Raw genomic sequence first — 136,439 nt, 5'->3', positions numbered from 1 at the left:
CATAGTCAAAGACTTTAGTTCTTTCTCAAGGGCTACAGATCATATTCTGAGCCACACCCTGTGAGCTCTCTTATTGATACTGAAACACTGGGTGGAGAAGTTAGCTACACTAATGACCGGATTGTACCCAGGACATGAGCGGCCACAGTTCCGAGAACTGGCCTCAAAGAAATGGGAACAAGTGCACCCCGGAACAGAAGATTAACTGTAGCTAATACAACCAAGATGATGCTGGTCAGACCAGCGATGACCAACCTGAAGATGACTGTCAGAGCTGACTGTGCAGTTTCTGCGTGTGGCCCCCTCCACTCCCCATGTCTATAAAGGCTCTCATGCCCTGCTTGTCAGGGCTGGGGGGGAGTCAGCCTTTGGACACACGCCACCCTCCCCCAACAGCTGCCGGCACCTGAAATAAAGCAGCTTCTCCTTTCCACCAGCCTGGCCTGTTCATTGGCTTTTGATGGGCAAGGAGCCGGACCCCACACGCGCCTTTCGGGAGCAGGATTCTCATACCAGGAGCTTCGTTCTGCAGTTTGCTGTTCTCTTGTCGCTTCTCAATACAGCATCCGTGCCTGTTCCGGTTTACAGACAAAGGTCCAGGTCTTCCTTTAAGAGTCACGTTGGGAGTTCCCTTGTGGTCCGGGGGTTAAGACTCTGCCTTCCAGTGCAAGGACGCAGATTCAATCCCTGGTCAAGGAGCTAAGATTCGAACTAGCTGTGTGGACTTGGGCAAGTTACTTAACCTCTCTGATGGATCTGTCGACCAGAATGGCAGAGCCTAATGCCCTCAGGTGAATGTAAGGATTAAGTAAGTAGGATAAGGATGCTAAAGCCCTAATGAAGCACAGCGTTGGGATGGTGGTGGAGCTTCAGAGATGTTATGTCCAGACTTCCAGCCCCAGGGTTAAGACTCTGAGCTTCCCCTGCAGGGAGTGTGGGTTTGATCCTTGGTTGGGGAACTAAGACTCCATCTGCCTCATGGCAAGGCCTAGAAAGCTGTGTCCAGTTTCACACCGGACAGGCATCACCGTGATGACCGAGGGGGTCCCTGAAGTCACGGGGATGTTTTTGCCCAAGGTCAGCCTAGGGGAGGGGCCGGCCAGAGGGATGGGCATCCAGGGGAGGCGGCCAAGGGCAGGCAGGCGGATAAGGAGACAGAAGGCCTGTCTCTGACTTGTCATGTGGTCCTGGGCAACTTATTTCAGCTCTCTGAGAGGCCATTTGCCAATGTGTGAAACAGGACGTTTACATGAAACAGCGCTTGAAAAGCTTATCGTGGTGCTGGTTCCCAACACCAGCCGATGTTACTGGTCATCCCAACTGCTGAGTGAAATGGTGTCCTTGGCCTGGGCCCGGGACTGGGAGAATAATGAGGGAGTGGGGTGGGTGGCCCTCTACTCCTCCTCCAAGGGAAGTCTCCAGTTTGAAATCTGGGGGCCAGGTTTTCCCTCTCTGGAATTGACCAGTCCCCCCCAACCCCCAAGTCAGGTAGATAAGCTGAGGGTCGGGTCTGTTGGCCCCGGGAGATAACGGCTGAGACTGTTACTCTGCAATCAGCCCAGAAGTGACCTCTCAAACACTTCTCCATTTGCAGGGCCCCGGGGAGAGCAGAGCAGGGGCAGGCATCCAGGCCGGTCAGCCTCTGGGCGCCCTGTCCCTGGTGCCCTGAGCACTGGACGGCTGGGCAGGAGACCAGGAACAAAGATGCACTGTCCCGCGAGGGTATCTCAGAGTGGAAGCCCCGCCCTGACCGGTCCACGGGCTCGGGGCCGTGACATTATGCAGAATCAAGCCTCAGCCCTTGCTGGCCTCTTCTTGGATCGCAGTGAATGTGGCTGGAAGTTGATTAGTATTTAGACATTTTGTTCACTATGGTACTTTGGCATTTATTCTGATATTTAAGGAAAATTGCATGAAATATTTATTTATCTTGACGACTGCATACTTTGGTGTCCCCTTAAATTTTGCAACTGAGGTCGGTGTCTTACTTGCTGCCCCTTAGTGCTCACCTCGGTGGTGACAGAGAGCTGGTGGGAGATGGGGAGTCTGGGTGGGCAGGAGGGCGGCCCACCTAGCATCTGAATGACCTTGTAGGAAGGTCTCCATTCCACCTGCTGTCTCCTTGCCAGTAGATAGGGCTCAAGCCTGGACGAAATGGCCTGTTCTAGATCAGTGATCCTGACGGGGGTAATTTTACCCCCCACAGGACATGTGGAAATGTGTGGGGACATGTCCTCTGCATGACTGGGGGAGGCACAATTGACTTCCAGCGGGGAGAGATCCAAAGGTGCTGTTAAACTTTCTATGAGGCACAGGACTGATCACGCCCCCAGCCTCGAAACAGAATGATTTGACTCCCAGTAGTAACGATACAAAGGTTGAGGACCTTGATCTGGAGCCATGGCATGAAGGAAAGAGCATAAAATTTTCACAAATTAAGAGAAAGAGATGGAGAGAGAGGAGAGGGAGAAACAGGAAGAGAGTGAAGAAGGGAAAGAGGGAGAGAGACAGAGACACAGGGAGAAGGTTTTGAGCCTCAAGGGCTCAGGAATCCCAGCTCCCCCACATCCTGCACAACCTTGGCAAGTCACCCGCCCTCTCTGAATCTCATTCTTCACATCTGTGAAGCCGGGCTAATGGCACGTTCTCATGGGACCGAGGTTAGGAAGGTGAGGATTCAGGATGGGATGCACATGCAGCCTGCACAAGTAGTCCACACAAGCACTCAGGAGGGCCGAGCCGCCCCTAGCATTCCCCCTCCTACCCCGGTCTCCCTGCTCCCTGGGATCCTCACGGCATTTGCTGGAACACTGACCCAGGGAAGGCTGCTCCTGGGACTGAAGAGGACTGCTCAGACCTGGACCCTTTAGGGGCACTAATAAAAATTCAGTCTGGACAGTAGTCATGGGGGGCTTCTGGAGCATACTAGGGTGTTAGGGCATCTATGTCCAAGAATTCCAAGGAAGAGGAGGCAGTTCAACTTCCGAGGACCCCTGGATGCAACAGCTGCCACTACCTGATGGTACAAACACGGAACATATTTAGGAAAGCTCAGGTAGGTGGCAAGGAGGCTGCTATGTTGGTCCAGGTGTGGGGGAGACAGAGTGGATTCAACCTTCTGTTCCCTATTATTTAGACGAGTGGTTCTCCAAGCATAATATACATCAGAATGCGTTAGTTACTCAGCTGTGTCCGGCTCTTTGCGACCGTATGGAGTATAGCCCACCAGGCTCCTCTGTCCATGGAATTCTGCAGGCAAGAATACTGGAGTGGGTTGCCATTTCCTTCTCCAGGGGCTCCTCCCTGACCCAGGGATCAAACCTGGGTCTCCCACATTGCAAACGGACTTTTTACCATCTGAGCCACCAGGGAAGTCCCAGGATGCATCAGAAGTCTGGTTAAAACACAGGTCTCTGGGGTGCATCCCCTCAATTTCAGGTTTAGCAAATCTGGGGTGTAAGGGTTTATATTTATAACCCATTCCCAGTTAATGTTATTGTTGCTGGTTTAGATAAAAAGCTTTGGGGTGAGGTGTACCTGTGCTAAATCCTGGCTCTGCCTTCATCAGCTGTTTCATCTGGACAAGTCACTTCACCTTCCTGGGCTCCTGTGTCTTCACTTGTAAAACGGCAGTGTACAGTCCCACGTCAGAGTTGTAGTGAGGGTTAACTAATACATGAAAAGTATCTAGAACAGTCCACTCTTCTCCAGTCTCTAAGTCATGCTCTGGAGACCCTCGCATCCCTTCATGGGTCACATTCAGATGCTCAGCCTGGGCACAAACCAGGTCACAACTTCTCTAACCTGGTTCTGTCAAAGGGACTATAGTTACTGATCACACAAGGCCATCCCTGGAGGAGCCTGCCACAGCTAGGGTTTTCCAGGGGGCGCTAGTGGGAAAGAAACCACCTGCCATGCAGGAGACATAAGAGACATGGGTTCAATCGCTGGGTTGGGACGATCCCCTGGAGGAGGCCATGTCAACCCAGTCCAGGATTCCTGCCTGGAGAATCCCATGGATGGAGGAGCCTGACCGGCTACAGTCCATGGGGTCACAGAGAGTTGGATATGAGGGATGTGCCTTAGCACACATGTATGCACTCACCATGTCGGGGGTTGCTTTACAGAAGCACAAGAAGTAGAAACAACTAGCAGATTCTTTTGTGTTCACTGGAGAAGGAAATGACAACCCACTCCACTACTTTTGCCTGGAGAATTCCACGGACAGAGGAACCTGGCAGGCTGCAATCCATGGGGTTGAAAATAGTCGAACACAACTGAGCGAATTTCACTTTGTGCTTATATTGCAATCATCCTCATGTTCCTGAAGCTGTGTCTGATCATATTTGAGATCTTACACAGAGTTGTACATATTTTAATAGCGGTTCGACGTATGTTGAGTCCCTAGATACAGACCCTGAAACAGGATTTGAGCAAGTAGAATATTTGGGAGATGCTGGAATCAGAGGAGGATTCATACAGGGAAGAGAAGGCAGCCAGTACACTGTGTGTGATAAAGCCACCTTCCTCAGCGGATAGCTGCAAGTTAATCCTGCTGGGAAACTCTGGGAAGCAGTGCCCAGGACATGCCCCAGAATTATTCCACTCGAGGAGCACAAGACTGCAATTCTACACACACCCACTCCTGGGAGCTGTGGACTGTCCCCAGGGACTTGCTAATATCCAGGCACATTAAGGCAATAGCTGTTTGTGGGAGAAAATGTCCTCAGACATGGAGATGCAAGTACAGTGCATTGAGAGTCCACCCTGAAGACTGGAGATGGGACCGGGGAAGTCCCACCAAACGTTTAGGGTCAGGATACATGTGTGGAAGTCACGCTTGGTCTCTCACTGTCTGTACAACTTGGGCAGGAGGACGAGCCTGGTTCCTCATCTGTAGGACTGGGTGGCATCCTGCCTTCCTCTCCTTAGAGCCAGAGGGGTGCGTGTGTCCCTGGGACACAGAGAATGTGAGGAGGACCATCGCTTGGGTCTCCATCCCAGCTGACCAGCAAGTGTCCAGCATGGTCCAGCCCCTGTTTAAGGGTTGATGCCGGGCAGGCAGCAGGAGCAGCAGGCAGGGACAGGCCAGCGCTGCCCACCTGCTTCCCTTCGCCCCAGGCCCCTCCTTCCCTCCCACCTCCTCTGGGGTCACTGGACACCCTTCACTAGCTTGCCATCAGGGCCTGGAATTTGCATCCCTGGCAGCCGGCCTTCCCTAGGGCAGCAGTTGGATGTGTGACCCTGGTTACCGGACTGGAGGTGGGAGAGGGGGTGACTGTCAGCCAGCCTGGGGGGGCGGGGCACTAGGAAGAGCGAGCCCTCCAGAGGACCGGCCTTCTGGGTCTCTAGACTCATCTCCACTGCGCTGTGGGGTGGGGAGGGAAAGACCCTCCTGGGGCTGAGTCGGGGAACAAGGGGCTCAGAGTCCTTCCCTCTGTGTCTTCACAGGAGGCCCTGCAGTCGCTCACTGCGGCTCAGCCTCCTGTTTCACTCTTCCTACCGAGCTGGATCTTCCGGGCAGCCTCCAGCTGGCCCCTCCCACCCCCAGCAATAAAAGTGTTTTCCTGAAACTGATTTCTTTTCCTTCCAGACATTGATCTTCTCTGCTTAGCCCCACTCAAGAGATTTCTGCCTTGTAAAGATCATGCCTCCTGACCCTACTGTGTTCCATGAAAAGGACTGGAAGTTATCACTCTGAAGGAGACTGTAGTGTGGGGTCCATGGAGCCTTCTTACAGACAGAGGAAGGTGCCCACATGCTGTTTCCATAGGACATACCATTACTGGGTACGTGCCTTGCAGGTGCTACCAGTGGCGGATGTGACTGGTGATGGAAGCACAGTTCGATGCTGTAAAGAGCAATATTGCACAGGAACCTGGAATGTTAGGTCCATGAATCAAGGCAAATTGGAAGGGGTCAAACAGGAGATGGCAAAAGTGAACATCGACATTCTAGGAATCAGCAAACTAAAATGGACTGCAATGGGTGAATTTAACTCGGATGACCATTATATCTACTACTGCAGGCAGGAATCCCTTAGAAGAAATAGAATAGTCTTCATAGTCAACAAAAAGAGTCCAAAATGCAGTACTTGGATGCAATCTCAAAAACAACAGAATGATCTCTGCTCGTTTCCAAGTCAAACCATTCAATATCACTGTAATGCAAGTCTATGCCCCAACCAGTAACGCTGAAGAAGCTGAAGTTGAACAGCTCTATGAAGACCCACAAGACCTTTTAGAACTAACACCCAAAAAAAGATGTCCTTTTCATTATAGGGGACTGGAATGCAAAAGTAGGAAGTCAAGAAACACCTGGAGCAACAGGAAAATTTGGCTGTGGAGTACAGAATGAAGCAGAGCAAAGGCCAATAGAGTTTTGCCAAGAGAACGCACTGGTCATAGCAAACACCCTCTTTCAACAACACAAGAGAGGACTCTACACTGGGACATCACCAGATAGTCAACACCGAAATCAGACTGATTAAATTCTTTGCAGCCAAAAATGGAGAAGCTCTATACAGTCAGCAAAAACAAGACCAGGAGCTGACTGTGGTTCAGATCATGAACTCCTTATCACCAAATTCAGACTTAAATGGAAGAAAGTAGGGAAAACCACTAGACCATTCAGGTATGACCTAAATCAAATCCCTTACAATTATATGGTGGAAGTGAGAAATAGAATCAAGGGATTGGATCTGATACACAGAGTGCCTGAAGAGCTGTTGATGGAGGATTGTGACATTGTACAGGAGACAGGGATCAAGACCATCCCCAAGAAAAAGAAATGCAGAAAGACAAAATGGTTGTCTGAGGAGACCTTACAAATTACCGTGAAAAAAAGAGAAGCAAAAGGCAAAGGAGAAAAGGAAAGATATACCCATCTGAATGCAGAGTTCCAAAGAATAGCAAGGATAGAGAAGACGGCTTTCCTCTGTGATCAGTGCAAAGAAATACAGGAAAAGAACAGAATGGGAAAGACTAGAGATCTCTTCAAGAAAATTGGAGATACCAAGGGAACATTTCATGCAAAGATGGGCACAATAAAGGACAGAAATTGTAAGGACCTAACAGAAGCAGAAGATATTAAGAGGTAGTAAGAATACACAGAACTGTACAAAAAAGATCGTCATGACCTAGATAATAACGATGGTATGCTCACTCAGTAGAGCCAGACATCCTGGAATGTGAAGTCAAGTGGACCTTAGGGAGCATCACTATGAACAAAGCTAGTGGAGGGGATGGAATTCCAATTGAGCTATTTCAAATCCTAAAAGATGATGCTGTGAAAGTGCTGCACTCAATATGCCAGCAAGTTTGGAAAACTCAGCAGTGACCACACAACTGGAAAAGGTCAGTTTTCATTCCAATCCCAAAGAAAGGCAATGACAAAGAATGCTCAAACTACTGCACAATTGCACTCATCTCAGACACTAGGAAATTAATGCTCAAAATTCTCCAAGAACCATGACTGGATTTAGAAAAGGCAGAGGAACCAGAGATCAAATTTCCATCATCCCCTGGATCATCACAAAAGCAAGAGAGTTCCAGAAAAACATCTACTTCTGCTTCAATGACTATGCCAAAGCCTTTGTGTGGATCACAACAAACTGCGGAAGATTTTTCAAGAGATGGGAATACCAGACCACCTGACCTGCCTCTTGACTCATCTGTAGGGAGGTCAGGGAGCAACAGTTAGAACTGGACATGGAACAACACTTCAGTTCAGTTCAGTTGCTCAGTCTTGTCCGACTCTTTGCGACCCCATGGACTGCAGCACGCCAGGACTCCCTGTCCATCACCAACACCTGAATCTTATTCAAACCCATGTTGATTGAGTCAGTGATGCCATACAAGCATGCCATCCTCTGTCATCCCCTTCTCTGCCTGCCCTCAATCTTTCCCAGGAAAGGCCGAATGAGAGCTTCCAGGATTTTCCAACCTAGGGGACTCCTGCAAAGTGTGCAATGAAGAAACCAGTCAGGAGATGCTGTGAGAACGAGGCTTTATGATGTGGGGAGGCTGGGGGCAAGGGGGCGAAGGGAGAGACCGGGCAGGCCGGGGAGCAAGGAGGCAGGGTTTCCCGTCTCTGGCTTAGTGGGAGCAGACGAAGGGCAGCTGCTTATTGCACTGAGCTCGTCGCCAGCGACCCCCTGGGGGCAGAGAACACAGCGATATCAGTTGCACGCCTGTGTGCCTGTGTCCCCCCACCCCAGTCCCACGCGCCTCACAGCTCACCTCTGCCTACCAAGCTGAGGGCCGCATGTCTCCCCATGTCCCAGCTAGCCCCCTTCACTGACCGCCTCCCCTGCAGAGGCAGAGTGCTAAGTGCTTCCTATGGACTGTGCTTTCACCCTCACAGGGACTCCACGAGGTCAGGGCTGTCATCTCTCCCATTTCACAGATGGGAAAACTGAGGCTCGGGGGACTGACAACCCACCCTGATCTCTGCAGACAAGGGGCAGGCCAACTGTGGACTTCGGCCATCTGACCCCAGCCCGCATGGTCTTCCCCCTGTTCTAAACTCCCGCACGTCGGGCAGCCGTGCTGTGGGAGCTGGGGACTCATCTGTCAGCTGGCCCTTGTTCCCACGTCTTCCTGTGTCCCTCGGCCACACCTCCGATTCCCGAGTGACCCTCCCATCTGTCCCACACTAGCTCCTTGTCACTGTCCCATCAGAGGAAGGGAAGGAGCCTCACTGAGTCTGGAGGACAGAGAGCCCCCAGCCCCATGCAGGACCCCTCACTGGGACTCTGAGGATCCCTGCTCCCCAGCCCTGCTCACACACAGGGCGGGGTTCTCTAGGAGGGGAGACGTGTGTGTGCAGCTCACAGGGACATGTGTGCAAGTCCACCTCGCCCCCTTGTCTGGGCCCCTGGCCCCCTCACCTGTGGTGCAAAGGGCTATGCAGTGGCCATACCCAAACGTAGGTTGCCAACGGGCCCAGTTTGTAAAATTCCAAGAACTCCCATCAATCCAGCAATAGTTCTTCCACAGACACTAGAGAAGAGAGAGGCTGGGTCAGAGGGCAGAGGTCCAGGAACACAGAGGCTGGGGCTCCTGAAAGTCCCCTGAGCATCCCCTCTGGACACTGTGTCTATAATCTCCTCTCACTGTGTCACCTGGCTAGGACCCCACCACACAGACCAACCCCCCAGGGTTCTCAGGCAATGACATGGAAGAGCAAACATCACTCCCAGCTCCCACACAGAGGAGGCTTCTCAAACTTCACTGAGCAGACACATCTCCTAGGGATCTGCTGGAAATGTGGATTCTGATTCAGGAGGTCTGGGGTGGGGCCCGAGATCCTATATTTCAACAAGTGCCAGGGGATGTTGATACTGCTGGTCCTTGAACCACACATGAGCAGCAAATGTAACAGAACTTAGTCACAGTCCCCAAGGTCACTCTGAGAGAAGGACCCACTTAGAGATGAGGACACTGAACTAAGAGGCAGTCATTCAGCCAGTAACGCGCAGAGCTGGGTCTGAACTCTACCTCCTGCCTCCAGTGATGGGCTGATAGACATGTCACAGCCAGCTTTGGTGGAAGATGAGAGGCAGAGGAAAGAAAGAATCTTGATTTATAATAATTGCCCACTTCTTCAGTGTAAATGCATCCACTGTGGCAGATTTCAAGCTGTAAGCATGAAGCCACTGAACATCGGTGAGGAAGAGAAGAGCTCAATCATCACCTCTCCTAGGTCAGTACAAAGCAGCTTCAGGTGCCAGGATGAGGTTCGATGGGAGTAGGTGGGCCTTGAGGCAATCAGACGCACCCTCCCCCCTGGGCCTTCCCTGATGGTCCAGTGGTGAAGAAGCTGCCTGCCCATGCAGGGGCCATGGGTTTGATCCCTGTTCCTGGAAGATCCCATGTGACGCAGAGCACCCACCTGTGCTCCCACTGCTGAGCCAGGGCTCTTGATTCTGTGTGCCCCAACAAGCAAAGCCACTTCAAGAAGAAACCCATAACCCCCAGTGAGAGAGCGCCCCAGACACACCTAGAGAAAGCCTGGGTGCAGCCAAATATGAATAAATGAAAAAGGCTGTAAAAGATAGGGGATTGACTTCCCAAGTATTAAGCCAACCTTTTTTATAGAGGACAGAAAGAAAGAGCTTCCTCTCCCTGGACATTGGCCCCTCACTTACCCAACCTCTGATGAAGCCTCCGATCCAAACCTGCGCTTGGTTGGTCCTTATGGCCAAGCGATGGATGAGAGTGTTGACACTGAAGCTGTGGATGGAGGCGAGGTTACCTCGGTAGCACCTCCTGCAGACTGTCTGCAGAGAGAATAGGTGGGAGAGAAAATTCACTGATTTCTTGTTAAATGCCTGAGCCTCCAGGACAGACCCCACACCCCTTTGCAAATCAGAAATCAGGTATCTACTGCTTCCCCTGAATCCCATCTCTTGTGCCTTTATGTGGGCTTTCCTGGTAGCTCGGCTGGTAAAGAATCCTCCTGCAATGCCGGAGACCTGGGCTTGATCCCTGGGTTGGGAAGATCCCCTGCTGAAGGAACTGGCAACCCACTCCAGTATTCTTGCCTGGAAAATTCCATGGACAGAGGACCCTGATAGCTTACTGTCATGGGGTCTCAAAGAGTCAGACACGACTGGGCAACTGCACTTTCTTTCATTCACTTTCTTTTCTGATGCATATTAGCCTAAGAGAACCACTAATCTAAGTAATAAGAAACAGAACGTTGAATCCAATCCTGTCTCTCCATCCCTGGTCCCCGAAGCAGCCTTGGTGCCATATACCTGAGCTCCATTAAACGTCCTGGGGGTCACCACCATTGTGTAGCGGCAGCTCTCACACTCAGGACTGCCCAGAAGTCGCACTGTTTGCTCTTCCTTGGGGCACTGCACGTCCTTGTCTAAATCATCTGGGTATAACTCTGAGTCCAACTCATCGTCATGGGCGTCCTCGGCCTTCTGTGCCCCCGACTCAAGCACCTCACCACTCAGGGGCAGCACGCCTTCCTGCCCCCCTGAGCCTTCCAGATCCTGGCTCAGGTCTGCCTTTGTCTCCGGACCACCCAGATGCGGGGCATCCTTCTCTGCAAAAAAGAAATAGCTCACCGTTAGACAAGGTACCACCTCCCTCCAGGACCACGGACAGCTCTGATGGCTCCACTGTGTTCTCCTAGGGATTCCCTCTGGGATCAAAGACTGGGAAGATCCCTTGGGGGTTGGATGAGCCAGAATTCTTGCATCACACACACAATTGCATGAGACCCTGAAGCTGGCTGACACCATGTGCAGGTAATTTGGGAGTGAGACTTGTGAGATGCCCTCGTCTTCACAGGTGGGTGTTTTTCCTGGCAAAGGAGCCCTGAGGGAAAGTTCAGGTCACAGCTCTAGGTCCAGGAGAAATCTAACTAGAGATGGGCTGGGGCAACTGAAGAGGGGCTGTGGCCCTGGACCCATAGTAGCAAAAAGGAATGCAGGAAAGAAGAAAGGAGAACAGATGAGAAGGGGAGGGGAGGACTCACCCAGATAGAGAGCAGAAACTGTCCCCAGCAGAAAGGGCAGGAGCAGGCAGCCTCTCATGTCCCTGCAGTCTTGTGACAGACACACAGCTCCACGTTCTCTCCTGGGACTTCCTTGTGTCTGCACGGCCCCTGGAACACAGTGGAGAGGCAGTGTCTGCTTAACTGGTAGATTAAAGGGCAAACGAGAGAGCTTCCTTGTCCCCAGAGAACAGACCCCGAGCTGGAGGATCAGGGGACGAACACAGGGCCGGGAGCTCAAGTACAAGAGTCCCTTTCCTGAGAGTGCCTCGCGGCTCCCTGGGACAGCACTCAGCTCAGACCATCACCCCTAGAGGAACAGGGGTGCTCAGCTTCAGCGCCCGAGTCAGACACACTGGGGAAGAAGGGGGAGGACAGTGCTCATCATGGTGCAGAGGACCACAATCCCTGGTGTTTCCCATATACAGCCCGGGTTCTTCCCAGCCTGGGGCCTGTCCTCCCGGGGAAGCCGAGGGAGCACTTACCTCCTGAGAGCCTGAAGCCTCCACTCTCAGCGCCTCTGGCTATTGGCACACAGAAGCTGCCCTTATACCGGGCTTTGGGGAAGTGGGAAGAGGCCAGGAGGATTGCCCCAGGCTCAGGCGGTTGGACAGTGGGGCTGATAAGCAATTGGCTCAGTCCTCCCACCCTTGAGCCCTGCACACTGCTGGGACTTCAGGGACCTGCCTCCTGTTTGGACACAGATGCCCAAACACCCTAGTATTCTCCAGAGCCCCCCATGACTATTGCCCAGACTGAGTTTTTATTAATGCCCCTACAGGGTCCAGGTCTAAACTGTCCTATTCAGTCCCAGGAGCAGCCTTCCCTGGGTCAGTGTTTCAGCAAATGCCATGAGGATCCCAGGGAGCAGGGACACTGGGGGGAGCAGGGGGCAGGCTAAGGGGAAGCGCGGCCCTCCTGAGCACTTCTGTGGACCATGTGTGCAGGCTACATGTGCATTACCTTCCTGAACCCTCACCTTCCTGACCTCGGTCCCACGAGAATGTGCAATTAGCCTGACTAACTGGTGTGAAGAATGATTCAGAGAGGGCAGGTGACTAGCCAAGGTTGTGCAGGACGCGGGGGAGCTGGGATTACTAAGCCTCTGAGGCTCAAAATCTTCTCTCCCTGTGTCTCTGTCTGTCTCTCCTCCTCTTTCCCTTCTTCACTCTCTTCATGTTTCTCCCTCTCCTCTCTGCCTATTTCTTTGCCATCTATAATGTGAAATATGTATGCTCTTTCCTTTATACTGTGGCTCTCAATAAGGTTCTCAGCCTTTGCACAATGACTGTTGGGAGTCAAATCATTCTTTGATAGGGGTTGGTGGAGTGGCTGTCCTATCTTTTGTAGGAAGTTTAGCAGCGTTAAGTCACTCTGATATGTCTCCACACATTTCCAAATCTCTTCTAGAAAGCAAAACTGCCTCTGCTGAGGATCACTGACCTAGTTCAGGCCTTGGTGTCCAGCCTAGAGGTGGTCTTCTCATAAGGAAGCAACAGCTGGAGTGGAGACCTTCGTAGTGATTCATTCCAGTTCTCTGTGGGCCACGCTTCCCTTCCAATCCAGGAGCCCCCACGGTCAGCACCTGGGGCAGCAAGTGAGGCACTCAGTTCAGTTGCAGAGTTTAATGGGACACTAAAGAGTTCAGTAGTCAAGATAAATAAACATTTCATACAATCGTTCTTAAAAGTCAGAATCAATGCAAAAGTACCGTGATAAACAAAATGTCAAGATATTCATCAATCGCAACACATCAATCCACATTCACTGCAATCCAGAAGGGGCCAGCAGGGCTGAGGCTTGATTTTGCAGACATCACGGCCCGGAGCCCATGGACTGGTCAGGGTGGTGCCTCCACTCTGGGGTATCCTAGCTGGGCAGGATAGTTTTGTACCTTGGATTCCAGCCCAGTGCTCAGGGCACCAGGGGTGGGTCACCTAGGCCTTCTTGCCTGGCCTCTGCTCTCCCCGGGGCCCTGCAAATGGAGAAGTGTCTGAGAGGTCACTTCTGGGCTGATTGCAGAGTAACAGTCTCAGCCGTTATCTCACGGGGCCAATGGACTGGACCCTCAGCTTCTCTACCTGACTTGGGGATTGGGGGGATTAGTCAATTCCAGAGAGGGAAAACCTGGTCCCCAGATTTCAAACTGGAGACTTCCCTTGGAGGAGGAGTAGAGGGCCACCCACCCCACCCCACCCCCCATTTTTCTCCCAGTCCTGGGCCCAGGCCAAGGACACCATTTCACTCAGCAGTTGGGATGACCAGTAACATCGGCTGGTGTTGGGAACCAGCACCATGATAGGCTTTCAGGGCTGTTTCATGTAAAATTCCTGTTTCACACATTCGGAAATGGCCTCTCAGAGAGCTGAAATAATCGCCCAGGACCACACGACAAGTCAGAGACAGGCCTTCTGGCTCCTTATCTGCCCGCCTTTCCTTGGCCTCCTCCCCTGTGTGCCCATCCCTCTGGGCGGCCCCTCCCCTAGGCTGACCCTGGGCAAAGACATCCCTGTGACTTCAGGGACCCCCTCAGTCATCACGGTGATGCCTGTCTGGTGTGAAACTGGACACAGCTCTCTAGGCCTTGCCACGATGTAGGCGGAGTCTTAGTTGCCCAACCAAGGATCGAACCCACACTCCCTGCAGGGGAAGCTCAGAGTCTTAACCCTGGGGCTGGAAGTCTGGACATAACATCTCTGAAGCTCCACCACCATCCCATAGCTGTGCTTCATTAAGGCTTTAGCATTCTTATCATACTTACTTAATCCTTACATTCACCTGAGGGCTTTAGACACTGCCATTTCAGTTGACAGATCCATCAGGGAAGTTAAGTAACTTGCCCAAGTCCACACAGCTAGTTCAAAGGCGCATGTCTGACCCCAGTGTCTGACTCCCATGTCCTTGCTGTCTTTGATTCACTCAACTGTGTTACCCCGATTAGCTAATGGTGCCTACCTTTTCAGCATCCATGAAACCCCACCTACCCAGCTTACTGTTTGTATCTCTGCTCGAAGGGGTTTCAACTCTGCCCCTCGTGTGAAGTCCGTCCAGCCCCACATCACGCAGAAGGCAGTGTGCTCTGATGTAGAATGCAATCACCACTCCAGGGTCAGCCAATCTGGCTCTCAATATTCCCATCCACAAACCAAGGCTGATGAAAGGACCTACCTCTACTGAGATCCACTCCAGTAGGCCTCTGAGGACAGTATGTGGCATGTGGCTTGGGGGTAGCCTTTGTGAGGAATCCAGGACCCAACGGCCCCCCTAGTCAACCAGTAAACACCAGGAGTTGGTTGAGGTCCCACTCTGTGGATTTCAGGATGATGTAGGGAACTCCAGGGATTCTGTTTTAAGACACCAGCTGAGTTGCTCAGAGTTTGGTTAGCATCATTTTGCAGGGGGGAAGGACAGGCAAGCCCATCTCTGGGGATATAAGGCCAGTCCTCTCATTGTATTTAAGATTTATCTTAAGGAGCTTTAAGATGCATCCTGCCCCCTGCACTGTATCATAGACTGCTCGGGGAATTGTCACGGAAGAAATGCACAATGTGATGGAGCCCACTTCAAGATCCAGAATCTTTCCAGGAGCCCAGATGCCTCCTCGTTGACTTTAACCCCCAAAGGTAGAAGTCACACGTCTGCCACAAACACACTGCCAGCAGAAGAGATTTGTGAGGAACAAGCTGAAGTCTCCCTTAGCACAAAGTCTCAGAGGGCAGCACATATTTCATGCTTAATAAACGAGGGACTTTGTTATTCTTTATTATTAATTCCAGAACAAAGAGAAGCAATGCCCCCCTAGAACACAAAGTCCCTGAATACAGGAGTGAAAACTCTGCACCCAGCACAGAGCTGAACCCATAGTTGTGTCGGAAAACCACTGTTATTGAAATCAAGACAACAGCAGTTACAACGGACCTCAGTTTGATTTCTTAATTTGTTCAACTTACTCTGCAAACTTGAGTAAGTAACCTCTCCTATCGGTGCCACAGTCAAAACATTAAGGTTCTTGATTTGCTTCTTAAGACCCTGGGGTGGGACTTCCCAGGTGACACAGTGGCTAAGACTCCAAGCTCCCAAATCAGGGGCCAGGGTTCCATCCCTGGTCAGGGAATTAGATCCCACTTGCTGCCATGAACAGAGCCTGCGAGACTCAGCTACTGAGCACGTGAGCTCTAGAGATGAGGGGCCACATCTAGAGATGCCTGGAGCCCCAAGGAAGACGCAACACAGCCAAATCAAATATGTAAAAAATGAAATAATGTTTAAGTGAAGTTTTTCCTTTGCCTGTAAGACCCTGGGACCTTCTGTACATCTCTAAATTTGAGGAGTTCTGGAGAAAAGGGCTTCAAAGCATTGACCCCTTACTTTCTGCTCACCGCCCCCACCCCCCAGCAGAGGGAGTTTAGGACACCCTCCGTCCTCAACTGGGAGTGGACTCCATCCAGCCGAGTGTGGTTGGAATCCTGTTTCCCAAGGTGAACACAAGGGTAGAGGCCGTGGGGCTATCCAGTGCATAAGAATCTGCCTTGCAATGCAAGGGACAGTGATTCAGTCCCTGGTCTGGGAAGATCCCACGTGCCTTGAGGCAACTGAGCCTGTGAGCTGCAACTAGAGGGTAGTCCTCACTTGCTGCAACTAGAGAAAGCCTGCGTTCAGAAACCAAGACCAGCACAGCCGTAAGCAAATGACTTCAGAAAAATAACGGAAAGAAAAAAAAAAAGTAGAAGACACTGTCCTGCCTCCCCTCCATGTTGTATCACTTGTGATCATGGCCAGGAAGCAGCCAACACTTCCAGCCACGAAATCCTACTGCCTGAAAGGACATGCTCTGGAGATCCTTGCATCTCTTCATGGGTCACATTCAGATGCTCAGCCTGGGGCACAAACCAGGTCACAACTTCTCTAACCTGGTTCTGTCAAAGGGACTATAGTTACTGATCACACAAGGCCATCCCTGGAGGAGCCTGCCACAGCTAGGGTTTTCCAGGGGGCGCTAGTGGTAAAGAAACCATCTGCCATGTAGTACACATAGGAGACACCGGTTCAATCGCTGGGTTGGGACGATCCCCTGGAGGAGGCCATGTCAACCCAGTCCAGGATTCCTGCCTGGAGAATCCCATGGATGGAGGAGCCTGACTGGCTACAGTCCATGGGGTCACAGAGAGTTGGATATGAGGAATGTGCTTTAGCACACATGCATTCACTCACCATGTCGGGGGTTGCTTTACAGAAGCACAAGAAGCAGAAACAACTAGCAGATTCTTTTGTGTTCACTGGAGAAGGAAATGACAACCCACTCCAGTACTCTTGCCTGGAGAATTCCACGGACAGGGGAACCTGGCAGGCTGCAATCCATGGGGTTGAAAATAGTCGAACACAACTGAGCGAATTTCACTTTGTGCTTATATTGCAATCATCCTCATGTTCCTGAAGCTGTGTCTGATCATATTTGAGATCTTACACAGAGTTGTACATATTTTAATAGCGGTTCGACGTATGTTGAGTCCCTAGATACAGACCCTGAAACAGGATTTGAGCAAGTAGAATATTTGGGAGATGCTGGAATCAGAGGAGGATTCATACAGGGAGGAGAAGGCAGCCAGTACACTGTGTGTGATAAAGCCACCTTCCTCAGCGGATAGCTGCAAGTTAATCCTGCTGGGAAACTCTGGGAAGCGGTGCCCAGGACATGCCCCAGAATTATTCCACTCGAGGAGCACAAGACTGCAATTCTACACACACCCACTCCTGGGAGCTGTGGACTGTCCCCAGGGACTTGCTAATATCCAGGCACATTAAGGCAATAGCTGTTTGTGGGAGAAAATGTCCTCAGACATGGAGATGCAAGTACAGTGCATTGAGAGTCCACCCTGAAGACTGGAGATGGGACCGGGGAAGTCCCACCAAACGTTTAGGGTCAGGATACATGTGTGGAAGTCACGCTTGGTCTCTCACTGTCTGTACAACTTGGGCAGGAGGACGAGCCTGGTTCCTCATCTGTAGGACTGGGTGGCATCCTGCCTTCCTCTCCTTAGAGCCAGAGGGGTGCGTGTGTCCCTGGGACACAGAGAATGTGAGGAGGACCATCGCTTGGGTCTCCATCCCAGCTGACCAGCAAGTGTCCAGCATGGTCCAGCCCCTGTTTAAGGGTTGATGCCGGGCAGGCAGCAGGAGCAGCAGGCAGGGACAGGCCAGCGCTGCCCACCTGCTTCCCTTCGCCCCAGGCCCCAGGCCCCTCCTTCCCTCCCACCTCCTCTGGGGTCACTGGACACCCTTCACTAGCTTGCCATCAGGGCCTGGAATTTGCATCCCTGGCAGCCGGCCTTCCCTAGGGCAGCAGTTGGATGTGTGGCCCTGGTTACCGGACTGGAGGTGGGAGAGGGGGTGACTGTCAGCCAGCCTGGGGGGGGGGGCACTAGGAAGAGCCAGCCCTCCAGAGGACGGGTCTCCTGGGTCTCTAGACTCATCTCCACCATGGTGTCAGGCAGGTAGGGAAAGACCCTCCTGGGGCTGAGTCGGGGAACAAGAGGCTCAGAGTCCTTCCCTCTGTGTCTTCACAGGAGGCCCTGCAGTCGCTCACTGCGGCTCAGCCTCCTGTTTCACTCTTCCTACCGAGCTGGATCTTCCGGGCAGCCTCCAGCTGGCCCCTCCCACCCCCAGCAATAAAAGTGTTTTCCTGAAACTGATTTCTTTTCCTTCCAGACATTGATCTTCCTTACTTAGCCCCCCTCAAGAGATTTCTGCCTTGTAAAGATCATGCCTCCCGACTCTACTGTGTTCCATAAAAAGGACTGGAAGTTATCACTCTGAAGGAGACTGTAGTGTGGGGTCCATGGGGCCTTCTTACAGACAGAGGAAGGTGCCCACATGCTGTTTCCATAGGACATACCATTACTGGGTACGTGCCTTGCAGATGCTACCAGTGGCGGATGTGACTGGTGATGGAAGCACAGTTCGATGCTGTAAAGAGCAATATTGCACAGGAACCTGGAATGTTAGGTCCATGAATCAAGGCAAATTGGAAGGCGTCAAACAGGAGATGGCAAAAGTGAACATCGACATTCTAGGAATCAGCAAACTAAAATGGACTGCAATGGGTGAATTTAACTCGGATGACCATTATATCTACTACTGCAGGCAAGAATCCCTTAGAAGAAATAGAATAGTCTTCATAGTCAACAAAAAGAGTCCAAAATGCAGTACTTGGATGCAATCTCAAAAACAACAGAATGATCTCTGCTCGTTTCCAAGTCAAACCATTCAATATCACTGTAATGCAAGTCTATGCCCCAACCAGTAACGCTGAAGAAGCTGAAGTTGAACAGCTCTATGAAGACCCACAAGACCTTTTAGAACTAACACCCAAAAAAGATGTCCTTCTTGTTATAGAGTACTGGAATGCAAAAGTAGGAAGTCAAGAAACACCTGGATTAACTGGCAAATTTGGTTGTGGAGTACGGAATGAAGCAGAGCAAAGGCCAATAGAGTTTTGCCAAGAGAACGCACTGGTCATAGCAAACACCCTCTTTCAACAACACAAGAGAAGACTCTACACTGGGACATCACCAGATAGTCAATACCGAAATCAGACGGATTAAGTTCTTTGCAGCCAAAAATGGAGAAGCTCTATACAGTGAGCAAAAACAAGACCATGAGCTGACTGTGGTTTACTTATGAACTCCTTATCACCAAATTCAGACTTAAAGAAAGTAGGGAAAACCACTAGACCATTCAGGTATGACCTAAATCAATTCCCTTATGTTTACAGAATGGAAGTGGCAAATAGATTCAAGAGACTGTATCTGCTAGACAGCGTCCCTGAAAAACTATGGATGGAGGTTCGTGACTTTGTACAGGAGACAGGGAGCAAGACCATCCCTAAAAAAAAAGAAATGCAAAAAGGCAAATTGGTGTCCGAGGAGGCCTTACAAATAGCTATGAAAAGAAGAGAAGCAAAAAGCAAAGAGAAAAGGAATGATACACCCATTTGAATGCAGATTTCCAAAGAATATCAAGGAGAGATAAGAAAGTCTTCCTCTATGATCAATGCAAAGAAATAGAGGAAAACAATAGAATAGCAAAGATTAGAGATCTCTTCAAGAAAATGAGAGATACCAAGGGAACATTTTATGCAAACATGGGCCCAATAAAGGACAGAAAAGTTATGGACTTAACACAAGCAGAAGATGTTAAGAAGAGGTGGCAAGAACACATAGAAGAACTGTACAAAAAGATCATCATGACCCAGATAATCAAGATGGTGTGATCACTCACCTTGAGCCAGACATTCTGGAATGTGAAGTCAAGTGGGCCTTAGGAAGCATGACTATGAACAAAGCTAGTGGAGGTGACAGAATTCCTGCTGAGCTCTGTCAAATCCTAAAAGATGATGCTGTGAAAGTGCTGCAGTCAATATGCCAGCAAATTTGGAAAACTCAGCAGTGGCCCCAGGACTGGAAAAGGTCAGTTTTCATTCCAATTCCAAAGAAAGGCAATGACAAAAAATGCTCACACTACCACACAACTGCACTCATCTCACACACTAGTAAAGTAATTCTCAAAATTCTCCAAGTCAGGCTTCAACAGTACATGAACCGTGAACTTCCAGATGCTCAAGCTGGATTCAGAAAAGGCAGAGGAACCAGAGATCAAATTACCAATTTCTGTTGGACCACTGGAAAAGCAAGAGAGTTCCAGAAAAACATCTATTTCTGCTTTACTGACTACACCAAAGCCTTTGACTGTGTGGATCACAACAAACTGTGGAAAATTCTTCAAGTGATGGGAATACCAGACCACCTGACCTGCCTCTTGAGAAATCTGTACGCAGGTCATGAAGCAACAGTTAGAACTGGACATGGAACAACAGACTGGTTCCAAATAGGAAAAGAAGTACGTCAAGGCTGTATGTTGTCACCTTGCTTATTTAACTCATATGCAGAGTACATCATAAGAAATGCTGGGCTGGATGAAACACAAGCTGGAATCAGGATTTCTTGGAGGAATATCAATAACCTCAGATATGCAGATGCGAAGAACTGACTCATTTGAAAAGACCCTGATGCTGGGAAAGATTGAAGGTGGGAGGAGAAGGGGATGACAGAGGATAAGATGGTTGGATGGCATGACCAACTCAATGGACATGAGTTTGAGTAAACTCCAGGAGTTGGTGAAGGACAGGGAGGCCTGCTGTGCTGCAGTCTCTGGGGCCGCAAAGAGTCGGACACGACTGAGCAAGTGAACTGAACTGAACAGATGCAGATGACACCACCCTGAAAAGCAGAAAGCGAAAAAGAACTAAAGAGCCTCTTGATGAAAGTGAAAGAGGAGAGTGAAAAAGTTGGCTTAAAGCTCAACATTCAGAAAACTAAGATCATGGCATCTGATCCCATCACTTCACAGCAAATAGATGGAGAAACAGTGACAGACTTTATTTTGGAGATCACTGAAGATGGTGATTGCAACCATGAAATTAAAAGATGCTTACTCTTTGAAAGAAAGTTATGATCAACCTAAATGGCTTATTAAAAAGCAGAGATATTACCTTGCCAACAAAGGTCTGTCTAGTCAAGGCTATGGTTTTTCCAATAGTCATGTATGGATGTGAGAGTTGGACTATAAAGAAAGCTGAGCACAGAAGAATTGATACTTTCGAAGTGTGGTGTGGGAGAAGACTCTTGAGAGTCCCTTGGACTGTGAGGAGTTTCAACCAGTCCATCCTAAAGGATATTTGTCCTGAATGTTCATTGGAAGGACTAATGTTGAAGCTGAAACTCCAGTATTTTGGCCACCTGATGGGAAGAATATACTCACCTGAAAAGACCCTGATGCTGGGAAAGATTGCAGGCAGGAGGAGAAGGGGATGACAGAGGATGAGATGGTTGGATGGCATCACTGACTCAATGGACATGAGTTTGAGCAAGCTCTGGGAGTTGGTGATGGACAGGAAGGCCTAGTGTGCTGCAGTCCATGGGATCGCAGAGTCAGACACAACTGAGCAACTGAACTGACTGAATGGAGTCACCACCCCCACCCCACACACACCCCAGGAGAACCCAGGCTCCCACATGAGGGCCTGATGGTTAAGAGCATGAACTTAGGCTCAGGCATTTGAAGGGTTGATACTCATTCCATCATCTACTGACTTTCTTTGTTGAGATTTGGATGCACTTCACACATACCTCATGGGGATGATATGAGGATTGAAGGACATAATGCACAGAAAATGGTTAGCCCAGAACACTCAGTGAGCTCATGGCAAAAGATGTGGTCATTGTTTGCATCTTGCAGAAAGGACAGCGTTGAGAATGTCACAGTAGGACAAGACTGCAGACACACAGCTGTCCTGAGGAGTCTCTGCAAGTCCAGCTCTAGAGTCCCTGCCTCTTTACGTGCAGAGATCCTGAACCTGGGGGCTGGCCAGGGAGGAAGGTGGCTCTGTGACTCCGATCCCACAGACAATAGAAAGGAGTCAAGTGGAGAAAGAAAAGCTGAAGGCTGAGAAGATTTCCTCCAATGAAAAACTACATCTGCCCCAAGTTGCAGAGCCGGAAGTAGGGGACCAAGGACAGAAGACTGGCTGTAAGGATGACAGCGACTTTCTAGGGAAAGGAGAGAGCTGGGAGCTATTTTAGAAGCAGCTGGGACCTTTGGATTCACCCACAGACGGCTGGGAGAATGTTAAAGAGGGCCCGATGCCTGAGGCACAGACCGCACTGGGGCTGGAGGAGCGGGCGACCCTGGGAGAGACCCCTTTCTCCTCCACCAAGTGGGGACCCCAGGGGGCACTCAGGGCTCCATCCTGTCAGCCAGTCCACCTAGAGCTGCCAGTTCCCAACCCTGTGAAGACGGACCGTCTTCCACCAGACCCTGGGCGGGGGGAGGAGGGGGGTGCCTTCGGGAGCGGGGCCCCCTGCCCAGCCCCCACTCTGCCCCCAGGGGCTGCTGCAGCCAAGCCCCCCAGCGCCCCCCACTCCCGCCCCGCTGGAGGAGTCCCGCTCCAGCTTTTACTTCTCGAAGTCCCCCCCCCACCCCCGCCCGCAAAGCCAGAACAAGGGCTTCCAGGATTTTCCAACCCAGGGAACTCCTCCAAAGTGTGCAGCGAAGAAACCAGTCAGGAGATGCTGTGAGAACGTGGCTTTATGACCCGGGGAGGCTGGGGGGCCAGGGGGCTGACAGAGAGATCAGGCAGACAGGAGGGCGGGGAGGAGGGTATCCCGTCTCTGGCTTAGTAGGAGCAGATGAAGGGCAGCCGCCTTTGGCACGGAGCTCGTCGCCAGACACCCCCTGGGGGCAGAGAACACAGCGATGTCAGTTGCACGCCTGCGTGCCTGTGTACCCCACCGCAGTCCAACGCGCCTCACAGCTCACCTCTGCCTACCAAGCTGAGGGCCGTGTGTCTCCCCATGTCCCAGCTAGCCACCTTCACTGACCGCCTCCCTTGCAGAGGCAGAGTGCTAAGTGCTTCCTGTGGACTGTGCTTCCACCCTCACAGGGACTCCACGAGGTCAGGGCTGTCATCTCTCCCGTTTAACAGACGGGAAAACTGAGGCTCGGAGACTGACAACCCACCCTGATCTCAACAGACAAGGGGCAGAGCCGACTGTGGACCTCGGCCATCTGACCCCAGCCCGCATGGTCTTCCCCCCGTTCTAAACTCCTGCACGTCGGGCAGCCGTGCTGTTGGGACCTGGGGACTCATCTGTCAGCTGGCCCTTGTTCCCACGTCTTCCTGTGTCCCTCGGCCACACGTCCCATTCCTGAGTGACCCTCCCATCTGTCCCACACTAGCTCCTTTTCACCGTCCCATCAGAGGAAGGGAAGGAGCCTCGCTGAGTCTGGAGGACACAGAGCCCCCAGCCCCATCCAGGACCCCTCACTGGGACTCTGAGGATCCCTGCTCCCCAGCCCTGCTCACACACAGGGCGGGGTTCTCTAGGAGGGGAGAAGTGTGTGTGCAGCTCACAAGGACGTGTGTGCAAGTCCACCTCCCCTCCTTGTCTGGGCCCCTGGCCCCCTCACCTGTGGTGCAAAGGGCTATGCAGTGGCCATACCCAAACGTAGGTTGCCAACAGGCCCAGTTTGTAAAATTCCAAGAACTCCCATCAATCCAGCAACAGTTCTTCCACAGACACTAGAGAAGAGAGAGGCTGGGTCAGAGGGCAGAGGTCCAGGAACACAGAGGCTGGGGCTCCTGAAAGTCCCCTGAGCATCTCTCTGGACACTGTGTCTATAATCTCCTCTCACTGTGTCACCTGGATAGGACCCCACCGTGCAGACCAACCCCCCAGGGTTCTCAGGCAATGACATGGAAGAGCAAACATCACTCCCAGCTCCGACACAGAGGAAGCTTCTCAAACTTCACTGAGCAGACACATCTCCTAGGGATCTGCTGGAAATGTGGATTCTGATTCAGGAGGTCTGGGGTGGGGCCCGAGATCCTATCTCTCAACAAGTACCAGGGGATGTTGATACTGCTGGTCCTTGAACCACACGTGAGCAGCAAATATAAGAGAACTTATTCTGTCACAGTCCCCAAGGTCACTCTGAGACAAGGACCCACTTAGAGATGAGGACGCTGAATTAAGAGGCCGTCATTCAGCCAGTAACGTGCAGAGCTGAGTATGAACCCTACCTCCTGCCTCCAGTGATTTGCTGATAAACCTTCAACAGTCAGCTTTGGTGGAAGTTATGAGGCAGAGGGAAGAAAGAAATGTTATTTATAATAATTGTCCACTTCTCTGGTGTAAATGCATCCACCGTGGCAGATTTCAAGCTGCAAGCATGAAGCCACTGAACATGGGTGAGGAAGAGAAGCGCTCTGTCACCACTTTTCCTAAGTCAGTACAAGCCAGCTTCAGGTGCCAGGATGAGGCTCGATGGGAGCAGGTGGTGCCTTGAGGCAATCAGAAGCACCCCCCTGGGCCTTCTCTGGTGGTCCAGTGGTGAAGAAGCTGCCTGCCAATGCAAGGGGCCATGGGTTTGGTCCCTGGTCCTGGAAGATCCCGCATGCCACAGAGCACCTAAGCCTGAGCGCCAAAACTACTGACCCAGGGCTCTAGAGCCTCTGAGAGCAACTGTGAAGCCTGTGCACCCTAGAGCCCATCCTCTGCAACAAGAGAAGCCTCCCAGTGAGAAGCCCAAGCATCACAGCTAGAGATCAGCCCCTGCTCACTGCAGCTAGAGAAAGCCTGCAGCGTAGTGACAAAGACCCATCGCAGCCATAAATAAATAAGATCTTTTTTAAGACAGTGAATTGATTTTACAGTATTAAACCAACTTGAAAAAAAAAAAAAAAAAAGAGAAAGACCTTCTGATACTAGGAAACTGTCCCCTCATTTACCCAGAGCTTGATGATGACACCAAACCAGACCTTTGTTTGGTTGATCCTTCTGGCCCAGCATGAAATGCAATTATGTGGATGGAGACAAGGTTGCCTCGGTAGCACTTCCTGCAGATACTCTGCACAGAGAATAGTGGGGTAGAAAATTCACTGTTTCCTGCAAGTCCCTGAGTCTGCAGAAAGCCTTCTTAAGGAGCAATGCAAAGGAATCCAGCAAAATGATAAAATGAGAAAGACTAGAGAACTCTCCAAGATAATTGGAGGTATCAAGAGAATATTTCCTGAAAGGAGGGTTACCATAAAGGACAGAAACAGTAAGGCTCTAAGAGAAGCAGAAGAGATAGCAAGAGTACACAAAAGAACTATACAAAAAAACCATCCTGATGACCCAGATAACCATGAGGGTGTGGTCACTCACCTGCAGCCAGACATCCTCAGTGTGAAGTCAAGGGGGCCTTGGGAAGCATCACTCCAAAGGAAGCTGGTGGAGGTGATGGAAATCCAGCTGAGCTGTTTCAGGTCCTAAAAGATGATGCTGTGAAAGTGCTGCACAGAATATGTGGCAGCAAATTTGAATAAACTTCAGCAGTGACCACAGGACTGGAAAAGGTCAGTTTTCACTTCAATTCAAAAGAATAGCAGTGCCAAAGAATGTCCACAGTGCCATACAATTGCCCTCATTTCACATGCCGGCAAGATGAAGCTCAAAATCCTTCAAGTTGGGCTTCAAGAGTACATGACCGGAGAACATCCAGAGGTACAGGCTGGGTTTAGAAAAGGCAGAGAAACCAGAGATCAAACCACCAATATCTGTTGGATCCAGAAAACATTCATTTCTGCTTCATTAACTAAGCTAACAACTTTGACTGTGTGAATCACAACAAAGGACTGCGGAAAATTCTTAAAGAGACGGGAACACTAGACCACCTTACCTGCCTCCTGAGAAGCCTGTATACAGGTCAAGAAGCAACACTTAGAACAGAACATGGAACAACTGACTGGTCCCGAATTGGGAAAGAAGTATGACAAAGCTGTTTATAGTCAGCCTGCTTATTTAACTTATATGCAGAGTACATCATGTGGAATTCTGGTCTGGATGAATCACAACCTGAAATCAAGAATACCAGGAGAAATATCACAACCTCAGATATGCAGATGATATCATTCTAATGGCATAAAGTGGAGAGGAACTAAACAGACTCTTGATGAGGGTGAAAGAGGAGAGTCAAAAAGCTGGCTTAAGACTCAACATTCTAAAAACTAAGATCATAGCATCAGGTCCTATCACTCCATGGGAAAGAGGATAAAGTATAAACAGTGACAGATTTTCTTTCCTTGGGCTCCAAAATCACTGTGGAGGTGACTGCAGCCTTGAAATTAAAAGACATTTGTTCCTTGGAAGGAAAGCTATGACAAACCTAGAGCATATTAAAAAGCAGAAACATCACTTTGCCAACAAAGGTCCATTTAGTCAAAGGTATGGTTTTTCCAGTAGTCATGTGTGGATGTGAGAGTTAGACCATAAAGAAGTCTGAGCACCAAAGAATTGACGCTTTCAAATTGTGCTGGAGAAGAGTCTTGAGAGTCCTTTGGACTGCAAGGAGATCAAACCAGTCAACCCTAAAGGAATTCAAACTTGAATATTCATTGGAAGAACTGATGCTGAAGCTGAAGCTCCAATACTTTGGCCACCTGATACAAAATGCTGACTCATTGGAAAAGACCCTGATGCTGGGAAAGATTGAAGGCAAAAGAAGAAGGAGTCTGCAGAGGATGAGGTGGTTCGATAGCCTCAATGACTCTGTGGACATGAATCTGAGCAAACATCGGGAGATAGAGAAGGACAGGGGAGCCTAGCGTGCTGAAGTTCATGGGGACAAAAGGACTGTCCTTTCAGGCAGTAGGATTTCGTGGCTGGAAGTGTTGGCTGCTTCCTGGACATGATCAGAAGTGATACAACATGGAGGGGAGGCAGGATAGTGTCTTCCACGTTTTTTTTTCTTTTCCGTTTTTTTTAAAGGCATTTGCTTACAGCTGTGCTGGTCTGAGTTGCTGAACGCAGGCTTTCTCTAGTTGCAACAAGTGAGGACTACTCTCTGGTTGCAGCTCACAGGCTCAGTTGCCTCAAGGCATGTGGGATCCTCCCAGACCAGGGATTGAATCACTGTTCCTTGCACTGCAAGGTGGATTCTTATGCACTGGATAGCCCCAAGTCCTCTACCCTTGTGTTCACCTTGGGAAATAGGATTCCAACCATGCTGGGGCCGATGGAGTCCAATCCAAGGTGAGGGCAGAGGGCATCCTAAACTCTCTCTCCTGGGGGGGGGGGCGGTGAGCAGAAAGTAAGGGGTCAATGCCATGAAGGCGTTTTCCCCAGAACTCCTCAAATTCAGAGATGTACAGAAGGTCCCAGGGTCTTACAGGCAAAGGAAAAACCTCACTTAAACATTATTTCATTTTTTACATATTTGATTTGGCTGTGCTGCGTCTTCCTTGGAGCTCAAAGACATCTCTAGCTGTGGTCCCTGGTCTCTAGAGCTCACGTGCTCAGTAGCTGAGTCTCGCAGGCTCTGTTCATGACTTCAAGTGGTATCTAATTCCCTGACCAGGGATGGAACCCCGGCCCCTGATTTGGGAGCTTGGAGTCTTAACCACTGTGTCACCAGGGAAGTCCCACCCCAGGGTCTTAAGAAGCAAATCAAGAACCTTAATGTTTTGTCTGTGGCCCCGATAGGAGAGGTTACTTACTCAAGTTTGCAGAGTAAGTTGAACAAATTAAGAAATCAAACTGAGGTCCGTTGTAACTGCTGTTGTCTTGATTTCAATAACGGAGATATTCCGACACAATTTACGGGTTCAGTTCTGTGCTGGGTGCAGAGTTTTCGCTGCTTTCTCTGGAGACTTTGTGTTCTGGGGGGCATTGCTTCTCTTTGTTCTGGAATTTATAACAAAGAGTAACAAAGTCCCTTGTTTATAAAGCACTAAATATGTGCTGGCCTCTGAGCCTTTGTGTGAAGAGAGACTTCATCTTTTTTCCTCACAAATCTCTTCTGCTGGCAGTGTGTTTGTGGCAGACGTGTGAGTTCTACCTTTGGGGGTTAAAGTCAATAAAGAGGCATCTGGGCTCCTGGAAAGATTCTGGATCGTGACGTGGGCTCCATCACATGGTGTGTTTCCTCCGTGACAATTCCCCGTGCAGTCTATGCTACAGTGCAGGGGACAGGATGCATCTTAAACCTCCTTAAGATAAATCTTAAATACAATGAGAGGACTGGCCTTATATCCCCAGAGATGGGCTTGCATGTCCTTCCCCCCTGCAAAATGATGCTAACTAAGCTCTGGGCAACTCAGCTGGTGACTTAAAACAGAATCCCTGGAGTTCCCTACATCATCCTGAAATCCACAGAGTGGGACCTCAACCAACTCCTGGTGTTTACTGGTTGACTAGGGGGGCCGTTGGGTCCTGGATTCCTGACAAAGGCTACCCCCAAGCCCACATGCCACGTACTGTCCTCAGAGGCCTACTGGAGTGGAACTCAGTAGAGGTAGGTCCTTTCATCAGCCTTGGTTTGTGGATGGGAATATTGAGAGCCAGATTGGCTGACCCTGGAGTGGTGATTGCATTCTACATCAGAGCACACTGCCTTCTGCGTGATGTGGGGCTGGACGGACTTCACACGAGGGGCAGAGTTGAAACCCCTTCGAGCAGAGATACAAACAGTAAGCTGGGTAGGTGGGGTTTCATGGATGCTGAAAGGATAGGCACCATTAGCTAATCAGGGTAACACAGTTGAGCGAATCAAGGACAGCAAGGACATGAGAGTCAGACACTAGGGTCAGACATGCGCCTTTGAACTAGCTGTGTGGACTTGGGCAAGTTACTTAACCTTTCTGATGGATCTGTCGACTAAAATGGCAGTGTCTAATGCCCTCGGGTGAATGTAAGGATTCAGTAAGTAGGATAAGGATGCTAAAGCCTTAATGAAGCACAGCGATGGGAAGGTGGTGGAGCTTCAGAAATGTTATGTCCAGACTTCCAGCCCCAGGGTTAAGACTCTGAGCTTCTCCTGCAGGGAGTGTGAGTTTGATCCTTGGTTGGGGAACTAAGACTCCGCCTACATTGTGGCAAGGCCTAGAAAGCTGTGTCCAATTTCACACTGGAGAGGCATCATTGTGATGACTGAGGGGGTCCCTGAAGTCACAGGGATGTCTTTGCCCAGGGTCAGCCTAGGGGAGGGGCCGCCCAGAGGGATGGGCATCCAGGGAGAGAGGCCAAGGGCAGGCAGGCATATAAGGAGGCAGAAGGCCTGTCTCTGACTGTGGTCCTGGGCGACTTATTTCAGCTCTCTGAGAGACCATTTCTGAATGTGTGAAATAGGACGTTTACATGAAACAGCCCTGAAAGCCTATCGTGGTGCTGGTTCCCAACACCAGCCAATGTTACTGGTCATCCCAACTGCTGAGTGAAATGGTGTCCTTGGTCTGGGCCCAGGACTGGGAGAATAATGAGGGAGTGGGGTGGGTGGCCCTCCACTCTTCCTCCAAGGGAAGTCTCCAGTTTGAAATCCAGGGACCAGGTTTTCCCTCTCTGGAATTGACCAATCCCCCTAACCCCCAAGTTAGATAGATAAGCTGAGGGTCGGGTCCGTTAGCCCCGGGAGATAATGGCTGAGACCGTTACTCTGCAATCAGCCCAGAAATGACCTCTCAGACACTTCTCCATTTGCAGGGCCCCAGGGAGAGCAGAGGCCAGGCAAGAAGGCCTAGATGATCCATCCCTTGTGCCCTGAGCACTGGGCTAGAATCCAAGGTACAAAAATATCCTGCCCAGCTAGGATACCCCAGAGTGGAGGCACCACTCTGATGTGTCCACAGGCTCTGGACCATGATGTCTGGCAAAATCAATCTCAGCCCTTGCTGGCCCCTCGCTGGATTGCAGTGAATGTGGCTGGAACTTGATTGATGAACATCTTGACATTTTGTTCATCATGGTACTTTTGCATTGATTCTGACTTTTAAGAACGATTGTATGAAATGTTTATTTATCTTGATTACTGAACTCTTCAGTGTCCCATTAAACTCTGCAACTGAGCTGAGTGCCTCACTTGCTGCCCCAGGTGCCGACTGTGGGGGCTCCTGGATTGGAAGGGAAGCGTGGCCCACAGAGAACTGGAATGAATCACTACGAAGGTCTCCACTCCAGCTGTTGCTTCCTTATGAGAAGACCCACCTCTAGGCTGGACACCAAGGCCTGAACTAGGTCAGTGATCCTCAGCAGAGGCAGTTTTGCTTTCTAGAGGACATTTGGAAATGTGTGGAGACATATCAGAGTGACTTAACGCTGCTAAACTTTCTACAAAACATAGGACAGCCACTCCGCCAACCCCCATCAAAGAATGGTTTGACTCCCAACAGTCATTGTGCAAAGGCTGAGAACCTTGATTGAGAGCCACAGTATAAAGGAAAGAGCATACATATTTCACATTATAGATGGCAAAGAAATAGGCAGAGAGGAGAGGGAGAAACTTGAAGATAGTGAAGAAGGGAAAGAGTGGTCGAGACAGAGACAAAGGGAGAGATGGTTTTGAGTTTAAAGGCTTAGTAATCCCAATCTCCCATGTCCTGCACAACGTTGGCAAGTCACCTGCCCTCTCTGAATCTCATTCTTGACACCTGTGAAGTCGGGCTAATCACACATTCTTGTGTGACCGAGGTTAGGAAGGTGAGGATCGGGGATGTGTGCAGCTTGCATACTTGGTCCACAAAAGTGCTCAGGAGGGCCAAGCTGCCCCTTAGCCTCCACGCTTCTCCCCCTGGTCTCCCTGCTCTCTGGGATCCTCACGGCATTTGCTGGAACACTGAGCCAGAGATGGCTGCTCCTGGGACTGAATAGGACAGTTTAGACCTGGACCCTTTAGGGGTCTGTCTGGACAGTAGTCATGGGGGGCTTCTGGAGAATACTAGGGTGTTTGGGCATCTGTGTCCAAACAGGAGGTAGGTACCTGAAGTCCCAGCAGTGTGCAGGGCCCAAGTGTGGGAGGACTGAGCCAACTGCTTATCAGCCCCACTGTCCAACCGCCTGAGCCTGGGGCAATCCTCCTGGCCTCTTCCCACTTCCCCAAAGCCCGGTATAAGGGCAGCTTCTGTGCGCCAGTAGCCAGAGGCGCTGAGAGTGGAGGCTTCAGGCTCTCAGGAGGTAAGTGCTCCCTCGGCTTCCCCGGGAGGACAGGCCCCAGGCTGGGAAGAACCTGGGCTGTATATGGGAAACACCAGGGATTGTGGTCCTCTGCACCATGATGAGCACTGTCCTCCCCCTTCTTCCCCAGTGTGTCTGACTCTGGCGCTGAAGCTGAGCACCCCTGTTCCTCTAGGGGTGACGGTCTGAGCTGAGTGTTGTCCCAGGGAGCCGAGAGGTGCTCTCAAGGAAAGGGACTCTTGTAGTTCAGCTCCTGGCCCCATGTTCATCCCCTGATCCTCCAGCTCGGGGTCTGTTCTCTGGGGACAAGGAAGCTCTCTCGTTTGCCCTTTAATCTACCAGTTAAGCAGACACTGCCTCTCCACTGTGTTCCAGGGACCGTGCAGACACAAGGAAGTCCCCAGGAGGGAACGTGGAGCTGTGTGTCTGTCACAAGACTGCAGGGACATGAGAGGCTGCCTGCTCCTGCCCCTTCTCCTGCTGGGGACAGTTTCTGCTCTCTATCTGGGTGAGTCCTCCCCTCCCCTTCTCATCTGTTCTCCTTTCTTCTTTCCTGCATCCTTTTTTGCTCCTATGGGTCCAAGGCCACAGCCCCTCTTCAGTTGCCCCAGCCCATCTCTAGTTAGATTTCTCCTGGACCTAGAGCTGTGACCTGAACTTTCCCTCAGGGCTCCTTTGCCAGGAAAAACACCCACCTGTGAAGACGAGGGCATCTCACAAGTCTCACTCCCAAATTACCCGCACATGGTGTCAGCAAGCTTCAGGGTCTCATGCAATTGTGTGTGTGATGCAAGAATTCTGGCTCATCCAACCCTCAAGGGATCCTTCCAGTCTTTGGTTCCAGATGGCGTCCCTAGGAGGACAGGGTGGAGCCTTCAGAGCTGTCCGTGGTCCTGGAGGGAGGTGGTACCTTGTCTGAAGGTGGGTTATTTCTTCTTTGCAGAGAAGGATGCCCCACATCTGGGTGGTCCAGAGACACAGGCAGACCTGAGCCAGGATCTGGAATGCTCAGGGGGGCAGGAAGGAGCGCTCGCCCTGAGTGGTGAGGTGCTTGAGTCGGGGGCACAGGAGGCCGAGGACGCCCATGACGATGAGTTGGACTCAGATGACTTAGACGAGGACGTGCAGTGCCCCAAGGAAGAGGAGACAGTGCGACTTCTGGGCAGTCCTGAGTGCGAGAGCTGCCGTTACAGGGTTGTGCTCACTCGGAGGAGGTTTAGAAGAGCTCAGGTATATGGCACCAAGGCTGCTTCAGGGACCAGGGATGGAGAGACGGGGTTGGATTCAATGTTCTGTTTCTTATTACTTAGATTAGTGGTTCTCTTAGGCTAATATGCATCAGAAAAGAAAGTGAATGAAAAGGTGCAGTTGCCCAGTCGTGTCTGACTCTTTGAGACCCCATGATAGTAGGCTATCAGGGTCCTCTGTCCATGGAATTTTCCAGGCAAGAATACTGGAGTGGGTTGCCAGTTCCTTCAGCAGGGGATCTTCTCGACCCAGGGATCAAACCCAGGTCTCCCCCATTGCAGGCGGATTCTTTACCCGCTGAGCCACCAGGGAAGCCCAAATAAAGGCATAAGAGATGGGATTCAGGTGGAGAAGTAGATACCTGATTTCTGATTTGCAAAGGGATGTGGGGTCTGTCCTGCAGACTCAGGCATTGAACATGAAAACAGTGAATTTTCTCTCCCGCCTATTCTCTCTGCAGACAATCTGCAGGAGGTGCTACCGAGGTAACCTCGTCTCCATCCACAGCTTCAGTGTCAACAGTCTCATCTATCGCTTGGCCATAAGGACCAACCAAGCACAGGTTTGGACCGGAGGCTTCATCAGAGGTCGGGTAAGTGAGGGGCCAATGTCCAGGGAGAGGAAGCCTTTTCTTTCTGTCCTTTTAAAAAAATGTTGGCTTAATACTTGGAAGTTTATCGTCTATATTTTATATCCTTTTTCATTTATTCATATTTGGCTGCAGCCGTGTTTTCTCTAGGTGTGTCTGGGGCACTCTCTTGCTGGGGGTTATGGGTTTCTTCTTGAGGTGGCCTTGCTTGTTGGGGTGCACAGAATCAAGAGCCCTGGCTCAGCAGTGGGAGCACAAGTGGGTGCTCTGCGTCACATGGGATCTTCCAGGAACAGGGATCAAACCCATGGCCCCTGCATGGGCAGGCAGCTTCTTCACCACTGGACCACCAGGGAAGGCCTGGGGGGGAGGGTGCGTCTGATTGCCTCAAGGCCCACCTACTCCCATCGAACCTCATCCTGGCACCTGAAGCTGCTTTGTACTGACCTAGGAGAGGTGATGATTGAGCTCTTCTCTTCCTCACCGATGTTCAGTGGCTTCATGCTTACAGCTTGAAATCTGCCACAGTGGATGCATTTACACTGAAGAAGTGGGCAATTATTATAAATCAAGATTCTTTCTTTCCTCTGCCTCTCATCTTCCACCAAAGCTGGCTGTGACATGTCTATCAGCCCATCACTGGAGGCAGGAGGTAGAGTTCAGACCCAGCTCTGCGCGTTACTGGCTGAAAGACTGCCTCTTAGTTCAGTGTCCTCATCTCTAAGTAGGTCCTTCTCTCAGAGTGACCTTGGGGACTGTGACTAAGTTCTGTTACATTTGCTGCTCATGTGTGGTTCAAGGACCAGCAGTATCAACATCCCCTGGCACTTGTTGAAATATAGGATCTCGGGCCCCACCCCAGACCTCCTGAATCAGAATCCACATTTCCAGCAGATCCCTAGGAGATGTGTCTGCTCAGTGAAGTTTGAGAAGCTTCCTCTGTGTGGGAGCTGGGAGTGATGTTTGCTCTTCCATGTCATTGCCTGAGAACCCTGGGGGGTTGGTCTGTGTGGTGGGGTCCTAGCCAGGTGACACAGTGAGAGGAGATTATAGACACAGTGTCCAGAGAGATGCTCAGGGGACTTTCAGGAGCCCCAGCCTCTGTGTTCCTGGACCTCTGCCCTCTGACCCAGCCTCTCTCTTTTCTCTAGTTACGGTGCAGGAGATTTCTCTGGACTGATGGGAGTTGCTGGAATTTTGCAGTCTGGGCCCGAGGCCAGCCCAGGAATGGAAGAGGCCGCTGCGTGGCCCTGTGCACCAGAGGTGAGGGGGCCAGGGGCCCAGACAAGGAGGGGAGGTGGACTTGCACACACGTCCCTGTGAGCTGCACACACACTTCTCCCGTCCTAGAGAACCCCGCCCTGTGTGTGAGCAGGGCTGGGGAGCAGGGATCCTCAGAGTCCCAGTGAGGGGTCCTGGATGGGGCTGGGGGCTCTCTGTCCTCCAGACTCAGTGAGGCTCCTTCCCTTCCTCTGATGGGACAGTGACAAGGAGCGAGTGTGGGACAGACGGGAGGGACACTCGGGAATGGAAGGTGTGGCCGAGGGACACAGGAAGACGTGGGAACAAGGGCCAGCTGACAGATGAGTCCCCAGGTCCCAACAGCACGGCTGCCCGACGTGCAGGAGTTTAGAACGGGGGGGAAGACCATGCGGGCTGGGGTCAGATGGCCGAGGTCCACAGTCGGCTCTGCCCCTTGTCTGCTGAGATCAGGGTGGGTTGTCAGTCCCCGAGCCTCAGTTTTCCCGTCTGTTAAACGGGAGAGATGACAGCCCTGACCTCGTGGAGTCCCTGTGAGGGTGGAAGCACAGTCCACAGGAAGCACTTAGCACTCTGCCTCTGCAAGGGAGGCGGTCAGTGAAGGTGGCTAGCTGGGACATGGGGAGACACACGGCCCTCAGCTTGGTAGGCAGAGGTGAGCTGTGAGGCACGTTGGACTGGGGTGGGGTACACAGGCCACACAGGCGTGCAACTGATATCACTGTGTTCTCTGCCCCCAGGGGGTGTCTGGCGACGAGCTCCGTGCCAAAGGCGGCTGCCCTTCATCTGCTCCTACTAAGCCAGAGACGGGATACCCTCCTCCCCGCCCTCCTGTCTGCCTGATCTCTCTGTCAGCCCCCTGGCCCCCCAGCCTCCCCGGGTCATAAAGCCACGTTCTCACAGCATCTCCTGACTGGTTTCTTCGCTGCACACTTTGGAGGAGTTCCCTGGGTTGGAAAATCCTGGAAGCCCTTGTTCTGGCTTTGCGGACAGGGCGGGGGGACTTTGAGAAGTAACAGCTGGAGCGGGACTCCTCCAGTGGGGCGGGAGGGGGGGCACTGGGGTTTGGCTGCAGCAGCCCCTGGGGGCAGAGTGGGGGCCGGGCGGGGGGCCAGGGTCTGGGAGAGGATGCCTCTGTTGAGGAGCCCTCTAGGTTTGGATTCAATAAGGGCTGCAACTTAGGGGCGTATTGGCAGCTTTCCAAAATGCAGGGGATATGTAGAATTTGAGAACTGGGAGGAGCTGGGGGTCCCGCCTGGGGCCCCCACATGATGGGGCAAGGAGAACGGGGTCTCTCAGAGCGCCTGGCTCTTCCAGCCCTGGGCTGTTTTCCCCTCAGAGACTGGCCCTGTTTTCCATTCTCCCACCTGCCTGGTGCTTTCAGTCACTCAGTCGTGTCCAACTCCTTGCGACCTCATGGACTGCAGCACACCAGACTCTCTGTCCTTTTCTAACTCCTGGAGCTTACTCAAACTCATGTCCATTGAGTCAGTGATGCCGTCCAACCATCTAATCCTCTGTCGTCCCCTTCTCCTCCTGCTTTCAGTCTTTCACGGCATCAGGGTCTTTTCCAGTGAGTCAGTTCTTGGTATCAGGTGGCCAAAGTATTGGAGTTTCAGCTTCAGCATCAGTCCTTCCAATGAACACCCAGGACTGATCTCCTTCAGGATGGCCTGGTTGGATCTCCTTGCAGTCCAAGGGACTCTCAAGAGTCTTCTCCAACACCACAGTTCAAACGCATCAATTCTTTGGCGCTCAGCTTTCTTTGTAGTCCAAGTCTCACATTTGTACACAGCTACAGGAAAAACCATAGTTTTGATTATACCGATTTTGTCAGCAAAGTGACAAAGCGCTTTTTAATATGCTATCTAGGTTGGTCATAGCTTTTCTTCCAAGGAGTACCTGTGTTTTAATTTCGAGGTGGCAGTCACCATCTGCAGTGATTTTGGGGCCCAAGAAAAGAAGATCTGTCACTTCCACCTTTCCCCTTCTATTTTGTAGGAAGTGATGGTACTGGATGCCATGATTTTAGTTTTCTGAATGTTGAGCTTTAAGCCAACTTTGCTCTCTCCTCCTTCACTTTTATCAAGAGGCTCTTTAGTTCTTCTTCAATTTCTGCCCTAAGGGTGGTGTCATCTGCATATCTGAGGTTATTGATATTTTTCTGGGCAATCTTTAGTCCAGCTTGTGATTCATCCAGCCTGGCATTTCTCATGATGTACTCTGCATATAAGTTAAATAAGCAGGGTGACAATATATAGCCTTGACATAATGCTTTTCCAATTTTTGAATCAATCCATTGTTCCATGCCCAGTTCTAACTGCTGCTTCCTGACCTGCATATAGATTTCTTAGGAAGCAGATCTGGTGGTCCAGTATTCCCATCTCTTTAAGAATTTCTCAGTTTATTGTGATCCATGCAGTTAAAGGCTTTAGCAATAAAGTCGATGTTTTCCTGGAATTCCCTTGCTTTCTCTATGATCCAAGGATGTTGGCAATTTGATCTCTGGTTCCTCTGCCTTTCCTGAGTCCAGCTTACACCTCTGGAAGTTCTTGGTTCACATACTGCTGAAGCTTAGCTTGCAGGATTTTGTGCATTACCTTGCCAGTATATGAAATGAGCATAATTGTATAGTTTGAACATTCTTTGGCAGTGTCTTTCTTTGGGACTGGAATGAAAACTGACAATTTCCAGTCCTGTGGCCACTGCTGAGTTTTCCAAATTTGTTGGTTAATTGAGTGAAGCATTTTAACAGCATTATCTTTTAGAATTTTATGTAGCTTAGCTGGAGTTCTATCACCTTCACTAACTTTGTTCATAGTGATGCTTCCTAAGGCCCATTTGACTTCACATTCCAGGACGTCTGGCTCTAGGTGAGTGGCTCTAGAGTCATGATTATTTGGGCCATTAAGATCTTTTTGTGTAGTTCTGTGTATTCTTGCCACCTTCTTAATTTGCTTCTGCTAGGTCCTTGCTGTTTCTGTCCTTTATTGAGCCCATCTTTACATGAAATGATCCCTTGATCTCTCCAATTTTCTTGAAGAGATCTCTAGTCTTTCACATTCTGTTGTTTTCCTCTATTTCTTTGCATTGTTCATTTAAGAGGGCCTTCTTATCTCTCCTTGCTATTCTCTGGAACTCTGAATTCGGTTGGGTATATCTTTCCTTTTCTCCTTTCCCTCTTGCTTCTCTTCTTTTCACAGCTATTTGTAAAGCTTCTTCAGGCAACCACTTTGCCTTCTTGAATGTCTGTTTCTTTGTGATGGTTTTGGTCACTGCCTCCTGTCCAATGTTATGAACTGCTATTTATAGTTCTTCAGGTACCTGTCTTCCAGATAGAATCCCTTGAATCTATTTGTCACCTCCACTGTATAATCATAAGGGATTTGATTTAGATCATACCTGAATGGCCTAGTGGCTTTCCCTATATTCTTCAATTTAAGTCTGAATTTAGCAATAAGGAGTTCATGATCTGAGACACAGTCAGTTCCAAGTCTTGCTTTTTGCTGACTGTATAGAGCTTCTCCATCTTCAGTTGTGAAGAATATAATCAATCTGATTTCGGTGTTGACCATCTGGTGATGTCCATGTGTAGAGTCATCTCTTGTGTTGTTGGAAGAGGGTGTTTGCTATGACCAGTGCGTTCTCTTGGCAAACTCTGTTAGCCTTTGCCCTGCTTCATTCTGTACTCCAAGGCCAAACTTGTCTGTTACTCCAGGTATCTCTTGACTTCCTACTTTTGCATTCCAGTCCCCTGTGACAAAAAAGATGTCTTTTTTCCATGTTAGTCCTAGAAATTCTTGTAGGACTTCATAGAAGACAATTGGATTAAAAACTTACTGAGCATGGCCCTGCCCACCAGAGCAAGACCGAGTTTTTCCCACAGCCGGTCTCTCCCATCAGGATGGTTCCACAAGCCTCTTATCCTGATCTGTCAGAAGGTAGACAGAAGAAGGAAGAACTACGAACCCAAAGACTCCAGAATGAAGACTCCAATCACAGAATGCTAAGCAAAATGATCACATGGATCACAACCTCATGTGGCTGAATGAACCTATGAGCCATGCCGTGTAGGGCCACCCAAGATGGACGGGTCATGGCAGAGAGTTCTGACAGAATGTGGTCCACTGGAGAAGGGAATGGCAAACCACTCCAGTATTCTTGCCTTGAGAAACCTACGAACAGTATGAAGAGGCAAAAAGATATGACACTGGAAGAAGAGCCCCCCAGGTTGGAAGGTGCCCAATATGCTACTGGGGAATAGCTTCAGAAAGAATAAAGAGGCTGGGCCGAAGCGGAAATCCAGCGCAGCTGTGGATATGCCTGGTGGTGAAGGTAGAGTCCGATGCTGTAAAGAGCAATGTTGCATAGGAACCTGGGAGGTTAGGGCCACGCATCAAGGAAATTGGATGTGGTCAAGCAGAAGATGGTAAGAGTGAACACTGACATTTTAGGAATCCGTGAACTAAAGTGGATGGGAATGGGTGTCTTTGATTCAGAATTTAATTCAGCCACCTGTGGGTGAGTCCAAGGCCCAGTTTGTTCCGAGACAGCTCCCCGCCCCTGTCCTCATGGGAGGCTGTCCACCTCACTGCCCCTCCATCCTGCGTCCCCTCTCTTGCCCCTGCCTACCTCCCCTCCCTGGAGGGGCCACTGTCTCAGCAGGGAGCTGCCTCGCTCCCCAAGGGCCTCAGGGCCCAAGTCAGGCCGTGTGCAGCCTGGTGTATCCAGGGCTGGCTCTCCAGCCCCGGGTCTCCCCGCTTCTCGCATTTTCTCAGGTCCTGGGGTCACGGAGACAGAACAGTGTTCCTGCTCTTAGCTTCATCCCAGGCTGGGCTCTAGGAAGGGTCGGAGCTTGATGAGGCAAGAAGGTGAGACTGCAAACTCTTGTTCAGAGGGCAGAGAGCCCTGGGTGGTGAGAGAGAGTGAGAGAGACTTCCTGGGGGTGTGGCTCTCCATGGGGCCCGGGGAGTGTGTGCAAGGATGCCTGGGGCACACATGTGCACGGGTGTGTGGGTGTCTTGGCGTGTGCTTGAGTCAGTCTTCAGACGCCTGTATATATCTGTGCATATGTGGATCTGGACTTGTAAATATGCATGAGTCTGTGCGAGCCGGCATGTATTTGTGTGTGGCTCGTGTGCACATTTTCTGCGTCTCTGTGGAGACGACTGTATGTCTGCGTACCTCTTGAGCGTGTGCGTGTGTCACTCTGTACCTTAGACACCTGAGTCTGTGTCCGCACACCTCTGTGTGTACCACTGTGTCTTTGGCCAGCATGTTTGGGAGTGTGTGTGTCTGAACAGATCTGCGTGTGTATCTGTGTGTGTGTGTCTATCTGTACCGGCCTCGGATGAGGTGTGGAGTTTTAGGACTCCACGGTCTGGGGACTTCCCTGGTGGTCCGGAGGGTAAGACTCTGCTCTCCTAAAGCAGGAAGCCCAGGTTCGATCGCTGGCTGGGGAACTAGACCCCACACGCCTGCTGCAACTCAGAGCTCGCGTGCCGCGATGAGGACCCCACGAGCCACGACTAAGGCCCAGGGCCGCCAAAAGAAACAAAGAAGCTTAAATGTAAGGAAATCCAGTTTTGCCGGCTGTGCTTCGCTTCTAAAGGCGCAGACAGGATGGGAGACCCGCAGGGGGAGTGGCTGGTGCTGAAGCCACAGGGTTGAGGCCCGCAGACGTGAGCAGGTCTCTGGCAACCGGAGAATGGGCCTTGGCGTTGCCTTAACCGCACCAGGGCTGGGTCCTGGGGACTGCCCTCGGGTGAAGAGGCCTGTCCTCAGTGGAGGGGTCTGTCCATCTGCCTTGGATGGAATTTGGGTCAGGCGGCTCCTAATCACAGCATCTCAGTCTTTCCAAGGGCAGCGAAGGGGAGCTGCCCTGGGGTCAGGCCTCACCCGGGTCCCTGCATTGCAGACTGCAGCAGCCTAGTCCTTTTTGTTTTGTTTTTTTAGAATTGATTTACTTCGTGTTGGCTGCGCTGGGCCTTTCTTGCCGCGCACGGGCTGTCTGGTTGCGGTGAGCGGGGCCACTCCTCACTGTGGCGCTCGGGCCGCTCACCGCGGGGCTGCTCCTCTTGCAGAGCACGGGCTCTAGGCCCACGGGCTGGAGGTGCTCCACCGCAGGCGGCATCTTCCCGGCCTAGGGATCGAACTTGTGTCCTCGTGCTGGCAGGCAGATTCTTTATCTGCCGTGCCACCAGGGAAGTCCAACAAGCTAGCTCTTGAGACCGTCCTTCTAAAAGAAGCAGAAGCGGTGGGGCGGGGTGGCGGGAGGGAAGGCTGAGCTCTGCACGGGGGGCTCTGGGACTTGCTGAATGGCAGTGAAGGGGAAAGCGTCACCCGCCCAGTCGTGTCCGACCCTGTGCGACCCCATGGACTGTAGCCCACCAGGCCGCTCTCTCCATGGGAATTCTCAGGCAAGAATACTGGGGCGGGTTGCCATTCCCTTCTCCAGGGAATCTTCCTGACCCATGGACTGAACCCAGGTCTCCCACATTGCAGGGAGATGCTTTACTGTCTGAGACACCAGGGAAGCCAGATTTCCTCCTCTCGGCTTCACTTATCTCCTTGATGGGGGATGGGCTCTAGCTAATCCTGGTGTCCCAATATACCGCCAGCCAGGGTCAGAGAGGGAGGGAGGGAAGTGAAAGGGATGGCAGAAGGGTTCAGATCCTTCCAGACTGAAGCTTGCTTGAGGTAGGCCAGGGTAGTACATGAGATAGTCTTCAAGTATCCAGTCCTGTCTCTTATTCACCCTCAAGTTCAACCATTATATATTCATTCCTTTGACTGTTTAAGGCCTTTCAACTCTGAAGTCCTTGACTAAAAAGCAAATATTCTTAGGAGAAGAAACTCCTGAGTGTGTTGTCTGTTAATACCTCTGGGAGATTGATTGATAACTTGCCAAGAAAAAGGTTTTGTGAGAAGGAACACAGAAGGGAAAAATGTGTGTAACTGTTAGCACACATGTTGGGGGGGGCGGGTTGTGGAGAAGAAAAGCTATTAGAGGGGAGACAATGAAGCCGATGTGTTTGCCGTTTCCTCTTCCTGGGCACCTGGGAAGGCTATATTTCCCCGGTGTTTTTGCAGTAAAGCTGGGTTCTACACCACAGCGCTGGGTCTGACCGGTGGGAGGCGGTTGGAACTGATACGAAGGCCAGGCCTGGCATTTATTTATTTACTTATTAAATATTTATTTATTTATTTGGCTGCACTAGTTCTCAGCTGTGGCACGCTGGATGTTCGATCTTCATTGCTCACGCAAACTCTTAGTTGTGGCATGTCGGATTTAGTTCCCTGACCAGGAATCAAGTCCAGGCCCCCTGCATTGGGTGACATGGAGTCGTAGCCACGGGACCACCAGGGACGTCCCAGGCCTGGCCTTAAGTGACCCTCTGTGGTCACCCTTGACCTTCCAGTTCTCACGTCCCTTGCCATAGTGATCTGGGGGTCTACGTGTCTCAGACAGCACAGCTACCAAGTGGAAGGGGCTGTCTGACCTACTTCACTGAACAACATCCCGAGATTTCACAATTTGTTCCTGCAGCAAAATCTGGTTTTGCCTAACATACAGAGAAGAAGGGACCAACAAATTTCTTCATTTTCCCCAGCCGGATGTGGCATGCAAATCGAGATCCCAGACTCCAGAGTCGTAAAAGTCTGGGTTCGAGTCCCAGATCTACCATTTTAGTCTAAAACCTTAGCCTCAATTTCTTCAACAAAATGAAAGTTGAATTAGACACAGCCTACTTCTCATTTAACCCACGGCTTGGCAATGATGGGTTATCACGGACTGTAAGCTTTGCTGCTGAGCTGTTAGGAGTGAGTGTGGGTTCTGGTTCAAATGTCCACATATTGCAGATTTCTTTTTCTATCAGGATTAATGACAAAACCACAGCAAGCTGTTCCCTGGTAGCTCAGACGGTAAAGCGTCTGCTTGCAATGTCAGAGACCTGGGTTCGATTCCCAGGTCGGGAAGATCCCCTGGAGAAGGAAATGGCAACCCGCTCCAGTACTCTTGCCTGGAAAATTCCATGGATGGAGGAGTCTGGTGGGCTATAGTCAGTCCATGGGGTCGCAAAGAGTCAAACATGACTGAGCAACTTCACTGGTTCACAGCAAGCTTGGGCTTCCCAGGTGGCACTAGTGGGAAAGAATCTGCCTGCCAATGTAGGAGATGCAGGAGACGGGGGCTCGATCCCTGGGTCGGGAAGATCCCCTGGAGAAGGTAATGGCAGCCCACTGCAGTGGACAGAGGAAGCTGGTGGGCTGCAGTCCGTGAGGCCACAGAGAGCTGGACACAGCTGATCACAGCACAGGGGGATGGGGTTGGGGGAGGAGTCTGACGCGCGTGCTGAGCACGCGTGATGCGGCAGAGGTGAGTTAGTCCTGGGGCTGCCCCTGAGAGCAGCCCTGAGTCTTGCACAGGGAACCGTGACCTAGCTCGGCCGTGGGGAAGACAACATCAAGGTCACACATCCACGAGTTCAGGCCCGGGATGGGCTGGGGCACCCGAAGGAGGACCGTCGCGGTCTGGAGGGAAGGGGGGTGCTGCAGGAGGGGGTGCCCCCAGGACGGAGCCGCCTCAGTCCCCTCATCAGAGAACAAACAGCGCTGTGACCCCAGCCTCCTGAGAGCTGGGTTCACCAGGAACGCTGGTGGGGCTCCTGGCTGCAGAGGTCAGCTCGGCCTTCACTGATATCTCTACTGTTCAGGTCTCCAGACGCTGCCTCCTCCCTTGGCTGGTCCCTGGGGAGGTGTCACCCCAGCATCCTAAGGACGGGGCAGGGGGAGGGTGGACTGAAGGCAGAGCAGGAAACGGGGTGACAGGCCCCCTGTGGGGAAATCTCACCCCTTCTCCCCATGGGGTGGGGGTCATGGGGGTCGGGCCTTCCCAAACGACTCCCCCAGCTGCCCTGACCCCCATTTTCCTGCACCTTCTCTGGAGGGACCAGCCCTCCCTGTATAATCAAGCTCTGCTAAGGCCTCATGGTCTGGCCTGGGCGCCCACCTTTTTGCGGCATCTCCCGTGAAACTGGTGGAACTCCCACTCCAGAGCACTCAGTGGCACGAGCACTTTCCCACGCCTAATGTCGTCTTTTCCAAAAGACGACACACAGACTGCATGCCTCAGGCCTCCTAAGGGCTTCCCGGGGGCACTAGTGGTGAAGAACCCACCCGCCAAAGAGGGAGATGTAAGAGACCATGGTTCGATCCCTGGGTCGGGAAGATGCCCTGGAGGAGGGCATGGCAACCCACCCCAGGATTCTTGCCTGGAGAACCCCGTGGACAGAGGAGCCTGATGGGCTACATACAGTCCACAGAGTCTCAGAGTCGGACACGACTGAGTGGCTTAGCACACGCTTCATGAAGCTCAGCTGGACCTGCCCTGAGCTCTGCCCTGGTGACCTTTCTGGGCCCCTACCACAGGAGGGAGGGGGTGAGTGGGCACAGGGAGGCAGCTGGGCTGCCTGCGTCCGCTCCTCGCTCCCCACTCCCTCAGCGGCAGGACGCCTCTGGTTCGCTAACTGTAGGACCACGGACGAGCCGTTTCCATGGCCTCAGTTTGCGCATCTGTAAGGAAGAGAATCAGACAACAGGGTTCCTAAAGCCCCTTTAGTTTTTGACGTCAGAAGACCGACCACCTCGTTTGGGCCTTGCAGGGACAGGCCCGCTGACCAGCTGCTCACCCAACCTTTTTGTCCATGTGATGGAGAAGACCCGCTGACCTCCTGGAACAGGGCACCAGGTGGGAAGCCCACCCCGCCCCGGGCAAGGGAGTGGGCACCTAGCTGGGCTCCTGAGTGAGGGGCCCGGATGTGTACGACCCTGTGGGGATCCCAGAGAAAATGAGAAGATTCCCTTCTCTGGCTTGAGGTGAGGGAAGGAAAAATTCACCGACGGTTACGTCTCCTGTTTCCTTCTGCATCTGGGATCCACCCAAGTCAGAGAAAGGGACCCTGCACCCCCGTCTGACACGGGGCCTGCCTGAGCTCCTGGGGACTGCAAGGGCCGCACTTGTGAGGAAGCGGGAACGATGGTGGTCATGGTCGAGGAGGCTGAAGCGGAAGGGCGGACGCCTCCGGGTGTCCCCTGTCTCCTGGTGGGGTGGGAGTGATGGAGTGAGTCAGACCCAGGTTCAAAGCCCAGCTCTCTCGCTTCCGGGCTGTGTGTCCCGGGGCAAACGACTCAACCTCTCTGAGCCTCCATTTATCTTCAGAAGAGGGAACCTAATATCTACCTCGCAGGACTATTCTAAGGAGTAAATGAGCTAACACGTGTGAAGGTGCCTGGGCTTGGTGGCCTCCCGTGGCCCATGGTCATTTCTGTTTTTGTCTCTACTCTTTGGAAGGGGGATGGCCAGGTGCCACTGCCCTGGGGGTCCTGGGAAGTAGAGCGGAGTGAGGCAGGGGGTGAGGTAAGACCAGGTCTTCGTGGGAGCAGGACACCTCTGCAGGGCAGCGGTCAGACTCAGGCCTTGGCTGTGGCCCTGGGGGTGAGCAGCAGAAATGAGAGCCCCTCTCCCTCCCATCCCCCCCGCGCCCTGCGGGGTCCCCCGTCGGGAGGCTGGGAGCCCAAGGCTGAGCTTGCGGCTGGCGGGAGAGGCCCTAGTGGCCGATAGAGTAGGCGCCCGAGTCCGTGGACTGCTTCTCCTCCGTGGTCAGGTCGCCAGTGTCCGCCTGGTGGGCAGAGGCGGAGACCCTCAGCGTGGTCTCGCTCACCTGCAGGCAGAAGCGCTGGCATGAGTGGGCTCCAACTGTGGGCGGGGTCTTCCCTTGGGCCCCCGTGTGGCGGATTCAGCCGTCGGGGCTCACGGCTGGGTCCGAGGGGAGCTAGGGAAAGTCGGGGTGACCCCAAGGTTGTTCCCATGCAACTCAAGGGCAAAGCGAGCCCCGAGGCAAGCCACAGCAGGGTCTGCCCACCCCGAGGGAGGACGAGTGGGTGGAGATGCTAAGAGCGATGACCACGCCCTGCGCTTGGCCAAGGTCCGCCCCGTCGGAACCGCCCCCCGCCCAGTGAATTCCCCTTCGTGGACCCAGGACAGTCCAGGGTCCAGCTGCCTCCCTGCCCCGCGTTCCCCTGCCTCTCGTGGACCCCCCCGCCCCCCACCACTGACCTCCTCGAACTTCCTGGCCTTGTACTGGTCGGCCCCCTTGAGGAAGTTCAGCAGGATGATGTCGCAGAGGACCGTGCCCTGGAGGAACAGCGGGGGGCTCTGAGCGCTGCGGGGTGGCGGGGGGGGGGGGCGCGGGGGAACAGGCTGGCGGGACAGTGGGGGGCTCTGAGCATGCGGGCAGGAGGCAGGGTGGCGGGACAGCTGGGGGCTCTGAGCGCTGTGGGCGAGGGGGTGGGGGGCAGGGTGGCGGGAAGCTCTGGCGGGGCAGGACTGCCCTGGGGGTGCGGCTAGCTCTCCAGAGCCTCCCGGCTGACATTTCCTTTAGGAAAACGTCCAAGGGCTTTGCTCTGTCTCTGGGACCCACCTCCGCAGCTCCGGGGGGGTGGGCCCACCCTGAAATGCACTGGGAGAAGCCGAGGAAATGTGGGGGGCGGGGGGGCGTGTGCCCGACCCCGGGGAGCAGGGCTCTGCGCCCGCTTGGCTCTCGGGTCTGGGAACCCTGGGGTCTCCTCCCCACCACCCCAAACCCCGTCACCTTCACGGTGATGGGGAACAGGGACTTGGTAACGGGGTGGGGGGGGCGCGCTGGCCACGTGGGCGCCAGGACAGGAGATGCTGGCCCAGCGCGGAGGGGATGGCTCCAGGCAGAAGAGGGTCCCCCCACCCCCTCGCCTCCCCCTCCCCCCTCTCCCCTCACCCCGCCCCGGGCCTGACCGTGACCGTGACCCGTGACCGTGACCGAGCCTGGAGGGCCCGCACTCACCACTCCCACCGAGGTGAAAGCCGCCACGGAGCTGATGATGGTGGGGATGATGTTGAACTTGCCAGCCTGGTGCACAAAGACCGAGGTGAGCGTGCAGGACGCTCAGCAGGTCCGGTGAGGCCTGAGGCTAAACTTGGGGCTCCCAGCCAGGGCGGCCGTGGAGCCAGAAGGCCTCTCGGGGACCAGTGTGCGCCCCCTACCCCCGACCCCCACTGCGTAATGCTACCAGCGAGGGTCTCTGGGCGGGTCAGCCGGAGAACCCGGCCCCCGAAGGAGCCTCTCGAGGGCCCAGAAAGGGCCTGCATCTCGCCCCGCCCCCGGCCCAGGACTCACGTCGCCGTAGACCAGCACGTCGAAGCGGATGCCGAAAGCCTTCAGCAGGGTGCGATACTCACTGCCGTTGTCCGTCTTGTAGTACTTGGCGAACCTGGAGGCCAGAGGGGGAGGCGCGGGCCCGCTGTGGGCGCCTGTCTCTCCCGCTTGGACCCTCAGGGTCCCCTGGAGCCCTGCAGCCCTCGTTCACCGCCCAGCCCTGCCCGACGGTGGGGCGGGACGCCCGCCGCGGTCCTCCCCGTGTGGTCAGCCGGCCGCCTGCACAGCCATCACCTTGGAGGGGTTTGTTAAGCAGGCAGATCTCCAGGCCCTGCCCTGAACCCAGAGAACCAACATCTCAGGACTAGGTCTCGGGAGGCTGCCTCCTAAAAATCTGATTGCTCTAAGTGAGTCTGGCGTGTAGGAAAGTGTGAGCCCCGTTGGACTCCCGGCTTCTGCGGTTCTCTCTTTGGGAGTCCTCTCCCAGACGGGTGTGCCCATTGCCGTGGGCGGCTCGGCCTGCTTGGATTCAAAGCCTGCTTCTGCCACTTGCCAGCTACGCAACGCAGGGCAGTCACTTAACCTGAGACTCCGTTCCTTCATCTGCGAGCGAGCAGAGTACAGAAGCCCTGCTCCTGAGCGCTGCCATGAAAACGGAGTGAAGTCACACTGTCAGGGGCTGAGAACAGGGTCTGGAACAAAGTCAGCAAGCACCCGGGAAGGCTCCCCGGTGCCGATACTGTGAAAGAACACACTGATCCCTAAAGTGCTTTTATAGGGCGGCTTTAAAAACGGCTTTCAGGAACTTCCCTGGCGGTCCGCTGGTTGGGACTTTGTGCTTAGAACACAGGGGACGCAGGTTTGAACCCTGGTCAGGAAACTGAGATCCCACATGACACAAGGCGTGGCCAAGATGATGATGATGATGATAATAATAATAATAATAAATGCTTTTAGACACCGCATCTCAGAAGCCAGTGGATAAGGGTGTGACTGCCCTACTTTTCAAACGAGGCTCTAGGGGTTAAATGACTGGTTCGGGGTGACTCAGCTGGCCGAGACCTAGCGCTGGATTTGCCCCGTTCAAGCACTTGCTCTCTGAGCGTCCCCGGCCGGGACTGCTGTGTCCACCGGGAACTGTGCGGGAGGCTGAGCAGAGTGGTCAGGTTTCACCCTCACTGAACACTGCGAGGTGGGCGTCACCCCGTTCGGGGATGCCTGTGGTGGTGAAGGCGTCTACCGGCCGTCACAGTCAGCCAGGACTTGAGTTGCATTTGTGTCTGGGCTTCTAAAGCCAGCGCGTTACCCTCTACGTGGTTACAGGTGAAACTAACTCTGCGTGTGTGTGTGTGTGCCCAATCGTGTCCGACTCTTCGCGACCCCATGGACTGTAGCCCGCCAGGCTCCTCTGTCCATGGGATTCTCCAGGCAAGAACACTGGAGTGGGTTGCTGTGCCCTCCTCCAGGGGATCTTTCTGACCCAGGGATGGAATCTGCGTCTCTTATGTCTCCTGCATTGGCAAGTGGATTCTTTACCACTGGTGCCGCCTGGGAAACGAACCCTAGCGAAGGGTAATCTTTCTGGGCTGCTGCCCCAAAGCGGTAACACAGGCTCCCAATGTCAGCATCCCAGGAAGAGGGTGAGGACTCGGTGAGGGGGTGACTGAGAAGGGACACGGAGAGCTCCGCAGCTGTGCGGCGTCCACGTCGGTCTTTCTCTCGGGCGCCTCCCTTTCAGCATTTCCAGTCCCTGGAGGCTCCCAGGCCCATCCTGGGCCTCTCTCAGAACAGGGGACAGCTGAGAAACTCACTCCCTGGAAGTGTCCAGTGACTGACACGAAGCCCCTCCCAGAGATGCTTGCCTTCCAAACTGTCCAGCGGGGAGAATGAAGCGCTGAGCCCGAGGGGACAGATAACGGAAGGATCACGGCGGAGGGAGAAGGTCACTTGTTGGGGGATGAGCCACCTTAAATCGTAAATGTCGGCTACTGTCACCGCTGGCTCATCGGTAAAGAGTCCACCGGCCCGTGCAGGAGACTCGACTTCAGTCCCTGGGTCAGGGAGATCCCCTGGGGGAGGAGCTAGCACCCCGCTCCAGTGTTCTTGCCTGGGAAATTCCATGGACAGAAGAGCCTGGTGGGCCACAGTCCGTGTGATCGCAGAGTCGGACAGGACTGAGGGACGCATCCAGCACGCACGTCAGCTCTGGGAATCCCGGGGTCAGGCAGAAGTGAGCTTAAATCCGGGCTCCACCACCACAGGCTGCAGGTGTGGGCTCTTTCCTGGGACTCAGCCCCTGAGGCTTCACTTCCGACGTCTATAACCCGGGGGGTGCTGAGACCTCCTCCACAGTCAGTGAGAGGGGTGACCCCCGAGCCCACCCTCTGAGGTGGGCGTGCTCCTGACCTCTGAGTCGGACGTCCTCTCTGCCCTTCTCTGCAGAGACCACTCCCACCCAGGCCCCTGCCCTCTGGGTCGGGGTGGTCCTGCCAGTAGGAGGTGCCCGTGGGTGGCCAGAGGGTGAAGGGAAGGCAGGCAGGGTGCTTTTTGTCTCCTGGCTCCTCTGCGGGGCCTGTAGCCGGTCTAGCCTCCCGCCTGAGGCCCAGAGTCTGCGAAGAGTGCATCCATGCAGTCGCCCCTTTTGAGACCCCTAACTGTTCCCTCCCGGGACTCCGGCCCTCCCCTCCCCCACTTCACAGGCAGGAAGCTCGGGCTTGGAGAGCTTTGTCTGGGTGGGGGGGAGCATGGGGAGAGGGGGTCCACCTTCGATTCCTGCCTGTGCCTGAGGGAAGCACCTGTTCGCTGTTGGAGGCCTCAGACAGGCTGAAAGGATCCAGGGAGAAAACGGCCTCTGGGGAGGCTGGCCCGGGCATGTGTTTCCTGCGGGGGCTCTGCAGCTGGAGGCTGGGAAGACAGAAGGGTCTTCCTGACAGTGGTAGAATGAACCCAGGCCTGAGAAGGAGGCTGCAAGAAGGGCAGCCACTTAACCCCACGGGCAAAGCCTTGGTGGGGGAGTTCCCTGGCTGGCCAGTGGTTAGGGCTCGGTGCTTTCACTGCTGGGACCCAGGTTCGATCCCTGGTTGGGGAACTAAGATTCTGCAAAGCGTGCAGTGTGGCCAAAAAGGAAAAAAAAAAAAAAAAGACTTGGAGGACAAGGAAATACGGCAGCAGCTACCTCATCCTCAAAAGTTTGGTGAGTATCAGAACCTCCCCGGTGGTCCTGAGGCTATGAGACCGTGATCCCAGTGCAGCGGGCCTGGGCTCGATCCTTGGATGGGGAACTATATCCTGCGTGCCGCCAATAAGACCTGGTGCAGTCAGATAAAATAGTATGTAAAAGAAGATTAGGGCCAGTATGGTCTGGGTGGAGGCAGCACAGAGCTTCACAGACCAAGGCAAAAAGCACCAAGCTTGAGCCAGACCAGCTGTAAGAGAGTAGGAGGCCACGTATGAAGCATCTCCATCTCCACATCCGCATTTACAGAGCAGCAGAAAACACGCACGTCTCTTGAGCTTCTCAGGAAATCTCAAGAAGAAGGCAGTGTTGGCCCATTTTGCAGATGGGGAGACAGTTGACAAGGTCGCTTGCCTGAATTGGAATTCCGATGCACACTTGCAACTCCTCAGTCTGTGCTCTCCACCAGAGCTATCCTGCCTCTGGGCGCTAAGTGGCGGTAATTATTCTTTGGTTCTTTCCTTTCTTTCTTTGGGAAGGACACAGCAGCCCTCGCGCTGGATCTGAAAGCCCTTCTGTATTCTGCATTCTGTCTCAGGTCACTGGAGCATTCAGGGCCCTTGTCTGAAACACGCAGCAGCGAGGGCTGGGGTCGGGGCAGGCGGGGGCCACAGAGGCGCAGGGCCGAGACCGGGACCGCGCTCCTGAGGTCTGCGTCCCCGGCTCACGGCCACAGCCGTGGGAAACGCTTCGACGTGGGCTCGGAGAACAAAAAGTCGGTATCCTGGGTACCGCCGCTCAGAGCACGGCTGGCTAAATTTATCTTGGGAAGGAATGTGAAGGGAACAGAGAGAAGAACCAAAGCGGACTTGGTTTCCCTCCAGCACCTGCCTTCCAAGAGGCAGTGAGCACGCTCAGATCATTATCTCGCCGCCCACACGCCCTCAGAGGAGGCTTGGCAGGGATGGTTCTCCTCCCGCGAGGGCGGGAGGAGGAACGGCTTTCATCTGGGGGGTGAGGGGGAGGCCCCGGCGGCAGACACGGGAGCGACCCAGGCGTCCTGACTTCTGCACTCGGTATGGCCGGGTGGGGGGAATCACAGCATCTGGCCCCACCCTGTGGCAGAGACAGGCTCTGTGCGCACCAGGGTCGGGGTTATCTTCCGTCTTGGCACCCGGCTGGACCGGGTTTCCCAGCTGCCTCGCCTTTATCTGGGCCCCCGGGGCCAGTTCTTGTCAACAGACTGTGAACAGAGATGAGGTCTCTTACCACTGGGCTGGGGCGTGTGAGGGCTGTGTGCCACCCTCGTGGCCGGGTGCTCGGGAGCCAGGGGAGAACTCAGACCCCAGAGGAGGCTCACCCCAGGGTGGTGGGAACCCCAGACGACTGCACACAGCTCTCCTCCCATCCTGACCCGCAGGGCACGGTGCCTCGGGCAAGGCGTAAGCCTCTGCTGAGCCGCTGAGCTGGACGGGCTATTTGTTACAGCAGCTAGCAGTACTTACCCTGACTACTGCAAACTCCTCCCTCACAGCTCGGTTACTGGGAAAGACTCTGCCTGCAGTGCAGGGGACCCGGGTTTGATTCCTGGGTCGGGAAGATCCCCTGGAGAAGGGAACGGCAACCCATTCCAGTACTCTTGCCTGGAGAATCCCATGGACAGAGGAGCCTGGCAGGCTACAGTCCATGGGGTTGCAAGTTGGTCACGACTCAGCGACTAAACCACCACCATCATGTCACAGCTCAGAAGACTGAGGCTCAGAGGGAAGAAGTGTTTGTGGAAGAACAAAGAATGAGCTAAAGCTGGGGAGTCACTCAAGATTAGAGAGAGGGCAAATTCCAAGGACACCACATTGTGAGGAGCAAACCTCCTTAGGAAGTCTAGGAGATTGACGTGTGGTTCCACAGCTGTTGTTAACCTGCTTTTTGACCCTGGGCAAGTCACTCAACCTCTCTGAGCTTTTTGCTTTGGTCGATAAGTGAGAATAAAAAGGCTACAGGAAGGACGGGGATGGGATGGTGCCCTAATATACATCGTAAGTGCTCAAGACATGTCCGTTTCCTTCCTCATCCTAAGAACGAGGCAAAGTGAAATAATAGAAGCTAGGGGACTTCACTGGTGCTCCAGCGGCTAAGATTTCATGCCACCAATGCAGGGGGCCCGGATTCAACCCCTGGTCAGGGAGAACTAGGTCCTGCATACCGAAACGAAGAGCTCACATGCCGCACCTAAAGATCCCATGCGCCACAGCTCAGACCCGGAGCGGCTGAATGAGTAAATGACAAATAAAATAAACATTTAAAAAGAGCATAGGCAAGCCATGAAGTGTCCAAAGAAGGACGCCAGCCACCTCACCGAGGAAGAAGAAGGGCGTGGGATTCTCTGTGGTCCAGTGGTTCAGACATGGTGCTTTCATCGCCATCGGCCTGGGGTTTGATCCCTGGTTGGTAACTAAGACCCCACAAGCCGTGTGATGCGGCCAACAGATAAATGAATAAGCGGAAAAGTGAACAGAAGGGCTGAGCTACCCCGTCCCCACATGCGGGCCAAGTCACTCAGTCATCTCTGTGACGCCACAGACTGCAGCCCGCCAGGCTCCTCTGTCCATGGGATTCTCTAGGCAGGGATAGCTGGAGTGGGTGGCCATGCCCTCCTCCAGGGGATCTTCCCGACCCAGGGGTTGAACCTGCGTCTCTCATGTCTCCCGCCTTAGTAGGTGGATTCTTTACCACTAGCACCACTCAGGAAGCCCCACCCTGTGGCTGAGCCCTGATTTTTCCCAAATCCTCTGATTCCTGCCTCTCTGGCTCTGGTCTTCTCGGCTAGGAAATGGGGTCAGTGAGGACGGTGTCTGCATTCAACTCCTTGGCCTGGAATGCCAAGCCTCGGGCCTGAGGTCCCAGCCTCACCGGCAGAGGCCCCTCACGGCCCGCACACCACGCTGCCTGCCTTCTGGACCCCCTGGACATGCTCCGTGGATGCTGACTTCTGTGCCTCTGCCCCTGATGCCCCTTCTCCTCCCTTTCCCCACCGCGCAGACTCCTAGTCATCCCGCAGGGCCCATCTCCACGGCCTCTCACTTCTGCTCCCCACAGCTCTTCAGAGCACCCTGCTCCATGCCAGGCGTGGTGCTGGGCACCGCCGATCCACCGGCAAGATCTGCTCTCAGGTGAGGAAGAGAAATAGGAACGAGCCACGCAGACCCATCATCAGGTAAAACTGAATGCAAGAGCACAGGGCATGGAGGCTGGCGGGTCAAGGAAGGCCTCGTGTGAAAGTGGCCTGAACCCTGAGACCTGAAGCGCGGGGAGCTGAGAGGTAAGAACAGCCGGAGCTGGGGCAGCTTGCCCGGCTGAGGGGTCTGCAGGCCCTCTTGAGGGCAAGGATGCTGCATCCTGAAAAGCTCAGAGACCTGGTGGGTGGAGCAGAGAGGGGGAGCGGCCTGGCTGGCGCACCTCACCCTGGGAGCTCACCTGTCTCTCTTCCCACAGCCAAGATCAGGGGCTGCGTGCTTTGGCTCAAAATTGACCACGGTGGAGTGTTTACACCATGGAAATCGGCACGCACTACAAATCACTGCTGTTTTTTTTTTTTTTTCCAGCGTGGTGGCTTCCCAGGTGGCGCTAGTGGTAAAGAACCTGCCTGCCAATGCAGGAGACACAAGAGATGCAGGTTCGATCCCTGGGTCAGGACGATCCCCCGGAGGAAGACATGGCAACCCACTCCAGGATTCTTGCCTGGAGAACCCCAGGGACAGAGAAGCCTTGTGGGCTACAGTCCCTGCGGTTGCAGAGTCTGACATGATGGAAGCAACTTAGCACACAGGCACGCGGGCTTAGAACTGCAGCGCTGAGGCTGTAACACCCCTTCGGGCTACCCTTCCTGTCTCTGCTGGGACCCAGGCCTCTGCTCCAGTACCTGCCACCCCAGACTGTAGTGAATAATTAGGACTCTCGGGACCTGCCTGGTGGTCCAGTGGGCAAGAAGCCGCTTTGCAATGCAGGGGACGCGGGTCTGATCTCTGGTCAGAGCAGCTAAGCCCACACTGCAGCTCCTGGGCCCGCACGTCACAACTAGGGACCCCGCGGGCTGCAACGACGATCCTGCATGCCGCAGCAAAGACCCGCCATGGCCAGATAACACAGAAATAGTTTCTAGAACAACAACTGGGGACTATTAATTACAAGCTGGATCTCCCCGTCTCTCTTTGCGTGAGGGCCTGCCCATTCCAGCAATGAGTCTGGTAAATGCTTCTTGGAGGGGTAAATGGATTTCTCAGACTCCTGACATCTCACAGTGGAGCTTCGCAAGGCTGGCCTGCGAGTTTCCTCCTACTGACTGGGGCATCTGCGTTTCTCCCCATTCGTCAGGTGGAGCTAGGACAAGGCAGGAACAAAGGCTGTCTCTCTCCCCAGCAGAAACATTGAGATCTGACAGCTGGCTGGGTGGGGAAGTAGATGCTGCTGGTGGGAACAGTGCAGGGAAATAATGTACGTGCAGCACTTTCTCCCGCTGAGCTCTAGGCCAGCGGCTTCCACACCCGTCATTTCATCGAGGCTTCTCACAACAGCAGCTCCACAGGGGCAGCTGGTGGCTTAGGGGCCCTGGAATGAGACCGTCCTGGACTGGGACTCTGGCTTTGCCACTCGGAGGAGCTACAAAACCCGGGGCTCAGGGCTTCAGGCTCGGTTTCCCCAGATGCGCCATGGAAATACAGCAAGGGGGCACAGCTGGGATCCAAATGGTGCCTCTGGAACCCACAGCTCCCTGCCCACCCCCTGCCGCTTCCCTGCGAGAAGAGGCTTTGAAGGGAGCATTGGCTGCAGTCTTGGAGCGGGCCGGCAGCTCGTTCAGCTGCTGCCTGTGAAAACACAGCGGCCGGGGAGGAAAGCGCAGTGCGGCTCTGACGCAACGATGCCAGAACTGTCAGGGAGAGAGGAGACCCCAGACACCTGCCCGTGCTGAGCTGGGAAGCGGGGGGAAGCCTGGGAGGGGGCGCCGACTGGCAGGGCTGGCCCTCGGGGTACAGGGGGCCCCCGGAGCCCAGCTGTTTGAGGGGTCACCTGTCCTAACACCCAGCCTCTCTCTGTTCTGTTATGACTGCTCCATGAGGCGGGAGGGATCTTAGTTCCCTGACCGGGGATTGAACCCATGCCCGCTGCACTGGGAGCTCGGGGTCTTAATCACTGGACCCCAGGGAAGGCCCCCAGCACCCAGCCTCTGGTCTCCGGCCTCCACAGGCTGCCTTCCTGCCCCCGATTCCTCCCTGGTCTCCAGTGGGGGGCTGGTGGGTGAGAGGCACCGGCCAGGGACCAGCGGGCAGGAAGCAGAAGGTGGGGTATTGATTCCACCAGCTGCTGCCCAGCTTCACTGTGGGCCTGCCTGGAGCTGGGTCACTCTGTGGATGTGGCCCCTGCCGGGGACCCCGGCTCCATCCTCTGCCCTGGCTGGGGGGCCGGGAGTGGGAGCCCTGTGTGTGCTTCTTCACAAACCCCAGCTGAGCCGGCTTTCCCGCCAGGCCCCTCACGGAGACACCTGTTCTGAGGCCAGATAGGATGCCCTCAGCACAGGACTGAATCAGACACTTCTGAGGCCTGCCAATACTGAGAAGCTTGCGTGTGTCTGTGTGTGTGTGTGTGTGTGTGCGCGCGTGCGCATGTATCGTGCTTCCTCCTGCCTCCGGCAGCAACAAAGAATGAGTAAGTTACAAGTCTCAATTACCATAATAAATCACTTGTCAGAGGTGCTGCTGCAGGGCAGTGTGGAAGCTTCATTCTCGGGGTGGGGGGGTACACATCACAGGTCTGTAAATAAAGAGTGCATGCTTCAGCAGCCAGAGTCTCCAAAGCCTTTCCCCAGACGCCCACATGCACTGGATCAGGCTTAGAGACGCTCACCTGTAGCCAGCCCATTTTACAGAGGGGGAAACTGAGGCCCACAGGGGGAATGAGGGCTTGCCAAGAAATCACACTGAGTTTTTGCGGCAAAGCCCGAACCACTGCCTGGACCTCTCTTCTGCTTCCCCTCTATCTCATCTTTATTATCCTTGGCTCGCCGCAGCACCAGATTTGTGTGTGTGTGAGAACATTCTCGTTATTTGAGTGCAGGTTTATCATCTCTACTAGATTAAAGATTCCTTGGTTGGGTCTTCCCTGGAGGCCCCATGGTTGGCAGTCATCCTGCCCACACAGGGGACGTGGATTTGACCCCTGGTCTGGGAGGATCACACAGGCCTCGGGGCAGTAAGCCCATGCTCCACAACCTCTGAGCCCACCTGCCCTGGAGCCCGTGAGACCGCTGCAGTGAGCAGCCCACTCACCGCAGCAAAGAACCAGTGTGGCCAAGAATAACAGACAGATAAAGTTGTCTCAATCCGGGGCTCTGTGACACCCTGGAGGGGCTGGATGGGGAGGGGGCCGGGAGGGGGCTTCAAGAGGAAGGGGACGTTGTGTATACCTGTGGCTGATTCATGCTGATGTTTGGCAGAAACCAACCTAACACTGTAAAGTTGAAAGTTAAAAAAAAAATTCCCTGATCCTAGGAACTGGTCCTGCCCTCTCCCGGTCAGCCACGAAGCAAACACAGCACGTGTTGTAACTGGAGGTTAAAAGAAAGCCCCAAAGCCTCCCCACTTTAGCCTGGACGGGTCTCCTGCCGCTGCCGGAACACCTCCAGTGAGGGGCAGGCGCCACGGGCGGGAGCTGCCCGGCTCACCTTTCGACAGCTCCAGCCCTGAGTGGCTTCCCCCGTGTCTCAGCGGGTAAAGAATCCGCCTGCAATGCGGGAGACCTGGGTTCAATCCCTGGGTCGGGAAGATCCCCTGGAGAAGGGAAAGGCTCCCCACTCCAGTATTCTGAACTGTATAGGCCACGGGGTCGCAAAGAGTCGGACACGACTGAGCAACTTTCATTCACTTCCCTTCCCTTCAACCCTGAATGGCGCTTTCCCACGCTGAGCTGATATTTGCAGTCCCGGCAGTCACTGAACTGAATGGAGAAGGGTTTTTTATCACCACGTACAAATCCCTTGGAAGCTCTCAGACATCTGTTTAGAAATGATCCCTCTCCCAGGGAGTGGTGGAAACTCCTTCCGAAAGCAGGGACACGTAACTGTTACAACAGCAGGAAAACAGCAACGAACGTGCGGGATCCGGGTTGAACCTGCGAGGGAAAACCTGGGCCTGGAATTTGGGTGTCTGAGGGAGGGAGGCGGCGTTCTCAGCAAAGCTTCTGCCTGGTGGGAAGTAATTTTGCCAGCCGAAATATACTTTTACAGTTGATTTTTTACACTGACGGGAAAACATCTCCTGGCAAACTCCTTGCATGGGGCTGAGGCAACATCCAGCAGGCAGGGACTCCTCCCCTGCGAGAAGGGTCCCAGGTTACATTGACTGACTCACGTTCTAGGAACCTAACCGACCGCAAAGGCAGACATTTAAAATATGGTGTGTTGGATCTTTTTTTAAAAAACATACTACTAATAATTTATCTTTAACAAGGCAGGGAAAGATCAATGGACACAAAGCTGGAAGATATACCAGAGAGCTAAGTTACTAGCTGTCTGATCCTGGGAGTGATCTCTCTTTTTTTTTTGGCCTTAGTTTCCTCGTCTGTAAAATGGGGGTGACCATACCAGTCCTGCCAGCATGCTTGGGGCTGCGAACACAAGCTCGGGGGTCAGCCCGCCAGGGTTTGAATTCCAACTCCAGCACTAATTGCTGCGTGGTCTGGGGGCAGAGAGATGCAGCCTCTGAGCCTCAGATTTCCCGTTATAAAACCCGCCCTCTTCAGAGGCGATGGGGTAACCCACAAAGACCACTCGCCAAGGTCAGGCTCTTAAGTGCCCAGGAGTGTCAGCCAGCATCCTCTACCCATCCTGTGGCTAGACACGAGAGTGACAAAGGGCTGAATGAATTCAGGATCGCTCTCATTGCCTCGCCTCTCACCCTGAGCCAAAGGAAGCAGCGATGAAATCGGAGGAGAGAGAATTCCAACCCGTACACCCGAGCCGAGAGGACCTGCACGTGTTTCTGCAGAACTGATGGAAATGACTGATTTTATCACACTTTCTATGGCTTTTGGAAGGAAAAAAATCCAGATTGCAGAAAGTGCGATCAAAGCCAAGGGTGCCGTTCGATTCTGTCTCTGTCAATCGGCCTGAGAGCGCGCCGACTCTCTGCAACATGGAAGCGGAACACGCGCCAGATTTCAGAGTTTCATGAAAGCTGCGGTGGGGACGTTTCCAACACCAAACGATCGCTAGAAACACCTACGGCCTGAGGAACATCTCGCAGCTGAAAGAGTGTTTTCTGTCCCAGACTCCGAGAGAGGAAATCCAAAACCGCGTTGCCTTTTAGTATAGCAAAGCTGTCTTGGGAGCTCTCAGGGGAGGAACAAGAAATCCAATGATGCTAAATGCACGGTTCTGATTCTGTCGTTCCAGCAATCAGGGTTGGGGTGGGGGACTATATCCCTGACAGCTGCTTAGTGGCCACAGATCAGGTCCCTGGGTTCCTCTTCATGGGCCGTGTAACCTCAGGCAAGTCTCAAAGTCTTTCTGAGCCTTCCTTGGGGGTGAGGGGCAGATGATGAGCTATAAATCCTATCAAAAAGAGGTCTGAGAGGGCTCTTCCAACTTAACTCTAGGGGCTCCCAATCTGAGGTCCAGGGATAAGCTTTTCAAGGTCTTCAAAGCCCTGGAATTCTATGCTGCATGAATATAAATGCAGAGAAAGAAAAAAAAAAAAGATGGTCAAACTGCCCAAGAGGTTAACTTCCCATAAAAGGAGTAGGACTGGGGGATGGAAGAGTGCTTCCCGGTCATTACTCTGGCTTGGATTTACTATCCAGAGCGTGGGTTTCGCCTTATTCGTAGAAATTGAGGATCCTGTACAAAAAGAAATCACCTGCCAAATTGCCCACACTTGTGAATACGTGCATTTTTGTTGGGCAATCAAGGCTTTCAGAGGAGCATGGAAGGCGCAGAGGCCTCCAGGAGGTAGGGCAGGGCTGTGACCTCACAGAGGAAAGCTGTCAGGCTTGTGCTGGGTGTCTCTACTGACCCTGCTCCTCCCTGCCTGACCCCGCTCCTCCATATCTGACCCCGCTCCTCCATACCTGACCCCGCTCCTCCCTGCCTGACCCCGCTCCTCCATACCTGACCCTGCTCCTCCATACCTGACCCCGCTCCTCCCTGCCTGACCCCGCCCTGGGCTGCCCCGGCCTTTGCTTCTCTTGCTTGCGACTCTGTGTCTCGGGACTGGGAACTGCTTCCTGCCCTCGTCCCTTCAGACCTGGACCGTCACCAACGTCCCGTTACTGCCCCCTTTGTGGACGCTGCACGGTCCTTTGAGGCTTTCCTCTCCGCTCTGAAACAGGCCCTTTACTCAACCCTCCTCCGGTTACCCAGTCGGCAGGTGCCATCTGCTTCCCGCTGGGACCCTGACTGATACAGTATTTTCAGTCCGTCTTTGTACTGTCTCTGCCCAGCCACTCACACAGACTCACACGTGTTCCCTGACACACTCACTCAGCCTCACCGACTCACACAACGGACGCACACGCTCACTCACACGCACTCATCCCCAAACGCGTGCACACGCCTGTTCACGGGCAGAGGGACACTCGCTGCCCCACAGCACTGCCTGCCCCCGCCCTTTGGGGAATGCAGGCAGGTCTCCGGTTAGAATCCTGCCCCGCTGAGCCGTGGGGGCGCCCGGCACGCAGAAGCCCTTCTGCGGGGGTGGCTCTCACCGAGTGCACCCTGGAACTGGTGACTCTCGCCAGCTCTTATTTCTTAAATTTTTAAATTAATAATTAAAAAAATTTCTTTGGCCATGCTGCATGGTCTGTGGGCTCTTAGTTCCCCAGCCAGGGATCAAACCCATGCCCGCTGCATCGGCAGCGTGGAGTCTTAACCTCTGGACCTCCAGGGGAGTCGTGCCGGTTCCTATTTTTAGAAATGCTTCGCTCTGTCTGGGACTGATGTGGATGAACCCAGCAACTGCACCTTCTCAAGGTGCCTGGAGAGAAGCCTCATGAAAACACTAAGTTAAAATGGCCTTTGAAACCTTACACCACGTAGAAGAGACCTAAGAGTAAAAATAAAATCTTTCCACTCAATTTCAGGTAGGGACAGATGGGAACCTTCAGGAGATCACACAAAGAAAGATTAATTTAGATGGATGGCACCAGGTGCTTTGGGTGGGAGTGGAAGGGAGACGCGTTGTAGCTCAATATGAGGTCACCTTTCCAATGACTGGGGCCGTCAGTGATGGACAGACCTCGTCTGGGGCTGCTTCACAGAGACTGCCATAGGAACTGGGAGCAAATGGCCTCTAAGGCTCCTCTAACATGCACCTGTGACCTGGGCCCATCACCTCCCCCTTTGGAGGGTCTACTTCCTTATCTGTTAAATAGTCACGTTAGTCGAGGTGCCTTCAACAGCTATAAATTCTCTAAGTCTCTGACTTCTGCAGGCAAAGATCCTCAAGATCCTTGGGGTGGGGGCTGGCATTTGGAAAGGAGCTGCAGAAGTAATTAAGGATGGAAACGCGAGTCTCTAGCTGCCTCTGAACGTCTGAGTTTGCAGATTAAAAGAAGGCTGAATCTTGGCTGAATGATTCCATTCCCTCCAGAGCAAACGGCAACAGCAGGACGTTGGGGGGGAAAAAAATCTAGCCTCTGTTGGAGAGGAAGAAGCAGATGAATTTGTTTGGGAGACAAAAGGCTGGGCTAGGAATGGTGCCTCCAGCAGCAGCAACTAGTCTTTCAGCCTCCCTGGACCTCAGATTTTTTGTCTTTAAAGTGGGGATGAATGTACCAACTACACTGACTGTGCTAAAGGTGAATGTCTCTAACCTCCCTGGTTGGGGTGGAAAGCAGCCAAGAAAACAGGTTTGCATCCAGGCACCCACGCTTACGGGCTCTGTGACCTCGAGAGAAGTATTTCACTCGCAAGCCTCTGCTTTCTCATCTGTGAAGTGGGGGGGAGGGAAGCTCCTCCTAGGCAGGGGGTGAGGAGCTTTGAGCAAACACACATGGGACACTTCACACACTGGCAAGGAGCCTCGTGAGACTCTATGGAGCGGGCATACAGGATCCGCTGAATGAGCCCGGCCGTAACCCTTGTTCTCTTCTCCAAGGTTTTGGATCGGTGGCCAGGAGCCTCCCTGACAGGTGATCTTAGCTCAGCACTGGGTGTCTGTGTGGTGCCTGCAGTTTGCGGCAACATGAGGGCAGTGGCTGGCTCCCCGGGGTGGGGAGTGAGGTTGGGGGGTGCTCTGAGGAGGCAGAGCCAGGGCCACAGAAATGCCCCCTGCGCCCTTACTCCTTGGGCTCTCTAGAAACTCTTAAACCATAAGGGTCAAATAGAGCACCTTTGCCTCTTCACACTGAAGCCAAAATCACCGCGGATGGTGACTGCAACTGTGACATTAAAAGACGCCTACTCTTTGGTAGAAAAGCTATGACAAACCTAGACAGTGTGTTAAAAGGCAGAGATGTTAATTGGCTGACAAAGGTCCATATCATCAAAGCTATGGTTTTCCCAGTAGTCATATACGGATGTGAGAGTTGGACCATAAAGAAGGCTGAGCAATGAAGAATTGATACTTTCGAACTGCGCTGTTGGAGAAGACTCTTTGAGAGTCCCTTGGACTGCAAGGAGATCCAACCAGTCCATCCTAAAGGAAATCAGTCTTAAATATTCATTGGAAGGGCTGTGCTGAAGCTGAAACTCCAATATTTGGCCACCTGATGTGAAGAACTGACTCATTGGAAAAGACCCTGATGCTGGGAAAGATTGAAGGCGGGAGGAGAAGGGGGCGACAGAGGATGAGATGGTTGGATGGCATCATCGGCTCAATGGACATCAGTTTGAGCAAGCTCCAGGAGATGGTGAAGGACTGGTGTGGAAGCCTGGAGTGCTGCAGTCCATGGGGTTGCAAAGAGCAACTGAGCAACTAAACAAAAACAACACTCTAGCCTGGAGATCTTTGGTGGGAGGGTCAGCTATCTGGGGCCCCCAGGGATTATGCTCGCAGGGTCCTTAAAGACCCTCTGACCTGTCTCTCCACATTTAACCTATGCTTATTTATGACTGGTCTTCCCTGGGGGCTCAGCTGGTAAAGAATCCATCTGCAATGTGGGAGACCCGGCTTAATCCCTGGGTTGGGAAGATCCCCTGGAGAAGGGAAAGGCTGCCCACTCCAGTAATCTGGCCTGGAGAATTCTGTGGACTGTACAGTCCATGGGGTCACAAAGAGTTGGACACGACTGAGCGGCTTTCACTTCGCTTATTTAGGATGAGGTCTAACTCATGTCCTGCTGTGCCTAGGGTGACAGAGGGGAGGGATGCAGTGCGTGTGTGGGTGAGCCCACCACGACCAACTGAAGATGAGAACTCCAAACCGGTTCTTCTTGGAATGAAAGACTTTCCTCTAAAGCTGTATGAGACCTCGAGTCAGGGTCTTCTTCCTATCTCTACTCTTCACAAGCTCTCCCACCAGATGAGTTAGCTGGAGGGCTGAAGAATTCCCAGTGGCCAGAGGGAAGTTATGAAGATGAAGACTTGCAGTTTAGATCACAAGAATTTTTATTAATATGTTACTATTTTAAGCCACCATACAAATATCCTTTGTATTGATTTCAGTGTGATGTACTGACTGAATAAATATGACAATTTCTGCCAGGGAGCCAAACAGTATTTTTAACCTACTTTAAATTATGTGTTGTTTCCTATGGGTTTTTTTTTTTTTTTAAGTTTAGAGTTGATTATAAAGGCACTTTCAATTTTAAAAAATGCTTCTTTCCAGAGAACACACACACATTTTAAACTATTAATTGTAAAGCTTGTTGTTGTTGTTTAGTCTCTACGTTGTGTCCAACTGTTTGAGATCCCATGGACTGTAGCCTGCCAGCCTCCTCTGTCCATAAAGGAGTGGATAATTATTTTTTAAAACTACAAACAAAGATTAAAAAAAGGAAAATGATTTTTTCGCTTATGGATGCCATTATGTTGGGTAATACCATTATAATAGAGGAAATTTGAATATATAATTGAAATACATTCTTAATCATATTTTGTCCCCTGATTCCTGCCTATTTACCTAATTTAGCCTGTTTACGGTATATAACACTGTGTTCTTAATCAGGACCCTGCCAGAAATTTTGGGACCTTAAAAAATTAAGGGAACCCACCCCCCGCCCCCAGAGAGCTGAAGTTTTCCACACATTGTCTGATCAGCTCAAGATAATAAGGTTCATAGATAAGGAAATGGGGATGGAAGGAGGGCTTTCAGCTGGTTCCCAATAGTTTGCCCCAAGTTCTTTTCTCTCCCTTTCTTCAAAATGGGGAGAGGGATCCCTTATGTCTCAAAGCCATTGGGAATGTAAATGAGATGGTATTTAAAGACAGAGTTCTTGTTTGGAAAGTCACTGAGGAGCTAACAGTAACACTGTAATCATTACTTGTCACTCAGATGAAATCTCTTGGTTACGGACAGAGATACAAAATTTCCACCTTTTGAGAAAAGGATAGGAGCTATCACCCTTGCTTGGTGAAGCAAGAAACCTCAGAAAATTCTGGTGCAGGGGACAAATGGGACGCCCCACAGCTTCAGAGCCGGAGGAGCTCGGAATGGGTTCAGAACCAAGGAACCAAATGTTCCAGGAGGCCCTGGTCTCGGGGCCTAACTGCCAGCTGGGAGCGTGAACCCTCCGCGGGGTCCCTGCCCCTGACGGCGAGCTTGGAGAACCGCATGGGGTCTCCGAGTGGCCGATGGCTGGAAAGTCCTCCCTGATTTTGAGCCGAAACCCAAGAGGGGAACGTGGTGCCTTCTCTTCCTGGGGGGCACTGCGGCCTGACGTGTCAGGGTGCCCGCCTCCTCGCAAAGCCCCGGGGGATGGGGGCGCGGTTACCTGAAATTGTAGCCCGGGGAGACACTGCTCTTCTGCGAAACGCCGTCCAGCCGGGTGAAGGAGTATCTGGGGATGCACTGGTCCCAGGCCTTGTCCAGATCGCACACCCAGCCGATCTTAATGCCCAGGACTCCGCCCTGGAAGGAGAAGGGGGCGGACTGAGCCCTCTGATGGAGCGGGCAGAGGGCAGAGGTCGGGGGAGAGAAGAGGGCTTTGTCACGCATCCCTTAGCAAAGAAGTGCTGTAGCTGAGGGTCACAGCCCCTGGGCCTCTCTGATCCCTGTTTTCCGCATCCTTTTTTCTCCCCATGGCGCTGGCTCTTGTGGAGGCCTGCCCTGTATTGCGCATGTGGCCCTAACTGCCCCACAGCAGGCGGGATCTGAGTTCCCAGAGCAGGGATTGACCTGCTGCCCCGGCTTTGCAAGGCGGGCCCTGAACTGCCGGACCACCAGGGACGTCCCTGGTGTTTTTTGGTTATCTTTAGTCCCTTAGTTCTCAGGCAGGGAAGTGACCACTGATCCACCTTCCCGTAGTGTGGGCGCTCCTGGGAGATCGGAGGCCTCTGCCTGCACGTGGAGCGTGAAGACAGGAGCAGGGGAGAGGGGGCTGGGGGTGGGCAGGAGCACTGCGGGCAGGTGCGGGCACAGGCCGGGCACAGGTCTGGGGTGCCCCCACCCGGGGCATGGCCACACTGCAGCTCCTCCCCGGCCCCCAGGACCCCCTCCACCGGCCAAAGGGCCCCCCCAACCTCAAGGCAAGAGTGGCTTGGTCCTCACCGTTTGGGCCAGCTTGGCAAAATCCTGCCCCGCAAACTTGACCACGTCGCCCACCCGCAGGATGGGGCAGAAGGGGGCTCTGTCCGGGTGGAAGCGGCAGGTCTTCACGTCTGCCGCCGTCAGGTCGGGGAGGAGGTTCCCCCTGGGGAGTGGAGGAGGGTTGATGCCTGGGTTTCCTTCCAGCCCCCGCCCTCTGGACGCTCGCGCCCCGCACCCCCCACCTCTGCCCCTGGCCTTTCCATGGCCTGCACCGCCGCCCTCCTCTGTGGGGGTGGGCGGCCTTATCATCGGCTCCTCTGTTGTGCTCTGCATGCGGACACCGACCAGGAAAAGCTGAACGGGGAACCACTGGAGAGGGGCCGCCCCAAGGGAAAAGAGATACCCCGTGCACTTGTGGGCTTGAGGCAGGGAGCAGAGGACCTCGCCTTCTTCGGAGGCATCCCCCATTCCAGGCCCAGGGTCCACTGTCCCTGTCCCCACCCGCACTGCCCAGCAAAGCCCCCGTGTGGGGCCTCAGCCCCAGCGCATGAGGCTGGCAGGGAAACCGGTCCCAGAGTCCACCCTGGGGAGGTCTCCCCCTGGGGAGCTGGGGAAGAAGGGGTGTCCCCCTCCCGGGGGGAAGGGGTGGTTGCGATGCTTCTTGGCTTCAGGAAGGAGCTAGGACTCATTCCTTTGTCCTCCTGATGCGAACAGCTGACTCATTTGAAAAGACCCTGATGCTGGGAAAGATTGAGGGCAGGAGGAGAAGGGGACGACAGAGGATGAGATGGTTGGATGGCATCACTGACTCAATGGACATGAGTTTGAGTAGACTCTGGGAGTTGGTGATGGACAGGGAGGCCTGGCGTGCTGCAGTTCATGGGGTCGCAAAGAGTCGGACACGACTGAGTGACTGAACTGAACGGGACTGAGAACTCACTTCTCGAAGTTGAAGAGGGGGAAACGGATGCTGTTCTTGATGAAAATAGTGAAGTTCTCGGCTTCCATCATGACAGGCCTGTGGGCGAGAGCAGGAGGCCTGAGCTTGGGAGGAAGGAGGCGGAACCAGGAGGAGGGTCCACCTACCTTCCTGGGAGCACCTCCTGACGGCCTGGGCGGGGCGTCTCGGGGTCTGGGGGAGACGCTTCGAGGGCCCCGGCCCTGCCCCTCCCCCCCCGGGAGTGGACGGGACCCGGGCGCCCAGAGGCGCGGCGCGTTCCCGGGCGCTTACGTCTCCACCGTGTCCACCTCCGCCGGGCACCAGCCCTGGATCTCGCAGGTCCGCAGCGCTGAGCTGTAGTTGACGCAGCGGCCGGTGAGGATCCCTGCGAGGGTGGAGCCGCAATCGCTGGGTGCACGCCCGGCTCTTCACCCCATCCCTCTCTCCCCATCCTGGACGCCCCCCAACACACACAGGGACCCCGCAGGTGGAGGGAAAGGCCAGGTCAGGGAGGTGGACCGGGGGCCCCGTGCTCCTCAGACTCCTCCCTCCTGGCCTCCCCAGCCCTGGACTGGCCGGACGGAGGGGACGACCCATCCTTCCCGTGTTCCAAGCCCCTTCACCACGGAGGCCCCTTCACCGCGGAGACCCCTTCACCGCGGGCTCTTTCCTGCCTCCGAGCCTTGGCTGCCTCTGCTCCTCTTGCCTAGAATGCCCTTCTCGAAGCCTCGCCTGCCAAATCCTACCTGTTCTTCAGGACCCATCTCAAATGTCCCTGCCTCTAGGAAGCCACTCAGGGCCACCCGCCAGGAATCAGGGACTCCCCTGGTGGCTGAGCGGTAAAGCATCTGCCTGCAATGAAGGAGCCGCAGGAGACCTGGGTTCGATCCCTGGGTGGGGAAGATCCCCTGGAGGAGGGCAGGGCAGCCCACCCAAGTATTCCTGCCTAGAGAATCCCCATGGACAGAGGATCCTGGTGGGCTACAGTCCATGGGATTGCAAAGAGCCGGACACGACTGAAGCGACTTAGCACGCACACGCCAGGAACCAATTTCTCTCCCCCAAGCCCCCACGTCCCACTGACCGTCCCTGAGGGCCCTGGCCACCTGGGACACCTGTGTGCTCCCCATCCCTGGACCGGCAGCTCTGGGGCAGCCCCCACTGGGGTGGCATGCGGCGGGCTTCTGTCAGAGCGGGCAGTGCCACCCGGGACCCCTGATTCCCACCGTCTCCCCTGGCGGAGACGTGCTGCCTTCAGGGTCCGCCTGATGCTGTGGGGTTGGGAGGGGATAGGGAGGGGGCCTCACTCACCTCCCCCTGGGAAGCGCTCAGGCCCACACTGGCTGTCTGACACACAGCGGAACTTCTCCTCGCTCTGCAGGGAGACAGGTGCAGGGAGGATCCATCACCCCGGGGGGCAGTGATGGGGGGCGCTGGAGGGTGGGGGGTCCCACGCAGCTCCAGGGGCTGGACCCTGGGCCCCTGAATACACCCTGAACCCCATGCCTCCCCCAACCACGCTGCACTGCCCTCACCTCTGCGCAGAAGCCTTGCATCTGGTTTTCCGTGACGATCATCTTGGTGATGATGACGAAGACAGAGGTGCCCTTGGGAGGAGGAGGGAGAGGGAAAATGCAACAGTGCCAGTTTGAGAGGTGGGTACAACTGCTATCCCCACTGTACAGATGAGGAAACTGAGGCTTGCACCCAGAGATCTGGCTAAGGTCATGGGGCTAACAAAAGGCAGAGGTGGGGTCCAAGCCAGACTCTTTCCAGCTATCCTTCTGGCCCTTCTTGCTCCCCCCAGGGTGTTGCCCTTGATTTCAGGACAGGTTGTAGCAGAGCCAGGGAGAAACCCAGCTCCCTGACACCCAGTGCTGCCTAGAAAAGTGGGAAGGCAGGCCCCAGGCCCCAGCACCTCCCAGCTGCTGGGGGAGGGGTCCCCCGGATCACTGATGCCACGGCATCTGGTCTGGGAATCCCATTGGTGCTCCTTGCCTTGGCCCCTCCCCGCCAAGCTACCCAGCCTCTGGGTACCCACAGGCTCCCGGGCTGGGCAGAGGAATGTACCTGGGGGGGTGTCACATAGTCAGACACGTCCATGACTCGGTTGGCATAGCGTCCGAAGCCCTTGACCTTGGTCACCACCGAGGACTCGATGGCCGTGTCCCGCACCTGGTACGCCTTCTCGTGCAGGAAAACCCACCTGGCGGGGGGCGTGGGGGCGGACAGCAACAGAGGAGGGGTGAGGCCCTCAGACAGAGGCTGGGAGAGGCCCCTTCCTGTCCGCCTCCAGAGGGCACGGGGCGCCTGGGCTGGAGGCCTGGGCCAGCCCGGGGTTGGCTTAGAGTCACGTTCTCCCCCTTTCTGCACTTTCCCGCAGGAACCCTTTTAGACTCCTTTTTCCCCCTAATCGAACCCCTCTTTGAAATTTTAATACCTATCGATGCCATTTGTGTACTGTTTGTTGTTTTCTGCCTTTTACATAAAGAGACTGAGATGTTTGGACTTCCCTGGTGGTCCAGTGGTTAAGCGTCTGCCTGCCAATTAGGGTTAGGGTTCAATCCCCCGTCCGGGAAGATCCCACAGGCCCTGGGGCAACTGAGCCCGAGCACCACAACTACTGCAGCCTGGGTGCTCTGGGGCCTGTCTGTCGCTGCAAAAGAAGACCCACAGCGACGAGAAGTCACTGCAGCTAGAGCGGGGCCCCTGCTCTCCGAAACTAGATAAAGCCCACACACAGCAGCGCACACCGAGCACGGACAGAAAGTAATTAATTTTTTTTTTAAAAAGCATTTTTAAAAAAGTAAGGTTTTTTTTTTTTTAAGTTTTCCAAGAACCAGTTTTCAGCCCTGCTGTCTTTCTCTCTCTGGCGGCATCCGGAGAGAGGACGCAGAGGGTCACGGGCCTCTGATCCCAGTGCCTCCCAGGCTTTGCTCACGGCTGTATCCTAAGAGCTGGGGTTCAGCGGACCAGCCAACGCAGGCCCCGGGCGCTGGATGAGAAGGACGTGGGAGGGAGGCGGGGCCTGGCAGGTCAGGGGTGGGGCTGGGGAGGGAGGCGGGGCCTGGCAGGTCAGGGGTGGGGCTGGGAGGGAGGCGGGGCCTGGTAGGTCAGGGGGTGGGGCTAGGGAGGGAGGCGGGGCCGCCTATTTCTTGGGCTGTGCTGCCACCCAGAGGGCATTTACCTGTACTGGTTGACACGGAGTAAGAAACTACGGTCCTTGTCCCCCAAACACTTGGGCCAAAGAATAAGTTTAATAGAGAAGGGAGAAAACGCAGATATGAAGGGGAAATGGTCAAAGCAGACCAAGTAATAATTTAGCAAAGTCCAGGAGCTTCAGTTCCTGCGCAGGCGCTAGAGATAACCCTCTGAGCCCTAATCTTTGAGCTGTCTTATAGATACGGAAACTCCCCAGCAGGTGGAAGAATTTGATTAGGTGGTGAGCGGACTATAGCCGTGACATAAGCTGCCACAATTCTGAGAACTGGTCTCAAAAAAAAAAAAAGGAAACAAACCAACCCCGGAACTGAAGATGAAGTGTACTGAAAGCAATGGAGACGCCGTCGGTCAGACCCCCGATGACCAATTTCAAGACGACGATCAGAGCTGTTTCTGCGTGCAGCTTTGCCCCCCTTCAGCCGATAAAAGCTGAAGCTCCCTGATTGTCGGGGGTTGGGGGGTTGGTGGTGTGGGGAGTCTGCCTTTGGAGAGCATCTGGCATCTCAAAATAGAGCAAACTTTCCCTTCCACCGACATGGCCTCTTTACCGGCTTCTGAGAGGCGTGCGACTGAGCCCGCTGTCAGTCACGCGGCTCCACCCCGCCCCCACCCCGCAGCGTCCGGGGCAGAGAGGGACCACGTGGGGCCGGGAGGATGCCCTGGGATTCTTCCCTTCCTGCCTCCCTCACGGGCCCCTCCCAGCCTTCCCCAGCAGCAAGGAGGGGCTGCCCCTGGTCCCTTGCTTTCCCCTGGGTTTCGGGGCCGTGCTCGCCTTTTCACGGGAAGTCACCCCCTGCCCTTGGGGCTCAGGCCACGCTCAGCCTCAACATCACTCGCGAAAGTTCCATCTGCTCCTGCCTGCAGGCGGGGAGGCGTCTTCACTCTCCTCGCCGTGCAGACGGCAGAACCTCCTCAAACACGTTTGCGAAACGCTGCGTCTGTCTGCCCAGCTCTGCAGACACACCGCGACTTCTCAGGGAATCTAGGGGCGCACTTGGAGAATATGGTGTTAGGGTGGTCTTCTGATGCTCACGAGGGCGATAACCGGGGGTGGGGTGGGGGGGAGCCCCGTGAGAGGAAGACGGGCAGGCGGAGTGGAGACTGCGGAGCTGAAAAGACGAGGCTGGCTGGCGGGGTGGGTGAGGGCTGGGAGGTGGCTGCAGGCTGGCCCGAGGAGCTTAGAAGCAGGGGTTGGGACTTCAAGCCTGGGAGCTTTCTAGCCTCTGGGGTCCCCTGATGTTGGGAGACGCAGAGGGGAGCAGCTCGTGGGTCGTGCTGGAGTCCCGGTCACTCGTGGGGTCCTACCTATGGGACTGAACTTTACAAGCGGCTCCTCGTTCAGTTTTCAGTGAAAGGGTTCACAGTCACCCCCTAGTGGGGCTTCCCTGTGGCCCCCGAATTCTTTTTTAAAAAAGATATTAAATTATTTGGCTGCGTAGGGTCTCAGTTGGGTTTCCTAGGTGGCTCAGGGGGTAAAGAATCCGCCTGCAATGCAGGAGACACAGGTTCGATCCCTGGGTCGGGAAGATCCCTTGGAGGGGGCGTGGCAACCCACTCCAGTGTTCTTGCCTGGAGACTCCCATGGACAGAGGAGCCTGGCGGGCTACAGTCCATGGGGTCGCCAAGAGTCGGACACGTCTGAGCGACTGAGCACGCAGGCACGCAGGGTCTCAGTTGCAGCACCCGGGGTTCTAGTCGTGGTGTTCCACCTTAGCGGCCTCAAGACACCTGGGATCTTAGTTCCCCGACCAGGGATCGAACCAGTGAACCAGGGTCCTCTCATTTGAAGGCAGGTTCTTAAGCACTGGACCGCCAGGGGAGTCGCCGGCGCCTGCGTTCTGAACGCTGCCTTGAGAAGGCAGGAAAGGGTGGTCACCGCCAGCGCCGGCCGAGGGCCCCTCACCTGCGCTGCTGTTCCTGCCTTGTTCCAGGCAGCGCCCTGAGTAATGAGCCATTAAGAGTTCTCTGCGTGCTTGCGAACCGCTCCTCGGAACACCACGCCTCTGTGGAAGTCTGCAGGGGGGTGAGCTTTACTTCCCTTGCCCTGCCTCCTGTGTTGTGAATACTGGTTTCATCTTGGTCTTGGGAGGGAAGGGGGCTCATGGAGAGGTGTCAGCTGCCTGTCTCGCGTCCCAGCAGAAGGAAAGGAGCGATTATGGAAAATGGGGACGTCGTCCAGAAGAGCTTTATCAGCTCTCAGGCTGCGGCCCTTGGAGCCAAGGTGGGGGGCGGCGGTCTGACGAGCACCTCTGCGGCTGTGCTGCCCTCGCCCGGGGTGGGGGAGGGGGCCATGGTGGCCACTCGGCCCCTGGACCCTCCGCGTGCCTGGCCGTGCAACGGACATGCCTCTGTGTGTCCAGCAGTGAAACGACCGGCCTCTCCTGTCCTTAAAGTCTGGGAACCTTCAGGTGGGAAGCGGCGTTCAGATGGTCACCATCGCTGTAGGATCCGCCCAGCACGCTGAGGATGCAAGAGTCCTTTCTCATGACCCAAGGGGACCGCTGTGCTATTATCCTCATATTACACACGAAGGAACCCAGGCCCGGAGCAGGGCACCGACTCGCCGAGCTGGCATGCACATTCTGACCCTGGATCACCCCTGCAGGGCCCCCAGTGGGGTCCCGGCCCTCAGCCCCCGGTCCTTGTCCAGCTGGCCTCGCCCATCAGCCGGGAGAGCAGCCCCCGGCTCAGGGACGTCTCAGGGGGATGAGCCCAGGGCCCTTGGGACGATTAAGCGGCCTCTCTCCTTCTCCTCCTGCCTCACGGCTCCTTCCTGTGCCTGGGCAGGATTCCCCTCCGAGTTGAATAACAAGCGGAAGCATTCCAGTGCCCCCTCGGGGCATGCGGGCAGCTGGAGAAAAGGAGGGTGTTCATTTCCAGAACAGAGGGGCCGCATCTGTCTCTAGGGGCCAGGGCTGAGGAGACGGGGCGGCACTGAGCCTCCAGTTCTTGGCACGGACTCTGCTGCTCTGACTTCTTTCTCGCGTTCCTGGTTCATTATTTATAGAGTGGGAGGCGGGCGGCAGCTCCCTGGCAGGTGGGATGTGCAGGATGGAAGTCAGGGCAGTGTCCCATCTTGTCCACCACCCGGGAGTCAGGGAGGAGATCGGGAGGGTATGAGGGTGTGTGTGTGTGTGTGCGCGCGCGCGCACGTGGGAATCAGAAGGGTCTCTTAGGAAGGTGTGAGCTGGGGGGAGGGAAAGGGGGACACGCCGGGAGCCTGGGAAATGTCAACAGTCACTAGCTTCCTGAGTCACCCAGCCCAGGCAGAGACTGGCGTGTGTCATCTCCTCCTGCCAGAACCCTCGGAGGAGGCATTGAGGTGGCATCGTCCGGATACGGGGACTGAGACGTGGAGATGGAAAGTGACCTGTCTGAGCCCCACTCCTGTTGGGGCTGGAGCCAGGCTTCTAACCAGGTTTCCCCATCACGGGGCTGGGGTGCTGGGCGTGGGGCGGGCAGGAAGAGAGCCATGAGATTCCATACCCCTCTTTGTAAACTGGATCAATCCCCCCCTTTTAGTGGCTTTACATGTTGGACGTCTTTGGAACCTTTGACCTGAGGCTGAACGTCGTGAACCAAAGCGGGTGGCCATGCAGATGGGGGTCCTGGAGTGGGAGAGCCAGGGCAGGGCTGTGATGGGCTGGGGGCGCCTGCAACCCCGACAGGCCCTTCCCAGGGCGGAAGGGGCACCCCAAAGGTGGGAGGCCCTCACTGCTGTGGGCTTCCTGCAGGAAGGCCCCAGGAACCAACCCCAGGCCGGGCACTGGCTGGCACGTCTGGGCACTCAAGCCTCAGGGATCATCTCCTTCTTCCTCCTTAGGTGCTCACGGGATCCAGACAAGGGGTGGGCTCTTAGGAAGTCCCCCCACTGCCCCACCACTGCAGAGGAGACTGGGCCCAGAAAAGGCACGAGAAACACCCAGGAAGTCCTCACAGAGACACCTCTGTGCACCTGGGGCGGGTTAGGAAGCCAGGGATGAAGGGGCGTGAGCCACAGGCAAGCAGCTGAGGCTCAGGCCAGTGTGTGTGTGTGTGCGCGTGCGTGCGTGCGTGCGTGCGTGTGTGTGTGTGTGTGGGGTCGATCAGCTGGTGTGTTGCTGTGCGTACATAAGAGAAGTGGTTGGCTCCTGTCACTCACGCCCTAGGTAAAGATGTGCATCTCGTCTACCTGGCAGGGCTAATGTGGAAGCGATTCAAGTCAAGCATTAACCTCAAAGCTCTAAAACTCCTTTCAAATCCTCCTGCGTCGGAGCCACAGCCACCTCTCTCTGCATGACTGCCTGGCCTCTTAACGGGCTCTCCTGCATCCACTTCTGCCCACGCCAATCCCTGGGGTGTCAGCCAGGGCTTCCCACCTCTCCCCCTACACACACACACACACACACACACACACACACACACATACACACACACACACACACACACACAGAGGTTAAAACGCATCAGGAGCTTCCATCACCGTACATCACTCCTCTGCAGCATGAAGGCTCGGAGGTCCAGCCTCTGCCTGTGGCCGCAGCCCCATCCTCCACCATCCTCTCCTTGGCTCCCTCTGCTCCAGCATCAAGATCCCTTCTCACCCCGCATCCAGCAGGCCCTTCCACATCGCAGAGCGGGCCTCCTCTGCCTTGAACCCCCTTCCATCCCTTCCCGCACCTGGTGGCTCTGACTCATCCTTCAGCTCTTGGCTGCAAAGTCTCGTGTCCAGAAAGCCTTCCCTTACTTCCCTGGCTGGGTCAAAGGCAAACCCTTCTGTACCCGCGACCCACGGGGCACTGGGCCCCCCTTCTTTAGCCCCGAGCCACCGCTGCCATTTTATATCTGCTCGTGGAGATGGTCTGATTAGTATCCATCTCTGGCCGGGTCAGCTCCATCGGGGTGAGGACCCGTCCTGCTTGGGCCCACTGTTCCCGCCTCTGTGTCAGGAGGACACGCTTGGTACAGTCCTGCTACCTTCGTGACCATGGATGCGTGTCCCGGCTCACAGGCACAGAGATGCGGCTGAGGCCAGGGGTTGGGCTGAAGAGCGCGCTGCTGGAACTGCCAGGCGCTGCTCCGTGGGGAGCTGTCAGGCTGGGAGACGGATGGGGCTGGATGTCAAGACGCCAAAGAGCCTCTCCCACCCGCCCAGCAGGCCGGCCTGCAGCACTGAGGATGGGGCACCGGACTGGATCAGGGAGAGACAAGGGCGGTGGGAGGCGGGGGCGATGGAGCCCGCTGGGTCTCTCCTCCATCAGTCTCCTGCCTGGAGCCCACAGAGCCAGGCCAGGCTGGAAAATGCTGAAGTAGCTCTGTGCTCACCTGGACCAACAGACCATTCTGCAGCGATGAACAACCACAGCTATGCACATGCAGGCAGACATGCAGCCTTAAGAACCAACTTTGTGCCAGGCGCCGGAGACACTGACGGAGAGCATGTGCAAACATCCTAGCTCGTGAAACCTCAGCATTGGAACAGAAGTTCATTTAAAGCCATTTAATCCCATCCCAAAGCTTGAATCCCCCCTCTAATGTCTCCGCGAGGAGACTCCATGTGCAGCCTCATCTACACACCACATGAATGAAACCCGCTGGTTCTCAGCACGCCTGTGGAGCTGCTAAAAATTTCCTTCATCCATGTCCACCCATTTTCCCATGCACTACTCTGGCCTGGTGGGCCAGCAGGTCCACTCCTGCGGCCCCAGCCCCCACACACACGGGTCTCCTTTGACCTCCTGGCATGAACTCCTGACGGTCATCAGTGTCTCCCACACGCAGACCCGTTGTCTCAAGGAACAGTGTGAGGCGAGAGACCCGAATGCCAGGGAAAAAAGAAACAGACCTCCGAGGTTTCCGTCCCGCTTTCCTGATTTGAATCACCGCGAGAAGGACAGAACCTGTGTCTCCCCCCAGCCATTGTTTCACGAACCTTTGTGTATACATGTGTGTACGTGTGTGCGTTGTGCACCTGCAAGAGGTGGGGGCCAAGAGGGGGTGTTTTGACCTCCCTGGCCCTTAAGCAACTCCCAGGATGGGTTCTAGGGCATGAAGTCAGGCGGATTTAGGGCACCGATGGTCTCTGACAAAGGGGAGTATTTCTGGCCCCTGAGGGGGTGGTCCCCTATGTCATGCTCAGAAAAGCCTCCTTTCTCTGCAGTAAATCTTCCCTGGAGGGGTATTTGCACCCATTTCTGCCTGCCACCGGTCTCCCCACAGGGGCAGGGTCCCCCACCCCACCTCCCCACCTTGTCCTGCGCTCAGAGAGCGAGGGCTCCCCTTCCACGTCCTTGCAGCATCTTGCCCAGCCTGTCCCTTCTCCGCGCTCTCTCCGCCATCCACCTGGTCAACCTGTCACCGACTCCCTTGTCTCATCGCCTTCTCCTCCCTTCCCCTGGCTCCCCCGTCTTTCTGAGACCCTGAAGAGTTGGCTGAAGGCAATGGGAAGGTGTGTGTATGTGTGTGTGTGTGTGTGTGTGTGTGTGCGGGGGGGGGGGGGTCTGTTCTCTGGTTGGGGCTCGGGGAGACGAGAGAGTGAAGGGGAGACGGTGGAGGGGCCACAGCTCCCCTCCTCGGGGTGCATGGCTGCGGTCCAACTCTGGAGGGTTTAGTGGAAGAAAGAACTCCCCGATGATGGCAGCGGAGGCCAGTGCCTCGGATGGGGCCCCACAGATGAGAATGTCACCCCCCCACAGGGGAGACGCTTAGGCAGCTGGGCAGCAACACTGAGGGGAGGCGGGGGAGGACGGGATCCGGGGGCGGCCCTTGGGGTCGCTAGGACCTCAGGTTTCTAGGTCCTGGGGGCCAGAGACTCACCCCACGAAGTAGGAGATGATGAGAAGCTGAACCGCTCGGTTGATGATCCCAATGGTCCAGCTCTTCACGACCACCGACTTGGTGGTCTCGTAGGTGAAGAAATCTGAGATGCAGTTCATGCTGAGAGAATGACCCCTCAGGAGAGACCCAATGGAGGACTCAGGAGGGAGGGGTCATCCAGATGGAGGCTGGGGGGGCGGTGGGGCGGCTTAGAGGGGGCTTGAGGAATGTGGAGCCTGTTCCTTTAAGTCAGGCAACCCTAGCCCCGGGGCTCAGCCTCTCTCTGCTTTCCACCCTCAGGTCTGCCAAGAGTCCAAGGCCAGGGTGGGTGACCCCCTTTTTGTTGGTTTCCACCCCACTCCCCTGTGATGTCATGGCAGGGGTGGGGTCTCCAATCCCAGGCTCCTGATTGCCTGGGATGCAGCTGGCGGGGGCCCTCTGGGACTTATGCTTTATCTGCACTCTGTCTACCGCTTAGGTTCTGTTCTCTTGTGCTGCGTCTCCATCCCAGCTCACCAGCTGCTCCACGCTCTCCTGAAAGCCCCTTGTAATACCCCACCCCACCCACCCAGCAGCCTGCTTGAGCTGAGTTCATTCCTGTCTTCCTACAGCGCTCAATTCTACAGACACCCCCCTCTTTTCAAGAGCTGCCAGCAACAGCATGGGTTGGGGGAGGGGGGTCCCCTGAACCTTTCTCCTGGCCTCACGGGAGAGGGTGACTAAAGAGTCACTTAGTTTCTATTTCCTATCCATCCTGGCAGTGGCTGAGGTTCTACTTGCAGCATTGCATTATAATGCTGGGTGTTTTTTGTGGGGGTTGTTTTACTGTCAGAGTATTGATCTGAATCATCTGTTTGATTACATGCTCCTGGAAGGCTGGAACTGTTTCCATCTTGTTTGCTAGTTTCCTCAAATCCTACCACCGTGTCGGAGCTCAATGCGTATTTACTGAATCTAGTTGAATTTATGTTGCTAGAGAGTGTGGGAACAGCCATCGTCCAGAGGGTAACACCATGAGTTCAGGGAGCAACGGTGCGTTCACGTTGTGTCTTGTCCCAGGATCGAAGCTACTGGTGTAACCACACGTCAGACTGTCAGAGAAATGTTGAGTTTCAACATTCTGCCTTAATGTCTCCATGCTCGACACGTATTGTCAGTCATTCTGAATGTAGAGTCACAGTGAAGATGACAGAGGAGAGCTAGACCGTGGTAGGTAGATCTGTCTTCAGCTCTGTCGCCAACTGAGACCCCCGGGGCAACTGTCGTAAGGGCCTCAGTTTTCCTCATCTGCAAAAAGAGGTTGGAGCGGACAAACCCAGACATCTCTCCCAAGTCTGGCCGCCTCTGATTTTGCAAGATGCACCCTAGGACTCTAGAAGGTGGGGTTGTGGGGGTGGCTGGCTTCCGCAGTCCCAGGGTGATAGGCTTTCAAAGCAGTTGTGGCTCCGTGATGAACCTGACACCAGCGCTTGAACTTGGCAAGGCCGCGGGCCAGCCCCTTCCAGGCAACTCACAACTTGCAGGGGCTGCTGGAAGTTTCGGGGTGGGGTGGGGGGGGGGGTGTGTGTGCAGCGAGCTCATTTGCAAAAGGACCCAGTCCTCTCTGGACAGGGGAGGGCAATGCAGTCACAGCGACATCAACGCCTGCATTCTTCTGGAAGCCAGTGGGAGGGGTTACTTCTCTGCACAACTATTCCAATCTTTTCCTTCTTGGGTCAGACTCCTTTCTGCTTCACAGAAACCACTATTGTACAGGAGACACACGCGCATCATTCCAAGGGCCACGCGCTTCGGGGCCCAGTCTGTGAAAAACACTGCGCAAGTTATCTTTTAAAAAGCCCAGGCGTCTTTAGCGCTTAAGGGGCCCCCGATCTCCGGGCCCGGGGGTCGGGGGCCGCGCGGGCTGGCGGGGCCGGGGTCGGCAGCCACGCCGGCGGGCGGGGCCCGCAGGTCCTCCGGCGCCGCTGGCGCTCTAGCCGGGCCCCTAGCGGGCGGCGCCTCTCTAGCCGGCCGCCGTCTCTATGGCCGGCGCTTCCGGTGGCGGGACGCGGGGCCGCGCACGCGGGAAGAGCCTGCCCAGCGCCCCTGCCCGACCCCCGCCCGCGCCGTCCGCCCGCCCCGGCGCGCCCACCGCCTGGGCGCCGGTGGCCGCGAGGCTCCGGCCCGAGGAGGTGGGTGGTCGCCGGCCGCGTGCAGGGCGCGGGCCCGGCTCCCCTGCGGGGTGCGCGCGGTGGACCGGCCCGCGTTGGAGGCGACCGGCCGCGGGCGAGTCCATTCTGGGGGGCGGGAGGAGCTGCGGGTCTGGGGGCGCTGGGGGTCTGGGGGGGCGCCCTGCGCGTTGAGCCGGCCGGGCCTGGGGGGCTGCGCTGCTCGGTGCCGTGGCGCCCGGTGCAGCGCCCAGGGCGGATGTCGGGTGGGGGGGTGGTGTCAGCACTTCTTGGGGCAGGCCGGGCCCCCAGATCTGGGCCCGGCCCCCAAGGACTGGGCCCAGGCCCCGGAGCCCGGCCGGTGGGCTCCTGGGTGGAGGAGATCGGACGCATGCCCGGCGTAGCGCGCCCATCCGGGGGCACCATCAGCGGCCGTCCTTCCTACCCACCTCTCTCCCTCTCAAATCCAGATCCCCAGCGCGCCCTGCGTCTGCGCGCCCACCCAGGAGTTTCGGGGGGTACCATTAGGGCTAGGTCAGCATGGCAGAAACCCTGGAGTTCAACGACGTGTATCAGGAGGTGAAGGGCTCCATGGTGAGGAGGGCCCCGCGGAGGGAGGGGAGCAGCACCTGCAGGGCCACTGGCCGTGCACATGCTCTGAATGGGCATGCTGGTTTGGAAAAGGGGTCAGAGTACCCGTGTGTGCTTAGGGTTCCCCCCAGCTGAGAAGCGGTACCAGGGGAAAGGACCAGAATCAGGTCCGCTTGAAGGGCCCCTCAGCTGCAGCCCAGTCTTGGAGCCTGGAACACTCCCTGCAAGGGTTGTGGATGCCTGAGCCAGGATTAGAGCCCAAGGGACCTGGCGGGCTTGTCTCTCTTTACTGGCCCTCAGGGCTCCCCACGGCTGCTGCTGCTCCGGTCTGTGGATATCAGGCGGGCCCAGAAGGGGTGCCGGGTGGGACTGACCCTGGTCTGCTGCGCTGCGGCGTCCCCACGCATGTGGGCCTGTTTCCCCGACAGAATGACGGTCGGCTGAGGCTGAGCCGTCAGGGCATCATCTTTAAGAACAGTAAGACGGGCAAAGTGGACAACATCCAGGCCGGGGAGCTGACGGAAGGCATCTGGCGCCGGGTGGCTCTGGGCCACGGGCTTAAACTGCTTACGAAGAACGGCCACGTCTACAAGTACGACGGCTTCCGGGAATCGGTGAGACACCCTGTTGTCTTGACTGTGTATCTCCTTTAGTTTTAATCTTCTGGAGAGACAGGTGGGGGCCCTTCTTCTGATAACTGTGCGATCGCTGGTTTGGGCTCTTTACAGCAGGACCACTGAAGCCATTAAGCAGTCAATGTTCACTTTTGGGTCATCTCAGGAGATTGTTTGTTCCCTAACTCCAGAAGTTTTTCTACTGTTTGGATTTTTTTTTTTTTTTGGTGGCTTCTGCCTGTTGCCTTTATCCAGGTTCTGGGTCTTACCTGATGCTTTAGTTTGGGTTTTGTTTTTCCATTGTGGTCTGCGTGCATTAAAGATTTCACTTCATCTTCATTTCCACTTTTGCTAAAGCAATACTTGTTCAAACTCAGAAAAACATTGCAAGACCCATAACTGAGAATGTCAGCCCCTTACTTTATTTTTCCGCCAGCCTGAGAAATAACCCAGAAATAACCTCTTTCAACAGTCTTTTAAACAGTTTTATAGCTGCGACTCTTAAGTCAGCATGGATTTCTGATAAAAGGTATACTGGGACAGTTTCTCAGAAACAGATAATCCCAGAACATCCGTTGGTGTTCAGGCAATCAGGAGTTTACTGGGCTGGTTCTCTTTCCTCTCACTACAGGAGTTTGAGAAACTCTCTGATTTCTTCAAAACTCACTATCGCCTGGAGCTAATGGAGAAGGATCTGTGTGTGAAGGGTTGGAACTGGGGAACCGTGAAGTTTGGTGGTGAGTCCTCCTGGGAGATTTGAGGTTTCAGGGAAGGAGGAAAGATGAAAGATTTCCCCCTTTAACTTTTCTTGCTCTCTTTCTGCCACTGTGTCTGATTTCCTGTCTGTTTCTAAATAATCATGTGTTTATTGGGGACCGACAGTGTGTTAGGCGGCCTGCCTGGTCCCGGGGGTCTGGGATGAACTGACAGCCCCCGGGCCCTCTCCGTAAGGAACCTGCAGTCTGGTGGGAGTGCAGTTCATGCTGAGCCAGGGGAAGAGCCTGTGGATGGGTCGTCCGCCTTTTCCCCACAGGGCAGCTGCTTTCCTTCGACATTGGCGACCAGCCGGTCTTCGAGATCCCTCTCAGCAACGTGTCCCAGTGTACCACGGGTAAGAACGAGGTGACACTGGAGTTCCACCAGAACGACGACGCAGAGGTCTCCCTCATGGAGGTGCGCTTCTACGTACCACCCACCCAGGAGGACGGCGTGGACCCCGTGGAGGTGAGGCCTCCCGCGCTGCTGAGCGGCCCTGGACAGCCCCGAGGCCGGCTCCCTGCAGCTTGATGACCTGCATGTGCCTCTCAGGCCTTCGCCCAGAACGTGCTGTCGAAGGCGGACGTGATCCAGGCCACTGGAGACGCCATCTGCATCTTCCGGGAGCTGCAGTGCCTGACGCCCCGAGGCCGCTACGACATCCGCATCTACCCCACCTTCCTGCATCTGCACGGCAAGACCTTTGACTACAAGATCCCTTACACCACGGTGCTGCGGCTCTTCCTGCTGCCCCACAAGGACCAGCGCCAGATGTTCTTTGTGGTCAGCCGGAACCCTCGGGCCCTTGACCCTGGGGCCCGCCGGGGTCTTTGGGAGGCGGATGTCACCCGTGTCCGTCTAGTTCCTTGGCTGGTCCTTGCGGAGCCCTGGCTGGCGCTGAACCCGGTCGGTCCTTCCCCCGCAGATCAGCCTGGACCCGCCCATCAAGCAGGGCCAGACCCGCTACCACTTCCTCATCCTCCTCTTCTCGAAGGACGAGGACATCTCTCTGACACTCAACATGAACGAGTGAGCGAGGCTGTCCGCGGCCTGGGTGGTGGGCGGCGGGTGGGCGGGAGGCCGCAGCGCTGCTGCCTGCGCCCTGCTGTTTGCAGGGAGGAGGTGGAGAAGCGCTTCGAGGGGCGGCTCACCAAGAACATGTCGGGGTCGCTCTACGAGATGGTCAGCCGGGTCATGAAGGCGCTGGTGAACCGCAAGATCACGGTCCCCGGCAACTTCCAAGGGTGAGCGCGCCTATGCACCGGGGGCCTGGGCTGCTGCCTGCCGGGGAGGCTTGTGCACCGGGGGCCTGGGCTGCTGCCTGCCGGGGAGGCTTGTGCACCGGGGGGCCTGGGCTGCTGCCTGCCGGGGAGGCTTATGCACCGGGGGGCCTGGGCTGCTGCCTGCCGGGGGTTGGGGATGCACTCTCTGGGAATGCAGCCTCGCGGGGGCCTGGGCGGGCTGTCGCTCGAGGGGGCAGCCTCCTGAGGCTTATTCATTGGGGGGCCTGGGGCACGCCGTGTGCCCGCTGCCCCAGCAGCACTGAGCGCACCCCCTCCCCCAGGCACTCAGGGGCCCAGTGCATCACCTGCTCCTACAAGGCCAGCTCGGGGCTGCTGTACCCCCTGGAGCGGGGCTTCATCTACGTCCACAAGCCGCCCGTGCACATCCGCTTCGATGAGATCTCCTTTGTCAACTTCGCCCGTGGGACCACCACCACGCGTTCCTTTGACTTTGAAATTGAGACCAAGCAGGGCACCCAGTATACCTTCAGCAGCATTGAGAGGTGAGTGCCTCTGCCCAGCCCTCCCGTGCACCCTGGTCCCGACCCAGCCTCGTCCACCGGGCGGCCCGGCCTCCCCAGGCCAGCGAGTCTTCTCTGACGTAGAGTTTTTCTTCTGCGGCCTGGCATTTGGCAGTCCCCCTTGGGGTGCTTAGCCCGTGTCAGCTAGTCCATTGCTTGCTTTCTGTACTTAAAAACACCCGACTGCCCCGTGTGTTTGGTACTGGTCCTCCTCCTCTCCCCCACAATGGAAATGCTGTCTCCCTCTTCCGGGAATGAGCTCCGTGCCCGAGAACACAGCAGCTGTTTATCAAATGCTGGCTGGGGGCTACACGTTTCACAGACACGTTCACCCTCAACCTTTATAACAGCCTGAGAAGGATGGGTTACAGGCCAGCAAAACGCCGGGCATGTCCCCCGGCCGCCTCGCCCCCTGCTCCTGCGTGTTGGACAGGCACACACCCCTTCCTGCCTATTCTTCCCCTGAAATCTTAAGATCCTGTAAGTTTCCTTTGAGACCCACGTCCAACTCCTCTGCTTGCCATCCACTGGGGGTCTCTGAGATCCCGGCAGCGATCGTGCTGTCGAGGGTTCGGGCCCCTGGTCCCTGGCGCCCCGCGGAGTGTCAGGACAGCCCGCGGCCCAGCCCACGTCAGCCCTGCCCATCGGGTGACGGACACCTCTCCTCACAGGGAGGAGTACGGCAAGCTCTTCGACTTTGTCAACGCCAAGAAGCTCAACATCAAAAACCGCGGGCTGAAAGAGGTACCTGGGCGTGCACGGGAGGAGCGCCCCTGTTCTCGCTGTCGGGGAAGGGGCCGGGGTTGGCGCGGCTTCTTTTTCACTCTCTCTTCTCTTCTCGCCCTTGTAGAAAAAAGAGGTGCGTGAGACCCTCCCCCTCCGGGTACAGGCTTCCTGGCATGATCTTAGCACAGGCTCCGCAGCCCCCAGGGGCCCCCCGGGGGCCGGGCGCGGGAGGGGCTTGGACTAACCGGGTCGGCAGGGAGTCGGGCAGACGCCCCGCGCTGAGCTGTGTGTGGACACGCGGCCCCGGGGCTCCGGGGGCGGCCGCTCCGAGCTGCTCACAGGCATGGGGATGGCTTCCGCGGGCGCAGGGCGGGGGTGGGGCTGGCCCTGAGCCCCGCGCCCGCCCTGCAGGGCATGAACCCCAGCTACGACGAGTACGCCGACTCGGACGAGGACCAGCACGACGCCTACCTGGAGCGGATGAAGGAGGAGGGCAAGATCCGAGAGGAGCACGCCAACGACAGCAGCGACGACTCGGGCGAGGAGACCGGTGGGCGGGCGGCGGGGCGGGGCGGGGGTCCCCTGGGCGGGGCGGGGTCCCCGGGGGCGGGGCTCACGCGGCCTGTGCTCTTTTTCAGATGAGTCGTTCAACCCGGGTGAAGAGGAGGAGGACGTGGCAGAGGAGTGAGTCGTGGGTCCACCTGGCGGGGTGAGGGAGTGGCCCGTAAGCTTCAGGGACCAGAATATTTCTGGGCTTCCCAAGTCCCGGAGTTACCTACTGACCGAGGGTAGAAAAGTGACCTCCGGTGAAGTGATACAGGGACACGGTTCGAAAGCTGTCAAGACGCTTTGTAAGCGCAAAGCGCGTCCTGAACCCAGAAAAGGAGAGTGGGGAGAGAGTGGCGGAAGGGGCCGGAGCTTGCCCGCTTCCTGTTTGGGGGTCCTGGGGTCAGGCAGTGCATCTCCGTGTCCTCCCCTGTGAGATGGTAGTGTCCATCACCACTTTTTAAAAAAAACATTTATTTTTGGCCGCGCTGGGCGTTCCTTGCTGGGTGCAGGCTTTCTCTGGTTGTGGCGAGCAGGGGCTGCTCTACGGCCTTGTCTGCGGGCTTCTCGCTGCAGTGGCCTCTCTTGTTTTGGGGCAGGGGCTCCAGGGCGCGAGGGGCTTCAGGAATTGTGACTCATGGGAATTGTGACTTAGCTGCTCTGCAGCGTGTTGGAATCTTCCCAGACCAGGGATCAAACCTGTGTCCCACCAGGAAGTTCTCTATCGAGACTCTTGATTGCCACTGTCAGGAATCTGACTCAAACTGACTTTCGCGTAAGAGTGAGTTTTACCAGGTCATGTAACCAGATAGTTCAGTGATAGAATTGGGCTGAGGCACCTGAATCCAAAGGCTTCCCTGGTGGCTCAGACGGTAAAGAATCCATCTGCAGTGCGGGAGATGTGGATTCCATCCCTGGGTGGGGACGACTTCCTGGAGAAGTGGATGGCAACCCACTCCAGTTATTCTTGTCTGGAAAAATCCCACGGACAGAGGAGACACAACTTGGTGACTAAACCACCACCACCACGACCTGAATCCAGGTGCTCAAAAGTTGTGAATCTTAATTTTCACTTCTTCTGATTTCCTTATTTTTAGATAGGTTCGCTGCACGCGTTGCTAAATGACCCTGAGCAGCATGGGGCAGGCTCAGTCCTCAGAAGTGCCGCCTTCTCCAGAGCAGCAGTGAATAGTGTGGTTGCCTCCCCTTTCCTGGGTCTGAGTTCTGAGATGTGCTCTGATGGGTCAGAACTAAGCCACGGGACCCCCCCCCCCCAACCCCAGAGCCTGTGGTTGGGGTGAGCTCCCCCTGAATGGGGCTGGGTGTGAAGGTTCGTGAGCAAACGCTTGTGAAAATGCCTTGGAAACGGCTCTGCACCATGATTCAGGTGTAACGGGGCTTGGTCTTCTGAGGAGTTCCACGTGTGATGGAGAGGACCGCTTATGGGTACTGGGTTGGACTGAGGGTGGTCCCCCCACTTCTTATATGGTAGCTGATTATCTCTTCGTCAGAGAAGACTGCAGGGTTAAAACAGTTAGCTCAGAGGAACCGGTGAAGTGGACCTGGGGCGTGTTCTGGGCAAGATGAGATGGTGGCTTTGACTCCAGGGGCATGAGGTCTGGGTTAGGTCGTGACCCAAGAAAGCCACTGAGGCCCACTGCGTCGTTCGCTTCTCACTGATGGATTCGACGAGGAAGCCGCTGCCACGGCCGGGTGGCGACCGGGCGGTCGAAGGCATGTCAGCGAGAGGAGGACGCGCGCCGCAGCCCTGCTCCATCTCTGTCTGTCTGGGTGGGGGTCTTCGGGCTCGCTGTCCTGTCCTGAGCTGGTGGGGGGCTGTCCTCCACAGGTTTGACAGCAACGCCTCCGCCAGCTCCTCCAGTAATGATGGCGACAGCGACCGGGAAGAGAAGAAACGGAAGCAGCTTAAAAAGGCGAAGATGGCCAAGGACCGCAAGAGCCGCAAGAAGCCCCTCGAGGTGCAGACTCTGCTGGGCAGTGGGGGGAGGCTGTCCTCTTTCCATCCTCCTGCAGCCCCCCATAGGGCCTGCGGACTGGTGCTGCTGGGCCGAGTTTTGTAACCACCGGCGCTGGCCTTGAGGAGGAGCCTGGAGAATTTTCAGTGTGGCCCTTGAGACAATTAGCTTCTGGGAGATCCAAATTGGGAGCAGGCTTCCGTCCCCAGAGCCCAAGGAGGGGGTTCTTCGTGAGCTCAGGCTGGGGTGCAGAGCAGCGGAGGACATGGTCTCCGTCCCTGGGAGGCTCTCCATCTAGCCTGTCGCTGCCCAAGTCTTTTCTCCATTGTGTCCCTCTAAGAAGGAGGTCCAGGTCCTCTCTTGGGGAGAACGTGGAGCTTTGTGGGCAGTAGGTGGCCGACGGCCTCTGGGTTCCTACGCAGGTAAAGAAAGGCAAGGACCCCAATGCCCCCAAGAGGCCCATGTCTGCCTACATGCTGTGGCTGAATGCCAGCCGGGAGAAGATCAAGTCGGACCATCCGGGTATCAGCGTCACAGACCTCTCCAAGAAGGCGGGCGAGATCTGGAAGGGAATGTCCAAGGAGAAGAAGGAGGCAAGGGGCCGCGCACACGCGGCGTCGGGAGCCTGGGACCGGACGGAGGCGGGCGGGACCAGGGCAACGGTTCTGTGCTGGTTTTGCCTGCACTGGGGCAGGGGCGGGGCTCTCATTTTTTTTTTTTTTTCTGTTTTTTTCATTCCCTGTGTGTGTGTGTGACAGGAGTGGGATCGCAAGGCTGAGGATGCCAGGAGGGAATATGAAAAAGCCATGAAGGAATACGAAGGCGGCCGTGGAGAGTCCTCTAAGAGGTGAGAGTTGGAAACAAAATGACCCAGGAGCTGCTTTTCTGGCAGATATTTTTGCAGTTCCAGGTTGAGAATTGGGGTGTTAACAGACACACTTCTGCCTGCAGTAGGGCAGTGCTGCTCAGATCGGGGTAGGCAGTTGCCCAGGTGTGGGGAATGGGCTGGAGTATTTCTGAAGGTAACTTGGGTAAATAGGCTCATTTTCCTAAGAGCCGTATTTTCCTTCAATTTTGTTTCAAGGTGTGGGGGAAATTAAAAATAATCATTATGGAGCGTAATTCACATGAAGTTTTAAAGATAAAGGAACAGACGTTAGGAAGATCCCTTAGAGAAGGAAATGGCAGCGCACTCCAGTATTCTTGCCTGGGAAGTGCCATGGACAGAGGAGCCCGGCGGGCTGCAGTCAGCAGGCTCTCAGAAAGAGTGGGACGGGACTTAGTGACTCAACAGACGTTAAGCACGTTTTGCATATGGGGCTGCTTCAGGCTGTAGCCCTTGATCCTTCCGGTGATTCAGTTATGATGAGCTCCCCTGGGGCGCTCGGGGCTGACACACCTGTCTCTGTATGTTTAGCGAGAGCTGGGGAGTGTGGCTGGGATTGGGAAAGGCCCCGTGAAAACCAGGAGAGGTTCGGCCCTGAAGATGTGGGGAACCTGAGGGCCCAGTACCCTCTTCCCTCTTGCTCACCTAGGGACAAGTCCAAGAAGAAGAAAAAAGTCAAGGTGAAGATGGAGAAGAAATCCACACCCTCTCGGAGCTCATCGTCGAAGTCTTCATCAAGGCAGCTGAGCGAGAGCTTCAAGAGCAAAGAGTTTGTGTCCAGTGATGAGAGCTCTTCCGGAGAAAACAAGAGCAAAAAGAAGAGAAGGCGGAGTGAGGTGCGGTGGGGCTTGGGGGGCCGTGGGGCCTGGAAGGGTGGGGGCCGCTGGGCTGGTGGTGGGACAGACAGACATCCTGGACAGAGGGGTAATGAAGGGCAGCGGGTGGGTGGAATCTGTGCTTCTGAAGGCTAACACTGGGGTGCAGGGAGCGGGTAGCCAAGTGGGGGGTCCTTCCCTGAAAAGTTGCTGGGGGCGAGGGTGGCCTGGACTCTGCACCTCTCCCCTGTAAGAGACCTTTGGCTTTCAGGACTCTGAAGAAGAAGAACTAGCCAGTACTCCCCCCAGCTCAGAAGACTCGGCGTCAGGGTCTGATGAATAGAGAGGAAGATTGTGTCTCCTGGAGCTTGCCCCGTCCCAGCCCGAGTCTCCCCACCCGTGTTTTGGTATCCGTTTTCTCCTATGAAATGCAGTCCTTGGATTCTGCGCCATCTGAACAAGCTTTCCTGCTAGCCTGCACTTCCTGGGGCCGCAGGGGAGGTGTCTCACCCTGCGGCTTCAGAAGATGGCTGTTTATAATCCGGGGAGACATCAGGTGGGGGCCAGGGCAGGGCCGGATCCCACCGCGCCCCCTGCCTTCCTGGCCTTTGGGGTACAGCTGCTGCTTGTCCTGTACAAGTTGCCGCAGGCAGGGGTCCTGTGAGGGCAGGTCTGTAGCTCCTAACTGGGGCCTATTTCTACTTTTATTTTGTATTTCTGGTCTGTGAAAAATGAACATTTAATAAAGGGAACTGACTTTGGCAATCACGTCCTTAGGCCTTCTCTCTCACCCCGCTGTATGGCTCTCACTCTTGGTGTTTACTGCACTCATCTGACCCTTCAGCTGGGAAGTGAGTCTCCAGGTACAGCCTGTTCTGTTCCCGGCTGGACAAGCACTGGTTTTCGGTCTCTTCTGGTGGGATGGGCCACCTGAGAGTCTAGAAATGAGAGCTGATCTGATTAGGCAGTCTCTCTCACAGCAGCACTCCATTAGCGAAGCTGAGAGGGCAGCTCCGGCTCCAGCCTTAAGAGTCCAGGGTCTTGGAAGTCTTCAGATAATGGAATCAGGATTGACCAAGCTTCCCCGCAAACGGGGGGAATGGAAACCTGAGCCCGCAGAATTGGGGGGGAAGAGTGCTGTGTGTTGGGGTAGGGGGTGGGGGTGTAGCCTGATAGGGGTTCAGGAAAGGGGTGGAGTATGTGTGAAGGAGGAAAGGGGTATGCGGCATTGTTAACGCTGGGGGAATTTATGTTGGGCGGGGCAGGCATGCCTGCTAAGCCGCTGCAGTCGTGTCCGACCCTCTGCGACCCTGTGTGGACTCCAGCCCGCCAGGCTCCTCTGTCCATGGGACCCTCCAGGAGGCAGGGATACTGGAGAGGGCTGCCGTGCCCCGCTCCAGGGGCCCTCCCTGACAGGGATGTGCCAGCTGGGAACGCGGGGGCAGGCGCTGCAGGAGACGCGCAAGGGTCAGCGGTCATCCCCGCGCGCTGCAGACTGAGCCGGCCCCAGGCGCTGGCCGGGGGGAGCCTCTCCCGCGCGGGCCCCACAAGGCTGCAGCCCGCCGGCCGCTCGGCCCGGGCCGCCTCCTCTCTAGGCCGCCGTCTCGGTGGCCTTCCGCCCCAGAGCCGAGTTGCGTCAGCTTCGCGGGGGTCCGAACCCGGGGCGGGCCCTCGTGGGCCGTGGGCGGCTTTATTTGCATGCGCCCCGGCGAACTCGGCGGCGCGCGGACACTCGCGAGGAGCCCCGACACTCGCGAGGAGCACTGGGGGTGGGGCCCGGCGGGCTGTGGGCGGGGCAGGGGCGGGGCCAGGTGCCCCCGGAGGCGGGTCCGGGGCGGGTCCAGGCCCCCCTGGGGCGGGGCTAGGGGCAGGGCCCGGCGGACTGTAGGCGGGGCCCGCCGCGCCAGGGGCGCCTGGGCTCCGCCCACGGCCCCGCCCGGGCTCCTCCAGGCTCGGTCCCGCGGCGGCGGCGGCGGCAGCGGCTGAGACTGACGACGGGGTGCGGAGCGCGTGCTTGGCGGAGCCGGACCCCGGGGGAGAGCGTGAGTGCGCGGGGGCGGGCCCAGGGCGGGGGCGAGGCACGGGGGCGGTGGGAACTCTCGCGTCGAGACCACAGCCGAGATTGGGGGCGGGGGGCGGTCACGAGGAAAGTTTGCAGGGGCCGGGGGCCCGGGGGCCGGGGCGTGCGCGCGGGGGCGCAGGGCGCAGGGCCTGGAGCGCGTGCCGGCCGAGCCCGGGAGAGGGGCCGAGGCTGCAGGCGGAGCTCGCGGCGGGCGGAGCCGGCGGAGGGACCCTCGCCCCCTTCTCCCGGGCTGGCCCCCCGCCCCCGGCACGCCCCCGGCCTCCCCAGCCCGCCCCCACCCGGCGCGCGTCCCCGGGCCCCCGTCCGTCCGTCTGCCGGCGGCGCCCTGTCCCTCTAGCGGGGCCTCCGCCGCCCCCTCCTCCATCCCTCCGTCCCCTCCCCCCGGCGGCCGCGGACCCCTGTGCCCGGAGCTCCCCGCCGGGCCCCTCCAGACGGCCCCTCGCCCAGGGCTCTCCCGTCTCGCGGTTGGCCCTCCCTCCTGCGGCAGTGTCCTCTCCGGCCCCAGATCCGGCCGGAGGGAGATCGCAGGGTCGGCGGAGGCGGCCCTGCCTGCGGCGAGGCTTCTTTGGGCCTCCGCCCCGGGGCAGGAGCCGCCTGGTGTCTCCCCTGTGCCCTCAGGGTCCAGCCGGTCTCCGGACTCTTACGCATGGGGGATGCTTGGAGCCGCTGAGATTTTCACAGCTCTGCTCTCCGGCCCTGGTCACCGGGGTTTTCCGCTGGGCGTCTGAGCTGCTGATGAGCTGCTGAGACCCCGTCCTCAGTTGCTGGGGGGAGGGCGAGCTCTCCCTCTTGTGTGCTACAGCTCCCCGCCCGGCTCAGCCTCCAGGTGAAAGGGTTTTTCGGTTCTGGACCAGCTGGTCTCCATTTCTAACCACCCACACCATGTATCCCTGGTAATAACGTTCAAGGACAAGGAAACAGTCTTGCTTTTTTTTTTTAAAAATTTTATGTTTTCTGCCGCGTGCCCCTCCTCCACGCACACTTGGGCCGGCTGTGAACGTTACTCACCCACCCACAGTGCGCCTGCTGCACCGGACTTGGCTGACCGGACTTGCACGGGCCTGGATGTCTCTTTCCCTCCTACCTAGTCCCTCCCACCTGGGGAACAAGTTGGGGCAGGGTCAGAAGTGAGAGGTTTTCCCGGAAGTTGGGCACCTGAGGTCCCTTCTTTGGATTTGGTGCTGTCTTGCCAGACCAGCTGGAGTGGGTGACTTTGGGCAAGGCAGGGCCCCTTGCAGGTTGGAGTGGGTTGGGTTGTCCTCAGGGACCCCATGCATGCCAGGTGATAGGAAACATCCCTTTTCCTTTGGAACAGAGGGCTGGGGGCTCTATCAAGGAGGCGGGCCAGTGGTCAGTCCGGGGGTTTCTTGAGGGTGGGATGGCGCTTCAGGATCCAGGATGGGACCTGAAGAGGTGGTGAAGTGTCTGAAGAACAGGTGACAAGACGGGGTTCTTTGGGAGACAAGGCGTGGTCTGCGATGCTGGCAGCCTGTGGTTGGGGGAGAGGACGAGATGGTTTCCAACGGAAGCCTCCTAATAGCAGCCACCGTTTAATGGCCACTTACTGGGTGCTGGGCACTGACCTCAGCATGCATGGATCCTCTGGTGTGAGCCTCTATTTTTTTTTTTTTTTTTAGTTTTGGCCACACCTCCTAGGATGTGGGTTCTCAGTTCGCTGACCAGGGATCGAACCGGTGCTGCCTGCAGTGTGCGGTGGAAGCGCGGAGTCTTAACCACTGTATTAAGTCTCACTGTGTTCTTCATACAGGGAAACAGGTTTAGAGCAGTGAGGAACGTGCCTAAGGTCACAGAGCTGGAAGGCAGGAGATCCACCCAGCATTTGAATCCTGGTGGAGCAGACCCGGAGCTCCAGTTACAGGCTGAGAGGAGGGGCACCCGTTTGGTCTCAGCCTTAGGCTGGTGTCACGTGGTTTAAAATCTCTTCCGCAGCCCCCTTGGAAACCCCTCGGGTCAGGCCCAGCTGGTGAGTGATGCCCACATAGCTCCTTCTCTTGGGCTGTGGACCCTCCCACGGTGACGGGCCCAGGAGGGGAGCCCTAGGGAGTTTTGCCCCAAGCCACCCCGCCCCCCGGATGTTCTCTAGCCCGGTCCCATTCTCCCAGCCCCGGGTCTGGGCTGTCTCCTCCTTCCTCTTGGCGAGGCTCTGGAAATCCAGTGGGAGGCCATTGCTATGGCAACAGGACTAGGCCCTGACTTTACCTCATCAAATTCCGAGCCGAAGCCAAAGCGATTGAGAAATTAAAGGAAAAAAAAATGTATTCCAGATGTTTACTTTTTATTCCTTATTTTTCCGTGTTTGGATGAGACGGCTCTGGAGGAGGCGGGAGTCAGGGCAGGGACGTGGAGGGAGGAGGGGGACTGGTGGGGTGGCGGGGAGGGAACCACTCCCAGCGGCAGGCCGGGGAGCGGGAAGGGGAGGCCCGCGGGGCAGGCGGGCAGCGGGGCGGGCCCCAGGTTGGGGAGGAGCGGGTTTTTCCCGTCTCCCGCGAGGTGATTCACTGGGAGATTTCAGACTTGGCAGCCCTCTTGCCCTGGCCTTGAGTCGATCCAGCGAGTGGGGGGCCCCCGGACCCACGGAGTTGGGGGGGGTGCCTTGGGAGCGGTAAGTGGGGTGCCCTGGACAGCTGGCTGGAGGGAGCAGGGGGCGGCTCCTCGGACCTGCAGGACTTTAGGGTTAGGAGACGGACTTGGAGAGCTGGCGGCGGCGGCGGGGGCGGGAGAAGAGGGGAGGACGTGGCCGCGAGGGACCTCCCGTGACCTCCCCCAGCCTCCCTGCTGAAGCGCCCGCTTCCTGTCCCGCACCGGCCTCCGCCAGAAGTCGGAGACTCCCTCTCTGAGCGCGCTGCCAGCGCCCGGCCCTCTGGCTCTCTCTGCGCGCTCTTTTTTTTTCCTGGGTCTTCCACCGCCCCTAGCTCACACCCCTCTGCCTCCCACTCCCAGGTCCCCGCATGTGATAGAAGTGTCTGCTCCCAGGGAAGGCGCAGCCATGGCCTCCCCAGCGCCCCGGGAGCCCGACGAGGAGCTGGTATCCGCTGGCTCCGAGCCAGGTACCTGTGGGTGCGGTGTGGAGCGGGCTGGCTGGGAGGGGGGCCGGAGGCCCGAACCCCCATTAGGTCTTGGGGGCTGGTGGGTGAAGGCTGACCTTGTTGGGGAGGGAGGGAGGAGTTTTGAGGACAAGCGGGATGAGCCTGAGAAGTCCTGCACTTTGGTGGAGACCCTTCAGAACTGTCTGAGGTCACAGCTCTCCAGCAGAGAACAAGCTAACCTTGGAGACGATGTGGATCAAATCACGTGTTTGACAGAGGAGGAAACTGAGGCCTGGGCCTGGGGGTGGGGGGGGGCGGGGAAGGTCATGCACCTATGCGCTTGAACCCAGGCCTCCTGGCTCCCTGTCTAGATGCCTTTCTTGTGCTGAGTGGGTATTAAAGGGTCCTAGTAGCAGGGCTTTGGCCATGAGTAATTCAAGGTCTTTTATTTGGCATTGAAATGCCTTATATAGAAGGTAGGATTCTGGTCTTTTTTTTTTTTTCTTCTGTAGCAAGATTTCCTTCTGTTTGGCTTAGGTCAATAGTGAGTTTGCGTTCCTGGTCACACAGCGGATGACGGCGGGGAGGTGGCCTGGGTGTGCCCCGGAGGAGGGGGCCAGCAGGGTGGCAGAGTAGGGAAGCTGAGCTGGGAGAACGAGTTTGGTGTGGATGTAGTTTAGCAGAGTGACATGCTCGAGGGAAGGACCAGACTGGGGGAGACGGTGGGCTGACTGGTGTGGGCAGGCAGGCGTTCATTTATTAGCTCGTTTGCTCAATCTCGTCATTCACTTGGTAAGAATGTGTATTAGGTGTAAAGTGGGTGTAGTGAGAAGAAATAGCTGCCAGCTGGGCCCTTAAATGGCTTTTAACTTGTAAGGGTGACTGGCTAGACATTTCGGGAATTTGGAGATGGGGGAAGATGTTTCTGGGATGTGTCTGGAAAATCCAGGAAGGCTTCCTGGAAGCGGTGACATTTGACTTGTACCTGGAAGGGTGTGGGAACATTCTGAGTCTGTAGGGTGGGAAGTGAAGTTCTGCTTCCTATTCTTTTGACATCGGCTCAACCAGCCCTTCCCTTTTGGTAGGTGACTCTCGGGCCAAACCCCCTGTCAAGCCCAAACCCCGAGCCCTGCCTGCCAAGCCAGCCCTGCCTGCCAAGCCCAGCCTGCTGGTGCCCATTGGGCCTCGGCCTCCCCGGGGTCCTCTGGCCGAGTTGCCTTCTGCCCGGAAGATGAACATGCTGGCGGGACCCCAGCCCTATGGTGGCAACAAACGGCCCCTTCCGTTTGCGCCAAGGCCTGCAGCCGAGGCCCTGGCTGGTGGAGAAGGCACCCGGGAGCCTGGGAGAGAGGAGCCTGGGAAAGAAGAGACACCCCCCTTGACCCCTCCGGCCCGATGCGCTGCCCCTGGGGGCGTGCGCAAGGCGCCCCTCCCCTTCCGCCCGGCCTCCGAGCGCTTTGCTGCACCCACCGTGGAGGAGATCCTGGCCAAGATGGACCAGTCCAGGAAGGAGGGCCCGGCCAGCCCCGACCGCCTCTGGGGCTCCCGCCTCACCTTCAACCACGACGGCAGCTCCAGATACGGTCCCAGGAACTACGGCGTGGCCCCAGGCCCCAGGGACGACGCTGGGACCCTCGCCAGGGAATGGTCCCAGGAGGGGCCCGCGCAGTCTCCTGCTGACTGCCCTGAGGAGCCCAGCAAGAGGTGAGGGGTGGGGGGCTGTGTGTCTGGTTGCAGCCAGCCTGAGGATAGGGTGGATAGTCTCCTGTGAGATGGCAATCTTCCCTTAGAGGTTAGCTGTGCTGCGTGCGTGGGGGCCAACCCTGGCCAGAGTCTCGAACCATCCCCCCCGCAGACCGAATTAGTGTGTGCTTTATTCTGTGGTCGTTCTCTGTACAGAGTCCGTGTGTTTGTAGCAGGATTCAGATGTATAGCTTGGAAGTTTATTTTCAGTGCTTTTTTAATATCGAGAGCCAAACGCTGCCTCACTTAATTCACAGCCGTCCTGTGTAGTGGAGAGAATATTAGGCCCATTTTAGAGATGAGGAAATTGAGGCTCAAAAGTGACTTTCTCTGGTCCCTTAGCAAGTGACAGACAGAGCTGGGGTTAGAATTAGGATGTCTGACTCCAGTGTGTGCTCTTAGCTGCCGGCCCATGCTGTGGGTGCAGCGGTGTGCCAGGTGCTGGGGGGGGTGGGTGGGTGTGTGTGTCTGTCTGTGTGTGTGCTGGGGTGTGTGTGTGGGGGGGGTGTCTGTGTGTGTGCTGGGATGTGTGTGTGTGTGTGTGTGTGTCTGTGCTGGGGGGTGTGTGTGGTGGGGTGTGTGTGTGTGTGCTGGGATGTGCGTGGGTGTGTCTGTGTGTGTGGGGGTGTCTGTGCTGGGGGGTGTGTGTGGTGGGGTGTGTGTCTGTGTGTATCTGTGCTGGGGTGTGTATCTGTGTGTCTCTGTGTGTGTGTCTGGGGTGTGTGTATCTGTGCTGGATTGTGTGTGTGTGTCTGGGGTGTGTGTATGTGTGTGTCTGTGTGTGTGTGTGTGTGTGTGGAGGGCACCGCCTGGCTATGAAGAGGAGTCTGATGGGAGAGGAAAGCCGTGAACGCCCCTTGACACCAGGCCAGAGGCTGTGAGCGTGCGGGCCGCACAGCTGGGTTGGAGATTGTCGCGTGTGGTACCCACTTTCCCAGAGCCAGTGCCAGCATGTCCTGGGGGCTCCTGACCTGAAAGTGTCCCTGGGCCCCGGGGAGGAGGCTGAGGGTCCCAGCTGCCTGGTCATCCCCAGGGCAGGGATCACCCACGCTGCCTGCCAGCCTCTCCTGTCCCCCTGGGCTCCCGGGAGGCCCACCCTATCCAGGCTGGGTTCCGCCTCCTTCCCCTCGTTTGCTCCCAGCTGGGCTTGAAAGGAGCAACCTCGACCTTGCAAAATCTCTCTGGCCGTCTCCCTCCCCATGCAGTCTTCCAGAAGCTAGGGAGCGGCTGGCTGCCCTCGGGGAGAACCTCAAGGGCCCGGGGGCTTGGTGGTCTTACCGGGAGCCCCGAGGGCGCTGGGCCAGCCACAGGCTCTTCCCAGAGGGTTGGGGGTCTTACCCCCCATGTGCGGGTGGGGCACACGCACTGTGTCTGGGGTGCTCTCTGGGAGCCGCTGGGGTCTTTGTCCCCTGGGAGGACGTGCCCCCGACGGGAGGAACGTCGGGTGCTGTTCCGGTTGTCGGGCAGACCCCCGATCATCCTCCCTGCTCCACCCGCACCAGGCATCTCTGATCTGTGCCTCCGTCTCCCCTCTTTCTCCCTCGCAGGAAGCCCCCCTCGGACCTGGCCTTCAACGGGGACCTGGCCCAGCCGGCCGTCTCTGAGCCCCCGACTGATGTGAGTGCCCCGCCCGTGACGACGCAGAAACGGGCTGTTTCTGGGCTGGAAGGGTCTCGTCTGCGTGCCTCTCCCACCCCCCTTAGTTTAGCCGGGGAGACAGAAGCTGTGGAGGAGGTTCACCTGACTTGCTGCAGGACTCAGATTTCTCAACATTCAGGCCGCTCTGGCTAAGTGTGGCTGAGGCCCTGAGGCTCCTACAGTGTCCAGGATGACTGTCCTTGACGACCCGCTGTCCCCTGGGCAACCTCGGGAAGGGTGACTGACGTAACCCCGGTCATGACTCTGGCCTAGTAGGCCCCTCCGGTCCCACGCGAGAGGTGCGGACGCCAGGGCTTGAAATGCCAAGTAACTTGCCCAGGGGCTGAAGGCAGGATCCGAGTCCAACACGGTCCCTGGCCAGGTCTGCCCTCTCGCAGAAGAGGGGAGGTGACGTTTCAGGGGGTGTCCTGTTAAAGCCCCTCTGCCCACAGCGTGCTCGGGGGTGGACAATCTGCGTTCCCGAGAAAAGGATGCGAAAGGTGGTCCGTCTTGCTCCAAGAGCCCTTGCTAGCCAGAGGCTGTCCCGTCCAGCAAGGAGAGAGACCTGAGTGTGTGCATTTGTCCAAACGTATTTATCCACTGTGATCCTGGTGCTGGGGAGACAGCTACAGGCAAAGCGTCCGCAGTCCCCCTGCTTCCAGGGAAGCGTGTGTCTGTCGCTCAGTCATGTCCGACTCTTTGTGACTCTGTGGACTGTAGCCCGCCAGGCTCTTCTGTCCACGGGGTTCTCTAGGCAGGAATGTTGGAGCACGTAGCCATTCCCTTCTCTCAGGGAGCTTCCTGACCCAGGGATCGAACCCAGGTCTTCTGCCTTGTAGGCAGATTCTTTACCATCTGAGTCACCAGGGAAGCCCTTGTTCCCGGGGAACGCACCTTCTCACGTGGGCAGACAGACTCCAACATCGGGAACCCTGCGAACCGGCAGACAGGTGGAGCGTCAGACAGGCTCCTGGGGCACCTACCTGGACGGTCCCGGGCCAGGGTGACAGGGGAAGGCCTCGCCAGGAAGCGGGGGATGGGGTGAGCTCTTGGATGCTTGGGGAACAGCCGCCTTGGCGGAGGGAGCTGCAGCTACGAAGGATGTGGGCTCCGCCCAGCAAGGAAGCTGGGGTGTCTGGGTCGCAGAGACAGTGGAGCTGGGTGGTGATGGGCCACTCGGGGGGCGCTGGCTTGCAGGAGGGGGAAGAGGCCGTTGAGGGGCTGGAGGAAAGGGGTGACCTTGCTGCAGTTGCAAGGAGTCTCCCATCCCAAGATCTTGGCCGGGGGCCAAGGGCAGTGGCAGGGCCAGTTGGGGGGCTGTTGGAGTCACCCCGATGAGAGACGACGGTGCTGTGGATCCTGGAGGCGGTCCCTGGGGGAGATCGCGGGCGGGGGGGCCTCTGGTGTGAAGGTGGCGTGGACAGGACATGCAGGCAGGCTGATCTGAGGAGAGCGAGTGGAGAATGAAGGATGCTGCTGGGGGTCTCCGGCCCAAGTGATTCGGAGGTTACTTTACTGAGAAGGGGGCCTTTGTAGGGTCGGGAAGACCAGAGGAGCTTGCTTCTGGATCTGTTGAGTTGGAGGTGCCTCGTAGATGTCCAAGGGGGTCAGTGGGGCGTTTGAGTCTGGAGCTGCAGGGACTTGTCTGTGTCCTGTGTGCAGATGGCCAGGAGACAGATGAGGTCCCCCGAGAGCGTGGGTGAGATGTGCGAGGGAGCCCAGGAGATGCAGGAAGGAGCGGAGGTGAGCTTGGAGGGAACCCGGCCTGCGCTGAGTGTGGGAGCTCCCTGGGCTGGGGGAGGGATGGGAGGTGGGTGGGCAGTCAGCAATCAGACGGTGTGCCCCGAGAATGGGGGGTCTGGGGGATTGCAGCTGACCTTGGCCAGAGTGGCGGGCATGGCGAAGTGAAGAAGGGAGCCCGTTTGGAGGGGCCTCAGCTGAAGCTGGGCCCAAGGAGCTGAGGTGAGGGGTGCTGAACGCAGAGCCCTGGGTTTCAGGAAAGGGGTGTAGCTGGAGAGACGGGAGGGGTGGATTGCAGAGTGTGTGTGTTTTTTTTTGTAAGCCAGAAGAAATGAGAGCAGTTTGTGTGCTGATGGAAACGATCCAGTAGAGAAGGAAAAAAATCTGTGATGCTGGACAGAGAGAGGAGGGCTTGGCCTGAGCTCTGAGCAGGGACGGCTTGCGATCGAGGCAGGGAGTGGGGTGCCCGGGTCGGGGGTCTCTGAGTCCTCCGGGAGGCCTGGGTGGAGGCAGGGAGGTTTGAGGACAGACCAGATGGGAAAGCATCGCTGGGAGGTGGGGGTGCGCAGAAGGCGGGTGTCGTGGCATTGCTGGGCTGTTCTGGGGCCCGTCTGAGCCCTGGACGGCTGCAGGGAACCCACCATCCCAGCGGCGGGCTCATCTCCAGCTGCCCGGGTGTGGCCCGGAGCTGGGGCAGAGCTGTATTGAATCAGGTTAAACTGTGGGGAGGGAGGGAATACAGGGAGCTGAGTATAAAAAGTGATGTCCTCTCGGGTGGTCTGGGAGCTCTGCTCTGGGGGTGGAGGGGTCTGTCCGGGGCTCTCACAAGAGCCCCGGGTGGCGGCGTGGTTTAAGGGCACTGGCTCCAGGTTAACCTGAGATTCACAGAGAGTGCGGAGGCTGGAAGGATTGGAGGGTGGCCTTGACGCGGGAGCAGGACACCCCCCTGCCCAGGCCCAGCGGTCTGGTGGTTATGGGGCAGACGGCTCCCCATAGGAGAAGGGCGGGGGGGAGCATGACCTCTGGGGAGGCAGAGGTCGGATAGAGCGAGACTCAGGTCACAGCCTGGGGCAGGCCGGTGCAGAGGTGAAGGAGGGTCAGCTGCTGGGGGTCCCAGGGCCCCAGAGCCTCCGGTCTTCCCCAGAGTGTCCGTTCTTCCCCTGAGCGCTGTCCCCAGCGGCCGGGTGTGCAGATCTTGCTGAATCCTCTCCTGACCGCGAGGTGGACGTTGTTGCCCCGGCTCCAGGGTGCAGTTCAGGACGCCGGGGCTTGGAGAGACCCCGCATGGGAAGGCGTCCAGCTGATGGGGGAGGAGCCCATGTCTCTGACCTGGGCTTTCACGGCCCCTGGGGCTTCTGGCCTGCATCCCGGGGCCCGCTGCCCCTCGGGTGGCGCTGGGACCGTGGCTGCTCAGAGCAGGGGTGCGAGCTGCTCCCGGGAGCTGGTCTGAAGCTGCCCTCCGCCTGGTGGAGTCCCGCCCCGAGGTCGCACACCCAGCCAGCCAGACTCTTGAGTTTCCTTTTCCGTTTACAAAGCCAGTGTCTTAAAAAATATTTATTTATGTACTTTGCTGCGCTGGGTCTCAGTTGCGGCATGCGGGATCTTCTATCTTCACTGTAGCTGGTGGGATCCCCAGTTGTGGTGTGCAGACTTTTAGTTTCTGCACTTGGATACAGTTTCCTGGCCAGGGATCGAACCCGGGTCCTCCGCATTGGGAGCGTGGAGCCTTAGCCCCTGGACCACCAGGGAAGTGCACAAAGCCAGTGTTCATGACCCATGAACCATGGGCCTTTAGGAACTCGTCAGAGGAGCCTTGGGCCTGGGCGTGTGGTGGGCACGGTCTGAGTGATCCCATGGGAATAGAGTGCGTGCATTTTGTGGGGGGAGGGCCACGTGGGAGGGGTCTGCAGGCCCTGCAGTCTCCGATGCTGGAGGTCATTCCAGAGCCTCTGGCGGTTGTCCTGGGGGGCTGTCTCCCTGAGCCCCGGTTTCCCCCGTGGACTGAGAGCGTTGGGCAACTAGCTGCTGACCTGGGGTCTCTCGGGGGTGGGCAGGGGCCTCCCCGAGCCGGCCGAGCAGTGACAGGTCCTGACTTTCTCTCGCAGGTTCTCCAGCCCCGGGTGCCCCCCGGTCCAAGCCCTACCTTGGAGAATGGAGGTGCCCCCAGCCCGGGTCTCCCCGCTGAAGCCTTGGGCTCGGGCCCCGAGTCTCCCCGCCTTGACTCCCTCGAGGCGGGCTCTCCTCGCCACCCCCAGCGTCCAGAGACCCAGAGCCCTGCTGCTCCTGGACCTCCCCTCCGGCCCCCCGAGACTCTGGGCTCCCCAGCTGCGGGCCCCCCTGATGAAGGCTCCTGCCATCTGCCCCTGAGCCCAGGGGTCCCAGCTGTGGCTGCCCTGGAGACCCCCAGACCCGGCAGCCCCCAGGTGCTGGAGCTAGCAGGGCACCCCAGCCTGGAGCGGTCCCTACCCGCCGTGTCCCAGTCCCTGATGGGAGGGGGTGAGCTGCCGGACCTGCCTCGGACGTTTGCATCTGGGGACGGGGTGGCCCCGGGGGTCGAGGACCGCCCTGCCGGCAGCCTGGCCCAGCGGCGGTTTTCTGAAGGTGTGTTGAGCCCTCCTGGCCCAGACCGGGAGCAGCTGGGGGGCTCGCTGGCCGCCCTGCCCCAGGCCCAGGGGGGTCCGTCCACCCTGGACCACCCCTTGGGGAGCGGGACCGAGTCCAGCTGGAGTTTATCTCAGTCCTTTGAATGGACCTTCCCGACGCGGCCTGCAGGCCTTGGGGTGCGGCGGCTGGACTCCCCGCCGCCGTCCCCCATCACCGAAGCCGCGGAGGCTGCAGAGGCTGCGGAGGCTGGAGACGGGGCCGCGTCCACCCATGAGGAGGCCGGAAACTGGGCCACGTCCACCCGCGAGGAGGCCAGAGGCGGGGCTGCGGAGGCTGCAGAGGCCAGAGACAGGTCCGCGTCTATCCGGGAGGGGCCTGGAGGCGGGGCCACATCCACCAGGGAGGAGGCTGGAGATGGGGCCGTGTCCACCTGCGAGGAGCCCGGAGACGGGGCCACGTCCATCCGGGAGGAGGCTAGAGATGGGGCCGTGTCCACCCGCGAGGAGCCAGGAGACGGGGCCGCGTCCATCCGGGAGGAGGCTGGAGATAGGGCCGCGTCCACCCGCGAGGAGCCCAGGGGCGGGGCCACATCCACCCGAGAGGAGGCTGGGGACTGGCCCGTGTCCACTCGGGAGGAAGGAGCGTCCCAGCCAGGGCCAGGGGCCCCGTCGGCTGCAGAGGGACCAGGAAGACCTGCTTCCTGGGGGCCGGGGGATGACCCAGGCTCCTCTCTGAGCCCGACTGGTGGTGCGGAAGACCATCCTCTGGAGTCCCCGCCAACAGCAGGGGACCCACCTGGACCAGCTTTGCCACAGGTGGACGAGACACTTGCAGAACGGGAGTCCCCTCCGCCTGCCCGGGAGGCTGCCCTGCGCATCCTGGAGCCGGTCCTGGGGCAGGAGCAGCCAGCGCCCCCGGACCAGCCTTGCGTCCTGTTCGTCGATGCCCCCGAGCCCGGGCAGGCACTCTCTGCTGAGGAGGACACTGTGGCCCTGGCCGTGGCCGAGACCACCCGACCTAGGACAGCGGTTCAAGACCCCCGCCGGGCGTCCCCCGAGCCCGCGGGGCCCGAAAACAGCTCCCAGTGGCTGGACGACCTGCTGGCCTCGCCCCCACCCAGTGCCCGGCGGGGCGCCCCGTCTGAGTTGAAGGATGCCCAGACCCCCAGCGCCTGCTCCGAGGTGAGGGGGGCCCTGGGCGGGGTGCGGGGCGGAAGCCAGGGGCTTCGGGGGGCCTCCTTGTTTTGACACGGATGCCCTGTCGAGAGTTTGGGATCCAGCCGTGAGCAGGCACCTGGGCCCCTGCCCCGGAGGTCCACGCCGCCTGCTCCGCTGGTGGAGCAGAGGGTGTGGGCTGCTGCTTAGAGTCTAGTCTGAGTCTGCATCTGACCCCGGCTTCTACGGCTGAGTGGTCTTGGGAACGTAGCCAGACCTCCAAGCTTCAGAGTCCTTTCACAACGATGCCATTTGCCTCATACGCTTGGGGGCTTCCCGGGTGGCGCTGGTGGTTAAAAATCTGCCTGCCGGTGCAGGAGACACAGGGTCAGTTTCTGCGCTGGGAAGATCCCCTGGAGGAGGCATGGCAACCCACTCGGGTACTCTTTGTCTGGAAAATTCCATAGACGGAGGAGCCTGGCAGGCTGCAGTCCGTGGGGCCGCAAAGAGTCGGATACGACTGAGCGACCGAGGACACTTAGGCTTGTGTTGTGGGCAAGACAGACGTGGAAAGCGCTGGGTGCAGGGCTTGGCACCCGTGAGCATTCAGTCTGTGATGACGGGTGGTTTCATGAAGGGCGCCAACATTGCCAGTTAGACGCGGGCCCTGGACCCAGGCTGCCGAGTTGCTGTCTTGGCCCTGCTCCTGGCCCACCTGTGACCTTGAATGCGTGACTTTCCTGCCCGCACCTCAGTTTCTGCATCTGTAAAATGGGGAGAATGGTGCTGGGCTCTACCTCACAGGTGATGGCTGCAGTGCCTGTGAAATACTCAGACTACCACCCATCACGAGTGCTTGGGAGCGTTGCATCTTGCGAGCGTTCTTACTGTGAAGTTCAGACATGTTTTTGTAGAGGCCCAGAGGAGGCAGAGCCTTGTGCAAAGGTCACCCAGCAAGCTGGCAGCCAGGCCAGGGCCAGAGCGCCAATTCCAAGGCCAGTGCCGTTTCTCCTACCGGGCTGCCCAGTAGGCTCAGGGCTGGGGTCCAGGTGGCGTTTGAAACGAAGTTTTCACGCCCAGCCCGCCCAGCCAGGGGCTGGCAGGGGCGGGGTTGGGGGAGGGAGGAGCCGGGGGCTTCTGGGCGGGGCCTGGGGGACGAGCAGGAAGGAGTTAGGTCCGCGGGGCTTCCGCGGTAGGTGTGTCCGTCCGCGGTAGGTGTGTCCGTCCCGGGATGCGGTGACTCAACTGGCTCCCGGGCGGGGCCGCCGAGGGAGCTGCAGCTGCTCTGCAGGGAGCGGGGCCAGGGCCGTCGGACAGGTCCGGGCGGGCGAGGGGAGCGGCCCAGCCACGTCCCAGCGCTCGCTGCGCCCAGTGGGCCGCGGGGCGGGCGGGGACCGGAGGCCGGGACCATGGCCGGGCCAGGGGACAGGGAGCCCAGCGTGTCGGTCCTGGAGAGGCTGCTGGCCAACGCCGCGCTGCGGGACGAGGCCGGCCGGCTCCGCAGCCCCGAGCCCAGGGCTCTCCCGGCCGCACGAGTGAGTCAGCGGGTTCCGGACGGGGTGGGGTTCCCGGAGCCCTGGCTGGGTCTTCTCCCTGAAACGGAGGAGGCCGTCCCTGCGGGCGGGCGGTGAGGAGCCAGAGGGCTTCGCAGGGCAGCCGCCGGCAGGAGAGAGCTTCCCTTGGGGAGGTCGGGGCGGGCGTTCACGTGGTCTGGAAGGGTGAAGGGTGCCCTGGGGAGCTTGCCTTGGGGAGGGGGCCGTGGAAGGGCGCAGGGTCTTGACCGCTCTTCGTTGAGGGCACACCCACCCCCACGGCCCCGGGAAGACCTCTCTGCCAGGCAGCCCTGCTCCTGGCGCCTTGCCAGGTGTTGCCCAAGGGCGGTAAAGAGGACCACGAGGTTGACCGCGGAGGCCCCACGGGGTGCCGGGACTTCTGCTGAGCCCTCGGCTTCACTGATTCCGTTTAACCCTCTCTTCCTACCCCGTGTCGTAGGAACTGACCTCGTTGAACGACGGGGACCCTGGGGACTCAGAGCGGTTAAGTGATTTGCCCAAGGTCACACAGCCCACATCCAAACCCCAGGCTCTCCAAAGCCAAAGTTGGGCACTCGGCAGCGCGCTCACTCTGGGCCGATCGCCACCCTAATTCCAGGCCCTGTTTCTCTCTCTCTCTCTCTCTCATTCCCAGGGACTCCTCGGCTGGGCCCAGAAGGACCTGCAGAGCGAATTTGGGGTTGCAGGAGGCCCACATCCCGGCAGTTTCCGGCCTTCCACCTGGTCCCAGGACGCTTCTCGGGACTACGGCCTGGGAGGTGCAAGCCCTCTGGGGGACCCAGGCCTCGGAGAGAGGGACTGGGCTGGCGAGTGTGGGCATGGAGTCGGGGAGGGGCGCCCCGGGGAGTGGGCCGGCAGGGGTGCCCTCGACCGGGAGGAGGAGGGCGAGGTTGGCGGCCAAGACCGGCATGGAGCCGCGGCCCTGGGGAGCCTGGGCGCCCAGAACCGGGCGATCGGGAAGCCTGGCACTCTGCAAAGCCACGAGGCGGACCTTCAGCACTGGGAGTTCGGGAAGAGGGATCCCCAGGGCACCTACTCCAGCCGGGACGCGGAGCTCCAGGACCAGGAGTTCGGGAAGAGGGATCCCCAGGGCACCTACTCCAGCCGGGACGCGGAGCTCCAGGACCAGGAGTTCGGGAAGAGGGATCCCCAGGGCACCTACTCCAGCCGGGACGCGGAGCTCCAGGACCAGGAGTTTGGGAAGAGGGATTCTCTGGGGACCTACAGCGGTCGGGATGCAAGCCTTCAGGACTGGGACTTTGGGAAGAGAGACTCCCTGGGTGCCTACTCGAGCCAGGATGAAGAGGGGCAGGGCCCGGAATCAGGGCAGAAGGACCCACTTGGCAGGTACGGCGGCAGCCAGGACGCAGGGCAGCAGGACCAGGGGTTCGGGAGGAGCGACCCTGCACGGAGCGCCTATGGCCCCCGCAGCGCAGAAACGCCGGGCCGGGACTTCGGCAGGAGCGCCTGGGTGCCAGACTACAGCGGCGGCCTCCCGCGGGACTTCGGAGCGAGAGCCCTGAGCGCCGGGTTCAGCCTCGAGGAGGCCCAGCGGCAGGACACAGAATTTGAGAAGAAGATCCCAGGCCGAGCCAGCCCCGGGGCGGCCGGCAGGGACGTGGGCTGGCCTGAGACTGCCGAGACGGGGGGTGTGTTCCACGCCAGCGTCCCAGAGCCGCAGGACGGGGCTCTGGGGCAGAGGGACCCGGGTGGCTGGCAAGGTGGTGCTGCCTCTAGGGAGGTTGGTGGGCCGCAGGCGGGGGGCGCCCGGAGCCCAGGGGAGGCTGACCCAGAGGACAGGGAGGGGGTGCGGCGGGGCTGGGCTGGAGACTTCGGCCTTGGAGTGGGCGCTCAGCCAGAGGCAGCCTTCGGCCCGGGGCGGCGGGGCTGGGGCAGCGGCTTCTGTGCGGAGGCCTCGGAGCGGAGCTCCCAGTTTGGGATAATCGGTGATGACAGGGCGGGCGCGGCCAGCCTGAGCCCTTGCAGTCAGCTGGGAGGCGGCCCCTTCCTGCCCCCCGAGGGAGCCGTGGACTGGACTGACCAGCTGGGCCTCCGGAACCTGGAGGTGTCCAGCTGTGTGCGAGCTGCCAGCTCCGGCGAAGCCAGGGAGGATGGCGTGGGACAGACGGGCTGGGTAGACCGCGGGGGTGTGACGGGCGCGGGGCTGGCCGTCCATCTGCAGGGCGGAGGGGCGGAGGCCCCCGGGGGACTTGGCCTCGGGGACCAGGACTGGACTTCCGATGTCGGAGGCCCCAGCCAGGCCAGAGAGGGTGGCGTGGGGCAGACAGACTGGTCGGGCGCGGAGGCGGGAGAGTTCCTTAAATCGAGGGAGCGCGGGGTGGGTCAGGCAGATTGGACGCTGGACCCGAGAGACCGGGAGCTTGGGCCCGGTGGGGTGGATTGGGGCAACAGTCTGGGCCTGAGGCATCTGGAGGTGCCCTGTGAGCTAGACTCGGAGAGTTCTCAGGGGCCGCGGGGACGTGGGCTGGACCAGGTGGACTGGTCCCAGGACTCGGAGCTCCGAAACGTGGAGCTCCCGGGTGAAGCCAGGGAGTGTGGTGTGGGGGATGTCGGCCACTCCCCAGAACCGGGCGTGGGGAATGATGCCCTCTCAACCCCCTGCCTGGAGACCCGAGGCCCCTCGGAGGCCAGGGAGCTCGGGGTGGGCGAGATGAGCAGGCTGGATGCTGAGGATGGAGACCCCTTCTTGCCGCTCGTGGTCATCTGCCCAGAGGAGGACGGATACGGGCTTCAGGAGTCCCCGGCCTTCGGACCCAGGTAAGGGAGCCCCACGCCGGGGTGGGAGGGCGTGAGGGCCCGAGGGCCCCCTGGAAATGGCCCCTTTTTACGCGGGGTGGAAGCTGCTCTTCCCCCAGAACTTCTAGTGTTTGGAGAACTGGGATGGTTCGGAGTGTGAATTTTTCTTTCATTTATTTATTTCTTAAATCAAATGCTGACACACACAGGTGAGTTTCTCATTTTGAAGCGAAGACTGATGGCTGGGTTGTGATTTTTGCAGCATGATTGTGTGGGTGCTGGAGGAAGCGTCCTGTGGGGGATGGTTTCTGGCGGGCCCCAGGGGGCCTGGCCTGGAGGGGGCACGATGGATTCCTAGGCCTGGGTGGGGCGAGGCCTGGCATGATCCTGGCCTGGGCAGGTACAAGGTGGAGTGGGCAGTAGTGCTTAATCTCTGGCGGCTGGGAGGACCTCCATGCTTCTTGCCTGCCCTGTCTTAAGGCCCCGAAGGGCAAGACTTCCCTGGTGGGCCGGTGCTTAGGACTCCGCGCTTTGACGGCTTGTGGGCCCAGGTTCAGTCCCTGGTTGGTCAGGGGACTGAGATCCTGCACGCAGATCGTGCAGCGTGGCCAATAAATAAATAAAAAACAGCCACACCAGCAGAGAATAAGCCCTGGTTCAAAAAGGAACCTGAAGGACATTGGGACCTGGTTCCAGGCCTGGTGACCTTTTGGCCTCCACGCCCAGGGTGGCTGAAAAAGAACTTTCCAAAAAAAAACAAAACAGTTTTATGAGTCAACCGTAGTCTGTCTCTGAGATTTTTCTGTTCTAAGGGTGCTCAAAAGGTATCGTGTTTATTTTGCCGTCACTTTCGTCTGTTGAGATCAGGTTTAATTCCCTTGAGTCGCAGGTTGGACCTTTGCTGGCCCAGGGGCTTCTCACGTGTTGTGAAGGGGAGACGGAGGGGGTGCTGGATGGGAGCTGTGTTTGCAGTGGGGAAGGGGCTGGCTGGTAGCTGGGTGGGGCTGGAGGCACTGGAAGGCTCTAAAGGGGACTGGGGTGTCGGAGGGGGTCGGTAGAGGCATTTGGGGCTGAGGATGGGGGCAGGGGAAGTGGGCAGAGCCTGGGGCCAGGGCAAGGCCCTGGGGGGCATCCCGGGGGTCAGGCCACTGCGGGGAACTGGAGGGGCATCGTCTGGGGCAAAGCCTGCAGGGAAAGGCATGAGTTCCCGGACCTGTCTGAGCTGTGACTTTCCGGGTGCCAGCGGGGAGGGGGCGGGGTTGTGTAGCATAGGCGGCCCAAGGTTGCCCCTGAGTCCTCTTCCCAGGAAGTCAGAACTCCGCCGTCCCGCACACCTCCCCTTGGTGATCTTCACACCTGCCCTGTGAAGCAGGAAAGGGGATTTTTTTTTAATCACCTCTAATTTGCAGGTCGAGTGGTGTGACCCACTTAAGGTCACCGAGTCAGCAATGCCACTTTCCGACTTCTGGGTCTTAAACGCCTTCAAGGCTTTTGGACTTGCAGGCAGTGGGACCCACTGCCCTCCACCTGTTCCTGAAGGTGGGGAGGGGGAGAGAGTCTCCCGTTGTTGAGGATGGAGAGAGAGGCTGGCTGGGGGTCTGGGCAGGGGCAGGGTTCTGGCAGAGAAGCTCAGCTTTCTGAACTCCTGCCTCCGTCACACCTTGAAAATGCCCGGTTTTTTCAGGCCGTGTTGTACATTTGGCAAATACTGTGCTTGGATATACGGAGACTTAGAAAGTAGGGCTCTTGGCACCGAAAATACAGCAGTAATGGAAACCTGTTTACCTTTCTCCAGTGCGAGGTTTCTCGAGCTTATTTGATTAATATCCATGGGACTGGTGTTCTGAGCTTCTGACTTGGGGAAATTCTACACTCGGGAAAGTTTCTCTTTGCAGGAAGTTTTGCAGGTTCTCCCGGTAACGAGAAGTCCTCGAGGATGGCTCAGAGCCCCTGACTTTGGGCCCATCCGCCAGGTTTGGGGCCTGGTTCTGCCACTGCCTCCGTGACCCTAGGCAGGTCCCATCACTGCTCCAGCATCACGCCTGTGATGAATGGGAATCATTGACTCCCAACACCCATGGGGGCCTTTGGGCTGGGGGTCTGTGTGCAGGGAGTGTCAGACCTGCTGCACGCGTGGTCAGCCCCGGCCAGGTGCTCACCTCCAGTGTTCACACCTGCTTGGCAGACGTGGACGGATGTGAGCTGTCGGGGAACTGAGGCCCTGGGGGACGTTTCTGGCCGTTGTCCTGCATGGGACGGAGGCCCCCTGGCTGGCAGCCATCCGCTGTGCTGTTGTCCCAACAGTTGGGAAGAGAGTGGCGTGGGTGCTCGGGGTGTCCCTCCCGCGTCTTGGGCTCCTTGTCCTGGGGGAGAGGCGCTCCTGGGCCCCCCGAGAGCTGCTGCACCTCCCCCTTCTCTCTGACCTCCAGGTCCTCTCCTGCCCTGGCCCCCAGGGATACAGCAGCCTCCGAGCCGTCTGGGGGGCTCTTTGCGGGGCGTGAGAGGACCCTCAGGGCTTCTGAGGGCCAGCCCCCTCGTTCTGTGAGCGGGGGAAGCAGCCCCAGAGAGGCAGCGTGACTTTCTCAAGGGCCCATGGCTTGTGAACGCTGCCCCTTGGCGTTCCCTCGGGCCCCTGCCCGTGGGCATTCTCTTCCCATCTCTCTCGGGTCAAGGTCAGCTGATGCTCGTATACAAACATCATTCCAGCTTCCTTCCCGACCATTTTGGGCCTTGGAGCCTTGAGCATGAGGAAATGAGTCTGTTACACGCTGACCCATGTGTTTGTCCTGGAATGGCCCTGGGGGTGGGGTTGAATCAAGTGCCGGCCCTCGGGATCCTCCTGACAGGCGAGAGCTGGTGTCAGGTGAGACGGGCCTGGAACCTAAGAGAATGAGGAGGATTATCCTAAAAGTGCCCGCGTGCGCGTTGAGTCGCTCAGCCCTGTCTGACTCTGCAGCCCCGGGGACTGTGGCCTGCCAGGCTCCTCTGTCCGTGGGATTCTCCGGGCAGGAATCCTGGAGGGGGTTGCCAGGCCCTTCTCCACCCAGCAAAGTATAGGTGTTTACGTTATTCCCATTTTACAGATGAAGAGGCTGAGGCTCAGTGTGGATGCGTCCTTTGGCCACGGGTGGGGCGGCGGTGCAGCCTGTGTGGGCGCAGTGGGCGGTGCTCGGGACAGGCCCCGCCCCGCGTCCCGGCCAGACCGAGGCTCAGGCTGTAGGGTCCTTGGTGCTCGGGGTTAGGACAGCGTCCCCTGGGCTGGGGGAGGGTGAGTGGGGTTCAGACAGTGGGCGGGATGCATGCTCCCCTCCGCGAACCCCCCCCCGCCCCGGGCCTCCTCCAGGGCCCACGGGGCTGCTGGCCCGCTGGGTCCCCTCTGGCGTGGACATATCCGCCCACCTTGCGCGGGTCTGCAGCCCCTTGGCCCTGGCCTGTCCCCAGCCTCCCCTCTGCCCCACAGGGGAGAGGCTGTTGGGCGCAGCTGCCCCTCCTTCCAGGGCGCTCCTGATTCCTGGAGCTCTAAGACCTCCTCCGCCCCACCTCCAGAGTCGCCTTAGTTTCTGTCAGCAACCTGGGGAAGGACAGACTGACATGCGCTCCCGTTCTCTCCCCGCTTCCAGCCTGGTGCTGACTCACCTGCCTCACGCTCTTCCCCTGCAGCCCAGGATCCGGGGCTCGTGGCCTGGCTTCCGGGCACTGCCCACCTTTCCCACGCCCGTGTGCAGGGGGTGTGTGTGTGTGTGTGTGTCGGGTGTGGCTCTGCGGTGCTTGTGCCAGTGTGTGGAAGGAGTGACCGGTGAACGGTGCCCACTTCCCCGCAGGAGACGCGCCGTGAGTGTGTGCAGGTGTGTCTGTGTCTCGGGGGCAGGCGGGCAGCTGGGCCACACACAGGCTCCTCGGTGCGGAGCGCGAGCTGGTGAGCGCGCTGTGCGTGCCGGCTGGTACGGGTCGTGTCTCGAGGGCGCAGCGGGTAGAAGACGCAGTTTGGGGACAAGGTGGGGTCCCCGCCCCTCGGCAGACATCCGCTCTGTCCCAGGCCCTGGGCCACGTGGGGGACGCAGGCGGCCGGGGCCCGGCGTTGCTCGCTGACGGGCCGTGGGGACAGAGGACCTAGACTTGCGGAGGGGCTGGCAGCTTCAGCCCAGGGTGTGCAGGGCTGGGGGGCGGGCCCGGGGGCTCCCCAGGGGGAATCCAGGCTGACCGAGGGGGCGGGGCGCCTGCCGGGCAGAAGCAGCTTGTCCAGGCGCGCGGTCAGATACGCGGCCGTCCACGGGGGCCGCGTGTGCAGAGAGGCGCACGCAGGGAGGGCTGAGCTGGAGGGCGGGGGGCGGCTGAGAGGCCGGCTGGGCAGGCGGACCACACCCTGGGAGGGCAGCAGTAAAGATCGCGTTGGTGGGCACGTCCCCCGCGCAGCTCCGAGTGAGGCGTTCGGAGTCTCACTCCGCGCCCCCAGCGACTCTGTACTTAGCAGACCCCAAGGCTCATGGGGTCCTCTGCGCGCGGCTCTGTGCAAGGTGTTCAGAGTCTCACTCCATGCCTCCGGTGACCCTGTAGTTAGCAGACCCTTTGGGGGTGAAGGGACGCCCCCATCGTCTCAGGCAGCGGGGAGCCTGGCATTTGAACACGCCGGGCTGGCCCAGCTCGCGCCCGGCGTGCCGTCCGCGGGGAGGCGTGGATGGGCCGCAGGGAAACAGACCGAGAAAGGCGCCCTGCGTGGCGGGGGGGCAGGCTTTGGGTGGGCCCCGCGGCCCCGCATGACCTCGGCCTCTCCTCTGTCCCCGCAGCCCTGGAGATCACTCAGCCCGCTCCCCGCCGGCGGGCTCCCAAGATCAGCCGGGGGAGAGGCTGGCCGCTCACAGCCCCGAGGCCGCGGCCCCGCAGGAGTCGGCGTTCCCCGGGCCCAGGGCCCCGTTGGAGGAGGAAGGGGCCGTGACAGGTGCTGACCGAGGGGCGCCCCGGGAGCCTGGCCGGGACCCTCTACCCTCCTGGAGGCCGCAGCCGGACGGGGAGGCCAGCTGGACAGACGTGGTAGACGGGACCGGGGACTCCGCAGGGGCCAGGCAGGGCGAGCAGACCCCCCAGGGCCCGCCGGCCAGCGACCCCAGCCAGGATTTCTCCTTCATCGAGGTCAGTGGAGGGGAGCCGAGGGCAGTGGTGGGCTCTTGTTGGGGTGGAGGGGGTGCATGAGTGCTGCAGCTTGGGTCTCACCCCGGGACCTTCCTCTTCGCGGGCGGTCTCAGCCAGGGGGGCGGGAAGCTGGGACGGGGCGGCTCCGCGAAGGTGGTGGCAATCGTGTGTACCCCCATCCCCTGCAGGACACCGAGATCCTCGACAGCGCCATGTACCGGAGCCGTGCCAACCTGGGGCGCAAGCGCGGCCACCGCGCCCCAGCCATCCGGCCCGGGGGCACGCTGGGCCTGTCGGAGGCCGCGGCGTCGGACGCGAGGCTGTTCCAGGACTCTACGGGTAGGGAGGTCTCCGTGTCGCTGCCCCGGGGGCGGAGGGCAGGGCTCTGGGGTTGCCGCCCGTGTCTGAGCCCCTGCCTCGGCCCTTGCAGAGCCACGGGCTTCGCAGGCACCGTCCTCGGATGAGGAGGTGGTCGAGGAGCCTCAGAACCGCCGGACGCGGGTGACCAAGGGCCTGAAAGTCAGCCTGTTCCCCGGCCTGAGTCCGTCGGCCCTTAAGGTACCGTCTGGCCGTGCCGCCCCCTGGCGTCCATCCTGCCATCTGTCCACCCGTCCGTCTAAGCACACGGATACCCTGTTCGTCCTCTGCGCCTGCTGTGCCCATGGTGGGCGCGAGGCAGGATGAAGGGAAGGACGGGGAGGGTCCGGGTCCCGGGAGGGTCCGGGTCCCAGAACGCCACGGGCTGGCGGGGCGACCACGGTGCAGTGGGCTGGGGGTTCAGGTGTCCCTGGGAGTACAGGGCAGGGGCGGGCCGCTCAAAGGGAGTGGGAAGGTGGGGTGCGGGACTCTGGGAGGCTTCCGGTGAGCGTCCGATCACAGCTTCGAGGCGCCTGGCATCTCGTGTGTGCGGTGGGGAGACGTCTAGGCAGAGGGCGCAGGGCGTGCAGAGCCCCGGGGGCATCCCTGTTGGCTCCGTCCAGCCTGCTCCGGCTGGATTCAGGTCAGCAGTGTCTTCCCCAGGGCATGCGGGGTGCCAGGCACAGCCCGTTCTTGGGGTAGGTCATCGCTAAGAGACTTCCTCTCCCCGGGGTAAGAGGACCGTGGAGGGTGTTTGGGCCTGCGCCGGGGACGCCGCGCTCTGGGGAGAAGGCCTGGCCCTCCCTGGGCGCCCCCGCCGGCCCCGCTGACGTCTGTCCACGCCCCGGCTTCGTCTCAGGCCAAGCTGCGCTCGCGGAACCGCTCGGCTGACGAGGGGGAGCCCATGGAGGGCAAGGCGGGCCAGAAGGAGTCGGTGATCCAGCGCTCCAAGTCCTGCAAGGTCCCCGGGCTGGGCAAGCCCCACGCACTCCCACCCAAGCCAGACAAGTCCTCAGGGTAGGTGATCTGCATGCCAGGAACTAGCCATCTCGGTCTTAAGAGGAAAACCCTGCTTTACAGGGATATGGAGGCTTGGAGGGGGTGTCATGCTGTGGGTCCGCGCTCTTCACTTGGTGCCAGGAGGCTGGTCTCTGCAGCCAAACCCGACGCCACCCCTCCTGGCGGGAGGGCATTTCTGACTCCCTTCCTACCTCCGTCCCCTGCCCTCTAGGTCAGAAGGATCATCGCCCAACTGGCTGCAAGCCCTGAAGTTGAAGAAGAAGAAGGTCTAAAAAGTCACCGAGGTGCGGGCCTCTCTGGGGTTGGGGGCTGGTTCAGGGCTGATGGGGGCCCTTCCCCGAGGCCTCTGGAGGCCCAGACCTGCTTTTATGGCCCTCCTCTGCGAGGCTGGAGGAGGGCATGGCAACCCACTCCAGTATTCTTGGGCTTCCCTGGGGGCTCCGCTGGTAAAGAATCTGCCTGCAGTCGGGAGACCTGGGTTCCATCCTTGGGTTGGCAAGACCCCCTGGAGAAGGAAATGGCCACCCACTCCAGTACTCATGCCTGGAGAACCCCGTGGACAGAGGAGCCTGGCGGGCTGCAGCTCGTGGAGTTGCAGAGTCTGATACGACTGCGCCACTCACACACTGTGAGGCTGGAAGGAGATGGCTGAGGCCAAGCTCTAGAGTCCTGGGTCCCTCAGCTCGGGGGCATCCATCCCCACCTTCCTCCTAGGGCTCAAGGATGGTGGCCTGAGTGTGGTCCGCTTGCCCTTCTGGTCTGGCACCCCTGGGGGGCACTCACAAGGCTGGAGGTCCCAGCAGGGCCTCCCTCATGCTGGGCCTCGCAGAGGGGCACCCGGGCGGGGAGGTGGAGTGTCCCCTCTGCCCCCACGTCCCCATCCAGCCTCTTCTCTTGTGTCTGTTGCAGGTCCTTCCCACCTGGCAGTCTCAGGCAGTGCCCGTCCCCGTGGGGTCCCCGGTGGGGAGACGGCTGAGTCCCCCCAGGCCACAGCCCCTGCCCGTCCACTTCTGGGGGCGTCGGGGGGAGGCCCCGATATGCACTTTGTATCAGCGTCCCAGCTCCCCTGCACCGCCCCTCGCTGCTGGTCTTTCGTGGTCCACGGTGTTGGTCCCTCGCTCTTCCTGCCTCCCTCTCTGCTTCCTCCTGCAGCCCCCCTTGGGTTTTCTTTTGATACCAGTTTATAGCCTTTTTTATAAAAGCCTTTGATTTTTTGTAATGGGCGGAGCCCAGCCCCACCCCACATCTCCCTCCGCCCTGCCAGGGGCCCCACAGAAATTGATAACGTTTTGCCACTTGAAACAATAAAGTTTTTTGGGAATTGGTGCTCCCCCGGTTGTGATGTGTGGTTGTGGCATGTCTCCCCGTCTGAGGCTGAACCTGGGAGGAGCCTGGAGCCTGCGCTGCCCAGCCTGTCTCTTTCCTAGCACTCCCTGGGCTCAGGGACCGGGAGGAAGGTGTCTTGGTTACAGTAGGTGATTCCCAATTCGGACAACCCCCAAATCTACAGAGCTTAACATACAAAAGTTTCTTTACCAATCAGAGTCCCATTTGGGGTGGGTTAACTGTCAAATTATAGCAATAGCCCCCACACTCCCTAAAAATAAAAAAAACCAAAAGGCTTAAGAAGCTCTGGTGGATGGCATGATTTCCAAGTTCAGCTTTAGCTACAGCTCAAGTGATTCTGTTTGACCTCCGTCTTCCCTGGTGGCTCAGAGGGTAAAGAATCCGCCTGCAGGAAAAAAAAAAAGAATCCGCCTGCAACGCAGGAGGCCTGGGTTCAATCCCTGGGTCGGGAAAACCCCCTGGAGAAGGGTTGTGAACCTCACAGTCATGCAGAACCCAGGCCCCTTCCCTGTTGTGACTCAGCTGTGGTCAGGGGCCCCAGGGTCTCCATAGCATCCAGTGGAGAGAGGGGTCGATCCTTCCGGAGACCCGGGGTCCACTGGCCAAAATTCAGCTCATGCCCCCTGCTGACTGTGAGCGAGACGGGGAAATGCAGTTTAGATGTTTGTAGGGGGAGAGAGAGAGAGAAGCAGATATTGGTAAAAACTCATGCTTCTCACGGGAGGAGGGTGTTGGTTCCTGTGATCCCGAAGGGTCCTTTGAACCCATATATTCTAGAATGTCTCCCCAGCCCTGGTCTTTCCCACTTTAACCCCTGACCATCGGCATCCAGCTGTCCCTCAGCCTATTCCTCTGCCTTCTCTGCCACCCTAGAGGTGCCAGCCTGTTCCAGGGCTGGCATCATCTCTCCCTGAGCTTTGGGGAAAGGAGAGACTTGTGTGGACTCCCCTTGAAAGTGCAAGTGTTAGTCGCTCAGTCGTGTCCGGCTCTTTGCAGCCCCACAGTCTGTAGCCCACCAGGTTCCTCTGTCCATGGAATTCTGCCAACAAGAATACTGGAATGGGTTGCCATGTCCTCCTCCAGGGTCTTCCCGACCCAGGGATTGAACCCAGGCCTCCTGCATTGCAGGCGGATTCTTTACCTTCTGAGGCACCAGGGAAGATGGAGGCCAAACAGAACCACTTAAACTGTAGCTAACGCTGAACTTGGAAATCATGCCATCCACCGGAGCTTCTTAGCTTTTTGGTTTTTACTTTTAGGGAGCGTGGGGGGGGGGGGGAGGGTCTTAATGTAACTGGAGAGTCTGACCAACACTGTGGACTCTAGAGAAATGCACAAACCAGCCCGAAATTCCCATCCCTGGCGTCCTAGAGTCGTGGTCCTTGGCCTCCTAGCGTGCCTACAAAAAATGCACATGCCAGGATTGCGATCTGGTAGGTGTGCCCAGGGATCTGCATTTTGGGAAGCCCCCTGGAGCGGAGGGGAGAGACAGGGGCCCTCCCGCGGGTGCCTGGCCGTGCCCGGGGTGCGTCTTTGCCGCGCGGCCCCGCCAGCCCTCCTGGGAGCCGGCGGAGCCGGGTTGGCACGAGCTCTGTCCCTCCTCCTCGCAGGAGCAGGACTGGCAGGGACCCAAGCCAAACACTTAAGACTCATTAGCGGGGAGAATGGAGCCGGCGGGTCCGAGCGCCGGGCTCTGCTTCCGGAGAAGGCGGAGCCCGGGCTGAGGGGCGGGGGCGGCCCAGCCTCCCTCCGCCCGAGCACCGCCGGCTCAGGGCCCGCGCTGGGGGTCGGAGAGAGAGGAGAGCAGCGTACACAAGCTCTGAGACGAACGGCAAGTGTCTGAGGACAGTCGGAAAAGTGTGTTCCTACCGCGCAGCCGTGCCGGGGTTCCTGGGCGTGGCCTCGGAGGGGCAGGTCTGTCGAACCTGGCTTTGAGTTTTGGAAACTGAGAGTCACTCGGATGCCTGGATTGGGGAATTCCTTGGGCAGTCAGGCAGGCTCATCAATTTTGGTTAAAGGTGACTCTGAAGGCAATTTCTGAGGAGTTGAGTGAGCTTTAGAAAAGTCTTTAGAATAAAGATACAGACTTCGAGGGCATCACTTTTTTTTTTTAAATCGCCAGTCCTCTGATATCTTAAAATATTAATATTTATCTGGCTGCTCTGGGCATTCGGGGTTTCCCTTGTAGCTCAGTCGGTAGAGAACCTGCCTGCCAACGCAGGAGCCATAAGAGACGCTGGTTCGATCCCTGGGTCAGGAGGATCCCCTGGAGAAGGAAATGGCAACCCACTCCAGTATTCTTGCCTGGATAATCCCATGGACAGAGGAGCCTGGCAGGCTACCGTCCATCGTGTTGCAAGAGTCGGACACGACTTAGCAACTAAACCACCACCACCAGGCGTGCGGGATCTTAGATCTTCCTTGGAGCAGGCGAGGTCTTTTAGTTGTGGCAGATAGGATCTAGTTCCTCTACCAGGGGTCAAACCCAGGGCCCCTGTGCTGGGAGCGCTGAGTCTTAGCCACTCGACCGCCAGGGAAGGTCCCGAGGGCTCCCCTTTAAAGGCAACAAGTCAATGTGTTTGTAAAGGAATCAAAGGGGTCTGTCCCATGTTCCCTGCAGCCCAAGGTTGGGATTCGTGTTGGGCTGAGTCTGAGGACAAGCAGACGGTTGCCCGTGGCGCTCTTGGTACTTGGGTGGTGGTGGTGGGTGCTGTGGGAAGTCTACCCACTAGTGATGCCTGTTGTCCTTCCACCAGCATCCTATCCCCCCCACCCCCCGCCAAAAGTGGTCCAGCCATCTGCCGTGGATAGAGCCCATCCCTGAGACGCTTAGAGATGGGCAGTCCCAGTGGGGGAGTGAAGCAGGTCAGACTTTATCTGCTTTTGACCCTCAGGGACCCTTCCTGAGTCTGAGTTTTATTATTTGTGGCTCAGACGGTAAAGCGTCTGCCTGCAATGTGGGAGACCCGGGTTCGATCCCTGGGTCAGGAAGATCCCCTGGAGAGGGAAATGGCAACCCATTCCAGTATCCTTGCCTGGAAAATTCCATGGACAGAGGAGCCTGGTGGGCTACAGTCCATGGGGTCGCAAAGAGCTGGACACAACTGAGCGACTTCACTTTCACTTTCAAATTAAATGTATTTAAAGTAAGCCCGAGCCTCAGCTTTAAAACAGGTGTAAAATAGAGGATCTGCTCTGCGGAGCTGTTCGAGGTCTAAATGGTGGCAACGAACGTACCTGAGACGGAGAACGTGGTCCTGGCTGGTTTTGCCTTCTTGCCTTTGTTTATTCAGGCTAGGGGAGCAGAGGCGCTGTTTTGGATCCATCTCGACTCAGAGGCCTGGAGCAGTCTGACCCTGGGCCTGGAAGCTGGTGGTGGACAGGGCTTCCCAAGGGCTGGTTTGCCTCTGGGACCTTGCTGAGCCAGACGTGTGGGTTCATCTGTGACAAGCCGTTGGCTCCTGAGCAGCTGCCCTGCCTCCCGGCCCCTCCCCTGCCAGAGGGGGCCCATCGCAGACAGGAAGCAGGCTGTCCGGTCTCAGAGATGCAGCCCTCCACCCCGGGAGAGGGCCAGGCCCTCGAGGCTGCAGCCGCCTGGGTGCAGAATGATCAAGTGGGTTTTAACTGCTGCCCAAAGACTGACTCTAAGTATACCTTCATTTATATGGCGCTGTGTGTCCAAAGGGCCAAACACCCATTCATTCATTTTTTTTTTTTAAAGACTTAAGTTTTTTGAATTCTTTTTTTTCTGATGAGAAAAGCAAAACAAAGAAGTATCAATACAATTAAGAAGAAATTGCCTGTCCGTTTACCACCCAGCTACACCGTTTTTAAAAAAGACTCGTTTTTATTTTAGAATAGATTAAAATTGCTCAAGGAGTACAGAGTTCCTCTCAAGCCACACCCAGTTTTCCTTAATGTTAATATCTGACATTAGGGTGGTACTAGGATTGCAACAAATGACCCTTAGTCGTTACCTAAGACTCCTTTTCTGTTCCAGGAAGGCACTCCGGACCCCACGTTCCGCTTCCTTGTCATGTTTCTTGAGGCTTTGTTTGGCTGTGACTGTTTCTGAGAGTTGCCTGATTTTGGATGACCCGGCAGGTTTGAGGAGTGCTTGTAGAATGTCCTTTAAACTTGAGTTAGTGTGATGTTTTTCTCCTGATTAGACACCAGCTGTAGGTTTTTAGGAGGGAGAGGTAAAGTGCCGGGGGACTTCCCTGGTGGTCCAGTGGCTAAGACTCTGAGCTCTCAACGCAGGGGGCGAGGGTTCCATCCCTGATCAGAGAACTAGACCCCACATGCTGTGACCAAGGCCTGGTGCAGCTAAATAAATAAACATTAAAAAAGAAAAAAGAAGTAAAGCACCATGCTTATGATATCATATCAAAGATACACGCTACCCAGTGCAGTCAAAAATAATGAAAATTTAAAAAATAAAGGTACTTGCTATCCATATGACTTGTCACTCTTTATTAACCCGATCACCTAGCTGAGGCAGTGTGTGTCAGATTTCTACAGCGTGAATCTCTCAGTTGTGTCCGACTCTGTGACCCCAGGCTCCTCTGTCCAGGGGATTCTCTAGGCAAGAATACTGGATCGGGTTGCCACGCCCTTCTGCAGGGGATCTTCCTGACCCAGGGATTGAACCCACGTCTCCTGCACTGCAGGTGGGTTCTTTACTGAGCCACCAGGGAAGACTTCTCCGCTGTGAAGTGTCTTCATCGCTCATTGCAGTCGCAGCAGAATCCTCAAACCGTTGTTCATACACAACCTCAAAAGTGTGGTAGTTACTGGACCGACCTCCAGATCTTGTTTAATGCATTAACAGATAAACATATATATCACCATGGCACAAATCTGCTTTTCAGTCGTTTGATGACTGCTGTGTCCTTGTGAGAGTCCTAGGTCCTCCCGTTTCTACTGTGGTTTGACATCTGTGTTCACAGTAGAAAGAGACACCCCACTTCGGTTGGCATTATTAAACGCTTAGTGAACATCTTTCCCCCTCACTCCAAGTTCACAGATGGCTGAGTTCCTAACAAGGACCCCAGGTTTTAAAAAGGAGCTGGTGGATGCTGGGGAGATCCAGCTCTTCCAACGTGTGATTGGACTCTGCTCCCAAGGGGTCGAGGGGGTGGAGAGAGAGGAGGAGCCCTGTGTTCCGTGGGTATCGACCCCCAGCCCAGGCGCACCGTGGGGCCTTGGGAGCCTCAACCTGGCTTTCCCAATCGTGCTGTTCTGGAGGTTTCAGAGAAGCCGGCTGGCAGCTCCCCACGGAGACTTTGCCCTCACTGATGAACGGCTGCCGCAGTGCATCTATTGACCGGGGCCCTTTGTTTTCAAGAAGCAACCTGCCTTTCTCCTGTTAACCCCTGCCGGCCTGGCTCCGAACAGGATGCCTTCTGTGCTCTGGGCTCCGTACCAGGGCAAGAGAGGTCAGGAGAAGGGGAAGATCGGAGATGCACCCGCCAAAGGCCAGGCGCTCTCTGCGGGGCCCTCTCATCCAAGTGTTCAGCTCTTTTCATCTCCTGGCAGGGCAGGGGCGAGACGGCAGACCCCGGGTCTGCCCGAACTTCAAACGCTGTGCTCTCGCCCAGGTTCCAGAAGCTTTTAGCTTTGCTTCGCCACGCGGGTGAGTCTGGGGTCTTTTCCACTCCAAGATACACACATAGCCAGCCCTTCCTGTATCTCTCTCTCTCTCACACACACACAGACACACACATGCTTCCTCAGGTTCACAGCCAGTTTGGGAATGACTGTACCCAGAAGGAGAAGGAGCCATTGACTCAAGCTCTGGGGTTCTAGGAAGACAAGAAGGCAGCCTCCGCCCCCAAGTCTGCTAGTTTTCAGCCCCTGGCAGCCAGGATCGTCATCATTAGCAACCCATATCTTTGAGTCAAGCACTGTCCTCCCTGAGGCTCTTGGTTTAGAATATGCACTCTGTATGATCGTGTGTGCATGCTAGTCACTTCAGTTGTCTCTAACTCTATGCAACCCCATGGACTGTAGCCCACCAGGCTCCTCTGTCCACGTTTTTCTCCAGGCAAGGATACTGGAGTGGGTTGCCATGCCCTCCTCCAGGGAATCTTCCCAACCCCGGGATGGAACCCACATCTCTTATGTCTCCTGCACTGGCAGTTGGGTTCTCTACCACTAGTGTCTCCTGGGAAGCCCCTCAGGCACTGTAATTCCTCAGACTTTAAAGTCTTCTGTGAGTGTTTGTGCAGGGGGCAGGGCAGAGGCACAGAATGGGAAGTCATGAGCTCCAAGGGCCTGGAACCCAGGCCAGGGCTACGCTGAGACACTCCGCAGACTTCTCCATGCAGTGCAATCTGACAGACGTTTATCGGGCCATCTGTTACTCATGCTGGGAATGTGGAGATGAGTCAGGAATAGCCCGCATCTGAGAGTCAAGAGAGATGACTACAGGAGGTAAACTGAAATCTGGTGTCACAGAGACAGTCGTGGTGACTAGGTACAGTGCGAGACAGGGCAGTGCTATGCTGACCTGGGTGAGCTTGAAGGGAAATACTGTTAACCACCTAGCAAAGTGCGTGAGGTGGAGCTTGTTGGGGGCTGGGGGTGGGGGGAAGGAGCAAAGGAACAGCACCCCAGGTGGGTGGGTGGATCGGGGGTGGTCAGCCTGGGCAAAGTCAGGGTGAAAACGCGTGACGCTGACGATGGGAGCTGTCTTAGTCTGCCCCGGCTGCTGTAACAAAACACCACGGCCGGGCAGCTTAAGCGACAGGCCTCTCTCCATGGCTCATAGGTGGCCACCAACTCCTGTGTCTTCCACATGGGCTTCCCTTTGTTCATGTCCCTGTCCTAAAATCTTCTTTAAAAAAAAAAAAAATTATTTATTTATTTGGCAGCACCAACTCTTGTGGCATTCGGGATCTAGTTCCCTGACCAGGGATTGAACCTGGGCCTCCTGCGTTGGGAGTGTGGAGTCTTAGCCATTGGACCACCAGGGAAGTTCTTCCTCTTCTTATAAGGACACTAATCATGTTGGCTTGGGGCCCACCCACATGCCCTCATTTTCACAGAACGCCCTCTTTGAGGACGGTGTCTGCAAACACGGCCCCAGTCTGAGGCGCTGGGGAATTTCCCCATGTGACTGCAGGGCGGAAGGCACAGTCGAGGCTGCGGGAACAGGAGTTGCCTGTGGGACAGGAGGACCGCTGGGGGTGGGCGTGGACGGAGCTGGGTCAGCAGAGGCCTTGGCTCAGCCTTAAGCTCTACCTTACAGGGCTTGGGGGTGCCGGCACCTGGTCCTAAGCTGCAAAGTGAAAGTAGCTCATCTGTTCCTGCTCCCAGCAGCCTGGAAACTCTGGGCGGGGCGCGATCTCACAGGCTTACCTCTCCCTGCAGGGCTGGCCATCGGGCCCCGCCCCAAGCAGCGGCCAGGCCCCCCGCCCACCCCGGTCCTGGGCGAGTGGGAGCCCCGCCCGCTGTGGGAGTTCCAGACGCCTGTCTGGGAGGAAACCTTCCTGCTGTCCGGGAAGTCCCATCTGGACGGGCAGGGTTGGACGAAGACCTCTCCAAGCAGCGCCCCGTGGACAACGAGGGCTCAGGCCTGCTCTCCAACCGCAGGAAGCCGGGCGGAGCTCTGCCTGGAGGGCGCCGGCCATCCCGGGCGTGGGCCGTGGGCCCCGAGGAGGTGTGAGGTCCCCCGTTCAGATCCCTCCACCGCTCTGTTTCCAGCTTCCTCCTCCTTTAACACGAGGGCCCAGACTTTCGGCCACTAGCTTTAGGATTCCGAAACGAAAAGGAAATGGAGGCAGAAGGGCCGGTTGAGAGCGTGGAACAGGCGCCCCGAGAACCTTTCTGCGCCACCTCCCACCCAGGACTTTACCGGAAGCTGGCTGGCTGGGATGGAGGGTGAGGTGAATACTTCCGCTGAATGATTAAAGGAAAAAAAAATTGTTGACCTAGCGTGCCCAATTCATGAGTTTTAAGCACAGAGCTTTGATGAATGTTTGTGTACCAATAAGTTTGTGTAACCACCACTCAGATCAAGATATAGAATGTATGTAGCCCAGAAGACTCCCTGCCTTGTAGCTTTTGCATCCCACCCCCAGGTCACCACTATTCTGACTGGAGATTAGGTTCCTCCTTGAAGGCCCATCAATGGGCTTTCCGGATGGCTCAGGGGTAAAGAATTCGCCTGCCAATGCAGGAGATGGAGGTTTGCACTCTGGGTCAGGGAGATCCCCTGGAAAAGGGCATGACGACCCACTCCAGCATTCTTTTTTTTTTTTTTTTTTCCACTCCAGCATTCTTGCCTGGAAATTCCTTGGTCAGGGGAGCCTGGTGGACATAGAGTCCCAGAGAGTCAGCCACGACTGACCAGTGAGCATGCACACAGATCACATATGGGAATCATAAGGGACGTACAGTTTTACCTCTGGCTTGTTTCAACACTTGTTGTTACATCTGAGAGATTCTCCCACTGGATTCTGCAGGAAACAGGGCAAAACCTCCTCAGTCTCTTCCTTATATGCCCTTGGACTTGGCCCTCAAATTCCTTGGCATTTCTCCTGGCAAAGTGTCCCTGCCCTTGAATCTGAGTGACTTGTGACTGCTTTGACCAAGAGTGTGGAGAGCGACACTGGACTTCCTAGGTGAGGCATAAGAGATGAGGCAGCTTCTGCCCGATTTGCTGGAACACTGCTGGTTGGCGTGCTGGCTCCCCAAGGGAGAAGTCTCACCGCCGGAGGCCGCCGTGATGTAAGGAGGCCAAGCCGCAGGGGAGACCACGTGGATGCTCTGTCCGTCTCGAGTCTGTGCAGCCCAGGCGTCCGGCAGGTGGGTCAGCGGGTCCCTGAGGGCTGCAGCCCGCCGATGTCCAGTATCCTCAGCCTTTTCTGCCCTGTTGAGCCTGAGGATGTCATGGAACAAAGACAAGTCACCGCCCTGATTGACCTGTTTCCCAGATCCCTGACTCACGGAATTCATAATTAAACAGCTGCTTTAAGTTGCCAGGTTTGGGAGTCATTGGTTACCCCAATAATAACTGGAATACGGGGTGAGAAGTGGCTGGATTTGGGAAGGCTGAGTCCAGCCTTCTCCCTGGGTGGGAAATGGCAAGAAAACCTGCTTTCCAGAGCCTACCAGCTGCTTCAGAGCCCTGCTGTGGTCTCATTTTGTGGGCCACTCTGCAGACCTAGTCTTACTGGTTTTAGGCCAGTTGTCCACTGATCCTCTGCTTTCCCCACCCCAGAAGCCAAAGGCTTCTCCTAGAAAGGATGTGATTCCTCCCTATCAGAAACTCCTGAAGAGGGGCGTGTGTGGAATACTGGGGGAGTACAGACAGTCTCTGCTGTGTGCAAAGAACACAGAACACAGTACCAGGCACGTGGTGCTCAAGGGAGGGTGCCCGTCGCTCAGTCATGTCTGACTCTTTGCGACCCTGTGGACCCTGTCTGCCAGGCTCCGCTGTCCATGGGATTCTCCAGGCAAGGATACTGGAGTGGGTTGCCATTTCCTTCTCCAGGGAGTGCTCAAGAGACCTGTGTATCAAAAGCACCATTATTCCCCCCACCCCACCTCCAGGGGTCCTTTCGGGGGCTGCTGGGTGGAAACCCTGCTCCAGGGGCAGGACTTCGGTATCCCGGCTCTTGGAACTCTTTTCTGAGAGTGGAGCTCTGGGTCACGCTCATCGCCTGCACTGAGAACGGCATCCTTGCTGGGGGATGGAGCGTCGGGTGGCACTTACAGAGACAGACAGAGGTGGCACAGTGGCTCCTCCTCCCACTGGCTGTGTGACGATGGGGAAGCTGTCTGACCTCTCTGAGCCTCCAGTCCCCAATTTTGGAGAAAGGGCATAGTAATAAGTAGCCCTGGCTTTGTCCAGGACTGCAGGGAAGACTAAACGAGGTCACAGTGCATGGACAGCATCAGCTTGGGCAGAGTAAGCCTTCCATAAATGTCAGCCCAGCCAAACGAAAGGAAATGGAGTGGGGAGGAGGGGAGTGTATATGATAGGAATTATTATTGAATTTTTTTAGACGAAGAAAAGCCCTAAGGTCGCGGAAGTAGTATAGGGAAGCCGTGTGGCGCTAAGTCGGATCTGATTGTTGCGGATGCCCATGCTCCTTTCACTCTGTGTTTTTGTCGTCAGAGCAGGTGCCCGTAGGTCTGGAGCCCATGTGTGACCTTGCAGGGCTTCCTGAGCTGCCCAGGCTCGCAGCCACGTCCAAGGTCAGTAGAGCTGGGTTGCTGTCTTTGCAGTGTGGTGGGCAGGCCACTGCAGTGCGTCCTCCAGCCCCAGTGAGCCGGGCCCTGCCGGGCTGCAGCCACTGAGGAGCCCTCTGGGTCTAGAAGGTTGCACTGCAATACAACTGTCCTGCCTTCCAGAAGGCCCGGATTTTTTTTTTTTTCTTTTCGTGACCTAGACTGAATGCAGGTGCTTAGAAGTTGTGCTTGCTTCAAGCAGGTGTACCAGGAAGAGTCTAACTGATATTATTTTTAACAGCTTTATTGAGATATAATTTACATATACAAATCACCCACTTAAAGTGTACAATTCAGTGGCACTTAGGATATTCACAGAGTGGCACGACCTCCATCAGTTTTAGAACATCTGTGTCACCTCATAAAGACACATTGCACCCCTTGGGCATAACTGTCTGCCCTCCCCTGACCCCAGCCCCAGGCAACCACGAGTCTACTTTCTGCCTCCGTAGATATGTCTCTTCTAGACATTGCATATAAATGGAATCATGTGTGGTCTTTTGTGTCTGGCTTCTTTTACCTGGCATGTTTTCAAGGTTCATCCGTGTTGTGGCAGGTACCTTTCCTTTTTTATTGCCAAGTAATATTCCTTGTAGGACTTTACTCTGTTCCCTTTGATAGGCTTGGGTTGTTTCCACTCTTTGGTTGTTCGGAAGAGTGGTTTTATACATATTTGTGAAACATGAGGGAGAGGGGCCAGGGCACAACCTCTGAAAGGGTGACATAGCCCAAGGACACGACACGAACTGATTAGAACCAAACAGGTCCACGATGGATGGACTGACTTCCACTAGACCTCGAGCCTCAGTACACGCTCACTGTAATACATCAGCAAGCCAAATGACACCTAAATGACAAGCTAAATGCCGTGACAGTTGCCAGTCTGACAATAAAGGTCAAAAGGTGCACAGTAGCCCAGTTCCTGGAAGTCCCTACCCTTCCCCCCAAATAGCTGGAATACTTCTCCCAGTCACTAGTCTATGAAATTCCCCACTCCTATCAAACTGACAGCCTCAACCCCTGGCGCCTCTCTCACCTTCTGAGATGGCCCAGGCTTTGTGGAGTGCGTTTTTCTCTAAATAAATCCTCTTCTTACCTATCACTTTGTTTTCCATTGAATTCTTTCTGCGATGAGACATCAAGAACCTGAGCTTCATTAAGTTCTGAGACCAGGTGTGTGTGTGACCTCAGTTAAAAGACCATGCGTTCAAGACTCAATCTGAGTTTCACAGTTCCATTTGTGCACATATTTCTGTGTAGACATATGTTTTCATTTCTGTTGGGTACAAACCCAGGAGTGGAATGCCTCGTTACATAGTAACTCGATGTTTAACCTTTTGGGAAACTGCCAGGCTGTTTTCCAAGCAGTTGCACCATTTTACATTCCCACCAGCCATGCAGGAAGATTCTGATTTCTCCACCTCTTCACCAACACCTTTTTTTGATTCTAGCCGTCCTCATGGGTATGAAGTGGTGTATGTTTGTAGTCTTGCTTTGCATTTCCTTGATGGGTAACGATGATGATCACCTTCCATTTGCGTGTTGAGCTTTTGTATGTTTTCTTTGGAGAAATGTCTCTTCAGATCCTTTTCTGATTTGTCTTTTTGTTACTGGGTTGTAAGAGCTCTCTATGTATTCTCCATACAAGTTCCTTATCCCGGTTGATTTGGAAGAATCGTTAGGAAAGGCCATTACATAACTTCCCCAATCCTGTGTTTACTGGCTGGAGAACTGCATCAGAAACAAAACATTGCTTCATTCCTGAGGCAGAGCTGATACCTCTTGGAAGTAATATACATTCCTGGTGCTGGTGAAAACAGATGAGATTGTCCTGCTTCTCATTTCTCTTTTCCTGAGTTTCACTTAAATCAGTGAGTCTCATGTGGTATAGAGGGGATATACATGTCAGAAACACATGTAGGACTCTTTCCTTTTTTTTTTTTAAGAGAATTAAAAAAAATTGCTTTATTTATTTGGTTGTGCCAGCTCATAGCTGCAGCATGTGGGATCTAGTTCCCTGACCAAGGATCCAACACAGGCCCCTGGATTGAGAGTGCAGAGTCTTAACCACTGGACCACCACGGAAGTCTTTGTGGGACTCTTTCAACCCTCAAAAGCCTCAGCTTCCTCCAAAAGTTAGATACGCTTTCATCTTTCCTCCGATCCCCATTATCTTTTTGAGAACCACTGTCCTAAAAGGAACACTTTGAGATGAAGACTGGCGTGGCAGGAAACGGCCTCTATGTTTGTTGCTGTTCACTCACTCAGTCTTGTGCAACTTTGTAATCCCATGAATGGCAGCACACCAGGACTCCCTGTCCTTCACCATCTCCCAGAGTTTGCTCACACTCTTGTCCACTGAATCAGTGACGCCATTCAACCATCTCATCCTCTGTCACCCCCTTCTTCTCCTGCCTTCAATCTTTCCCAGCATCAGGGCCTTTTCCAATGAGTCGGCTCTTTGCATCAGGTGGCCAAAGTACTGGAGTTTCAGCTTCAGCATCAGTCCTTCCAATGCACGCCCAGGACTGATCTCCTTTAGGATGGACTGGTTGGATCTTGCAGTCCTAGGGACTCTCAAGAGTCTTACCCAACACCACAGTTCAAAAGGATCAATTCCTCAGTGCTCAGCTTTCTTTAAACTCCAACTCTCACATCCATACATGACCACTGGAAAAACCATGGCCTTGACTACACGGACCTTTGTTGGCAAAGTAATGTCTCTGCTTTTTAATATGCTGTCTGGGTTGGTCATAACTTTCCTTCCAAGGAGCAAGCGTCTTTTACTTTCATGGCTGCAGGCACTGTCCACGATGATTTTGGAGACCCCAAAATTAAATCTGTCACCGCTTCCACACGATCCCCACCTCCTTGCCTTAAGTGGTAGGACTGCATGCCATGATCTTGGTTTCTGAGTATGGAGTTTTTTTATGTATTTATTTGTCTGTGTCAGGTCTTAGTTGCGGCACTTGGTGTCTTCATTGCATTACGTGAAATCTTTCATTGAGATACATGAACTCTCTAGTTGCTCCAAGGCATGTGGGATCTTAAGTCCCTGAACAGGGATCAAACCAGTGTCCCCTGCATTACAAGGCAGAGTCTTAACCCCGGGGCCCCTCGGAAGTCCTGAATGTTGAGTTTTAAGCCACTCTTTTCACTCTCCTCCACCCTCATGAAGAGGCACTTTAGTTCCTCTTCACTTTCTGCCATTAGAGTGGTATCTTTTGCATATCTGAGGCTGTTGATATTTCTCCCAGCAATCTTGATTCCAGCTTGTGATTCATCCAGCCCAGCATTTTGCATGATGTGCTCTGCATAGAAGTTAAATAAGCAGGGTGACAATATGCAGCCTTGATGTACTCCTTTCCCAATTTTGAATCGGTCTGTTGTACCTTATCTGGTCCTAACTTATGCTTTTTGTCCTGCATACACGTTGCTCAGGAGATAGCTAAGGTGGCCTGGTATTCCCATCTCTTTAAGAATTTTCCTCAGTTTGTTGTGATCCACACAGTTAAAGGCTTTAGCGTAGTCAGTGAGGCAGAAGTAGATTTTTTTCTGGAATTCCCTTGCTTTTTCAATGATTCAACAGATGTTGGCAATTTGACTCTGGCTCCTCTGCCTTTCTAAAATCCAGCTTGTACACCTACAAGTTCACGGTTCACCTACTGTTGAAGTCTAGCTTGAGGATTTTGAGCAAAGCATTATCTTGCTAACATGTGGATGAAATGAGCACAGCTGTTTGAGCATTGCTTTACTAGTGTGTGAAATGAGTGCAATTGTGTTCGAGCATTCTTTGGCATTGCCTTTCCTGGGGACTGGAATGAAAACTGACCTTTTCCAGTCCTGTGGTCATTGCTGAGTTTTCCAAATTTGCTGGCATATTGACTGCAACACTTTAACAGGATTTGAAATAGCTCACCTAGAATTCCATCACCTCCACTTGCTTTTTCATAGTGATGTTTCCTAAGGTCCACTTGACCTCATACTCCAGGACGTCTGGCTCTAGGTGAGTGACCACACCATCGTGGTTATCTGGGTCATTAAGACCTTTTTTGTATAGTCTTTCCATGTATTCCTGTCACCTCTTCTTAATCTCTTCTGCTTCTGTTAGATCCTTGCCGTTTCTGTCCTTTATTGAGCCCATCTTTGCATGAAGTGTTCCCTTGGTATCTCTGATTTTCTTAAAGAGACCTCTAGTCTTTCCCATTCTATTGTTTTCCTTTATTTCTTTGCATTGTTCACTTAAGAAGGCCTTCTTATCTCTCTTTGCTATTCTCTGGAACTCTGCATTCAGTTAGGGATATCTTTCCCTTTCACGTCTCTTCTTTTCATAGCTATTTGTAAGGCCTCTTCAGACAACCACTTTGTCTTCTTGCATTTCTTTTTCTTGGGGATGGTTTTGGTCACTGCCTTCTATACAATGTCATGAACCTCCGTCCATAATTCTTCAGGCACTCTGTCAGATCCAGTCCCTTGAATCTATGAATCTATTTGTCACTTCCATTGTATAATTGTAAGGGGTTTGATTGAAGTCATACCTGAATGGTGTAGTGGTTTTCCCTACTTTCTTCAATTTAAGTCTGAATTTGGAAATAAGGAGTTCATGATCTGAGCCATAGTCAGCTCCCAGTCTTGTTTTTGCTGGTTGTATAGAGCTTCTCCATCTTTGGCTGCAAAGAATATCATCAATCTGATTTTGGTGTTGACCATCTGGTGATGTCCATGTGTGGAGTCCTCTCTTCTGTTGTTGGAAGAGGGTGTTTTCTATGACGAGTGCATTCTTTTGTCAAAACTCTGTTAGCCTTTGCCCTGCTTCATTCTGTACTCCAAGGCCAAACTTGCCTGTTACTCCAGGTATGTCTGAGTGGCAGTGAAACTGAGATGAAGACCCAGGGATTGGCAGCTATGGCCAGTGCTGATCCTGAGACAAAGAGAAGAGTATGGTGTTTCCTCCAAAAATTAAAACAGAACTACTCTGTTTTTCAGCAATCCCACTTCCGGGTATGTAGACAAAGGAACTGAAATCAGGATGTAGAAGAGACACCTGCACCCATGTCCACTGCGGCCTTGTCCACAACAGCCAAGACGCGAAATGTGCATTTGTTATTGTTCAGTTGCTCAGCCGTGTGTGAGTCTTTGCGACCCCACGGGACTGCAGACGCCGGGCTTTGCTGTCTTTCCCTAATGGAATATTACTCAGCTGTGAAAAAGAAGGAATCCCTGCCATTTGCAACAACATGGACGTTTATGCTCAGTGAAGTAAGCCAGTCACAGAAGAAAAATACTACATGGTATCATTTACATAACCGATCTAAAACAGTCCAGCTCACAGCAGCAGAGGGTAGACTGACGGCTGACAGGAGCTGGTGGGGAAATGAGGAGCTGTTAATCAAGAGGTGCAAAGCTTAGGTTATACACGATTAGAAAGGACTCGGAGCTCCTGGAGGGCGTTGTGTCTATAGTTAATAATACTGTGTCGTATACTGAAAAATTTGCTAAGAGGGTAGATCTGTTACTAAGTGTTCTTATCACACACATGGTGATGAGGACAGGAGGAAACCTTTGGAGGTGATAGATAGATGTGTCGATGGCACAGCATAGATGATGGTAATGGTCTCATGGGTATACACTTACCTCCAAGCTCAGCAAGCCATATAAACTAAATATGTACAGCATTTTATGCACCAAGTATACCTCAATAAAGTGGTGTAAACAAAAACAACAGCAACAGAAAAAGGAAGAACGTTCCTTTTTTCTTTTTTTTGCAGACAGCTGCTTAGGGGTCAGATTGTTCTGTGATTGAAGCCAAGAATGTAGCATGGTAGGCACCATCTTGCCCTGGGGAGGGAGGAGGGGGATTAGGGCCATCATTTTGTCTCCAAGAAGGATCTCAGCAGCAGCACCCAATGTTTATTAAGCTCTCACATTGAGCCAGGCATTGTACTCCGTTCAGTTCAGTTGCTCAGTCATGTCCGACTCTGCGACCCCAAGGACTGCAGCACGCCAGGCTTCCCTGCCTGTCACCAACTCCTGGAGTTTACTCAAACCCATGTCCATTGAGTCGGTGATGCCATCCAACCATCTCATCCTCTGTTGTCCCCTTCTCCTCCTGCCCCCAATCCCTCCCAGCATCAGGGTCTTTTCCAATGAGTCAGCTCTTCTCATGTGGTGGCCAAAGTATTGGAGCTTCAGCTTCAGCATCAGTCCTTCCAATGAAGGACTGATCTCCTTTAGGATGGACTGGTTGGATCTCCTTGCAGTCCAAGGGCCTCTCAAGAGTCTTCTCCAACACCACAGTTCAAAAGCATCAGTTCTTCGGTGCTGTTTTCCTTATACTCCAACTCTCACATCCATATGTGACTACTGGAAGAACCATAGCTTTGACAAGATGGGTGTTGTACTAAGCATTTTATGCTTGTTATCTCCTTAAGTCCCCACCATGGCCTTACGGGTTAGGCACAGTTTCACCCTTGTTTTCCAAATGAGGGAAGTGAGCCCAGATGGATGGACTCACCAAGCCTCACCCAGACCTCAGGTGGCAGAGCTGGGATTCAAACGCAGGCTGTCTGCCTTCAACCCCTGCACGCTGAAACTCCTCCTTCTCAAATTCAAGAGTAACCAGGCTCTTGATTCCAAATCCTGCTGATGTTCGTTTTCACATTGTCAGTTTCCACAGATGTTTGCCTGGGAGGTGGTTGAGCTGTAGAAGGATCCCTGAGCATGGGTTCAGAAAACTGGCAATGAGAGCTACCCTCGCACGCTCAGGTTTTGTGTGGTTTTGGTCCATGACATCATCTCCCTACAAATTTCCTTACCCTACAATGGAGATAACACACCTACGTCATAGGGTTATTGTGAGGGTCAGATGAGATTATGGCTGTGAGAATGCTTTGTAAACGCTGAAGTCTGAAAAGTCAGGAATTGTTATCCTTATTACATTGTTCCCTTAATTCAGGTCAAATCCTGTAATTAGCAGCCCCAAATCTAGATAACAAGAGTTCCGAGTCTTAGCCAAGAAGTTCAGCATTGGCTCACTCTTTTCAGACAATAGCAGTGGGGCCCTGCCCAAGCACTGGAGTTTGGGGCTTGTGGTACTTGGTCAAGCCTTGACTCCGACCCATCACCACCTACTTCCCAACCACCATCCTGAATCTTGGTCCTTTTGCCTTCATCCCCTTACTCCCATCTGCACGGGTGGGCTGAGCTGGTTCTCTTGACCTTTTTTTCCTCGCCCCTTGGCAGGAGCTGTGTGGTTCTTTGTGGCAGAGACAGAATGTGTTTATCAAATGTCCACACGCTAATTGGTTGGGGCCAAAGAAATGTAAGCAGAAAGGACACATGTTCCTTCCAGACCGAGGCAGTTAAGTTCCCGTGTTCCCCTTCCATCTCTTTTTCCCTCTGCTGGAAGCCATCTCTAATAAATACATTTTGTTGTGATGAACCACTGAGACTGGGACTCATTTGGTAAGCAACGTAGCCTGGCATGACCCCAACAAATGTATTTTCTGCTATCAGTGTACCTAGAGGGGGGCAGGGAAAATCTTACTCCAGGCAGAGCAGCGTGAGTAAGATATGCCTTGTTAAAGGAAGAATGAAAACAACTTGTGTGGATGGAGCTGAGGTTTCCTTGCACACAGGGCCGTACAACATGGTTAAAGTCATGTGCATGGAGTCCTGGCTGTGTGTCTTGGACAAATTAGTACTAAATCTTGGTTTCCTAAAAACCATAAATTTAAGACAGTAGCAGCTCCTTGACCAGCCCATGGAGATGTGGTGAAGATTCTGTGAGAGCCTTACTCAGTGCCTGGTAATAATTAGCCGTGGTAAATATCAGTCATTGTTACAAGGGAGGAATGTGAACCGATTGCAGGACAAAGGCAAGGGTGCTCTAGTCTCACAGAAATCTGGAGCCTAAGATGGTAAGTAGGAAGAGACATGGAGATAGTGTCCTGAAGGCACCTGGAACCGATTCATCCAGCCTGCTTTCCATCCATCCATCCACACATCCATCCATCCGTCCACACATCCATCCATCCATCCATGCAATGATCTCAACAAAATTTTAAAAAATTACTCTCTGGATTTTGCAAAGATGTCTCTAACCAAGAGGGAGCTGAAGCCTGAAATTACTGGGGTTATTGGAGAAACTCTCTTACAGTTCCGCTGTCTCCTTAGTAGGAGCTAGAAAAACAGAAATATCTGGAAGGGAGCCAAGGCCAATGACGTCTTGGCGGAAAGGGCAGCAACAGGAAGCCAGCATCAAGGCTAAGCGCCTCTCCTGGGAATGAGTTCTCCCCTGTGTGAAGAGCTGCGTGGGGAGGGGTGGGAGACAGTCCACCTCCAGGCTCCACAGCTGAGGGTCTCTGGCTTGCAGTCCACCAGTTTCTGGGCTGGTGTAAGGAGAGCAGGATGGTGGGAAGCCGGGAGGTGCTTCACTGAAGCTACATCTCGGCGGCAAGGAGAAGGGGGAGTACCACCACCTGCCGCAGCACTGCTCGCAGCCTCAAAGGAGTGTTAGGAGCTGTGACTCCCGAGGGAAGAGTGAAAACAACTGGTGTGGATAGAGCTGAGTTGTAAACACTCGTCAGAATGAACACAGTGGGTCTTTTCGGCCGTCTCCTGGTTACTGAGCTGCTCGAAACCCACAGGCTCAGCGGAGCTGGCTCCAGCTCCAGAGCTGGGCAAGCGACCTGAACCTGACCAATTCCAGCTTCAGTTCTTTTGGGCTACTGTGGTTGGTTCAGGGGTGACCCGATTGGTCACATGGGATTTCTGAACTTTTGTTTGAGTGTGGGGGCATAAAATCTCTCTTTTCACTGGACTCCTGTCAGAGAATATGAGCCTGGAACTTCTGGAAGCTAGTAAGTACAGGGAGACACTCTCCCCAACACTAACCCAGCAAAACATAGTGTTGAGAGAAGGACAGAGGCCACATCCTGATGCTATTGTGTGTGAGCTCCTGGATCAAACCGTACCTGAAGGCTGATGAATTTTTCAGGGATTTAAGAGTCCTGATTGATACACTGGTTCTCCAAAATACATATATGTCTCTCTGAACACTAGTGATGGTGGCTATCTCTGCACCAGAATGCATTTTCACTCTCCTCACTTCCTCTCCATTCACAATGGGTTGCTTACTCTGCAGCAGCTTATGGACTGGGCTCCTGGCATAAAAAAGGAACACGACCTGAGTTTTATCTTCAAAGAGTCATGATCTAGAAAGAGGGACAAAGGTAACTAGAATAGCTCATTGTAAGTTGTGCTAAGATTAAAGTGAACGGTCATAGGGGCTAACTGGAGAAAGGAAGCCTGGATCTCAGAGGGGCAGGGGTGTTAATTAAAGCTGTGGAGAGGACGTAATACTCATTCATTTCAATGGCTTATTTATTTATTTCGCCGCACCAAATCTTAACTGTGCCATGTGGGGTCTAGTTCCCTGACCCGCGTTGGGAACATGGCATCTTAGGTACTGACCCGCCAGGGAAGCCCCTGAATAGGTATTGATGGAGCATCTGCTACGTGTTATATACTATACTCAGTGCTGGGAATATACAAGCAGATATTTATAAACAGACATGGTCCCTGACCTCGAGGAGCTGATAGGGTAGTGGAAACAGGGTGACCCGACCTCTCAGAATAAAGTATAAGGGTAGGAGGATCATGGGGCTATGAGAACAAATCACCAAGGAACTTTGGGGTTTAGGGGAGGCTTCTCCAAAGAGGAAATACTTGAGCGTGTAGTCGAAGGAGGAGCAGGAATGAACTAAGATCCAGTGGAATGGATCCTTGGTAGAGGGGAAGACATCCTCGCAGCTCCCGTGGTGGGAAGGAGTGGAATAACCAAGCAAACGGAACCAAGCATTTGGCTGTTTTACTGAGAAGTTAGGACCCATGACTCTTAACTCCATGGCTTTCTCACTCACGATTTTTTTTTTCCCCAGTCACCTTGAGCATTGTTTTCTTCATCTATAAAACAGGATAACAATATCCACTTGCAGGGACTTCCCTGGTGGTCCAATGGCTAAGACTCTGCGTCCCCAACGCAGGGGATCTGGGTTCGATCCCGTCAGAGAACTAGATCTTACATGCCACAACTGAAAAAAAAAAAAGATCCTGCATGCCACAGCTAAGGCCTAGCGTGGCCAATACAAAACAACTCAAGAAAACCCACTCTGCTGGCTTGCTCAGGGGGCTGAATGAGACGATGCGTTAAAGGGCCTGGCAGAGAGAAGGTGGGCAGCAATACCGTTTCCTCCCCTTAGGTCCCGTCCCCTCATCCTTGGTGCGGTGTGACTGGGGCTGTCCCTGGATTCCCAGAATGTCCGCTTTCCTCCATGTTCACCCGCTCCCCACAGCTCTCTGCCCACAGCCCTGCTCCCATCGGGTCCTCCAGGTCGGGCAGTGAGCACAGAGACGGGCAGGTTCTGGGCGGAACTGGGTTCCCTCGCTCCTAAATTCCTGTGTTAGAGTCCTAACCCCTGGGCCTCAGAATGTGATGGTGTTTTGTGATTGGGCTCTTTAAGGAGGTCATTAAAGTGAAAATGAGGTGGGGTGGACGTGTGTGAAGTGTGCTAAGTCGCTTCAATTGTGTCTGACTCTGTGCGACCCCATGGACTGCAGCCCGCCAGGCTCCTCTGTCCGTGGGATTCTCCAGGCAAGGATACTGGAGCGGGTTGCCAGGCCCTCCTCCAGGGGATCTTCCCGACCCAGGGATCGAACCTTTTCTCTTATGTCTCCTGCCTTGGGGGGCAGAGTTCTTTACCACATGCACCCCCTGGGAAGCCCATTAGAGTGGATGCTAACCCAATATGTCCGGCGTCATGATGAGAAGAGAGAATTAGGATTTTGAAACCTGCAGAGGGAAGGCCCTGTGAAGACATGGACGGGCGTCTGTGAGCCAAGGAGAGAGGCCTGAAATAAGCCCTTCTCTTCCAGCGCTGAGGAGGCGCTAACCCTGTGGACACCCCGATTTTGAGGCTCCCAAGCTGAGAAAACACATCTGCATAGCTGAAGCTGCCCAGTCGGTAGGCCTGGTAGCCCGAGCAGACTCCCAGAGGGCGACGGTGACAGGCGGGGCGAGCACTCTGCCCCTGGGACACCAAGGACAGAGAAAGACAGTGGCTCCGGGGGCAGACGGGCTCTGTCCTCCACCCGCACTGGGGGTGGCTGAGCGAAGCCCAAGACCTCCAACCAGGCTGGCGTCAGGCTGCTTCTGGCTTCGCGCCCTGACCCCCGGCCGTGTGACTTTGCAGAAGTCACCCCCAGCGCCTCGCCTGCCTTAGTACTCCGCAGTGTCCCCACTTGCACGGGGTTGTTGCGGAGATGAGATTCGCGCTGAGGACGGTGCCTGCCCGAGTCAGTGCTGTGTGCGCGCCAGTGAGCGTTAGGACGGCTTCCCTCTGACAGCCGCACTAAAATGGCAGGAATGTTCCTGACCTCCTGGGATTAGGTTGGGGCTGAAATCTGACATTTCAGGCTGTTTCAGGCTGCCAGGCAGGAAAGAATCCTCAGATGTTAGCAGCTGAATTATTAACCCAGTGCAGGTCCCAGTTCTGCCAGCCACTTGAGAGGTGGGTAACCTCCGGGTCTTGGGGTGCCTGTCTGTAAAATGGCTGAGCTGGCTCTTCATGCCCCGAACCAGCCTCACAGAGCCGTTGTGAAACGCAGAGGAGGCAACGGTTGTGAAATCGCTTTGTAAAATTAAAGACTCATGTCCGTGGGAATATGTGCCCCTAACACACATAATAAGAGCTAACATTTAAATGCTCACCATTATCTGGCATTCTTCTAAGTGTCTTCCACCTATTTCTCATTTAGTCTTTACAAGAACTCTATGAGCTGGGCGCTATGATCCCCTATTTTGTAGGCAAGAAAGATGACCAGTAAGGGGTGGTGCTGCAGTTTGCATCCAAACGTGGGTGCTCATACCTTTCATCAGAGGGCAGAGCTGTCCAGTAGAACATTCTGTGATGATGGAGATGTCTCAGACCTGCCCCGTTCACTAGAGCAGTCCTCCTGAGCGCTTACAAGTAGCTAGTGTGACAGAGAAACTAAAATTTTAATCTAATATATTTTTTTAGGCTTTTGGGATCTTAGTTCCCCAACCAGGGACAGAACCCACACCTGGTAGGGTGGAGGCGAGGACTCTTACCCACTGGACCACCAGGGAAGCCCCTAATTTAATTTTAATTAATTAAAATGAAAGTGGCCCTTGTAACCCGTGTGGGCACGTGAGTCCTGCGCCGCATGGGCGCAGCACGCAGGCTGTAGCGCCTCCTAACTGAGGCGCCAAAGCTGAACTTCAGACAGCCTGCCGGTGAGAGCCGGGAGAGTCTGCCGATTCTCACGGCCGCTAAGCCCGGTAGCTGAGGCTGCGACTACTGCTCCTGGCTTTCACCCCAGGCTTCCAGCCAGTCCCGACTCTTCCTTGCTGGACCCACAGGGGCAGGCTGTCCACTCCCCAGAGAGGACAAAGGTCCATTTTCGGCGGGAGGGACCAGACCTCCTGCTTCTCCCTGATGGGAGGTGCTGGGGGAGGTGCCTGGCCCCCCCCCGCACCCCTGGTCCTCACAGACCAGCAGCTGTGACTGCTTCCCCACCCCGCGACCCTCCATCTCCACCCCCCCCACCCCCCACCCCTCACCCACCAAGAGAAGAGCCGGAGACACGCTCCTGCACTCCCGCTCGGAGTTGGAAGCCGAGCTGGCTGGCGCTCAAGGCTTAATTAGCTGAAATAACTGTGAATAATCATCTTTAAAATGAGAGTGGTTAAGGCTCAGGCCGCGCTGCTTCTGATCATTCAGCGGCCCCGCGGGAGCATCACGTTGCCGGCTCAGTCGTGCCAAGTCCGCCAGGCTGCGCGGGATGACCGGGGAGCCCCGTGGAAGCATGTCTCTGCCCTCTCTGCCCTGATGCGAGAGGCGAGGCTCAGGGTCTTGGGCGGTGGGGGGGGGGGGGGGGGGGGGGGGGGGGGCGGCCTGGCTCTGCGCTAGCGAGATGGAGACCACACCCAAGCAAGGCGGTAGTGAGGGGTCGGGGAGATGGTGGCAACCGGGAAGATTCTCTCGGAGAACGCCCATTAGATGGGCTGCACGGACGTCACGGACAAGGACACTCTAGTCTTGCTGCCGAGTGGCCGTGGACCTGGTTCTTCCTGCCTCTGAGCCTGTTTTCTTCTCTGGAAAACCCGGGACACCCGCTTCTAAAGGTGGTCCTGCAGCAGTAACCACGCATGCCTCCACGCAACGCCTGCACACCGCAGATGGTCAGCAAAAACTGACTTGCCCTCTTTTTTGGTTTTCCCTTTCTTTCTGCTGCATCTTGGAAAGTATTCCTAGTGCAAGATAAGAGGGCAGGGCTTGGTCAGGAGCTTGAAAGAAGCTGATGTTCCAGAAGCGAGCTCTCCCCTAACAACCACCGACACTCTCTGAGGCAGGTGGGTGTCACGGCAAGCTGGGACCTCCAGGTTTCAGACCAGAGCAGAAGAGGCCGTGAGTGACACCCTGGTGCAGACAGGTCATGTATGTTCTGCTCCACAGCCAGCCCTCCAGAGCCAGCAGATCATGTTTCAGACTAGATCAGGTCGGACCACAGGAGACTGCCGTGTTTCTAGGTCAAAAGTTGGTTGAACTTAAGTCTTGTAAGATAACTAAGACTTGACTTTGAGTCTTTAGCAAGCAACCTGATGTTTCTGCATGCCTGTTTAAGGACAAGACAAAATCCACAAATCTTTTAATAATGAGACTTAACTAGCTCTGCAAAACACAACAGAGACAGACCACCAGGCAGGATATAACTAAGTGCCAAGCTGTTTGTGAGCACGTGACTGCTACAGGAGTTGAGAGGAGGGGCAGAGTGCCCTGGAGTAGGTGGGGTAGTGGGCAGGTTGGCAGAAGGAAGTAGGTCTGAGTTGTGTCTGGAAGGATGGTTAGCCGCTGAAATAAGCAGTAAGGGGTGGAAATGATGCTCTGGGCAGAGAGAAGTGATGTGACCAAAGTCTGGGACTCTGAGAATCAC

The 136,439-nt window shown here is 56.0% G+C and overlaps 7 protein-coding genes across 11 annotated transcripts; 5 read left to right on the top strand and 2 right to left on the bottom strand.

Annotated features, from left to right (window-relative positions):
• Nucleotides 1-8,020: 8,020 nt before the first annotated feature.
• LOC122449951 (proteoglycan 3-like) lies at nucleotides 8,021-12,023 on the bottom strand. The gene is made up of 6 exons (XM_043482074.1): nucleotides 12,000-12,023; nucleotides 11,497-11,625; nucleotides 10,763-11,061; nucleotides 10,151-10,282; nucleotides 8,891-9,002; nucleotides 8,021-8,155 (listed from the first exon to the last, which is right to left on the bottom strand). Exons 2-6 carry the CDS (start codon nucleotides 11,552-11,554, stop codon nucleotides 8,097-8,099), a joined length of 660 nt encoding a protein of 219 aa, XP_043338009.1. The 5' UTR covers nucleotides 11,555-11,625; nucleotides 12,000-12,023; the 3' UTR covers nucleotides 8,021-8,096.
• Nucleotides 12,024-30,967: 18,944 nt separating this feature from the next.
• LOC122449927 (proteoglycan 3-like) lies at nucleotides 30,968-35,057 on the top strand. The gene is made up of 6 exons (XM_043482041.1): nucleotides 30,968-31,055; nucleotides 31,431-31,563; nucleotides 31,999-32,285; nucleotides 32,764-32,895; nucleotides 34,044-34,155; nucleotides 34,893-35,057. Exons 2-6 carry the CDS (start codon nucleotides 31,503-31,505, stop codon nucleotides 34,949-34,951), a joined length of 651 nt encoding a protein of 216 aa, XP_043337976.1. The 5' UTR covers nucleotides 30,968-31,055; nucleotides 31,431-31,502; the 3' UTR covers nucleotides 34,952-35,057.
• An 8,797-nt stretch (nucleotides 35,058-43,854) lies between these two features.
• Nucleotides 43,855-75,671, bottom strand: P2RX3 (purinergic receptor P2X 3). The gene is made up of 12 exons (XM_043481746.1): nucleotides 75,154-75,671; nucleotides 67,207-67,342; nucleotides 66,672-66,743; nucleotides 66,448-66,511; nucleotides 65,428-65,521; nucleotides 65,137-65,214; nucleotides 64,218-64,359; nucleotides 63,442-63,578; nucleotides 46,368-46,461; nucleotides 46,035-46,100; nucleotides 45,272-45,349; nucleotides 43,855-44,876 (listed from the first exon to the last, which is right to left on the bottom strand). The coding sequence occupies exons 1-12, from the start codon at nucleotides 75,270-75,272 to the stop codon at nucleotides 44,763-44,765; spliced, it is 1,194 nt and encodes a 397-aa protein (XP_043337681.1). The 5' UTR covers nucleotides 75,273-75,671; the 3' UTR covers nucleotides 43,855-44,762.
• Nucleotides 75,672-77,167: 1,496 nt separating this feature from the next.
• On the top strand, nucleotides 77,168-86,782 carry SSRP1 (structure specific recognition protein 1). Of its 2 annotated transcripts, XM_043481899.1 has the most exons (18): nucleotides 77,168-77,324; nucleotides 77,771-77,894; nucleotides 78,320-78,505; nucleotides 79,137-79,242; nucleotides 79,539-79,729; nucleotides 79,814-80,044; nucleotides 80,187-80,290; nucleotides 80,377-80,505; nucleotides 80,826-81,047; nucleotides 81,737-81,809; nucleotides 81,916-81,924; nucleotides 82,203-82,341; nucleotides 82,430-82,475; nucleotides 84,187-84,316; nucleotides 84,736-84,906; nucleotides 85,072-85,160; nucleotides 85,849-86,035; nucleotides 86,286-86,782. In XM_043481899.1, the coding sequence occupies exons 2-18, from the start codon at nucleotides 77,841-77,843 to the stop codon at nucleotides 86,355-86,357; spliced, it is 2,139 nt and encodes a 712-aa protein (XP_043337834.1). In that variant the 5' UTR covers nucleotides 77,168-77,324; nucleotides 77,771-77,840; the 3' UTR covers nucleotides 86,358-86,782. The 2 variants fall into 2 exon arrangements, with proteins under 2 accessions (XP_043337834.1, XP_043337835.1); XM_043481900.1 differs by lacking the exon at nucleotides 81,916-81,924.
• Nucleotides 86,783-87,918: 1,136 nt separating this feature from the next.
• TNKS1BP1 (tankyrase 1 binding protein 1) lies at nucleotides 87,919-112,163 on the top strand. 4 transcript variants are annotated; one of them, XM_043481280.1, is made up of 15 exons: nucleotides 87,959-88,056; nucleotides 88,716-88,923; nucleotides 89,866-90,081; nucleotides 91,059-91,165; nucleotides 92,230-92,848; nucleotides 94,435-94,504; nucleotides 96,188-96,268; nucleotides 98,371-100,050; nucleotides 102,211-104,354; nucleotides 109,118-109,460; nucleotides 109,649-109,799; nucleotides 109,891-110,018; nucleotides 110,677-110,834; nucleotides 111,049-111,121; nucleotides 111,747-112,163. In XM_043481280.1, the coding sequence occupies exons 4-14, from the start codon at nucleotides 91,105-91,107 to the stop codon at nucleotides 111,107-111,109; spliced, it is 5,496 nt and encodes a 1,831-aa protein (XP_043337215.1). In that variant the 5' UTR covers nucleotides 87,959-88,056; nucleotides 88,716-88,923; nucleotides 89,866-90,081; nucleotides 91,059-91,104; the 3' UTR covers nucleotides 111,110-111,121; nucleotides 111,747-112,163. The 4 variants fall into 4 exon arrangements, with proteins under 4 accessions (XP_043337213.1, XP_043337215.1, XP_043337211.1 ...); XM_043481278.1 differs by lacking the exon at nucleotides 88,716-88,923 and having other exon boundaries at nucleotides 87,919-88,056; XM_043481276.1 differs by lacking the exons at nucleotides 87,959-88,056; nucleotides 88,716-88,923; nucleotides 89,866-90,081 and adding an exon at nucleotides 90,404-90,720.
• On the top strand, nucleotides 104,362-109,109 carry LOC122449565. Its single transcript, XM_043481281.1, has 2 exons — nucleotides 104,362-108,503; nucleotides 108,578-109,109. Exon 1 carries the CDS (start codon nucleotides 107,442-107,444, stop codon nucleotides 108,420-108,422), a length of 981 nt encoding a protein of 326 aa, XP_043337216.1. The 5' UTR covers nucleotides 104,362-107,441; the 3' UTR covers nucleotides 108,423-108,503; nucleotides 108,578-109,109.
• Nucleotides 111,875-120,308, top strand: LOC122449371. The gene is made up of 3 exons (XM_043480881.1): nucleotides 111,875-111,943; nucleotides 113,841-114,098; nucleotides 119,559-120,308. Exons 1-3 carry the CDS (start codon nucleotides 111,875-111,877, stop codon nucleotides 119,982-119,984), a joined length of 753 nt encoding a protein of 250 aa, XP_043336816.1. The 3' UTR covers nucleotides 119,985-120,308.
• Nucleotides 120,309-136,439: the final 16,131 nt, after the last annotated feature.

The sequence above is a fragment of the Cervus canadensis genome, chromosome 11 (assembly GCF_019320065.1).
Source record: "Cervus canadensis isolate Bull #8, Minnesota chromosome 11, ASM1932006v1, whole genome shotgun sequence".
Classification (NCBI taxonomy): domain Eukaryota; kingdom Metazoa; phylum Chordata; class Mammalia; order Artiodactyla; family Cervidae; genus Cervus; species Cervus canadensis.
Note: the sequence above shows the minus strand (reverse complement) of the source record. Positions and strands in the feature narration are given on the sequence as shown.

Bases quoted from the DNA above. Each gene is read 5' to 3' on its own strand.
- LOC122449951 (XM_043482074.1), bottom strand. From the start codon at position 11,554: ATGAGAGGCTGCCTGCTCCTGCCCTTTCTGCTGGGGACAGTTTCTGCT. The intron at 10,283-10,762 runs GTATATGGCACC...TTCTCTCTGCAG, and splicing joins GGACGTTTAATGGAGCTCAG to ACAGTCTGCAGGAGGTGCTA. The intron at 9,003-10,150 runs GTAAGTGAGGGG...TCTCTTCTCTAG, and splicing joins GAGGCTTCATCAGAGGTTGG to TGTCTGTGGAAGAACTATTG.
- LOC122449927 (XM_043482041.1), top strand. From the start codon at position 31,503: ATGAGAGGCTGCCTGCTCCTGCCCCTTCTCCTGCTGGGGACAGTTTCT. The intron at 32,286-32,763 runs GTATATGGCACC...TTCTCTCTGCAG, and splicing joins GGAGGTTTAGAAGAGCTCAG to ACAATCTGCAGGAGGTGCTA. The intron at 32,896-34,043 runs GTAAGTGAGGGG...TCTTTTCTCTAG, and splicing joins GAGGCTTCATCAGAGGTCGG to TTACGGTGCAGGAGATTTCT.
- P2RX3 (XM_043481746.1), bottom strand. From the start codon at position 75,272: ATGAACTGCATCTCAGATTTCTTCACCTACGAGACCACCAAGTCGGTG. The intron at 67,343-75,153 runs GTGAGTCTCTGG...GCCCCCCGCCAG, and splicing joins ATCATCTCCTACTTCGTGGG to GTGGGTTTTCCTGCACGAGA. The intron at 63,579-64,217 runs GTGAGGACCAAG...TTCTCCTTCCAG, and splicing joins TTGCCAAGCTGGCCCAAACG to GGCGGAGTCCTGGGCATTAA.
- SSRP1 (XM_043481899.1), top strand. From the start codon at position 77,841: ATGGCAGAAACCCTGGAGTTCAACGACGTGTATCAGGAGGTGAAGGGC. The intron at 81,048-81,736 runs GTGAGTGCCTCT...CTCTCCTCACAG, and splicing joins ACCTTCAGCAGCATTGAGAG to GGAGGAGTACGGCAAGCTCT. The intron at 84,317-84,735 runs GTGCAGACTCTG...GTTCCTACGCAG, and splicing joins GCCGCAAGAAGCCCCTCGAG to GTAAAGAAAGGCAAGGACCC.
- TNKS1BP1 (XM_043481276.1), top strand. From the start codon at position 90,419: ATGAGACGGCTCTGGAGGAGGCGGGAGTCAGGGCAGGGACGTGGAGGG. The intron at 110,019-110,676 runs GTACCGTCTGGC...GCTTCGTCTCAG, and splicing joins TGAGTCCGTCGGCCCTTAAG to GCCAAGCTGCGCTCGCGGAA. The intron at 110,835-111,048 runs GTAGGTGATCTG...CCTGCCCTCTAG, and splicing joins AAGCCAGACAAGTCCTCAGG to GTCAGAAGGATCATCGCCCA.
- LOC122449565 (XM_043481281.1), top strand. From the start codon at position 107,442: ATGCGTCCTTTGGCCACGGGTGGGGCGGCGGTGCAGCCTGTGTGGGCG.
- LOC122449371 (XM_043480881.1), top strand. From the start codon at position 111,875: ATGCACTTTGTATCAGCGTCCCAGCTCCCCTGCACCGCCCCTCGCTGC. The intron at 111,944-113,840 runs GTTGGTCCCTCG...AAGACTCATTAG, and splicing joins GGTCTTTCGTGGTCCACGGT to CGGGGAGAATGGAGCCGGCG. The intron at 114,099-119,558 runs GTCTGTCGAACC...CTCTCCCTGCAG, and splicing joins GCGTGGCCTCGGAGGGGCAG to GGCTGGCCATCGGGCCCCGC.